The sequence below is a fragment of the Nyctibius grandis genome, chromosome 8 (genome assembly GCF_013368605.1).
Source record: "Nyctibius grandis isolate bNycGra1 chromosome 8, bNycGra1.pri, whole genome shotgun sequence".
Lineage (NCBI taxonomy): Eukaryota > Metazoa > Chordata > Aves > Nyctibiiformes > Nyctibiidae > Nyctibius > Nyctibius grandis.
The window spans coordinates 9362628-9500106 of NC_090665.1; the positions used below are offsets into that span (position 1 = coordinate 9362628).

At 38.1% G+C, this 137479-nt stretch overlaps 3 protein-coding genes across 10 annotated transcripts in view; 1 reads left to right on the forward strand and 2 right to left on the reverse strand.

Annotated features, from left to right (window-relative positions):
- Positions 1-25854: 25854 nt before the first annotated feature.
- On the forward strand, positions 25855-94122 carry ATP11B (ATPase phospholipid transporting 11B (putative)). Of its 4 annotated transcripts, XM_068405692.1 has the most exons (31): positions 25855-26058; positions 42424-42540; positions 43353-43442; positions 46733-46813; positions 50991-51098; positions 51269-51397; positions 51521-51624; positions 52933-52980; positions 55433-55497; positions 56066-56147; positions 57357-57507; positions 60175-60372; positions 60636-60794; positions 61079-61251; positions 61651-61719; positions 62673-62746; positions 62833-62936; positions 63078-63259; positions 63993-64196; positions 64471-64624; positions 66545-66647; positions 68322-68467; positions 69666-69725; positions 70024-70151; positions 71008-71146; positions 74548-74613; positions 74912-75015; positions 75675-75840; positions 79759-79844; positions 87423-87556; positions 91302-91390. In XM_068405692.1, exons 1-30 carry the CDS (start codon positions 26032-26034, stop codon positions 87523-87525), a joined length of 3420 nt encoding a protein of 1139 aa, XP_068261793.1. In that variant the 5' UTR covers positions 25855-26031; the 3' UTR covers positions 87526-87556; positions 91302-91390. The 4 variants fall into 4 exon arrangements, with proteins under 4 accessions (XP_068261793.1, XP_068261792.1, XP_068261791.1 ...); XM_068405691.1 differs by lacking the exon at positions 79759-79844 and having other exon boundaries at positions 91302-94122; XM_068405690.1 differs by lacking the exons at positions 79759-79844; positions 91302-91390 and having other exon boundaries at positions 87423-91290.
- Positions 94123-98234: 4112 nt separating this feature from the next.
- Positions 98235-119031, reverse strand: DCUN1D1 (defective in cullin neddylation 1 domain containing 1). 2 transcript variants are annotated; one of them, XM_068406128.1, is made up of 7 exons: positions 118926-119031; positions 110100-110316; positions 108664-108832; positions 107929-108059; positions 102940-103022; positions 102600-102696; positions 98235-101085 (listed from the first exon to the last, which is right to left on the reverse strand). In XM_068406128.1, the coding sequence occupies exons 1-7, from the start codon at positions 118926-118928 to the stop codon at positions 101006-101008; spliced, it is 780 nt and encodes a 259-aa protein (XP_068262229.1). In that variant the 5' UTR covers positions 118929-119031; the 3' UTR covers positions 98235-101005. The 2 variants fall into 2 exon arrangements, with proteins under 2 accessions (XP_068262229.1, XP_068262230.1); XM_068406129.1 differs by having other exon boundaries at positions 110100-110355.
- Positions 119032-125412: 6381 nt separating this feature from the next.
- Positions 125413-137479, reverse strand: part of MCCC1 (methylcrotonyl-CoA carboxylase subunit 1) — a 22372-nt gene continuing 10305 nt past the window's right edge. For all 4 annotated transcript variants that reach the window (XM_068406802.1, XM_068406805.1, XM_068406804.1 and 1 more), the window contains exons 12-19: positions 136970-137079; positions 135442-135658; positions 134261-134347; positions 133636-133685; positions 131213-131350; positions 129732-129839; positions 128624-128695; positions 125413-127043 (exon numbers count right to left, since the gene is read on the reverse strand). In XM_068406802.1, the coding sequence (XP_068262903.1) occupies positions 126924-127043; positions 128624-128695; positions 129732-129839; positions 131213-131350; positions 133636-133685; positions 134261-134347; positions 135442-135658; positions 136970-137079 (902 nt within the window). In that variant the 3' untranslated portion in view covers positions 125413-126923. The remainder of the gene's footprint in view (positions 127044-128623; positions 128696-129731; positions 129840-131212; positions 131351-133635; positions 133686-134260; positions 134348-135441; positions 135659-136969; positions 137080-137479) is intronic.

Below are 137479 nucleotides of genomic sequence, written 5' to 3' on the forward strand. Positions count from 1 at the left end.
CATTTGATGGCAGATTGAATCCACAGACCTCTAGTGATAATAGCACTGGGAGAAGGAGCAACACGTGTCAGGCCGTGGTGCATGTTAGCTCTGAAACTCAGTTACAGTATGGTTCATGTCAGTACTAAAATTCATTGCAAATGGTTCTAGACAGATATGAAAACTGCTCTGTGAGAGGCTCTGTGAAGACCAAACTGGTCGTCACTGATATTTTGCTGGAGCCTGATGGGAATGAGAAGTTTAATTGCGTTTCCTGAAAAAAAAAATCTGGTTTTACTGTCCACAAAGAAAAGAAAAAAAACATCCCTTTCCTTGTATCTTCTGAAAATCAGCAATAAGCCTACTGAGTATTTTTCTGAGTTTTGAAAACTGTGTCTGTGCCCTTCTCAACCTTAGCATATGCTAATTTCAACTGTTTTTATACAGTATATTTGTACTTCTATGAGTGGAATTGTAAAGCTCTCTGAAAGGGAAAGGAGTTTCTGTTAGCGAGGGAGGAGGGAATTACCAGCTGCAGAAGGAATTCAGTGCTCAGGGAAATAAAGCTTAAAGTGAAGCTGCTGATTTTCCCAGACCTGGGCCTCTCTACATCCCTGAGGGAATAATAAATCAACCTTTTTAAAGAAGCTTACATGAGTGAAAAAATGTGACTGTTTCCTTCCTATATACGTTAAAGCTGAGAACTTGTTTATTTAACTGAAATGGTCCTCTCCCAATAATTGTTTCCCCTATACAGTTAGGGGAAACTGTGTTGATTAATCTTTATTAATCTGTGTCTATATTAAATCTGTGATATAACACTATGGGAAAGCGATGCTTCTATAATTTTCAACAATTCTGACTATAGGATTGAACACCCTCAGGACTGAGCCCACCTGGCTGGTTCCTGCAAGTCTGTACAGCATCTAGCTCAGCCTGAATAGACTGAAATGTCTTGTAAATCACAGTAGTATCCATGTGAAGCGTGCATAACTGGAGGGTGCACTGAGCAAGCACGATTCCTTAGGGAAACATCAGATAGTAAATATTATTTCCAGGCTATTTTGTTCTAAATCAAAGCTTTAGTTGCTAGGCAATTTATCAGCCTTAAAATTCAAGATGCTCCTCAAGCTCAATTTTACTGATCATCATTAAACTCTGTAGAAGAGGTGTTTTCCCTTCTGAACAGGAGATTTGGAAACTTGCTCTTGACATAGCAGTCATTCAACTGCAAGTGAAGATTACTGCCAAAACTGCATCAGACATCCTTGAAAGCCCAGGCATGTCTGCGAGCTTGACAAGCTGCTCACCCCTGAGCCTCCTCTCGGCACCGGCGTAGCTCGATGTGGGTATTAGTTTTCTGACTCCACTTGAAAAGTGCTTAATTGTGATTGAGCCCCAAATGATCAGTCTATTGTGCACTGTCCTCCCCAGTGAAGGGTGTCCTCCAGCATGGCTCCCCCAATGTACTGATTGTGGGTATAAATAATGTATGCTGGGAACTACCCAAAGTGATGGGTGAGCTTTTTAGAGCCTGCCTCTGTCGCAGGCTTCAGTCACAAAAGGCGTTGCCTTTTTTCCTCCTCTTGTTCTCTGGTTATTTTGAAAGTGCGTTTGGTTTCCAAAGCTGATGGCAACATTGTTTGCTTGCCAGTCAGCTGATTAGCCATTGTTCTTCTAATCGGAGGGATTTAAACTAATGCTCTTTAACTGTTCTGGAAAAAAATATAACTTTGCAACTGGACTCAAACAGATAATGGCAGTGAGAAATGCCACTCAGTGTTTCAGGAGGGCTGCTTTTAAAATGGTCTGTGGTTGTAGTGGGGAAAAAAAGGCTGACTGGCAACCGGTAACGTAATGATCCACCTGATGTATTGATTGTGCTGTTATAGCTGGTTTGTCAAGGGCACCCGAAGAGTCAGCTACTGCACCGGAAAAGGGAGAGAAAATTTATCCTGTGAATGCTCAGAAACAAACATATCACCATTTCAGGGTCATCGCCCCCAGTGCTGCTTTGCATTTCCAAGACTCATGTCTGAAGGGAAAAGTACTTGGATGATATAGCTCAGCTTTGGTGCTTTCAAAGGCATCTCCATGGGTTAGATGCCAGACCAATAAGACTGAGGTTGGCCGTATGAGTTGAGTGTCTGGAAGTCAGGGAGGCAAGTGTGTTTAGGGCTGAAGTCAGAAAAAGTCCAAGATTTGTTCAAAGGGAGGTAAGAAGTCTATCCCATACCCAGAACACATCTTCCCCATGGAGCACTGGGGCTGTCAGACAGATACCTCTGATCTACTATTTAAAGCATTCTCACACTCCTGTTTTTTTCCTATTTATATGCAAGGAGGGGGGAGAGAAGGGTGTTTGGTTTCAAATGAGGCTGGAAGAAGAGAGTACAAGAGAGTGCCTAGTGCTCCCAAACCCTTCTTATCTTCCATCTTTCCATCTGACTGCCTGCAGTAATGATAATACCCACAGGGATTTGCATCTCTCAGCTGGAGCAGGGGAAGTCCTCCAAGCACGGCAGGGAGAGGCACACAGTTTCAAAGCATACCATAAATACAACTGCCAGGCTCAGAGGAGCACAGATCAGAGATGCTGATTTGAAGAGTTAGAAGGTGGAGAGCAATTCACCCTTGGGGCTAAGGATCCAGCTACAGGGCAACAGCAGTGTTATGGATGAATGTGGAAGTCAGAGTCAGTGCAAAACTCGTAGTCAAAGCCATGCAGCAGGTTCTTGGGCGCTGGTCTGTGTTTTTTCATGCCATCTCCTCCGGAGGGGAGCACTTCATCTCGCAATCGGTGCGTTAGTTTGTCAGCCACCTTCACACCCTGCCCTCCCATGCTCAGCAGTGACTTTCTGATCCCTCTAATGCTCCTGTTTTCAAATGTATTTCCTTATTATTTTGCCCAGAGATTAATCTCTTTTGTCACTTCACTTCAGGCTATGCTGTAAGTTGTTTTTTCGTTCTGTTATTCTCTGTAAGTGCTGGCATGTAACTGAGCTGTCACAAGAACAAATCGGCAAAATAATTGTCTCTGACGGGATATTCACATCATGTAACTTCCAGTATCTGGCACAGATATTTAAACTAGGCAGAAAAACAGCTCTGAATCACAGAAAGGCTTTGATTTTTGAATGTAGGTCTGAGTGTTACCTCCCTGCTTTGTGTCACCCTCAAGGTCCCACTCCTATTCCCCCTCCCCCTCCCCCCCCCCCCGCTCCAGTTTGGAGGCAGCCTTTGCATTACCACCATGTGCAAACTGGAATATTAACTGAATCTGTGAAAGATGAAGAAATCATGACAACTGTCTGAAAACAAGCCTCTCCCTGCCCACTACCCGTAGCCCTGCTTAGTGGCTCCAATTCACACCCAGGGATGGGGCTAAGGATCTGATTTAGAGGTAGGGCTGGCTTAGTCCAGGCTGGCTGGTGGGGTTACTGCTGCTGGCTGTCTGCCTGCCTGTGCTGCTTGGATGCTGGGATGGGTTGTGGGTTAGCTGGTCCAGCCCAGCTGCAGCCTCCAGCTCAGCACTGCAAAGCTAGGCAGAACTGGTAACACTGGGGAAGATGTGAGAAATTGCACTTCTCACATGGGCATCTTATTTAGGCACACAAAATTAGGCTGTCTGGTTCCATGCTGGCTTGTAATTTGTCCTGTTCTCCCCTCGCTTTGATCTTGGAAGGAATAAAGACTAAATTTTATGAAGTGTGTGCAAGTATTTAACTATGCAATTAGGAAATGCAATTTGAAAGTCCCACTAATTGCCTGTCTGCACCATTAGCCATTTAAACAGTTTAAAAATCTATCCCCTCAGTACTTGACCCTGTTTCATAGAGCAACTTCCTTCTATGTGGGCACCCAGCCAGTACTCTGGGTGCGAAGGCAAGTGAGTGACATGATGCAGGGGATTCTGCCTTTAAAAAAAACAGCAGCCATGGGGTTTCTTTCTCCTTCCGTTTCATCTGCAGCCACTGTGTCCTCACTCTTCCCACTGCAGATAGACTGACTTCAGCCGTGAGCAAGGGAAATATGTGGCAGTAAAACAGGGAGTATATTTACTAGAAGGGTTGGTTAAGAAATACAAACAAAGTCTTAAGGTTCCTTTTCCCCCCACCCAGCAATTTCAAAACTACCACCCTGCAGAATATCCAAGGTTGACAACTACAATGTCCAAATATCCTGCCTAAACCCGCCATCAGATTAGAAGGAGGGCTCCCTCATTGTGTCCCTTGTTCTTAGTCTCCTTCCCTAATCTGCTGCTGACTATTTTGAAATACTGATTCAGGCCAGCTGTTCATGTATATGTGTTTATACACAGATCTGTTTTCATATGTGATCGCTTTATGGCTATCTTCGACAGATTCAAGAAAGCCATCAATGTCAGACAAGATTTATTAAAGGGTTTAAATTAGCAATTTTGTTTAGATAATGTAATTGTTATGTTAATAGTACATATTGATGAGGAGAGAATTGTACCTAAGATTCATGTATGAAGATATGTAATTTCAGAGTAGCTCAAAATTTGTAGTTAATATCGTGTATAGAGAGAAATAAAGATTTGTGATGTTCTTAGGTAGACTTTATTACTAGAAACTGCAAGCTACTAGCTAATTATCACTCTTATTAAATGTCTGTCTTACTGCAGAATGCAGCTTATGAGCTTTAAAGCTTACACTAATCAAGAAGCAAGATCAACCACTGATGTAGGTCACTTACAGCTCAGCTGATACGTAGCTGCTCCTCATTGATGTTACCACTTAATCATTTATATTGATGAACTAAAAAGTTACAATTCTACAAGCTGAAGTAGCGGAATAATTACATTTTGATTATTAGAAAGTCAGTCACCAGTCCCATCTGCACGAACACTCAAGCAGATGAAAGGACAGAAAACTAAATGGATTCAATGATACATCATCTGAATTGTATCACTCGTAAAAAGTATTGCAGCTTCTATGTAAAAGTCTTAGTTGCTGTAATATTGATATTTTATCCACAATTATTTATTTCTATTTCAGAAGCACTTAGAGGCATGTAGTCACTGGGCTGTGGGCTATTGAGAGGGAATCTTTCTAAATCTCTCTGTTGATGCAATGGGAGAGATGGTCTGATCCTTTTATAGAACAAGGACCTGGACACACATCTCAAGTGAGTGTCCTAACCACCATATGATGTAAACCAGCCTCTCTTTCTGTCCTAGTGGTTATTTTTTTCATTCACTGAAAAACCGTTTCAGCAGGCAGGCTGCATCCCACAGGACACTGTTGCCTGATAGTCAGACATTTCTCCGAGAAGTGATGCAGATTCAGGTCTGCATTTCACTCCTGGCTCAAGCTTCTCTCTTCACTTGGTTTCTAAGGATATCTCCTGTTAAGTGCTTAACATGCTTAGAAGAGAGACCTTGGATTGAGGCACAGAAATGAGTAAGAGGGAAATTAGAGTATACCAAGCAATTCTAGAGTAACTCTGCATCCTTATGTGAGCTGCCAAGCTGCTAGTTCCTACCTAGATTGGTTCCTAGGGAATGCAACTGCATTATTTTTATGGATTCTTCATATTATGAAAACTGTTGCCTTAGAAGTTTACAAACTTTTGTGTATGTTAATCATCATTAGTAGTTGATATTTATATCCTGGTTGTCCTTTCACTTGTGCTGGTGTAACTGGGGAGTAGTTTGGTGAGAGCAGACCCAGAGCAGATCTAGATCAGCATAGCACTACTGATTTTTAACAGTACAGAGCTCATAGTAACTGTGGCTTTGCCCCAGTACAGTTATACCAAAGTAAAGCATTACAATTCAGTTCTTGAACTGAATACCATAATTGACATCTAATAGCTTAAAAATTGAGACAAGTACTGCATAGCTGTGAGGTCTAGGGCTACTAGGCACAAGTATAGAAGGAGAATATTGCAGGAAGAACATAAAAGGATTGAGACTTTATTAAAGCTTAGAAAGTAATTCACACTCTCTCCTTGGATTACTTGGACATGTATTTTAATACTCTCTCCTTTCTAGTTTAAGTAACATTGAGGTCGTGAACCAAAGTAGCAAAAGCAAGAAAGTTTACAGTTAATGGTGGCATTGTCCTTAACTTGCCATGAGCTGGAAAGGCGCCTTCATGACACAGAAGAGTACTGTAAGGACACAGCAGCAAACTTAACTGATGTTTTGCCTCTGGCAGTGTATAGCACAAGTGTAAGATAACTTAAATAACTTGGGCTTGGTTCAGAAGCAGGACTAGTGAACAAATGTCTGAAATGGGCTGCTAGAGATAGAGCGAGTTTCTGCTCCTCAGTTCTTTACTTACTGGTGCTATCCTGGATTTGCATTTATGTAACAATTTGGCCAGGGTTAAAGCAGCATGAAAAGGCTTGGTCCGCCATTCCTTGCGCTTACTAGTGATGGTTTTCCGTGGAGTACTGGGTTAGACCCAAAACTAATTAATTTTGCAATAGCTTGTTCTAGAAGTTATTTTTAGTTTATCCTGACTTAGCTGCATTATCATTTCGTTAAGAGCACTTTGATAAAGTAATTCAATCGGCTGTAGTGCTAGACAGCAGAATCCATAAAGCAACATCTTGTGTATCTCAACAACAAGAGAGATGTAACAAGAGTTATCAGGTAGGAGCTATCATTTCCATCTGTGGTATTCAGCTCATTGTACGAGATTCTGGGTAACATTAAATGATCATGTTTCACGAGTTCTAACTAAACACTTGCCAAGGATGATAAACCTTAATTATTGCTTTTAGCTGTCTCTGGTGTAAGGGCATATCTCTGTCTTGCAGAAGCCCATTCCAATTTCCAAGCCCCTGCACCAGGAGGTTTGCCAAGCAGTGGCTGCCTGAAGATTTTACCATGTGGCAAACAGCCTTTTCTTTCTCCCAGCTCCATTCCTGGAACTGGCTGCAGTTGTTCAGAGAGAGCTTTCTGTTTTCCGCAGAACTTGGCCTGTTGCTGATCCCAATATGGAAAGTCACAGTGCAAGTTTTAAGGTGGAAAATTTGGCCTTACTCCTTTTAACAATTTGTTGAGGCCACAATTTTTCAAATCAGACTGCCTAGACATAGCTCTCTAGCATACGTCCTTTGAATCCATCTGCAAGGATTCAAGAAGCAATTGCCCACATGTTGATGTGGCCTTTCTGACAGGAGATACCACATATGTCAAGGAGGGCACAACCACCTAATTCAGGTGCTCCAGTTCATGCTGTGCTGCCAACGTAGGCAATCTAAATTGATGATTTCTGTTGGATCAGCAGTGGGAATAACAGAGCCGGAAGTTAAGCATCTGCTTGAAGTTATGCATGATACCAAATTGGAACCTTAAATCTTCACTGAGGCCTCTTAGCATAAAGCTGAGTGCCTTGGCAAGCTTATGGCCACATGAATAATAAATCCTGGTGACACAACCCCTTTAAGAAGAGCAGTGAGAGCTGAAGCCTCCTTAGTGTAAGCAATCTGCTTCGTTTTGTTCCAGTGCAGCCAGAATACTTGGAAAAATCTTTCTATTTTATTCTGTGCTCTCGCTCATCATCAGAATTTCTAAAAACAGTAAGGTTCAGTCAATATTCTTTTAACTAGCTTGTTACTTTATCTGGTTAGTCTTTTCAGGAGCTATCCACTTGCCTAGGGAAGTCTGTGTGTTTTGATTTTATTTTTATTCTGAATGACTGCAGTCATCTGGCTGTTTATGTGAATTATTAAAGTCTTCAAAAGCCCTGATGGATCCCCTCGCTCCTATTACGTTCCAGATTTCTGCAAATGCAGACAAACGTATGTCACTTTGTTAAAACACAGGCAATTATTAAACAGTAAATAAACTAAACTCAATTGGACTTCTATTATAATGACAGACTAATGAGCCAAGTAATTTGAGTGGTATAAATAAGGAATGGCCAGAAAGTGAGGGAGGCTGTAAGAGAGTCCATTGTAATAAGAGGCTGAGTTTACCGAAGTCTTTCAGCAGAATGTTTATTTTATACAGAGCCTTGTAAGCAAAGGTCCTAGACTTGAGCCTGCATCTACCTCTGTATTGCTCACAACAGGAGAACCCTGTATGTGTTAGTGGGATCTGGTTCTCTTGAGTCCCAGTAGAACTGGAGGGGAATCTGGTCACATGGCTGCTGTCGCCCATTGGTGCAGCCTTTTGACCTCGAGTGCCAAACTGGCCTGCATTTCACCGGAAAGAACCATTTACATGTTACGTGGCTCAGACATGGCCCTGGCAGGGGAGGTGGCACGGGAAAAGGCTCCCCAGCTTGAGGCTGCACAGTGTGACAAAGCACCACTTGCATGGGAGTGGGTAATGCGGGAATCGGGGGAGTGGCAAGATGTGACTTGAAGCGGGAGGATTGTTGGAAAGGAGCATATTAAACTGCCTTGCCTCTGAGATGAGCCAATATGATGCATTTATGATATGTGTATATATATCAGTTTAACATAGCTTGTTAATAGATTCTGGAGCATCAGAGTACAGGAAATAAATGGGCATAGGTGCTGGAAATGACACTGAGGGTGTAGCAACAGGTGAGCAGGACACTTTAGGAATTATCATCTATTGTTTGAAGAATAGAGTGGATCTCGTCCCACAGCGCCAAGCCCTTTATAAATATATTCCAGGACACATAAAGGTTTCTATTACATCTGCTTTTGTAACAAACAGCTAGCATTGGTTTAAGGATATTTTTAAGACAGTGTCTTCCTTGCAGAATAGTGTGACATGGTGTGAGACAAAGGACCAGACCAGGAAAAGGAAATCCTGACAAGGTGTGGATATACCCAGGATTTCTATTCGTACAGGCTGAGTAGAAGATGTGCTGATAAAGAGCAGTCCCTGCTATCCCCACATGAGCTCTTCCTTAGTCAATGTTAAACATTTTTCCTAGTGTATTGGCTGCCAACAAGTGGCACAGGATACTGTAACTACTTTTCACTCCTGTCTCTTGCTTTCCTGACCATTATTTTTGACTCTGCTTACTTGTGTCTGTGTTGAAAGAAGATGGTGCAAATCAGAGAGTTTTAGCTGTCCTGTTGTTCAGTTCTGTATTCAGGTTTTAAATGACTATAAGCTCATGCTATAAAAGTGTCCTTGTTTCCGTCACCTGTGTTTGGCTTCTAAGCTACATACCATCAATGAAATTTATAGGTATTGTGCAGCTTACTGATGTTTTGTGGAGATTTTTGAGGAACTGTGTTCTCCATAGACTTTAAAACTGAGACCGTATTTGAGTAGAAATGGTGTTCAGGGCCCAGCAACAAACAGGCAGAGTAAAAGTAGTTTCTTGTGAGCATCACAGCTGGAAGTTTAAAGCCATTTAAAAATGGCTGGAAGAGTCTCCTGAATTATTTCAGGCATTGCAAAGTAAACAATCATGCCCCATTTGTACAGTCTATGAATAAGAACAGAAATTCCTCACCTCAGTCCTGAGGTGTCCTTCAGCAGGTTGATGACATTAAGATTCATATTAGCTTTTCTGTGTGCCCCTGAGCACTGTGAACCAAAGACATGCAGTGCTGGTGAGAACAGTACACAGAGAAGGACCAGTGAATGTCAAACTTAGAGCCAATGTCTCTTTGGGTTTTGCTTTCCCCCAGAGCTGAATATTGTGTCATCCTCTTCTGTTCAGATGCTGAACGCCACCAAGCAACGGTCCCCGCTGCACGCAGGAAGTGGTCTGTCCTCCCATGACGTTTCTGAGTTCTCAGAAATGACCGGAGAGCTCTTCGCACCTTGCTGGGACAAACAAATGGACATCAATGCTTTTACAAAAATACATATGACTGGCAGGTGGTTTTTTTGCCTGATTCTTCACTGTGCTTTAAACTGAAAAAAAAAAGATCGCCTTTGTGTAATATCTTTCAGATATTTCTAGTAAGTATCTGCAAATGTAGCTTGAGAAATGCTGATAATGCTGATTAGTCCAGCTTATTGTACAGGAATATTTCTGCTTTACAAATACTGACCACTCTTCTCGAATGGTTCAGCTTGCTTTTGATTATATTTTCCAGTCACATTGAATTTTTCCCTGTAACAGGTGCAGACAAGTATGAGAACTGAAACAGAGAGCAGCAATGTGCTGCTCGGGGAAATGGCAAGTGACTATATAATTTACACAGTAGTGTATTTCTACTTATAATTATTGCTAATTCAAAAAAAATCAGCACAAATTGCATGATAGCACTGTGTAAGATATGTGTAGAGATAAAACATGAATACAACCCATATCTTGTAGGGTGACAAATGAAGTGTAAAATGCTATTGTTTGTGTACTGACTGCCTAAGCATGTGATGAACGATTATCTCTGCCTCAAGAGGTAGCCCAAGGTTTCCCGTGGTATAAGTCTTCCTGTTTGTGATTCATTTGTGCAAACAGTGGAAAGCTGAGCATGTAACCGTGAAGGCAATTACCCAGTTACTTCTCTGACCCTTAAAAATTGTGTTGTTTCTCCATCCCCTTTCAAAACTCAGGGCTGCACTAGAGCAAACCCAGGAGGGTGAGCCCCCCTCCAGCCTGAACACGACGGGGCAGGTCCAGAGCCGCAGTTGTGCTTGTAAACTTCTCCACTGCAAATTGCTGCTTCCTGGCAGCAATATTTTTCTAACGAGCTCCTGAGAAGTGGGAGGAGAAGTCAGATTTACTGTGGCGCATCCAGGGCTGCCGAGGGGCGGGAGCAACCTGTCGTCCTCCCAGGCCGAGGTTGCATTTATGTCCGTGTCAGGAGACTGTTGGATGGGGTTTTCTTAGGGTGCAACATCCTTTTTCTGCTTCCTGCGGGGAGGTGTGAGGAAGCCGCAGGGGGTGAGGCTTGGCCCCAGCTCACACAGCAGCTGCAATGGCGGGCTGCACCTCTGAAACAAGTGAGGTCCCGGGCCTGCTCTAGGCTCTCCTTACTGGCCCTGCTAATAGCAAACTCAACGGGGAAGCTGGTCTGGGCAGGAAAAAACAGAAAGTCAGATGTGAGCCTGATGGGTTCGTCAGTCCTCTCCCCTCCGGTGCAAGGTGACAGTGAAGCAGCAGCGGGTCGGGGAGGACCAAGTGCCTGGGGCAGCTCCTGCCATCTTAACCTGGCTGTGACACTGCCATGTTGTGCTCACAGCACCTCGACCGGGCACTCTGGGAAGAGCCTCTCTCTCTCTCCCTATACCATGCAGCACCCTAGAGAGTATTTCACCTCTGAAGTGCCACGGTGCGAGATCTCTGCAAAACTCCCTCGGCAGCGTGTGCCACACGGGAGCTGGGTCTTGGTGCCATAAAATCTCTGGTTTTGCCAGCATGTGCCACGTAGCATTACCATTTTCCCACACCAAGCAATTACTCTCAAGCATCGTTTTGCCTTTGCAGGTGCTTCTTTCTTTCTGATTTTGATCTGTAACATTTTATTAATTTGGCTTCTGCCCATCTGATTCCTCACAAAGCACTGCCTGTCTGCAAACCAAGCTGGAAGAGTAAACTGAGCTCTGGAAAATAAACAAAGCTCCCAATGAAAACCGCAGAAAGCTTAATCCGTTTAGTGGATTAACATGAAGGTGAAGTGGTGACTAGACAGTATTTTGTAAATATTTACATAAATAAGATATCTGATAGTATTGGACTCTCTAGACTTTAAAGTACAGGGACTCCTAAATCCCGCAGGTACCTTAAATCAGATTCAGGTTAAAGTCTTGCCTCCATTTTTAACAAAGAAGTGATTGGACACTGCAATACCTTCATAAGGGAGGGCTGGGCTCCTCCTCATTTGCAGTCATTAAGTAAAGAACTGGTTCTTTTTTTTCTATTAAGGAATAAAACTATCTAGTTTCACCAAGAAGTAGGGTCTGCATATGGGAGGTACTGAGTGAAACTGCCTGGCCGGTGGCAGGAAGAAGGTTAGACTACACGGTCTGACTGGCCTGTGAATCTACAGTATCATTAACTACTAAAATACATGCTTTAAAATTATCTTAGCAATTACCCAGCAGCTCTTGAAGAGACAGTTAAACAGTGAACTGTGGAAATGTAATGAAAACAAGATTATGACAAGACACAAAGCCCTAATATACCAACCCACCAGGCCATTGAGGACCCCAATGAGAAGACTGGAATGGATCATTGTCCTACAATCCGCAAAATGGATTGTCACATCTTGGTGTGTGAGAAGTACCCCAGAAGAGCACCTCTGTGTGGCAGATCTGCCCACTGGGGCAAATAAAACACCAATGATTTAAAATTTTATTCTATATGGTCTATGTCAAATGTTGTTAATTTTTGTCAGAACCAGAGAAGTTCAATTTCACCTGCCATTTGAACAAAATGGAAAGCTGTAAGCAAACAGGTGACCATAAAATAATAGAATATTTTGAAACCAGGTTGTGACATTTATAGGAACTTTAAGAGAGCCTTTCTTTTAATCACAGCATTGGAAGGATGGGCACTAGTTGTCCTTCAGGAAACACACCGTTGGTGCAGCCAGCTCACAGCCCTGTGGACTAAATATGAACAAAAAATGCAAACAAATACAAATAATTAGTTGACCATACTAGCTTTCTTCTGGAACTTGGTTTGGGTGCTAAAATAATGTGCACCTTATTAACTTTGGTCCTGAATGCTCCTGGTTTGCCCAGTCCTTGCTTGTGTAGCTGAGTGCCTGCAGGAGCATCACTGGAGCCCGAGGATGATGGAAAGAGACTCATTTGATGGAAAGAGACACAGACCTGTTGGAACTGATCTCCCAGGAGACTGACTCTCCCTATCCACACATAATTTCTTTCCTTTTTTCTCTCTCCCATTCAAACACTGATGTTCAGCCTCTGTTAAAACTGAAAAAATGAATAATTATTCTCCAGGAAATAGGGGTCTCTTGTGGGACTTTTTTTTTTAATATATTATTCTTAACCTATCAGCATCATTACATTGCTACCAGAGTGGAAATGTATACAGTACAGGCTGCAGCCTCAGCTATCTGACCTTATATAGTAGAGTCTATCCGTGTACCAATTTGTAACATGTCCAAAGCCTTGTGAAAGCATCCCCACGTGTAGAATTACATTTGTGTCATATTTATTTAATGATAGATTTGCTAATACAGCACCTGCTAAACAGAATTGCAGACTACATTGAAATCAATCACCGTATGCAACTTGCTTCTAGTAAATGGGATAGGATACCTGCCCAGCTTATTTCTAGTCAGACAGTTGAGTATAGTTTTAACTATGCATATCTGTGTGTGTTTAGTCATCTTTTTTAACATAGCTAATAACCTTAACTGTAAGACTTTTTGGACACATATTAAAAGTTTTTCTGTTTCTACTGTGTTTAACTAAATGAAAACTCGTGCCCTCTCTAGCCTTGGAACCAAACTGCTGGGAAGTCAGTACATGTCAGGAATCAGGGCCTCTATGTAATTAGGAAGAAAATCCAGTTTCCAGCTAGAGCTCTAGCTAAAGCTAGAGTTTCTTCTACGTCTTTGTGTGCATGTCCTTGGTGATGGACTTAGAGAGGTTTTGAGCTTGAAAAGGGGTTGGGGTTACCACTTTCTGGCAATGCCTTTCTGGGATGCTTGTGGCTGTAATGAAGTATTGTGTGCTATCAGACTGGGGTGCATTCTGCTCACCCTCTGCATCAGATATGCCTTTGGACACATGCCTAAGAGATGGAAAATCCCTTTCCTCAGTGGTATGCTAAAGCAGCCCCTGGGGAGGGAAGCATGTCTGGGAACCCAAAGGCCTCATTCTCATCCCTTTTACATCCCTGCTTTAACTCCACTGGCTTAACTAGACTTCTTCCTGGATGATTACCACTCCTAAATACCTCCAAAATACATAGATAAACATTTGTCTCTACAAACTTCAACAGAGTTTCCTTGCTTTGGAAAACTCCTTTATTTAATTTGTGTTTTTAATACTCACTTGGAAGCTGGAAGTACTTGAGCTATAAAAGGAGCTTTGTGCAATTGATGCAGCTGACTTGATTTCCATCATGAAAAATATATTAATCATCAGTTGCAGAAGTATGTCTTGAATGTTTCCAATTAAAGTGTCCCCCAGAAAGACATTCTAAAAGTTGAGGTTACCAAAAGAAATCTGGTATTTTTTAAGGCACTGGCATGAATTAAAACATAAATAATATGTTATAGTAAATAAATATAACATTAATGATAATTAATGATTAATTATTGATTTGGTAAATAAATTAATGATTCTGTATATTATCAAAGACTGACATGGGGTTAATTCTGGCCATCACTGGAGGGAGAGCTAGAATCCTTTTATGATTAATATTAGGGTCTTATTTTCATGGTTCTGGATGAAAAATAAAGTGGGTATAAAAAATGACAGTGTTTCTTTAGCTTTAGAGGTAACTTTCATATTGGCGTTACAGGCTCCTGCTGTCATAAATCAAACAAGATGTTCCTTTCTGTACACACTTCTTGCTTTTTGGCTAAAAGACTATTTTTCAGAACTGCCAAGACAGAAAGCTTTAGCTACTCAAATATTGGAGAGCTTTTCTGTAATGGGAGATACCAGCAGAAAACCTGCTGCTCAGCTGTATGCCATCATTGTCACTGTAAAGGGCACAGGCAACTGAAAAAATCTGACAAATTGACAACTTGACAGGGACGCGAGATGGTGAATTAATCTACCTTGGCAGAAGGCTGTTGGTGAATATTTAAATAGGTTAATAGTCAACATTAGAACCCTGAAATCAAATACAGGCTGGCAGCAGAACAGGTAAATCTGATATCTAAATTATACTGTTAATCGTGTGCTTCAATCTCAGAATGAAAATTAGATTCTCAAATCTGAAATAAAAAAGTTAATAATCTTTCCTTATAGATTCTTTGCTGAGCAACAGCCTTTTCTATCAAACGAAGGATTTTTTTTCCTTTAATTTACGTGTGCCTTTACACAGGCAAATCCCCAGTTCCTTATCCAGCTCAGATACGTGTGTTCAAATAGAAAGATAGGTAAGTTCAAGAAAGAAAAATCTATTAAGAATAAATAAACCCTATATGAACTGGTTTTGATAATTTTTTAACATGTCCACGAGTCCCTCAATTTCTCCCAAAACATCATGAGAAATGCCTGCTGGTCTGACCACATATGACAGACAGACAAGAAGTCTCTCTGGGGTGGCTTTCATGGTGGTTTTACAGACAAGTTCTGTATTCCTGAAGGTAGCATCAATCCAACACCAGAGCTGGAAATGCAATGAAATGATAAGCGAAAAAGAAATATAAGGAAGCTTAGCAATTGTGAGATGATCCAAACTCAGCTGTTAACTGCTGTACTCTCTGGGTCACCTGGAGTATCTTTTTGGCAGTATGCAGAAGGCCTAACTCAGCTGCACCACCTATATTTACTTTGCAGAATATCATTAAAAATGTACAAGTTGGACAATGCACTTTGTCTGTATCATTTTCAGGTACTTTCAGGTGGCATTTCTCCAGAGGGCTAACACAGTTCAATAACAATTGTTTTAGCCATCTTTGTGCTCTGTAATGAATTCTTTGACTAACCCAGAATCCTGTTTATCTCAAGAAAGGCTCCAGGGTAGCCGTGCAAGTTGGGTGCACCAAAAACTATCTAAGGATAACTCAAATCCAAATAAGAGCTAGTGCTGGTCAAATCCATTTTCTTTGTGAAAATGGATGGATGGTTCTTCTGGGAATCTGTTCTGGGTCCAATATTAATCAGTATCTTCATTCAGCATTCAGATTAGGGAATACTGTGTTGTTATATTTGCAGATGATACCAAGCTAGGAGGCACCTTGGAGGCACCTTGAAGGAGGAGAGTGGAATTCAAAATAATCTTGGTAAACTAGACAAATAGTCTGGGTGGTGCTAAAAAATGATCAGTGAAAAAAATAGGAATTACTTAAGAATAATAAGTTGCATTAATATTAGATATAAAGTGACTGATTTGGCCTGCAGGAAAAAAGAGTAAAAAAAGTCATAGTAGGGCATACGTTGACCAGTAGTTAACAGTGTCATAGCTATGGAGGAAAACACCACTGTATCTTGTTATGGGTTATACAAACATATGCAAGATAAGTGAAATGATTTTTCCACTCTGTGCAGCACAGATAAGGCCTTAGTTAAAGTGCCGGCCCTGTTTGCTACTTGTCAATTTGGAAAGTCAACTGGTAAAAATTCAGATGAGAGCAACAGAAATAATCACAGTTTTTAGGATCAAAACTTGAGTAAACTGGGGGTTCTTCAGGCTAAGAAAGAAGGACTGTTTTCAGATAATACAAAGCTATTGGTCAGTATTGTTCCTCGTATTTGGGCCAGGATAAAAGCAAAAAATTTAACTCTGGTGAAGATGATCTAGGTTAGAGGTTCAGAAAAACTTAATACTTTGGGGGATGTTGAGCCTTTGTAATTGATTTTTAGGAGCAGCTGGATGACCAGGATTGGCTGGTGCAGCAGGTCCTGCCTTGCGCAGGACTGTGGGGCTGGAAGACCTGTGGCCATTTTATTTGCTAGAAACAGTGGCTTAACTCACAACTGATGCCAGTGATACTGAAGTATTTGAATATATTTTTGTGGAATGATCACAAAATGAACAGAATAAGCAAAACAAAAGAAAATACAGTCACTTAAAAAACATGAAACGCTATTGTTTTGCTTGCTATTGCTTGTCATCTAATAACATATGCTTGAGTACTATATGCTGAGCTGCTGCCTTACATTTTAGCACGGGATTGTAGTACCTGGCATGAAATCTGTAAAGTATCAAGTGGTTAGTAAATTCATTATTCAAAAAGCTTTACTGTTAACTATAATCTCATATTAGATTTGAAGTCTTCGTATCATTAATACAAGTAATCATGTCACCTGATCCATCATTATCATTGTGATGCTGTGAGTCCTAGTTGTGAAATAAGTGTGATTTGTGTGGCAGTGCAATAGCAGTAATTAAACCAATCGATAGAACTGGAAAAGACGACAGACACCTGAGCTCTTATTTCCTTTGCCAGGCACTAAGTTTTTGACTGCAGGTGTTCTTTTAGCCTCTGATCAGATAATATATATCACATCACCAAGTCTTAGTTATGCAAGGCAAAAGTGTACTTAGTTAATCTGTGTGGATTCCACAGAAAGAATTACTACAAATAATACATGTTTCAATTTGTAAATACATTTTCAGTGGTTGTGTTGGGTTTCTGCCACATGTATTTTAGCAAACAGATTCATGGGCAGGTATGATAGCAAAAAAAAAAAATTGGAGAATATTTGCAGGACTCACTCACCGATTTATAAATGTGTATATTCTCTGCTTTAGAATTATTTCTCTTTTAGCAAGCAAGAAATAGAAGGAATAATATGTCAAATGTGAAACAGCTCATTCTTTCAGTACTTCCAAAGAACAACTTCAGCAACATTTACAGAGTAGGGATAAGCCTCCAGTGGCCTAGCACTGCTCCCACTCAAGTCAATGAAAAGCCTGCTATTTATTTCAGCTGGATGATCTCACATCTATTTTAGCAATTAAGTTCACGTAATGAATTAATTACATAAAATTATAAGCAATTTGTAGACAAATACAAAGAAATTAAATTAACTGGATAAATTATATGCTGTGAACCACTCAGCTGTAATACTTATCTTTTGCTATTGTGCACCCTTAGAAACATTCCAGATAAAATACACAGTTTAATAAAAGGGACTTTTTCATAAAAATTAAGAATAATAATTTTCATAAGATGATTTAATTGATATGTGGATTATTTTATAAAGTTTTTGGTGAATTTTATGATGCCAGTAAATTCCAAAACATCTCCTGGAAATATATCACAAAACACAATCACTAGTGCTCCCTCCCTTGTTTTTCTGAGTCCAGCATTTAAATCTGTACAGGATCCTGTCTCTCCTGGCCATTTTTCACTGAGCCAGTGAAATAATTTCTTATTATATCAGTGGCACAAATCCTAGGGTAAAAGCAGAAATAGAATCATGTTGCCCATGGAGAAATTAGTGCTCCAAAGAGAGAACTGATTTTTTACCCACTAGTTTGTTTATAGCTATCTGGGATATCTTCTGGCTACTTTGAATTATGCATTGTTGACATACCCTAGGCCAACCCCTACTGATATTAATAATAATTGAAAACAATAGGTATTCAACTAAGGACAGAGTAAAAATGTTTAAAGACCTCTAGATTTGTTTCAATAGGTGCTTCAACAGAGTGAAGCTTAACATCTTATAGGATTGGGCACCAGTATAGCAACAGCATCAGTAAAGTACCTTTGCTGTGATCAAACGTCCAGTACCATAAGGAAACTGGCAGAAGGCTAAAAAACAGACCTCTCATTCCAGTAGAGCCATTATCAACTAAAAATCTATGCTTTCAGAAAAAGTCAGGAGATGATTGGGGAACAAGAATAAAAATATCCGGGGAAATCACAAAATACCGGAGATTTATAGATTTACAGCTGCAGCAGGCCTAGATGGAGAAAGTGAGACAGCAGAAAAGGGATTAGGATTAGGATTGCTTACGCACTTATATAACGTTTGTTCTAAATTTGATTACAGTACTCAGTAAAATGAGAACTCGGTATTCATCATGCACAGCAAAAAACTTCACATGCCAGCATCATCATTTACATTTGCAAAAATAATTAGGAATCATTTGTAAAATGCTTCAGTTATGTTAATCAGCCAATGTTTTGCTGCACTTTGAAGACATAAAGCATTGTAGGAACTTCAGACAGAGCAGCCATATGTTTCTTTGTCTCACATGGCTGCAGGAACATCATCTGTCATGTTCACAGCTACTTTTTTTGTCTGCAGAGACTGCAAACATCCCTGCATGGTAGACAGATCATTGCACCCTACTTCTAGAATAGTATGCCACAAATGGATTTTAAAAAATAAATAAATATACTCAGATTTTAAATATCCAGTTTCAGATTTATAAAGCTTGAATTTAAGAAGGGCTAAACTCTTCCTGTGATTTTATTCATTACTGTAGTTAGTTGTGAAGTTTGACTCTGAAATTATAGACATTGAAACTCTTGAGTCTACGTGACTTTTCTTGAAGCTTAACCAGAAGTGAAATGTGGAGGTGTTCTGATATCAGTAGTACCACGATCTGTCATTAGACTACACATATACTCTTGTATATACATATACTCTTGTTATATGAAATACAACTTGAGCTGAAAATCATCTTTTAATTATGGTACTCCATCCCAAAGGCCAGTGAAGTCTCATTCCCCAAGAGTAGTACATATAACCCCACTTTACTCTGTTTACCCCAAAATAAAGAGGGGAAAAGAAACCTAACCAAAACCCTTTTTGTGATTGCTATTCAAAACCATACACATACATCAGTGCTAGCCTAAACTAAAATAAAATGTGCTGGAGGTGAGGAAAGCATGACTGAGATGCACAAACCAGCACAGGGCACAGCACGGGCCAGGGGCTCCCAGGGGGCCAGGGAGCAGTGGGGGATCCCCAGACTGACAGGCCAGGATCTATCCAACCACCATAGCAAGGCAGCAGGGCCAGCCTGGAGATGGTGGCCGGATTCAATCAGGAGACCGGATCATCAGTTTATGGTGATGGAGCTGGGATGACGTCAGGGTCTGGATCAACAGGTCCATGGCTGGGCAGGGCTAGAGATTGGCATTCCATGATGTCGTTGGGGCAGGATGGGCAGGGCCAGACTGCTGAAGTGGAGTCCCCAGGCCCATGGACAGGATGGGAGGGAGGCCCTGGAGGAGCTGCTGAGTTCCACAAAGATCCATTAGCACCCTCAGGGCCCTGATGGGGTGAGGTACATGAGCAGCTGTTTGGAGACTGCATGGCATTGCAGATGGACACACCTGCGCTTCTCTGGAGATCTGCCTGGAGATTTGGGGTGTGTTATTAGCACATGTTAGCACTTGGTTTAGGTAGGAAGGATGCTGGTGCTTAAGACTGAAGATACTCATTCTGAGATAGGTCCCACAGCAAATATCAGCTGGAGGTGTGATTAATTTACAATTTCTGAAGTGCCAAAAACTTTACTGTAAACATTGTACTGGAAGGAAGAAGTATTTTTGCCAGCTTAATCTGTTTGGCAAATGCTTTTGCTAAACCCTTTTGCTGTATAAAATGCATCTCTCTCAGAAAAATTTGACTTTACAGCTGTTCTAATGAACACCCTCAACAGTGTTAAGTGCAAGCTAGTGATTTTGCCTTGATCTGTGAGACCTTCTCATATCCACTGATATATCTGAAACCTGTGTTCATGGCCAACATTGGCAAAGCTCTTTTATTTTGTCCTTTACAGCCCAAGGTGGCTGTATCAGTTTTAGATGAGGCACTGAAATTTTCTTTACCTCTCCAAGGTGTCTGTCTTGCCCCTCCAAGCTGTCTTTGCCTTTCTTGCTGAGACATTTGCATAACCCAGACACACTGGAGCTTTGTCATGGACATGCCTGAGCGAGGGAATAACCATTACTCTTTAAGACACCTGTACAAAGCAGGTACAGAGTTAGAGTCACTGTCCACCAGTTTAATCTGTCATACTCTTGAGAAAGGAATGAACTCACCTATATTGCATCACATCTTCTCACCATTGATGCACATGCTGAAATGATGGGGAGATGATGGAGAATGCTGAATTAAGGCACTCCTAAATTGTTTTGCCTTTATCCTTGGATGAGTTGAGAGAAGGGAAGAGCCTTGAAGAGGAGCCTGTGTAATCACGGCTCACTGCTGCTGGAAGTGGTAAGATCCACAGGCATCCAAGGCAGGTTTTCAGCATTCAAGCTGTCTACAGTCCAGCCAACAGCACACCAAGGAACATCTTGAGGAGTATCTGTTTTATAATTTGAGCGTAGTATAGGGACACCTAAAATAGCTTTATATGAGCTAGCTCAAATACTAGAAAAGCTGAGCCCTGGAAACTTAAAAAATATAGCATAGATATACCCTTAGTTAAGACAAGCATATTCGTATCTAAATTACACTGAGATTTAGTGACAAAGTTTTTTCCTGCTTACATGACTTGTAAGGTCTCAGCCAGAAGGTGCTCTCAGAAAACCTCTGTCAAATTCAGGAGTTTGAACAGTCCTCCAGGACATGGGAAGCAGAGGTTCAACCTCTACATGAGAGTTTTTGTAATCCCACCTCCCACTATCTGGAGAAGGCCCTTTATAGTAGATGCTACAGTATTTCAAAATAAACTGTCAAGCCAAGAGAGTGTGTACAGCCATGAACAGAATTTCTCTGTTCCTTTCCCACAAAGATCTCAAACTGCTTTCCAAAGTAACTTACCTAGGTGTGTGTTTGTATTACAGTCGTCACGGTAGTGTCCTAGGAGCCTTGTGTCAAGAGACCTAGATACCAGTCCCTGTGTGTATGCATTTTTATTCTACAGAATTCAATCTTTCATTAACCACTCAGTGGTCTTAACTGAGATGCTACAAAGTAGAAAAAAACTTCTCTGTAGAATATATTATGAGATGTGTGTTCATTAACAAATCCCAACACTGAATTCTATCCTTTTCTGCCCTGCGATTTTTACAAGGGCTAACCATGAGGTGATGTATGAATGTGTCCAATAATCTTGGAGCATATAAATTACAAAAGTAAATTGTTGTAACAGGGTGAGTATAAGAATTAAATAGTTGGAAAAGTATATTTTTATAAATCATTCAGTAATGAATCTGGAGAAAAAATCATCTTTTATAAGGATATCCATGTTTATAATACAGAATAGCAAAAAGATGTCGCTGTCCAGGACATAATAGCAATTAACTGACTAATCATAGCACATTTCCTCACAAACCCCTGTTTTGCAAGATTATGAGTCCTCCAGTTTCCATCAAGACAGGACCGTTGGATATGTTCCAAACCTTATGAGCCTTGGGTTCAAAATTTAGCTCTTCCTTAAAAAAAAAAAAAAAAAGCATGAGCAACCAGAGTTTTACTCTTCATCCTGGTCATACTCAGCTTCATGAAGATAAGGGATGGCTTTCAAACATTTCTTACTTCCTCTAATCTTGGACTGCTTCCCTAGGAAAAAAAAAGCAGCTCTAGGGAAAGCCACGAGCCAAACATTAGGGCTTATAGGCAACACATAGTTAAAAAGTTAACAGTGAGGCTGAAAGGGAGGATAAAGTGTAACATTTTTCACAGGTTGCTGTTACCCTGGTGCCTTGCAAACCAGGTAGCGCTGACCCTAAACTCTCTGACTTGCATGTAGCAGGCCAGGCTATTCCACAAGGCCAGGAGATCATGTAAGTGCAGGATATCTTTTTGTGGAGTGTGGTGCAATGCAAAGTCCTCTGTGTGTGTGCAGAGGACCTGACAGGTTTGACCTTCTACATGCTGCATGGAGCCCCTAACCTGGCGCTCTGGGATCTGGCTCTGTTGAGCTTAATGTGTTGGGTAGAAGTTGAAGCTCTACACTGTAAACAAAGCTTTCAAGTGAAAAAAAACAAAACAATAATAGAAAGGTGAGGTTTTACGTCAGGATCTAGGTTTTAACAATTGAGAGAATGGGTAAGAAGAAATAACAAAATAATGTACTATTGTGTAGATCTAGTAAGTGTCTTGCAAATGTCACCTTGTGCATCCTGTAATTTAATCTGATCTTATTTCTTGCAGAGCACAAAAAACTACACACAAGGTTTTACTTTAAAAAGCTCAGTTCATTTTCTAACTCTCTGACTTTTTCCCTGAACACTGGTAGCTCTAGGCAAGAATCCACTGTGTTTAGAAGAAGTGCCTTGTGACTGAAAATCAGCCACTGATTACCTAGATATAATTGGTGCTGCAGCCAGTAACTGAATGCCTGTGGAATAGAAATGCCTTGAAGAAACCCTGTGTCTCTCAGGCAGCTCTTTCTCTCTATGGATTAGAAACAAAACAGGCATTTTTATAGTTAGTGTACATTTTTAATTAGCACTATCGTTACCTAAGTAAATAATGCATAGATTAAAATACTCATTTAAAGAAATGACAAAATACTTAATTAAAAATAAAATCATGAGTGAGAGGAATTCTCCACCAGGAAAATGGTGTACCTTAAGGAGCTATTACTAGTCCTTAGCTACATCCCTGCTCCACTCCTCTTAGGCTTTGCTGTTTTTCTGTTTGGTCCCAAAGGACACTGGTGCTCACTAGCAGCAACACAAGACCTGGCCTCCCTTCCACGCAGCTGCGTGCTCCAGGGTGCACCAGCCCCTTTGCTATCGCGTGCCTCAGTTTGCACTGCAGCAGCAACTTGTGATGCGGCTGGTGTGCCCAGAGATGTGGCAGAGGAAAGGGTTCAGCTACCAAGCGTTTCAAAGGCAGGAATGCTGGAGGCAGCTCACCCTCTGGCATCAGTGCTACACTTCCATCTCATCTCAACATATACTAGACATGGCCATACAGCCATACAGCATGCCAACACTTCACCAGTTCCCGCTGAAGAATGGCCCCAAAACGCCATTCAAGAATAATGGAAATGTCTTGCACAACAACAAGCTCAGGGAGTAACAAGAGCAGCCCCAGTGTCAAATCGATGGTTGCATGTTCAGGCAATGATTCTGTGGTTACCAATGTTTAATTTTACAAACCTAAAAGTAGTACCATTGATTACATAAGAATTACTCATGCACATATAATAAAAAGCTTGCTGGACCTAACATTTACATCTGTGTTTTTATGTTTCTGTACACATTTTTGTGTTAGACAACATTTGTGTCCTCATCTTGCTAAACAGTCATCTGAAATCATTGCTTTTACTGGAAAGCTTGGAGTCCCATCAAGAAAGCCTAGACGATGGGTTAGTCTTCATATCAGAAGGTGACTTTTTTCTTCAGCAGTTGCTTTTTTCCTGTATAAGCCAGCTGTGTGAATTCAGGAGAGGTTTCAGGGCAATATTTTAAAGTGGGATCTCTGATATAGGAATCTTCATTCTTAATACAGTTGACCTTTGATTTCAGAAGTGCTGGAGTGTTATTGGCTAATCAATATCTGGCTTGGCTGCTCTGCTTCAGTTTTTCTCTTCTGAAAACTATTTACCTCTCAAGGGTGAGATCAAACTTCATAAATGTCTAGTGTGGGCTTTTGAACAATTTTAAACGTGCAAAGTTTTACTAGCCAAGATGCTAGGCAAGGATGTTATTCTGGCAGAATTTTGCTGTATATTGGAAAAGGAATGTGGTCAGAGCCTTCTGCTGCAGACAGCAAAATAGTTTCATCCTGCCAATATACTTTCATCCACTAAAATATATACTTTTAAAAGTGAAAAATATAAACTACAGGGTTCAAATCACTTGTAAATTGCTTCCAAGTTTTGTCTGGTGAAATAGTATCATTACAGCAATGTGAAACAGGAAGCGCAAAGTCGCTTTATGTAACATAACTGCAAGCCATGGAAACAGAGGCTTGCAGAAAGTGCAACTCATACTTGAATTTGGCAGGGACACAGCGACAAATACACTTGCACTTCAGAGAAATGGCATATGATTTTTAGTGTGTAGTGGTCAGGACCCTGTTCTACATCTGATGATAAAGGAGGAGCAAAAGAATATTGAGCTTATCAGTTAAGCTTCTGGCTTAAGGCCACTCTCCAGGCAACGTGCCATAGCTATGAAATCACTCTCTTATTTTAGACTTCATATTAGACGAATAGGGTAGTGCAAGCTGTTTGGAACTCAGCTTTGATGTATTAAAACGTTTTGAAATAATGCCTAGCATTTAATACAGAGTTTTGCTAACATTAGCTTTCCTAAGTGCCTGACAAAAATAGTCTTATTCCCCACTGCTTTCTAATTAAATGCAGATGCTTAAACCATCAACATTCACCACAAGATTCAGTTCTTCAGACATTATATCATCTATCTTAAATGCTGAATTATGTCCTAGATTTCTAATTGAACACTAAAAACTACATTAGCTCCATGGCAGATACGATTATGATTCCTTGCTATACATCATCATTACCTGGAAACAAATGGGAAGAGCAGGAATAGTACTCTGATCTTCACATCCAAAAAGATGTCTCTTTAATAAAGTCAGTGTCAAAGTTGTCATTGACTTCACTGACAACAGTATTTGGTCACAAATACCCAGGTATTTACTGCTTAAAATAATCTCCTTTAGTTCTTAGCCACACAGGCCCAGAAGCTGCAGACTTGTGCACTCAAGTGTTTGAAGCTGAACACCGTTTTGTTTTCCTAAGTAGCAGCTGTTTTCAGAGCAAAATGGAAGATTTCAAAGAGATCACCACCTAACATCAACACATTTCAATGTTCAATTTTAACCAAACCGCAGTTCAGCAACATACTGCCAGTAGCAGAAGAGCAAGGTGCCAGGTCCTCCCAGCACACGTGCCTTGCTTTGGGATACCTACACAGTGTGCAGTTCCTTTTTAAGTTTAAATCAGTGCTTATCAGGCCTCTTTTCAAAGTCTTTATTCCAACATGTGCATGCTTTGCATTTTTTTACAAGAAAACAAAGATAAAAACAATGAAGTTATGAAGTAGTTTCCCTTCACTAGAAGAGGGGCGTCACGGAGACGCCGAGGCCCTGGCTGACGGCCCCGAGCCCTGACAGGCGGCGGCTGGAGCTCCGCTATGGGGAGGGTGGGATTTCTTCCCGGCCACCCCGCCCAAGTCCCTCAGGAAGCTGCTTGGGCTCAGGTCACTCGGGCCCACGCGTGGCCCTTGTGATCCAGAAGCGGCACCTCGGGGCAGTGAAGAAACCGGGACCAGCGATCCACCCCTCGCAGCCGAGGCCGTGACGGGCTCGCCGCCTTGCCCCCTCCGCCCTCCTCTCAGCCCCTTCCGCCACACCCCACCCCTCTTCGCGCCTCGCCCCGCCCTCACGCGTCACTTCCCGGGGGCAGGCCGCAGCGCCGCGAGGCGTCAGTGGCGGCGCTGTGATGGCGGCGGTGGGGCGCCGGCAGCCGCGGCGGCTGGAGGCGCCGGGGGGGCTGTGCCGCTCCTAACTCGGCGTCGGGCCCCTGCGCCATGGGGAGGAGCCGCGGCGGGCGGCTGGCCTGAGGCGGCGGCGACAGCGGAGGGCGCGGCACTGCCGAGGGGGCCTCGCCGCGGGGGCCGCGACCCGCGCCGCCGGGGATGTTGCGGTGGGTCCGGCAGCAGCTGGTAAGTGCCTCCCGCCTCCGCGGGGCGGGGAGAACGCGGCGTCGGGCCGCGGTCCGGGGTCTTCCCCTGCATCTCACGCACCCCCGGGCCGGGCGGCCCCTCGCCTCGGCCCAGCCCGCCAGGGCGGCCCCGGCCCGCTGCCTCTGCCCGGACCGCTGCCGCCGCGGGGTCCCCGGAGGGAGCGGGGTGCGGGCGGCCGGGCTGAGCGGGAGCAGGGCCGGAGTGTGAGGGAGGGGAGTCGTGTGTCGTCGTCCCCCGCCGAGAGCGGGGAGGTGGAGGGGCTGGGGAGACCTGCAGGCTCCACTTGGATCATCATTGACATTTCTTTAACTATTATTGCGAACACGTATCGGAGGGTTTGGGGTGTGTCGGTTTTCGGGTTTGTTTTTTTTTTTTTTTCCTTAAAACCACGTTGACCCAGAGGGAAGCACGTTCCCTCACCTGTGAACCACCCCCTTGGGAAGTGCTCCCCAAACTTCTTTTCACGGAGGAATGACAGTGCCTTTTCTGTGGCCCGACGCTTCAGGGTTTTGCTGGCCTCTCTTCCTCCTTCACGTTGCGAAATCTTTCGAGGCTCTTTCACCTGATGTGCGTCTGTCCCATTCATGGCCCTGTACCCGAGAGCTTTGCAGCCTTTGCCGCTGCGTGTGGGTTAAGGCTTTGAAAGCGACGAGAAAGGGAAGGAAAACATCCGTGAAATACTTTTTGCGGGGTAAACCAACCACTTGAAAAAGGCTGGAGATGGAGCGTGTCTGCCTTTGAGTAGGTGCTACTTGCTGTGCTTGTGTTAGAGCGTGCAGAGGAAATAAGGTGGCCGTGACTGTGGTGCTGTAGCAGGGAAATATGTTGAGTTTGGCTGTTCTGATTCAAGTGTTGGCCAGCTTCCTGCCTGCTCCAGCATTATTTCTCTTGCATTTTCTCAGGGGAAAAATTACTTTTAAATGCTATATTTACAAACTTATTGTTTCCATTCATTGGAATTCATCACAGATGTTGCCCAGGTTAGTACAAGAATGTACATTAGTTAGGTTTTTATATTTTAATGGTTCAACCTTTTGTCTCATTAATGATTTGTTTAATTTGTTACATCACTTTTTACCAAAAAAAAGGTAATTTTTTTTTTTTTTTATTTTCTTCCCCTACTTCGTTTCCCACGGCCCATAGATTTTCCCAGATCGGTGTCTGAAGCACAGAGCTTGTGGTGATGGTCTCAGTGTTAGCTTGACAGTGCTCACTAGTTTGTTGTGACACCAACAGTTATTGACCTGGAAATTAATTGCTGTCTCTGAGCTCTGACTTCACTCTTCTGTTCTGTTACAGTCATACACATGTTTTTTAGAATAAAGCCTGTTTGGTGTAGTATAGCGTTAATTTTTTCCACTTGAGGGTGGCTTGAGGTTTGTGTGTGGTTTTTAGAACAGCATTATGTTATCTTCTGTAGAGTTTAGATTAGGACTGCATCAGTGCTAGGAATTCATGTATCAAACATGATTGCTTTTCTCTCTGTGAGTACACTGACCAGATTTCCAGAAATATGTTTGCCCTTAACAGAAGGTAAAAACTTGGTGTAACAAGATGAGCAATAAGCCTAGCACTAAGAGGTTTTTGTTCTAAAGGAAACTCTTTGATAGGAAAATAACTGCTTAAAACTTGCCCTAGCTTTGACAGGTAAGGATTAGTGTAATAGAAGAATGGGATAATAAAAAGTCAAGATGCTTGAACAGATGTTTAAATACTAAGGAAAAAAAAATATTGCAACAATACGTGTTTTGTGTTTTATTTGCTGTAAACCTCACTGTTTGACGTTAATGGCTTGGTTATTTCACAGCTCATGAAGATGAAAAATGGCCTAAGATGGGTATTGCGCTGCATGTGCCTTCTGAGGGACACTCAGACAACTCATCCCTGTGTATAATCATTGGTTTAACATATATCCGACCCTATGTTTGCTTCTTCATATGTCCATGATGTTTAGTTTCTGAAAGAATGTCAAAGGGCTGAGAACCTGGGGAAAGATGCTGAGAAAATAATCAGAGAGAGTGGGAAGAGTGGGGTGACAGAAATAGGGTTGCTTACACTGTGGATGGCTGTGGAGTTTAAGGAATACTCAGGCTCTTTGAATCAAAGGGTGGCAAAATCTGTGTCTGTTTTTTTTTCCTGATAGGAGAAGAGAAGAACTGTGTGGGTTTGGATGCCTTTAGAGCATGTATTTGTACCTGTGCTTGATGTGGCAACAGGTTTCGAAAAAAGTGTTCTCTTCCATATAGGAGGAGAATATTGGAACCAGGCAAATACGTGGGAGTGATTTAAGTGGGATGTTGTATTAGTACAAAGGAAAAACGCTGATGTGCAGAAATGTTGGAAAGTAGTAAGGGAAAGGAGGGGGACTGGTACTTTGCTAAAGGTGCGTTTAGGTAGTTATAAGTACTCTCTGTACAGAACCAATGAATGTTTTGCAACTTCTTGTTTGTTTAAGAGGACAGTATTTCATACGCTAATTAATGAGATAGTCCTGAGTGTATATGGTCTTGAACGTGTGTTCTTGAGAGTTGTAAAAGGGGCAGGGAAAATGAACCAGGTGGTCTTAGAAGTAAGTAATGAAAGGACCTGGTATGGAATTCAAATTATTTCAGCTAAGGTCTTTAAGTGGTGACTTTGCTGTGCTTTAGTCTTTGAAAATCTATGTGTGCCTGTATAGCTGCATAGAGGGATGACTAGTCCTCTCAGAACAGGAGACTTGCTGAGAATTAAGAAAGTCTTAAGTCTTTATTATGATCTTTCAAGTCCAAAACAATTTTCTATCTGAGGTGTTACTTGTCTTTTCAGTGTTTTGTTGTATAACAGAAATTGGTGACAGTAATACTGTTGCTCAGTCTTCAGTGCCTGTGTGGGAGTCTCTTATAAATTGTCGGTTTGTTTTGGTATCTTGACCTTCAGTCTGCTTTGTTTGCTGAGAAACAATTAACACCACCCTACACAGACAGTTTATCAGGTTTTGTTCATCTAATGCTGTCCCCTACTAAACAGACTGTGTAGTAAGTCATTAACAGTGTGCAACTTTCTAGTTAATATTATTATATTATAGTATCATTATCTAGTTAATGGTTGGAAGTACTTAAGTTTTAGTAATAAGTGTAGAGACAAATGGAGTACAATTCATTGCTTTGAGTAAAATGCCATGATGTATTTTAAAGGCAAGCTTTGCATGGGAAAGATGTCCAAGTTCCAGCTCTGTTACCTTGAGATCTCAGAAAGACAGTGGGACTGTGGATTTGCTGAGGGTTGTGTAACGCCACACGCACAGCCAACTCTGCTTGAAAAAAGCAACCAGGTAAACAACAGTTGATAGGAAGCATCATTAATATTCAGGAATAGTACAGCACATTTTATTTGTGTCCTGGTTTGGCCTAAACCAGGCCGATTTTCCTTTCAGTGATTTTTACTTTCAGCTAAGTCTCCTCTAAGTAACTGCACTTTCTGAAACTAACTGCATGTTTTGCAGACAGTGTCTGCTTCCAGGACTGATAACGCTCGAAGTTTGTAGTTATCGCTGAGGCACCGGTAGGGATGTTGTGCATTAAGGCTCTTGCTGTACTTAGTCTTAGAGAAACCAAGGTCACTGCTGAATTCCTCACTGCTTATGAGTGAAGAGCCGAAGGGGGGTCGCAGCTGCAGGGGGGAGCAGACAGGGCAGGTGACCCAAAATTGACCAACGAGGGTATTCCATCCCATACACGTCATTCTCAGTATAAAGCGGGGGGATCACGAGGGTCTCGCTTTTTCTGCTATGGCCGGTGTCCAAGGAGGACTCAGTCTGTTTTCCTGCTGCCCCCGATCCCGATCCGTGCATCCCTGAATCCAGCTCTCGACCGTCGCTAGGCCCAGGCTGGGCCTTCCCGGAGCCTGCCCTGCAGTGCCGGTGGTGACGTTGCCGACATCGGGGGAGCTCGATCTTGGTTTTGTATATATATTTGTATATATTTGATTATTCCAATATTATTATTATACTCTTTTTCATTATTATAGGTTTATTAAAACTGTTTTAACTTTCCAATCCGTAAGTCTCTCTCCCTTTTCCCTTTCCCTTCGGGTGGGGGGGGAGGGTTAACAGAGAGCGTCTGCCGCAGGTTTAATAGCCGGCCCAGCTTTAAACCGTGACAATTTGCATTTCCAAATATGATGGGTTAGACTACATAGCTGATCTGCGTGCGACAGAGCACTATTGTGGCTCTCCTGGTCAAGTTGTGCAGTAGCAATACTGTACAAGAGTACAAGGTGGCATTTGTAATGCTCAGTGACTTTCCGTACCACTTGTAGTTTGATAGATTTATAACAGTGTTTGGATTGTGCTAATGTCCTGATGGTGTACATGGAGTGTAGCAGCTTTGCAGTGGTATTACAGAAAGTAATGACAACTTTAGTTGTCTGGCAAAAAGGTCTCCAAAAATTATGGTAGAATACCCTTCTATGTATGATTTTAGCTGCGTAATTTTGAACTATTAGCCCTTTCAAGTGAAGAAAGATCTCTGGATTTCACTTCTAGTTGCTGTTATGTGGAGTTTGAGCCTTTTGATCTGTTATCTAACAGTTCAGTGATGTACAAAAGATGCTGCATGGAGAAAAGCTACCTGCCTTGTCCCTCTTTTATACATGACAGTTCAAGAGAAGCAGAATTATGCTGTATTTAGCAGAGTATCTTCTTCCTATAACTTCAGAACCTGAATGTTGTTGTGCACTGACAACAACTTTTACACTGTGCAAAGCAAGGTATTCAGGTGAATGTAGCTTTGATATTTAACTGGAAGTCAAAGACAAAATGTTTAGATTAGTTTCTTTGGATCAGTGTCTTTTAACTGGAAAACCTAGTTACCAGCTGTTTTTATTTTGTGGTTATAGGAAGGTTCAGACTGGGAGGGACATCAGGAGTTTATCTAGTTCAAAAGTTCTACGTAGCCTGCATTGAGCGGGGATCACAGGGAATGTTTTTGACTGTTTTGTATTGGTTATCCTTGTCACAGCCCATGCACCCTCCCCAGGACAATATATGTAGGAGTGTTCTTGTTCATCTTTTGGATGCGTCCTAATGAAAAGTTTCTTCTACTAATAAGGGAGATGTCCTAGAGGACTCTATGTTTGGGATGTTTTTCCCTTTCCTTCCAGGTGTTGGTATCTGTTAAGATGTTCTGAGAGGGGCAGATGGTATTCTGTGATAACCTGTGGTTATTGGCATTCTGAACAAGGTGGACAGCATTTGATCTCGTTGTTTGCACTGACGTGTGTATTACTTAGACATTTTATATAAGTGAACCAATGCAGTTACTTCTTATCTCCACCCACCCTCCCTCTCCCCAGAATTCCCTATATTTTTTGAATACTGAAAGTACTTTGAACTAATACAATGATTGAGAATCCTAGCTTCTGAAATCATGTTGCTTTTCTGGAGTACAGTTTCCCCCTCTCTTTTCTTACTTGTCGTTGAAGCCTGTTCCCCTTTTTCACTAAAATTACGTGGATGTTTGTTACTGTATACTAGAAACACAGACGCATATTTGCTCAGGAGAGTTCCTCTGGTTCAGACTGCCCAGCTAATACCTTCTGTATTGTCACTGAAGGGTCAGTGAGGTGTGTGTTAGAACAGCCCAAAGGGTGCACTGCTTTGGTTAGAGTAGTTTGAGAACTGCGGGTTAATGACCCCCCCCCCATGTAACTTCACACAGAAGAAAATGTGGCCCTCTTTTTTGGCTAGAGATATTCTGTGATCTGCTGGACTGGTCCTCCCATTGTGTTTGGGTCTTTTAACCTTATTTTCTTTTTATATTCTGTGACTGCTGAAGGCTAATACATTTGCAGCACAGTGTGTTCCAGAGCGTGCAGAACCTGGCCCGCTCTTCAGCCAGCTGTCCATTCCAAACGGAGACATCCGTTGTGTCCTGTGTGTAATGTTTAAATCTTATCTCATAAAAATTAAACTCTAAATTTAGAAATTGCCTACCAAAGCCTAATCAAACCAGTCTTGACACCGTTTCTTTCAAAGACCATTTTAAAAATGGGAAGATCAGAGTTGTCGGATGTGCTGCCTTTCTGTGAGACTTGGATGTTTGACCTGTATCTTATCCCATCTTTTTTTTTTTCCAGACATGAGTCTTTTAAGCAGCAAATTTTTATTGTGCAAAACTACCAGTTGTCACACCATAATATGACCATTTCATTGACTGTATGATAGTCCTGCGCTAACAGGGTCCTGCTCCCTTAATAGCTACTGTCTGTTTATGTTTTATGTGACTGAGGGAGAAAAGTATTATTTTGTTGACAAAGAGCAAAAGCTTATTGTGTTCTGGTCAGTAGGTGGTATCTGGTGGGATGGAGGGAGGGTCAGGGTGGATGCATCTCTGTTTGTTGAGAGATTGCCTCTGAACTCTCATCAGAAGGTAAAATTCATAATCTAAGGCAAGTAAATGTGTACTGAATTTAATAACATTCAACATGTGTTTTGGATGTCATTGGTATTTGTTTTTCTGTTTTGGATGGGTTGGCTGAATTCTTCAAAACATTTGCTTGCTTTCTTCTGGGGTGGAGAGAGAGGGGTTATAAGGGAAAACATAATAATGTGTTTAAATTTCATTAAAAGCATCATGATTTGTGCCTTTCACTAGTGATCTGCCATCTGTTTTTCTTTATTGTGTTGTGGTGTCCTCAGTAGTTATGACTGGTTTTGTGTCTCTTTCACTGGGAAAAATGTATCTACAGTATACATCTAAAAAAAAATCCTTTAATTTCTAGCACAAAATCTGTTTGTAAGCCAGCAGATAAGAACTGCAGCAAAATACATCTGACAAAGTGCCTCTCTAAATGCAAGGTCGTATCTTCCAGCAAAACACAGGTGACATATTTGCAGCTAGACTTTTTTTTTTACACAAACATCTTTTCAACTGCTGTTGAAAAAAAACACTTAGCAATAGCACAGACTATGGTAGAAAAGACAGAAAGTAGGACCAACAGCTACACCATGATTTAAAAAACAAACCCGTGCAATTCCTTGGCTTCCCACATGCTGTGACTTAAGAGGATTTTTTACTTGTTTACTTTGAGTAAAAATAAACATGGGAAAGGAGAACTTCCCTGTAAATGGAAGGAGAGATAATGATGTAGACAAAAGGCAAGCTGTTTGTTTTCATCCGGAGATATTTTACCAGGGAAAGAAGTTTTATATGATTTATACCAAAAAGTATATTTTGTTATATGTTGTTACATTTTGTTACTCTTTTACTAACCCCTTTACACATTTTTGTGCTAGTTTTATGGATGGCTGTGCTACCCTTTGCAGATACTTACATGTCTGTTTGGAAAAAGAATTGCAACAAAATAGAAAGCAAGCTTAAGATTTAGCAAGCTTTAAGGATAAACTATTTTGTAGACATGTATGAAAGCAGGACATGAAACTGATACTTAGATCGTAAATAATTTTTGAAATGGAATTAAAACTTAAAGTCATATTCAATGAATGGAGTAGACTCAAAACTGTATTAAGTTTTGCAGAGCAGGCTTTATCAACGCACGTTAAAGGAAGAGCTAGGCAGTTCTCACTATGAACTACATTCTCCTCCTTTTAAATTTGATGAGCAACAACTGTCAGAGCAATTGTCAGTATAATTTTGGCACACATTTTGAAAAAGCCTTAAGATTTATTATCTACGGATGGTTTTGGGGGAAGAATTTTTTGAAAAGTTTATTTTTCATACTGAAGGAATGTGTGAACTAGACTTGCAGTGCAGGAGCTGATCAACCTAAGCAGCTATTGCCTACTAGAACCAATCTAAATGTTGAAAATGGTGGTTTTCAATATCCATATCAGATAATGGTCATATGTATGAGTAGCCCAGAACAGGAGCCCTTCATGCTTATGTAAAATAGTTTTATAAATAACTTTGCAGAGCAGTGGGTAAACAGCATTGTTTTTTAAGATAATAGTGCACATAGGAATGTATGATTCTTCCGTGTTTGTCCTGTTATGGGCTTGACAAATTTAGTTTTTGTGTATGGTGGAATTGCTAGCTACAAAATTGGAACTGCTTTCTACTTTTAAGTGAAAACAAAGTTCATAACCTGTCACAGATTTGAATGCCTTATTTAATATTGAAAAATCAAAGAAAGATATTTCCGCTATAAAACGACTTAAACGAATCCAGGGACTGTGCAGAAAGGATACAGTTAGATTTTTTTTAATTTTTTTTTTTTTTTTAGGTACTATGGTTATTCAAGGTATATGAAGGATTTGTGTGTTGAATGTGTCATTTACTGTACTGGTTCTGAATGTCTTACTGTGACTTGGGTAACTGCTATTTCTATGTGACTAATTATTGTAGAATTGTAGCACTTTCCGTTTTCAAAGTACTTTATATATTTTAAGCAGCATTCTTAAAAGTGGCTATTGATTTTTGAGATCTCAATTCTTCTTTTATAAAGTACGATCCCCTACAGTTGCCTCCTGATGGGCATCTAAAGTCACCCTTCAGCTTTGAAAATCTTGCCTACTCTCTGTTTGTACGTGTCTGAGAGGGAGATGGTACTGCAGATAAGGATACCTATTGCTGGGGCCCACAGAAGAAAACTGTTAGTTCTGAAATTAAAACTGTGTAGTTGGAACTTGAAAGGCATCTTCATTCCCACTTCTTTAGAGCAACGGGTTGCTTTGGGAATCATGGCAAAAGACCAAACATTTTGGACCACAGCTACTGTTAAGCCTCAACTTCTCTTAGACCTCTTGGACCTTTAACATAATGCATTTTTTTAAGGAAAAAGTTTAGAGAGCACTGAATGACCTTGCAAAGTAGTTTGGGAGGCACTAGCCATGTCTTTGAGATTGAGGCTTGCTTCTTAGGATCGGAATATTAACTAAATTGCTTTCTTTGTTAGAGTTGAAGACACAGTTGTTGTAAAGTCTCTGTTTTCTGTCATCTCTGCTGCAGATCGCTTTGCCATGTGTATGTTTGATTCTTGCCAGAAGACTCTGCGGTCATTTTCCTCTCCTTCAGTGATTTCCTAATTCATTGCTTATTCTATCACATTTTCCCCTTTGCAACAATGTAGGCAGCCATGTTTTTTAAACTTGCCATTGTATCCAAGTAGTGCAGAATGTGCGGTTAGAGGACATTAATAAAGTTGGATGTGTCTTCACATCTCACAAATAAACAGTTTTTTGGTGAGCTGTTACTGACAGATAAAACTCATTAAGTTAATTTTGCTTGAACTGGTATTACTAGTCCTATAATTTTTTCTTGGTCTAGAGTTTGACAAAATCACATGGATGTGTACATATTTTTCTTACTCTTAACAAAACCACTGCTAAAGAAATAGAGCAAAACTATCACTGGATCTGTTCATTATTGATAATTTTCATAATCTGTCAGTGTGAAAGGGAGCATCCTAAAATAAAGTTACGAATCAGGAATGTATTATAGGCATTTGAATAAGAATTCTAATAATCCTGTAGAAAAAATGCGAAGCTTGGAATTCTGTTGAAGACAATCACAAAAAAGTAGCTGTTGTAAAGCATTAGGTTTGTTTTATCATATGATGTCCAGAGTGGATTATGCTTTGTAAATACTGTGGTTTGGATTGTAGGGGAGGATAAGAAAGCCAGTTCCTTAATTTATGCAAAGTTGGAGTATTTTAAAATCAAGCAGCATACCTAAATCTCTGTTAAAATTCTTCACTACTAATGGAAACCGGACATGTCATAACAGTCTTTGAGAGCACTATGTTAGACAGCCTAACTTGCCTGCTCAGCTCGCTTTTCCTTTCCGATTTTATTGATGATACAAGACAAATATGTTTGGCGTCAGGCACCTGAACAGAGAACCTGGCACAGGGAAGTGTGTTACCAGCTAATGAGGCCAGTTTAGCATGATTGTTATTTTTGCAGATAAATAAGAAGTAGATAGATGGCTTTTAAATTTTAAGTAGAGGTTTTTCTGAGTTATTTTTACGGGCGTTTTGACAAAATAAGGTAAAATAAGAACAGCTTGAACTGTATGTAACCAGGACTTTGTTCTGAGCACCAGTATGACTTTTCTAAATACAGTACTATGATTTTTTTTAACTTTGTGAAAGGAAGGATTATTGCTTCATTTCTCAGGCCTTGTTTCATAGAGTGTTTGTTTTCACAAAATAATGTAGTCTGGTTATAGGTCTTTTAGGAGGTTACAACATGATTTGTTATCAAACGCTTTAAACAACTGTAGATATAGTAAGTGGGAAGAGGAAGTTGCATGAATCGTGCGTGACTTTTACTACTGTTTTATTTCTTTACTGCAGTGATATTTAAAAGAGGAGGAACAAATTGCATGGCACTATGTCAACCTCAGGGTGCTTCAGCTGATTCACTACTTTAGTAGTTAGAGCACTGTTTAAAATTGCTGTGAGAGGCTGTTTCTTCCTTCACGCTAACCTTTGATATGACAAATGCAGTTTGACTGCTGCCCAGTTATATGACTGAATGAATTATTGGCTAACTGTTTTGAGTACTAATTTACATGGACTTCTGAAAATGTGCACGGAGTGTGAATCGATCATCTTATCTGACAAAGGGAAATGTATTCCATGTATATTCAGAAATAAATCCAAAGCAAGAAAATACATTTCCTCAAAACACCTTTAATCAAAATATATCTTGGCAGCAGCGCAATAGCAGGCTTTGGGGCTATCTGCCAGGAAATGTGGTGTTCTGTTTCAGCAGCCACAGTCAGTCAGTCACCTCCCTAGGAAAAAGGCTTCCTGAGACTGAGTTTTTTCTGTTTATTAGTTTTATTAATTAGTACATGGTGTCCAAAGGGCTTTGGGGAGAATTATTACTTTCCTTAGCAGTGTTCAGTGTGGTTTTTGAAAGGAGGAAGAGGCTTTAAATGAGACTTCCTTCTTTCAAACCCCTTTCACTGAAAACTGGTCACATAGCAGAAGTTCTTTTAGCAGACATAATTTTGCCTTTTTTTTCCTGTAAAAACTGTAAATGCTGAATAAGAAACACTGGGAGATCAGGTTAAATTATACTAGCTTTATGCAAACCATAAGCAAAAATTGCTTGTCAGATGATTTGTAATTACCAGTTAATGTATTGCAGAGCTTGAAACAGCAATTGATTTGTTGTGTGCTGGTCTCATGTCACTAATCCTAGCTGAAAGATCTGTGGATTTCTGCTGTCTCAGTGCTGTAGTGTGTGGGGAAGGCATATGTGCATGCTGCCATAAGTTATAACCATAACTTTTTCATGGTGGTATTTAAGAAATAAAAGTCTACAGTAGATAGTGTATATTGTATCAACAAGTTGACTGAGAAAGCTGTCTTTTTTCTTATTTGTTCATGGTTGCAGGTGTTGAGAGGGCAGGCTCTTCCTTTGCGCAGTTCTTTTTCGTCGTGCTGCTTCTCCTTTGCTTACTCTGCCTGTTTCTCCAGTTGCCTAATTCGTTGTTCATGCTAATAATGCTTCCTCAGCAGCAATATAAAACTCTTCTTCTACACTGTACCCTTCAGTTATGCCACCAGGCTATTGGCGTGCCCATGCAATTGTCTTAGGGAACTGATACATTAAAAAAAAAAACAAAAAAAAAACAAAACAAAACAAAAAAAACAAACCAACTGGGAAAATGGTAGGGTTTCGGTTGGGTCAGTCTTCCAGTCCACTTTACTGTATGGCTGCATGGGCAGTTTTCCTAGCACAACAGTGGAGATGGAGACAAAATGTAGGAAGGGGTTATTTGGAGGAGGTGGCTGTTGAATCCTGTTCTTTCACAAAAGAAATAGCATAAAGTCACAGTCAAAAAGTTCTTAGTTCCCCAGGATATGTTTTCTATGCCTTTTTAAATGAGCCTAATTATTACACAGAGGATGTCTTTGTCTTAACTTTCAGAACACTGACGAAATCACTGCTGAAGAGGCTTAGTAAAAATGACTTTGACTTTGATTAGAGTCACTACAAATTTATAAAAAAGGAAAACTATGAATCGCTTTTTTTTTTTCCCCCCAATAAGTTATTTTAGTTTGTGCTTTATAAATCAGCTTGACTCAAAGATCTGTGTGTTGTAGGTAAATTACATTCGTTTAGACTGTTTTCAAAAACAAACGTGTCAAGTTTATCTGGGTGCAGAATTTCTGTTGGGGAGGTGTGTATCAAACATTAAATATGAGAGCTGTATTCCGGGGGTAGATAATGCCTGCTTTACATTGATAAATCAGCTGAATGGCTGAACTTAGGCCAATAAATCTAGATTTAATTTGCAGCATGAAGGGGAAAAAAAACCAACTTTTTTTTTTAGTCTCTTAATCTTATGGTTAAATTTTATTTTATTTACAGTTGATTCATGTAATATACCTGATTAAGAAACGTTAAATATCAGGTTCTGTTAATAAACTCAGCTTTATTTGTTAAGTCAATGATCTATGCACTTAGGTAGAAATCACTTCACTAGATAACATCAGGAAAAATAACTTTTGTTGAAAGATATTGATGACAACTGAATCTTTTTGCGAGACTCAAAATTTAATTTAGGGATTTTATGCTTATGCTATTTAGATGCAGAAATCCTTTGACAAGGGCATGTTACCCTAGTTTTACAGCTGAGTTTGATGATATTAGAAAGAGAAAAAAACTGTCTAATAAGTAAAACTAGGAAACAGTGTGCTTTCTGCACCTCTTTGCTGGCTTGCATATGGGTACTATGTAAAATCCCTTTACTGGGCAGAAATTTGAACTACAAATCAGTTTTGTTTCAGGAGCAGGATCTGTGACCAGCCTCATAGTAACAGAAAAGTTAAAAGCTTGGAGAATTATTAAGTTCAGTGTCTGTGCAGAATTTTCCTTGAAGAGATGTGTAACTAAAATTTTACTGGAAGATCTGCTTAGTTGCAGTTTCACCAGCTAATTATATGATGACAGGTTTGTTGGGTAATTTCAAATGATCTTTCGTAGTTACAGAAATGAAACTTGAGAAACCTGAGTTCTTTTCCCAGCTCTGACACTTATTTCCTCCTGTGACTACAGTCAAGTCACTAAGGTTGTCCAGGACGTGTCCTTTTCCAACTCTGACAACTGAAGAGGTTCTTGTTCCCAGCCTGCTGTGCTTGGGCATTGCCATCTCCATAGATGTGATGGTTGTGCAGCTTTTGCTCTTTCTCTGTGATAAATTTCAACAAAACAATTACATGTGTACAGACTGCTATTTTAACCTATTTTAGCTGCACAACTGCAGCTGTAAACTCATATGGCCTGAGATTCTGATTTGGAAAATAGATTCCTTGCTTTTAATCAGTTGAGTCTGCTTCAGCAGAGGTATTCTCCTCTGATAGAAGTGCTCATGCAGTTAGGCTTGAGTTGTATGGAGGTCTTTTCTCTTCAATAATAAAAATGTCATTAAATTCATCAACTTCCAGGTGCTCAGATAGTGGCCTAAAAGGAACATATAAATGGAAAAAATTCAGTGAAACCATAGTCACTCTGAAATTTTTCATTTATCTTTTAATAACTTTCAGCAAGTGGCATGGAGATTGGCATTTATCACCATGAGAAGACTGCCAGTCGCTTTCTTTGCTTTTTCTGTTTTCCCCCCCGCTTTAAATCTGTTTGGTTTAGAGCGGAATTTTTTCAGGCTGTAGAATATGACTTTCCAAAGTGAGGATGTCTGACATTTCATGAGTGCCAGACATTTTCTGAGATAGAAAAGAGCTGTGTACCTTGTCTTACTAATTAAGCACATTTTTTCTTGCTTGCAAAACGCTTTTATTGTGCCATCTTCTAGATTGATTTAGAAATAATGTGTCACTAATGTCAGATATCCAAAATGCTTCTGTTACAAACATTGTTCTCTTTTTAAATTTTTCGTCAGCATTTAACAGGTACATTTTTTTTCATCTTGCTTTCATGTTTGTATTTCTTCTCTTAAAGTTATTAATGGTTCCTTTCTTTTTGCTTTTGGCAACTTACGTGTTTCTTCAAGTCCTTTCCCCTATCTACTTTTTGTCTCCCTGCTCCACTATTATCTTTAAACAAGCTTTCATACCGGAGCATGTGAGTAGAGCAGCCTTCCACTGCTTGTCATCTAAAGTTTATTCTCCTTCAAATCTCTTTGAAAAATCTACCTTCCTTTTTTTCTCACTTCTTTCTTCTGGACCTCTTTCTTTCTGAAGCAGAGTGTTTCTCTAGTAATGATGCCAAATACAAAAATTTGTATGTTTGAGAGGATTTTTAAATTATTCCTTTACTTTAAAATGACACTGACCTGAATGTGAACATACCTAATGTCCTGTGTTAGAGAACTTTGTCAATTAAAGAAAAGTCTTGGTTGGTTTTATCAGCCATTTAGCTCATTGTGCTCGCTGTTCATTACCTTCTGTCGTTAACTAGTATGAAAATATCTTCTGTTGGAGTTCTATGAAGTGTCAGTTTTTATTTGGCACGAATCAAGGTCTGAGCCTAGTTTCACAAGTGGAATGGTACAACTGCAGAGGTAGTTTCTTCACCTCCAGGAGTGGAATTTGTAATGCCCTTTCTACCTGTTTCATCGGTTGTCCTTTCACTTGGCATCAAAGAACAAGGAGACTGTGTGTACAGCACTACGTCTGTTCTAAGATTAGGAATGTGTGACACTCATGCTGAAATTCACCACTTCGCAGATCATCATTGGTTCCCTATCGAACAACTTAACAGTTCCAAATTTAATTTCACTAGTATGTTTCATGTCTTAAAGCTTTTTGGTTTTTATTTTAGTAATTTTCTTGGCCTGTTGCCTGAATTATTACTGTGTGGCTGTCTTGCTTGTTGTCTTTTGCCATCACCTGTTCTCCAGGTCAGAACGTTAGAGCTAGGAAGGGTTCTGGTGAGTCATGTAGCCCCAGGAAAGGCTCAATTAAATATAGACTGGAATGACCTAGATATAAGCCCTTGTGTTAGAGACATTACAACCTTCCCAGGTGACTTGTTTTGGTTTTTAATTATTCCTTTCCATAAGAAAGGAATTTTTGTTTGTTTTTCCAATATCCAAACTAAGTTTTCCTAGCTGCAACTGATGCCTACTTCTGTTCTTCTTTGTCCTTCAGATTACCCCTTTTCTCGGTGGAACAGTCTTTTCTGTATCAAAGATGTGCGAGCATATCTCAAGTTTCCCTTCCTCTAGGCTAAATGACCCTAATTTGTTTGCTCTTTGCTTTTTAGATTGTTCAGCCTTGCGTTATACGTCATGCTTTCAGGATCTCTTGTGGCTCATGTTCCACTCTTCTCGATGCTGTCCAGTTGGTTCACAGTGCTTCAGCTGTGGCTCCCACTCCTCCTCCAGCCTCCTTAGCACTGAAGGCCTTTTTCTCAATGGGATGACATTACTGACTCCCATTCAGCCTGTGATCAGCTATAGCTTTTTGATATTTTCCTACAGAATTCCTGTGTGGGCTTTTATTCTCTTTTTGTAGATGCAGTTAGTTGTGTGTGTCTGCTGTATCTTTCAGTCTTCCTTGCATCTGGTTGGTCAAGATGATTTTGAATTTTTTCTTGTTATTTGGTGTTCTTGCAGTGCTGAGGTGGTGTCATCTGCAAATTTAACACCGGTATTCCCCTTCCCCTTGCAGAGGCAGCTGATGAAAATACTGACCATTAGACCTGAAACAGGGCTTTGGTTCCAAGGGACCTCACTCACATCTTCTGTTTTGACAGGAAACTATTGATAAGTATTTCTGAGTGTCTTTTCTTTTTATGAGTTTGCTTTCAGTGCTGCTACCACTCATGTATGAATTGGTGGTAATGGCAGGAAATTGTTTTTGAGGTTAGACAAACTGGTTAGTTCTTGGAGATAGAACTTGTTTGGAAAAATACTATTGTCTAGTCAGATGTGTATGCTTTTGTTTTTAAGCTGGTGAGAATCCTTTCAAAATACGGTTATCGCAGCATACTACTATGACTTGTTTGTTTTGACCTTTTACTTTTCTCAAAATTTGTTTTATTAGGGTTATCATGAGCGTGGCTGTGAGGTTTTGTAATTTATATATATTTTTATCTCCCTTTCTGTTTCTTTTAAGTTTCACAGGGCTTCAATTTGCATGACAGCAAGTATTCTCTATCCTTTTTGAGGCTTACGATTTTTTCTTTCATTTTCCAAAATGAGTACACAACCTCAAAATTGAGAAATTTCCCCCCCCTCCCCCCCCAATTTTTGAAAATTCACTGGACTTTAATTTACATATTAATTTTGTTTCCCATTTGAAACCCGCTATTCTAAAAGTGCTGCTTCATATCTGGATATAATTTTTCAGCACAAAGATAACAATTTTACAAAACTTAGAGTAATAAAATAGTCTTTCTTGATTATCTTGTTTTATTTTGTGTTTTAGGGTTTTGACCCACCGCATCAAAGCGATACAAGAACTATTTATATAGCAAATCGTTTTCCCCAGCATGGCCATTATGTTCCTCAGAAGTTTGCAGACAACAGAATCATATCATCCAAGGTAAGGAATCAGTTTGTCCTGGGGAGAACCACCTGATCTGTTAGTTAAGAAGTTGTGTCACAGATGTGCATGTATGTATTGTGTCTAATGGTGTATATACAATATCCAAAATGAAGCAAGCTCTAAACATTTTTGAGGAAAAAGCTAGGTTGCTTCCTGTGTAATTTTTCTCTTGCTCTCGTCCCTCTTTCCTCAGAACCTGACTAAGTACAGAACAACTAAGCATGTTGTTCAGAATTTCTGAAGAAAAGTAGATTTTAAACTAGTGTTGCCAGTGTCTGGATGTGATGCACAGAATCACGTAAAAAGGAGGATGAATCTGGTTGTAAGGATTTATAAAATAGCCAAATTGTAAGCTAGTACTCTGCATAAAATAAATCAGCAATTGCGGATTCCCTCCTAGTGTGACCTTGGATTGGAATCAGTAGAACTGATGGTGAGGATGTGTCTTGTTGCTGTAGTGTAGGAGAGAAAGTTACAGCTGCAAGAATTAATTTCTCTGCTACCCAGGGTGCAAGCAGCCAAATGACTCCAGCTGCTCCTATCCTAGTTGGTAGGAGGACATTTGAAACTTTGACTGTAAAGGCAACACAGTTGCTACCCCTGCTTCCCTGCTAGCTGTACTTAAAAAAAATTGGATACAGGACTTCTGTGTGGGAGTAGGGCAAGACCAGAAGAAGGTTTGAGGGAGGGGAGATGGAAAACAAAAAGGTTTAGGTTAAGAAAGTTTAATGGGAGTGGAACTGAATTTCACTGAAAAATTATTCAGTATATCATAACTGTTCTTCTCTCTCTCCCTTTTTTCCCTTCAGTATACAGTGTGGAATTTTGTTCCAAAAAACTTATTTGAGCAGTTCAGAAGAGTAGCCAACTTTTATTTTCTGATTATATTTTTGGTTCAGGTAAGTTGAATAATACTGAGGAAATTGCAATTTATGTTGTAAAGTCTGCCACTAATTTTTGTTCCATGACTTTAACTTCTCTATTATGTATTCTGTCTATAAAACCAACACATTCCCAGTTTATCTGGGAAAATAACAACTTTAAAAAGAATTATGTCCAAATTTAAGTACTGTCCTTAGATTTTATCTTCATGAATGCTAATATATTTAAGTGTGCAGCTTCAAAGTCCATTGCACTTCCAGCACTGGGACTTGGTTGTCTGCCTCAAAATACAATCTCACATCTGTTAAGTTAGTAATAAAATTCCAGATCTGCTTTTTGATTTTTGTGGACATTGGTGGTGTTTGAATAAACCAGGAGTTTTACTCTGTGCTTCTTGGACATTAGTGTGTGGAAATGCAGACATTTAAGTTCACTTGCATCAAATTGGGCAGTACGCTTGCTTTTGAGCTGAGCGTAGGTTAGTGTATATTCTCCTTGTAGGTGGAATCTTGCTTTGGTAAATCAACACACTATTATCAAAGAGTTCTAAGATCCTAAAATTCATTTGTTCAGATAAAAAGAACACATACAAGTTTACAGCTAGGATGGTCAGCTTGTCAGTTTTTAAAACATCAGTTAGTGCTGTTGTTGATACAGTATAGGTCAGAAATATTACTGTGGCTTTTGTAGGAGAGTATATTTCTTCTCATTAAGAACATAGAATCATAGAATCGTTTTGGTTGGAAAGGACCTTTAAGATCATCAAGTCCAGCCATTAACCCAGCACTACCAAGTCCACCACTAAACAATATCCCTAAGCACCACATCTACTCATCTTTTGAATACCTCCAGGGATGGTGACTCCACCACTTCCCTGGGCAGCCTGTTCCACTGCTTGATAACATCCACAAGTATATTATGACAGTCTAAATTTTCTGTAATCTTTGCACCTCCAGCTCTGTAATTGTACTTGAATTCTGTTGAGCTACTGCAGACTTACTAACTGAAGGATAAGTGAGAAAAAGGTTGTAAGGAGAGATAATAACTTTTGAAAGACCAATTAATATCTGAGACAGAGTCAAGATTTTGGGGTACACAAACTTTTCTTTCATTATAATATAGAATACTTTGAACAAGTACAGCTCTCCGCAGTGATTAACCTACGTTTATAGTACACATCTGAAAAAGATGGTGCCTCATTTGACAAAAAAACAGGAATAGTGAAGAGTTCATAAGATGTGTCTGTGATTGTGCAAGATGTCAGTAACAGGGCCAGTTCTGCAATTTTTAATCCATTGCCTCCTGTGTCCCTTGCTCTTGTTCTTTCACATTTAGAAAGAATGAACTTTCTAATAGGCTGAAAATTCCGGTGCTGAGTTACTAAAGTCATATAGTTGTAACGTAGTCTAACAGAATGCGTTGCCTGTCCCATCCTCCTAGTTAAGAATACTGACTTTGTCCTTCCTGTTATGATGTTTTATCCTGTTTAACATACTGTAGCACGAGGAAGATGGGGGGCATACTGGAGATGGAACGTAAATGTTACTTGAAGTAACCACAGGCAGTGTTGCATTTTTAAAGCTTTTATTTCTTTTTACCTCTTTAGTTCAATTTTGAGTCACATTCCTTTCAAATTGTTAGGCATCAGTAGTGTCTAAATGTGGTTTTCATGAACAAATACCGATCTAAAGGCAGAGCTTCTGTTCAGAGTGTAATCCTATTCTTGGTTCGTGGCTGAAGTGGATGCCCTAATTTGTATGGGAAATGCCTTGTCTATATGTTATGTCTATATTCTTGGAAACCAAACAGGAGAAAAGCTGCAGTCATTTATTGTTGTTCATTTGTTAGAATGGAATTCTATTTTTATTCAAATCCCATTTGGAAGTTCATTAATATCTAATATTTTTCTTTTTATAAGGCAAAGGTGCCTTTAAAAGTTGATCACCATGGTATCTTCTCTGTCATATGAATCTCATGTGACCAAGATGCAGTTTCTGTCATTACCACCTTATTCCACTTGGGATGACAGAGCTGGGGCAAGTTCTCATTGTGTGGTTTAAACACGCAGCACAATCCAGTCCACGTTGTTCACCTCACATATGCATGCCAGAAACATGGTGACTGACTGCATTTTGGTCGTGTGAGGCTCTGCACCAGCTGTGTGATGATGCATGTCCAGCTGTGTAGCAGGCAAAGGGCCATGGTATTCTGGTGAGAGAGACAAAAGGAGCAAGCTACCATGACAATTCCACCAGCACAAAACTTGCTTCATTTTCACATATGAGCCTCTCTTGAGGAAGAAGGAGAGAGTGTAGATGGCAGAAATGTCATGGTTAACCCTATCCAGACAAAAATCAGGTGCTTTTGGCATAGCTTTTCTTAGGCAACGTGCTTCCAAGCTGAAATTGCAATGCTACAGTTGAAGAACAGACAATATTGCAGGCTAGGTCTGATTTTTGTAGTGTTCTATAAACTGTGTTTCAGTGGAAAAAAAAAAAAATAGCTCATGAATGTGTTGCAAGGTGGCATAATCTGTTTTCTCTGAGGTTCTTGGCTCTTAACAGAGTAAACTTCATGTATGATATTTTTTTTTTCTTCTTTAATGGTTCCCAAAGCAATGCCATAAGTCTCAGGTAAAGTGGATCAAATCAGTGTCTGTGGTTTTGAATAGTTCCTGTGTATATTTTCTTTACAGCACTTGACGATGTTGGTTTTTCCCTGTAGCAGAGGAGAACCACTAACATCTCCCCCACATACAGAATTTTAGTGTGTACACTGCACTTTTGGCATGCCAGCAATAATAGCACAAATTGTAAAAACTGCATGTTACCTTGGCGGAACCAGAAAGGAGCAGTCTAAGAAAGAGTGTTCTCTAATATCTAAACTGTTGGAAAGTACTACTATTTAACTTCATTTTCTCTTGTGAAGTGGATGATGTTATGCTCTACATTGCTGTTAGGCAGTAGATTGTATAGGGTTTTTGTAATATACTTTTGAATTCATCTTTGTAGGATGAAAACATACCGTCCTTTTACTAAGGACTCTTAAAATTGGCACGTGCATTACAAATGTGATTAAGTCTTTTCTATGCCCTAGAACCTTTGTTTGCATCATTATTGACATGTATTATTTCGGAGTCACGAACTGAGTTTTGCTCCAGAAATACTGCAGAAAGTGCAGTAAAAATCCTCACAGGTTATAATGAGGAGTTTGGAAAATAGTTGTCATCTTGCTGCTTGTACTTTTCTTTTGGAAAGTACAATTGTAAAAATAAAATTTGGGCTAATTTTCATATTTTCTTTTTTAGCTCATGATAGATACCCCTACCAGTCCTATTACCAGTGGATTGCCATTATTCTTTGTCATAACTGTGACAGCCATAAAACAGGTAAGGGGGAAAAATCTTGTAGCGTGAAGTCTTTCTAAGGTAAAGTTACTTAAAGTCTGACCAAGATAATGTTTAGATACTAAAAAATAAATAAGAAAGGTGTCATTTTTAAAAAGGATTTTGTATTTAATGTTTCGTGTTAGATGCTTGAACTTGAGCATTTTTGTTAGTCGTTAAGCTCTCCATGACTCACTGCGGTACCTGTAAATGGACAGTGAATGACTGTCAGACAGCATTTTTGTCTAAACATTACATGTCACTTGTTATAAGACCTCTTCTGAAAGCTCCTTGCTTATTCCTTTGGCACACCATGCTGCATATTAAAACCAATCCTCCCACATGACACACTGAGAAAGGAGCTCAGGTAGATGAAGCAATGGTGCAGTCCGTGTTTGTTGGTAGTTAAAAGGCAAATTTTGCCCAAGGAGTATGTTTCGTTGCGTAAAATATATATTAACTGTAATCCTATACCAGGTAAAATGCCCAGTTTATAAAGCTTCAGGTTTTTTTTCTTTCTCTTTGGTTGCATAAAATGTTTTGGAGTGCTTTGTAACACTTGAACTAAGAAAAATCTTCTAAGTATGAGTTTAATAGAAATCTTGTTCAAGCACCGTATTACATCCTACTAAGACCTAGAGCCCCTGGAAGGAGAAAAGAAAAAGAAAGGAAAAAAAATCTTCTGTATACTTTAAACCCTTAATGCAAGAGGCGAAAGAAACACCATAATGCAAGAGGTGATGTGGACAGAAACTGTAATCTCTTCTGCAGGGAGGTAGTTTTCAGGAACTATCCCCTGCAAAGGGTTTGACAGTGCTGTCTGGGGAAGAGCTACAGTCATAGCAACTGAAAAGTAAGCAGGAGACTTCTGGAGCTACAATTGGAATTTCAATTTGCGTTCTGTGCCAGTAAGACCCAAAGCCACCCTGAAATAGGGCAAAAGTTAAAAATAGCTCTAGCTTTCAAGCAGATAGAATGGTGTTTGGGGCAGAGCGGATCTTAATATTTGAACTAACATTTCATCTTGTTGCTGTACGATTTGTGTATGTAGAATACCCTAATCCTATTCGATTTAAGTTGTTGTCATCAACCCTAAAAAAAAATCACATGTTCAAGAGCATAGTCATAAGTAGGCAACGGAAGATATCCCTGTGCAAACTGAAAGAGATTGTGCATCTTAGTTATAAATATTAAATTAGTTTTTTTCCAGAAAGAAGTTGGACTTCTGTAAGTCTAAAATGGTCCAAAATAATCCATTACCCCCTTGTTTCCAGATGTCCAATCTTATATTGGGAAATTTAAGTATCTTGCCATCAATTGCAAAGAATAGAGATTCTTGCATTCCTTCTAGAAGTTTCAAATCATTCATGACTTGCCAAGCATTAAGAGTTTTTCTGATTGTCTCAATAACTCTGCAAGGACTATTGGAACCACCTAAACTGATCTAACGGACTCTAATTTTTATCCTACCTGCTGCAAAGTAGGAAAACAGTATTCACAAGCTGTTATCTTGTGCTATTTCCAACAGACTGCCCTTGGACAAGGAAGAAAGATAAATCTTCTGTTGGAATGCAGAGGGGAAAATACCCAGCATGATCTCAAAACCAGCTCACATTTTCTCTGAAACCAGAAGTGGAATAGGAAGCAGATTTTAGGGGAAGAAACCCCTTTGGAAAGCTGCGGGGGCAATGGTTCTATACAAAGTTACATCAGGATAAATGTAAACTATAACTTAGTAGTCTCTCAAAAGATGAAGGGGAAAAATGGAAGCATTAACCGTATGCATGTTTTAGAAGCTTAGCAGTGGGTGGAAAAACTCTCCACTGCTTCCAGAAGGCCAGTTGGCATGGCACCTCTAGCAAACCTCAAAACTCAGCCTTATTTTAATCTCAGCCAAGGAGATAGGACTTTTTCTTCTTAGAAGTGTAATTGCACCTAGGTCAGAAGAAGGACATACAAGACTGCAAAGTGATGCAACTCATGCTGTGTCATTTTATCTATTTTGTTAGCCAGAGCGCTTTCCTCCTTGTGCCTGTGAAGATGTGTATGCTGTCTTCAGAGGAGTCTGAAACTAGAAAATAAAATAAATAAAAATTAAAGTTAAACCTCAAAACAAAATACAACAAAATAATGGTATTTCCTAAGGAACTTTAGGGAACTTAGTCCATTTCAATAAGTTCATAGGTATTTAGCAAACAAGCTGATTGGACACATGTTTACACGACTGTCAGGTAGATGAGAAACAACTACTTTGCAGGTTTTGATTAAATAGAGACCTAAACTGAGAATGAAAAACCTGGTAACATAATGTGCAGGCCTGTTTTAATTTTGTCATTTTCTCAAGTACATTGATGGAGTTATTTAAGCAGGAGTTAAGAATATAATTTAATTGAGAGATTTTAATCTTTAGTTTCTGTTCATGCAATTAAGCAACATTCTCTCTCTTCCTATTGCATCTTTCTTTTTAACAATATTTTTGCAATATTTGCAAGTGCGGATAAGGAACTCTCTCAAAAATGCCGCAGTCGGTAAATTTTGGGGGAATTTAAACTGACCACAGTAAGCTGGCTCTTAAGAATTCCCTGTTGTGAGGTGTCACCCTTGTATTGTAGGCAATAGGTGTCAGATGGAGAAAGTGCTGAAATCTGTACTTTCTAAAGAAGGTAAATTTCAGTTCTTTGCCAAATGCCCATATTGCTCAGCTGTTCGGGTTTATGAGACAAATGCCCCAAGGTTACTGGATGTTAGTTACGTTCTTGTTTTCTTCTGTCAGTCACCTTTAACAAGGAGCTGTAGGTACTCTTGCTTTTTCAGCTGATTAGGAAGGACTCTTAAAGAGTCTTACTTAACGGTTTTAAGATTCTGATTTCCCAGTATCTCTCTATGTGGCTCCTATTACTACATGCTTCTTAATTATTTATTTTTAAGCAGTTGGCATATAAAGCTTTCCTTTTTTTCTTTTTTTTTTTTTTTTAAAACCTAAGTAGTGCAGTTGTACTGTCCTTACTCATTTGTGCTAGTAACAGTGGAGGTGCATGAAGGTAGAACTGCAAAACTATACTTTTAACATGCTAAATTAATCATATAACTTTCCTCCAAACTCCAGCCAACTGCAGCATTCTTCAAACTGCATCTGCATTAGTACTCTTTGTAATATGACAGTCATATATAATGTTTGTAGTGTTGTAGGATGAGTTGGGATTGTGCCTGCTGTTTCAGAGGACCCCCTTCTTCTCTCTACAGACTTCCAAGGAAGTGGTTTTAACTCTTTCACATTTTTTATACCTACAGAAAAGCATTTTAGGAAATGTCTCTGTTATTGTAAATCAATTGTAGGAGTCTTGCCAGGGTGTAAGAGGCAGTTGAACTTCCTGCATAGACTTGGGGATCAGAGATGATGCTATTGACAATCATGCTGTTAGATTAAATATGCAATGTATTAATAGTTTAGGAAAACAGGAGGGGAGTAATATACCTGGATTTATTTTCATGAATGTTTGCACATGTGTGTGCATGGGATAAAGGATGCTTAAAGAGGTGCCAAATATGGGGTAAAGGAAAACTGCTGAATTTATTAATTTAAAAACTCAGTTGCTGTGAACTGTTGCTTTAGGACTCACAAAAACGAAAACCTTCTCAGTCATCTTCTCTTGTGATACAGATCTGATGTGTGAACAGCATGTCATACAAAATTAAGAAATCTTAAGATTTCATGCGTAGGCCGTGGCAGTAACTATAAGAAGTGCTACATGGTATGACATGAGGAAGTAATCTCAGTCTGTTACTTCTCTTAAAAAAAAAAAAAAAAAAAAAAAATCCATAAGAGACTGTGAGTGACTGTTCCCAGTTTTGTTGTATATTAATCCATATAGATAAAAGATTCAATGAGTGCTTGTTCATCTCGTCTGCAGAAAGTGTCACTGCCTGTTTAACAGAACGTGTTTAAGTTTCTTCACTGTTTCTGCTACTTTATATACCTTTACTTCTCTGTGTAAAGTGAGGAAAAATTAAGAGAATTCCCAGGTTCTAGTGAGTAACAGCTGTAGTAGAAACTCAAAAGAAGTTAGTAACTGTATTCAGGCTATGCAGCAAGTAGTTTGAAGCACATTTGCTTAGAAGATGTTTGTTATGCTTTATAGGTTTCTTGCTTAAAAAGTAAATTTGTATGTGTTTTCCACAGGGTTATGAAGACTGGCTACGACATAAAGCAGACAATGAAGTAAACGGTGCTCCGGTTTATGTTGTTCGAAGTGGTGGCCTTGTAAAAACTAGGTCTAAAAACATTCGGGTATGTGCCTAAGGACAAATTGAAATTGTGTTTCTGTTGTATAGCTAAAGCTCTTGTTTCATTACTAATCATTGTGGCCTGTTTCGTCATGATTTGGTAACAATACTGAAATGAGTTATTCTCTTTTAAAACTCTATGTGTAGACTTCTCATTTGTGTTCACGTCATTAGGTGGGGGACATTGTCAGAGTAGCCAAAGATGAGACTTTTCCTGTTGATCTGGTGCTTCTGTCATCTGATCGAGTCGACGGTTCATGCCATGTTACTACTGCAAGCTTGGATGGAGAGACCAATCTTAAGGTCTGCATTACTGCTATGAAATAGAATGTAGTTAATTTGTGATGCCATTTTTATTTCAGCCCATTGAAATACCCCCCTGCCTGGTAGTCCTGTATCATTAACTTAATGGACACTGTTTTACAGACACATGTTGCAGTCCCAGAAACAGCAGTGTTACAGTCTGTTGCCAACCTGGACAAACTTGTAGCTGTTATAGAATGTCAGCAGCCAGAAGCAGATCTATACAGGTATCACCTTTTTAGTAAATATTTTGAAATTAAATAAAAATGAAGTGTTTAATATTGGGAATGTTATGAGTCTTGCTGTGATTAAAATAGCTTCAGACATCTGCTTAAATTTTAGGTTTTAATAAATAGTATAAGTGTTTATACATATGTATGTACTGAAAAGTTGCAAGTGATAAATTTTAATATTTCACTAGTAAATTACAAATTATAGGATAATATTTACCTTTTGTATTTTAATCATGATGCTTATGTACATTTCTCTTCTAACCAGTAAACTTGTTTCCAAATTTTAAAAAATTAAATAGCCTATGAGTCTGAGCAGGTTACAGAAGGTGTTGTATAAGGGTCTGCCAGGAGATTTCAGTACTACATAATATATTTTTTTTAATGGAATTAACTCAAACCATAGAAAATTGGTATAAGCTTATATTAATTCTGAGGGTATGTGTTGGTCGTATTTATTTTGCTTATGCTTAAGAGAATATTTGAACTCCATTCTTCAGGAGCAAAAATTTAGATTAAAAACAGTTGTGTCTGAGTGTGCTTCATTTCAGCTTTTAACATCAGCAAGCAATGCCCTAGTCTCTTAAAACAGCATCATAGGTAACTAAAGTTATATTCCCATCCAAGTTTCTCCTGAATCGTATAATGGAAGACGGTAGCTATCTAATGGAAAATGGTAGCTGTCAAGTAGTTTTTAAAATCCAAGTATATCACAGCAGCTGTTCCTAAGTAAGGTTTGGGATCTTTGAGAACTATTAAATTTTTAAAAACTAAGATACTTAGTTTGAACAGCTGTTCAAATATTTGATCTTTGCTTCAGTTTGTAGAGAACATCAAGTTAAGGTACAATTACTATCGAAGTTTATGTCCCTGTTTGTAGCTGGGGTCATGCTAAATATGCAAGTGTCAGATTTTAAAAGCAGAGTAGATTGGCTTTATTAAATGAAAAATTACTATTTCTGATGGATGATATGCTAACATATTTGTTGAGGAATTATTTCTTACTGAAACATCAAGAAGTCACAATCTGTTTTAGCTCAGTGAGAAATAAAATCTTTTATAGTTTTATTAATGGAAACTAATTGGCTTTCTTAAATGACTTCTTTTGAAGGATAAATGTTTCTGTTGTTAAATATCTCTTGTAAAATTATTGCCAGTGTTGCCATATTTTTTTAGTTTGACTGTTAATAAAGGTTGATTATTTTGTGTTTGTGAACGATTAATGACTTTTTTGTAAATGTAGAGGAGTTTTTTTACATTTTTGAGTCTTTGTAGATATTTCTAACGCATTGGCATCTTTCATAGATTTGTTGGAAGAATAACTGTAAGTCAACAAACTGAAGAAATTGTACAGTAAGTAAGATTTTATAAGATTAATGTTTAGAACTGATGGAGGTGGTTAAAATCATCACCATCACAAAAAAGTTACTGTTGAATATACAAAAGGGAGATGTATTTTTACTGAAAATATCAATTGTAGCTTCATACTTCAGATGGAGGTGAGAAAAAATCAGTGAAAGTAAGAGCATTACTAGCCAGTTTTTCAGATTTAATAGGACAGTTCTGGAAAGCTTGGCTGTTCTGAAGGGGGTAATTTTTAGGCACTGGTAATCAGCTGGTAACTTTGTTGCTGTTTGTTACTTAAAACATTTATTGATCTTAAACATTTTCCAGTGGCATATTATGTAGACTACAACAGATCCCCGTCATCTCTTTATCGGAGGCACTGAGCAGGTGTTTTTGCGGTTGAAATGCCTAGAAATGATTGATCTGTTTTAACAAAGCCTCTGCTACAGATCTGTAGCTTTTAGTATATATTTCAAACTACTGTACTACCTGGGACTGTAAAGATCAGTGCTTACATCTGTAATAGTTACCACATAATTGTTGCACATAAAGCTATGTGCATATAATCATGTGCTCACAACCTTTTCTTGTGCGGTCATAGGAAGTAGCATACACCTAAACACATGTGAAAATATAAAAATAAAGATGTGAAGCTACTTACAGACCTACGTGTGGACTTCCTCAAAAGATTACTAGTTGTGGTTGGTTGGCCCCAGCTAGCAGCCAAGCATCCACACAGCTGCTCATTCACCTCCCCCCATGACAACAGGACAGGAGAGAAAACAGGAAGAACAGGAGTGAGAAAGGTCATGGTTTGAAATAAAGACAGGGAAATCACTCACAAGAAATAGCCAGATTTTCAGCAATATTTATCATGCAAGTTATTTAATTGTTTTCTCTTGACAGAAGATAGATACCCCTCCAAAAACCCACTCAGCTGTTTTCTAAGGTCACTTTATGTGCTGCTTCACTTACAGCTTTCCAGAATTGGTTACTGCTTTGATATGATCTTATCAAAATAAGTTAGTTGACAACATGTAACAGTGCCAGTTTAAAGGGAGTGTGAAAAATAGTTGCAAGTTCTGACTATTGGTGGAGCTGTGTCTTCGACTGTCAAAGATAAACTTGTCCAGTCTGTGTTGCACTGATTCAGGTTTTGTATTTTGGGTTTGTCAGACTGGTTTTACAAACTATAAAAACCACTTGAATCCAGAAATATACATTAGGTTTCTTAAAAGAAAAGGTTAAATGCTTGAGCATTTAGTCCCTTTTAGTTCAATTTTTCAGTTAAAGTCTAGCCTAAAATATTAACATATGTAGGTGTAACTTAAAGAACCTGTCATAAACCATGTGTAGAATTGGTGCACATGGTATTTGTGATGGTAACTGTCACATTTGCAGTAACGTTTAAGTTAAATGTTTAACTGTTGGAGGTGGGGTGTGGGTTTGGAGGGGGTTTTTTGACTAACTCCAGGTTACGCTTTCAAAGGAGCTTCAAGTATAAGAGCTTTGTTTATATAATAGTGATCGTGGACTGCTTGTGCTACAGCTAATGGAAAAGTAAGACAAACCCAAGGGCTTGCATGCCATAGCACTTAGTATATGATCTTTAATTGTTTTCCTTATACCCAGTTTTTCAGCCTGGCCACTACAGTTGTTCAATTTCTACTTTCATTTGAAACACTGGCAAAAATAGTGAATGCACCTTTTTTTTTTTTTTTTATTTTTATTTCAAACTGACTGTGCTGGCAGTTACTAATGATGATACAGCCACTGGAGTAGAACATATGGATCTGACCTTATATGAACCTTGATTCTAACGGGACCTTTATTTTCACAACACTGTTTACAGTTAACTTAGCTAATGAAATGAATGTGTTCTTGTGGTGTGATAGATGTGAGGAAAAACATTTATGAAATTTTACTCTTGTGTTAGGAAGCAGAACTTGCATTGTTGTGGTGGTGGTGTGTCCATCTAATTGTTTGTTTCTCTGCTATGAATAGCTTTTGAACTTACTAGATCATTTCAGTTTGACAGAGGGGTAGAAGTAAGGTAGGTAAAATAGCCAAACATAAAATAACACTCCTATTGCACTGTGAGCTCGACAGGTTTTTTGCCTGCTGTCTTCTCAAGTAACTTGCAGGTCTCTCTGAACCAACCATTTGGTATATTTAGCTCAATCACTAATTATGGGATATTGAACAGTGGTGGGAGAGTATGGCAGTGACCAAAGGAGATGTGAAAGGAAAGTGAGAGCTCTGTGGAAACGTGTGGGGGAGGTGTGGTAAAAGGGGTAAGAAGATTGAAGGTAGACCTAAATGAGGGTAGGGTTGGAGTTGTTGCAGTGGTAATTCATAGGGGATATAGGACAACTTTGCATAGGAAAGTAGATTTCATTAGTCCTACAGAATACAGAACAACTAATTTTTAAATGCCAATATGTCTATTCCTTTTTAGACCTCTTGGGCCTGAAAGTCTCCTACTTCGTGGAGCAAGATTAAAAAACACTAAAGAAATATTTGGTTTGTAGACACCTAAATATTTAAAGAGTATTCTCTTCTTAAAACATGTTAATGAACTGTGCTTTAATTCTGCTTGCACTGAAGAAATTGTAATAATCTTGCTGACTGTTACCTGAGGGGATATGACTATAGATGAAAGTAATGATATTATGCTGAAGAATCCCTAAGGATATAAAGTTCCAGCTTCCATCTATTAAAGTATTTGAAGTGGTTTGATAAAGGAGTAACTTAACTTCCATGGATAAATGACTGTTGTTACTGCTACCCATTGTTCAAGACCTTCTCCTGAGATTTACCATTTTGATTTCCATAAAATACATATTGAAGAGCAGTACAGTTATAATAATGAACAACATTTTAGTAGGTGTTAAAATTACTTCAGTAGTACTTTTACTATAGCAGAATATTGCAAATACTTATGAAATGTTGTCTCACCTTTGTACTGAAGTAAACACAAAAGTAATATCACATCTTGATTTTATCCTATGTCTCTTAAAACAAAAAATTCTGCAAGTTGTATATATGCAGAAAATAAAGCATAACTCTTTCCCCTCCCCTTCCTTCCCAGGTGTTGCAGTGTATACAGGTATGGAGACAAAGATGGCATTAAATTACAAGAGTAAATCTCAGAAACGGTCAGCAGTAGAAAAGTATGTTTATTTTCTAATGTCTTTCTTATTTGTAGAGTTTTTAACTTAGTTTTTCCTTGGTAACTTTAAAACCTTGATGATCTCGTCATTGGGTTGTAGGCAAGGGAATCCTTTATTGATTCTTTCAGTAGTGTACAAAGTTGAAACACGCAACCATAAAAAGGACTAAAGCAGAAAATGTTAGTTCAGGAGGTTTGTTTCTCTGAGATATGGAGGTAATTTAATAATAGGTGAAATGCTGCATGAACCAGATGCTTGGAGATAGTTTTCAGAACAGTCCCAGCCTCTGCTGTTTTGTGCATCCTTTACTGTAAAACTTCATCATGCCTTTAAAGAGGATGGATTGAAATGAAGTCTTAATTGCTTACAAATCTTTGTCCTGAATCCTAGTGTTTGATATAATGGAAAACGGCTTGCTTTCATGTAGTCTAAAGGATATAGCCTATCCAGATATGTTTTGCAATGAATCTTGTGTCTAGCACAGATTGCAGGCTCAGTTTTAAAAATATTTGCTTGTAGTTAGGGAATAGGTGTTACTATAATATTTATGTGTTGAACCTCGTGAATTATTTTAAAAGGAAAAGGAGTTCTGGTATATTGCCTTTATTCCAATTACTAAAAATCTGAGAAAGCCTCCCAGCATTCTTTTGCAAACATGAGATTGATTATTCTTCTATAGCCAGATACAAATAGAACTGTAGAGTGCACAAGAAAATTTCAGTCATCAAAGCAAGGGGTGGAAAGATGGTCTGGCTAGCGTTACAGAGTACAGAGGCAAGTTTGACTGTATCCTGGTATAGCATGGCCTGGGTTAAATAATCTGATGCACATGGTAGTGCTCTTCTAACTGAAGAAAAAGGCGCAAACTTGGATTTACACAGTGGTTGGTTGTACTGCCTTCACAGCCTTGCTAGATACTCAGGGAAGCAGGGAAGTCAGCCCCCAAAACCTTGCATAACAGGTGTGACACAAGTCAGCTGTTGGGGTGTTCTTGCACCTTAATCTAGTCTTCATATTGCTATATGTAGAGTATATCTTAGATGTAGTATTTCTTTTCACTGCTGTTGCTTGTTTGTCACATAGAAACTTTATATCGAAACATTAAAAAAGAATTGTCCAATAAGTTTTTGATCAATTCATGTAACCATGGTCCGTCGACAGATTAAGTAAAATAAACTGAAGTTGCTTTTTTTTTTTGCCTCTTTGTAGGTCCATGAATTCCTTTTTGATTATTTATCTAATAATCCTTCTCTTTGAAGCCATTCTGAGTACTATTTTAAAGTATGCGTGGCAAGCTGAAGAAAAATGGGATGAGCCTTGGTATAATGAAAAAACGGAGCATGAAAGAAACAGCAGTAAGGTAATGTAGTTCTACCTGTTTGCATATCTGTGGAACCCTCAACCACTATATACTGAATGGAATATTTATTATGTCCCTAGTCCTGGATTTAGGTGTAGCTACCACGTGATCTACTTGCAAGTCTGTATGCTATTGTCTCAGTATTTTTTAAGACAGTTAGTCCTATGTAGCCTTACCCTTGTGTAGAAATATCTTAACTTCTGTAACTTTATGAAAAGACCAAACTTTTTGAAAATTTTGGGCGTTGTTAGGGCATATTTATGATGTTCTGTGTTCTTCTTATTGTTCTTTTGGGTGTCTTTTGTCATCCCTTAAACGAAAAGAGAAGGAGGGCAGCTATTCGTGTGCAGGTTCTGTTACCGTGATTTCACAGTTCAGGCATTTTGCACATTCTGTATTGTTGAGATTGTTCAGACAATTTTGTAAGGCCGTAATTTTCTCAAGCTCCTGCTTGCCTTCCCAATTTTCTGTAGAGATTGGAGGGATACTTTGAAGTGTTCCTTAAGTCTGCAGGTCTGAGTTAATCATTCTGTATTTTTCTGTGTTCTGTTTAATTTTTGATTTCTCTGAGTCTGCCTTCTTCCAAAGCAGTTCAGGAGCTGGTTGGAGCTGATTCTAAGAAGTAGAGGGGATTTTCAAAGCACAGAAGAATTGGAAATCCAGTTTCCACATGTGATGTGGTGTCAGATGTTTAACACCCACCCCCCCCCATACCCTCCCCATCTCCCAGAGAGTTGAGAATTGAATGTGCTCAGTAGGTGCCACGTGTACAAAAAGGTCCAAATCCCAAGTCAGGAGAGTTCTGTTTTGCTTCATAAGTAGAGTGAAACTTACAGTTAGTACATAGTAGTTGAGGAAGGAAAGAAAAGTAATTTGAGAATTTCTATGATTCAAGGAGAGTTAAGAGTTTACTGGCATTTCAATAGAACATGCAGGTTATTTAGAAGTTTGTCATGTGAAGGGTTTTTGTGGTTTAACTGGAAAAAAAAATCATTGTCTCAATGCTGTGTTTTAGTTAAAATTTAATTCAGATTATCACCACAGTTATCAAACTTTTTAATGTATTCTAAAATAATCTTATCTAAACATGTCACTGTTGAAAAGTACTAAATTAATTTAGAAGTTTTCACATGGTTTAGTGACTTTTATTTTTAGTACCTGCACCCACTTAACACACTTTCAACTGTTTGAAGTAGTCAGTCAAGTAAATTCTTGGCTCCTCTTAATTTGAAGTAGTTGCTATGTAAGTTAAACTAACCTGTGGAGCCTTTTCAGTTCTGAATAGAATTAGGGATAAGTATTTACTCAATCTTTCCATCTCCTTACGTTTGCCTTCAGGAGCATACAGAGCCATCAGTGTTCCTGCAGTGTCAGTCTCCTTCTAGTATGTCTTTGTTTTTCTCTCTCCCTTCTTTACTTCCACAATCTGCTTTGCATTTCTCAGTATGCTGACTCCCTTACTTGGAGTGCTGTCTCTGTTCATCTGTCCTGTATTGTGCAGATTCTTATTTAATAGACAGTGCTTGATGAAACTTGCTAACCTTAGTAATTGTCACTTCTTCTCAGTATATCTTCTCTTACATGAATTACTACTCTCAGTCTTTATCTGTCTTTTCTGGTTTAGTTTGGAAGACCTCTTAAGGTACAGAACTTCCTGAGTTTTTGTAAGACACCTTAATCATTGGTACTGACTTTTATTAAGTAATTATAGTAACACTCCCTAATTAGGAAGAACAGGAATTATTTAGATTTGCAAACTGTTGACTAGTTTTGTATTGCCTTTCTTCAAAATGTTTTCCTGCACCAATATCTGGTAGAGTTGAAATAAATGTCCCGGTTTTTCTCATCTCTAATCTCCCTTGCTCAATATTCAAGTGTTGGCAAGAGTCTTACAAAATTACAATTTAGATACTGAGTTTGTTGTGCAAATGAAAAAGAGACTTCAAAGAGGCTGTAATGTTGCATTTCAGAGTTTGTTAAAATTGTCATACCTAATAAAGAGAAATTTCTATCCTATTACATAACTGTTTACCTGAAATGCATGTGTCGAACACAAGGATCGGAAAAGGCATAAAAGAAATCTGTGCCATTGAAATCCACACGGTCTCTTTCTTGTCATGTAGTCTGGATCACCCACATCACTGGGGAATGCCAGTAGACAGGAACCTTCTTGTCACTCTGCTGTTCTAAACCAATACAGAATATTTGCAAATTGCTCTGATAACATGGAATATCAGTTGTTTGCCTTCACATTTATGGCTCCTTAGAAAAGCCTATGAATGGTGCTGTTTGCAATGGGAAACACGTTAGTTTTTTCAGACCCAGCTCTTTCAAGAGTCCTGTTTGAAAACAGAATCACCATGACAGTTAATATTAATTGGCAGACCTCCTGACAGATTCAGTAGAAAGGACAAAAATTAATGAACTTGAGAATTGAAACATCCAGTCATAGCTTTAGGCAGTCTTTCTGCATCAGCATGAAGGCGCATTACTGGGGCAACCTGGAGACACCTGTGTTGTCACTGTGTGTGTTATCTCTCTCATGTGTACATGGGTCTTGGTCCTCTGTCAATTTTTCATTTTTCAGACATGTTGAAACATAACTAACTAACCATGTTTCACCTGATCACTGCAGTAATCTTTACATTTTCTCTTTTTCTCTTGTAGATTCTGAGATTTATTTCAGATTTTCTTGCTTTTCTGGTACTTTACAATTTTATCATACCTATTTCACTTTATGTGACTGTTGAGATGCAGAAATTTCTTGGATCTTTTTTTATTGGCTGGGATCTTGATCTCTATCATGAAGAAACAAACCAGAGAGCACAAGTAAATACTTCAGACCTCAATGAGGAATTGGGACAGGTAGAGTTTTTTTACCTTCTATTTTCTGCTTCCTTTTTTAATATTAAAATTCATTACTGCAGACTTTTTTATTGGTTGCGCTTTGATTTCTGATCAGTTTGAAAATAAGGTATAAATATCTGATGGCAAAATTACAATTTTTTCATGATCCAAAAAAGGTGTGTAGTGGAGAGTGTGAGTTGAGATATATTTTTTTTTTTTCTCTATGTACTCTAACAAGTATATACAACTCCAAGTCTGTTCTTTGTTTTATTTTACAAAAGGTAGAGTACGTGTTTACAGACAAAACCGGTACATTGACTGAAAATGAGATGCAGTTTCGGGAGTGCTCCATTAATGGCATAAAGTACCAAGAGGTCAATGGTAAACTAACTCCAGAGGGGTTTTCTGAAGATTCTCCAGATGGAAATAGGCATAGTTTGGTAAGACTTTTTTTTTTTCACCCGTTAAGCATCCTAGGTAGAAAGTGTTTCATTTCAGAGAAATATTCTTCTAGCATTAGCATTTTTTTTAAAAATCAGAATTTCTGAATAGTTTGAGGCTATTAAATGTTACTGAACAAATAATATTTATTAAGCATGTTGAGATGTGATTACTTAACATGGAATACTTGGCAGATTTTTAAGTGAAAACATGATTTTTTATGAAGTATGTTCAAAACTGTTGCTATCTAAATGTTACAAATAAAGTTTTTTCTTTCTTATAGATGAAAGAGGAAGAACTCTTCTTGAAAGCAGTTTGTCTTTGTCATACAGTGCAGATCAATACAGATCAAACAGATAGTGCTGATGGTCCCTGGCATGCCAATGGAACAGCATCCCTGTTGGAGTACTATGCTTCTTCACCAGATGAGAAAGCTTTGGTTGAAGCTGCAAGCCGGTGAGTTGTACTGCCAAAACTATCTAATGTAGAAATTGCCTACTAGGGCAGGCAATTCATGGTAAAAGCAACCTTAAAAATTACTGAGATTGTAAAGCTCAGGGCCTGGCTCTGTCAGTTTACTATGAAAAGATACAAAAATAAAATACACAAAAACCTAGGCATATTATTAAGTGATGATTTAAAATATTTATGTAAATCCTTGAGAAATTATGGGGGATAGAGTATGTTACTATTAAAATATTGTAGAAAGTGGGCATTCTTAATTTTCTCTAGAAATAGAGAACAATAATGGGGTATAAAAGTCTCTTTTATTTTCTTTTCTTCCCCCCACCCCCAACAATCAATAGGCATTATGTCTAAATTGATGACTAAATGTATATTTTCTTTTTATTTTAGGGTTGGAGTAGTATTTGCTGGAACTAGTGGGGACAGTATGGAAGTAAAAAGTCTCGGAAAACCAGAAAGGTATTCATTTTTATTCCTTGTTTCTTTCGAAGGACAGAAAAGTAGTGAAGATTAATATAATTTTCTTCTCTTTATCCTCTCTGTTCATAAGAAAACCTTGCCTTTCCACAGCGTGCTCTTTTTAATGCTTTTTCCTTGATGTCTTCAAGACAGCTTGCATCTTATTCCTTACCAATTGAAATTGAGATGCAAGAATTTTGTCTGAGTTACTCTGTATAGGTGTGTATTATGACATTTTGTATCTTTGCCCATTCCTCAAAGGGTGAGTCTGTAGTAGAGTTGGAAAACTGGATTGCTTACAGTTTGTGCTTTAAGCTCTAGAAGTTCTCAGAATCACTCTCATGTATGCATAATCTAATTACATATTTTAAACTTTCTCAAAATGAGTAGAAATATACCGCAGATATACAATTATCAATAATGTCGTAACACCTTTTATCCATGTGATCTGTGTCAGTTAGCTGTCAGTACTTTAAACTTCAATGTCTAAAATTAATTTTCTGAACTAGTAGTAAGATAAAAAATAGTGAGTTCTCAGAGAACATACACTCTTTTTTTGACTGTGTAGATTCTTTACAAGCGTTAGAAATAAAATGTAGTTTTCAAAGTTACACCTGAAGGAATGATAGAAGGGTAAAGGAATACATAGGAGCTGATTGTAGTCTCCAGATGTAAAGCTAGTGTTCAAGAAACTATTCGTACTGGCAGAAGACCCTTTTATAGAATGGAATGAAACATATATAAAGCGATGAAAAGCAATCAACTGCACAAACACTGATAACAGTGATTGTTGCTCAACCGTGGTAGCATTACTTTTAGAGTTTCTATATAAAAATGACACTTTGGGGAAAGCGCTGTGGGGTAAGTGTATATTTATAAGTAATTGTCTTCGGAAATTTGTTTCTAAAAATGTTTTCTTCCCCTTCCCTCTTCTATTAAAACACAAAATGCAGGTATAAATTGCTTCATGTTTTGGAGTTTGATCCAAATCGCAGACGAATGAGTGTCATTGTAGAGAGTCCCTCGGGTAAGTCATCAGAAGTTTCACGAGCTGCAGCTGAGAACTTCTTAAATAGTATGTATTCTTAATTTCTGTTCTGTTTTACTTTTTAGGGGAAAAGCTTTTATTTACAAAGGGAGCAGAATCTTCCATTCTTCCTCGTAGTAAAAGTGGAGAAATAGACAAAACAAGGATACACGTGGATGAATTTGCTTTGGTAAGTGTATATTTTTGCCCAGCTGATGGGAAGAAAGTTCTCGGGTACAAACTCTGTGATGTGAAGTGAACAAATTGCAGGTGACACCTTGTTAGATCAGAATCTCGTCTGCTCTGAATGTTGTCTTTTATTTTCTCACAGAAAGGACTAAGAACTTTGTGCGTAGCCTACAGAAGATTCACACCTGAAGAGTATCAAGAAATTGGCAAACGCCTTCATGAGGCCAGGACTGCCTTACAACAACGAGAAGAAAGATTAGCAGATGTATTCAACTTCATAGAAAGGGATCTGGAATTACTTGGGGCTACAGGAGTAGAAGACAAGTATGCAGTGGAGTTTCTGCTAACTACACTCAAAAACATAGCGAGTTTAGAATTTATAACTGAAATATGACATGTGCCATGAAAAACTCTCCCGTCACCACCAAAAGTTCTGTGCTATTCTTGTTTAGTATGTTTACCACTCTTTGGACTGAGGAGCATTCAAAATATGTGTTGTACCAACTGATTTTGGCTTAATAACGATGACATACAGTGTGCTTCATCAGGAGAGATTTAATGTATGTGAAATGGAATAATTGCAGTAAATATTTAGTGTAACAGCTAATTTCTTGGGAAAACTTCTATACATAGCTACTTTACAAGGCATTCTGCTTGTGTAGTGTGTGTTCTGTAAGTCAGAGGGTGTACTGTACACGGGGGTGTACAGATGGAGCACTTAAAAGCTTTTCATTTACCACAGTATATAGTAATTGTTGCAGACTTTTAAAGCTTCTCAAATTCAGCAATGGTGCCTAATTTAAATTAAGAGGTGCTTCTTACAAAGTTTTGATCACTTAGCAGGATTGAAGTTCTGATTTTGTTTCATCAAGGCTTTCATTGCTGGTAACAGAATGTCATTTGCCAGACTATGATTCTCTGAAGATATACGTAACATTGGAAAGGCAGTCTTAAATCATCATGAAGGTGGGGTTACAGGAGTAACATGGAGTTATGGTTGTGTGCTCTTTTTTTGTAAAGTGTTGGATTGGTTATTTAAGATTTTTCTTGTTTCTAGACTTCAGGAGAAAGTCCAAGAGACTATAGAAGCACTCAGGTTGGCTGGTATCAAAGTGTGGGTACTCACTGGAGACAAGCACGAAACGGCTGTTAGTGTCAGTTTATCATGTGGACACTTTCATAGAACCATGAACATCCTTGAGCTTGTGCAGCACAAGTCAGACAGCACATGTGCAGAGCAGCTGAGGCAGCTAGCCAAGAGGTAAGATAACTGAGGTGTCATTATCTCAGTGACGATCTTAGCTTGGTTTTCTTTTATTTTCAAATTTTATGACAATCTCTTTGATGTATGTGCCGAACACATGAAGTTGCCCTTTTAGAAATCTATTTATTAATATAATAACAGATTTTAAGAAGCAGCCTGTCTCAAACAGGCTAACTTCTTTGTTTATTGTATGGGCAACTGCATAGTTCATAACAAAATTTAAATTTTTCCATCACACCAATACAAAGCCAACGCTTTTGTCCATGAATAGAATAAAGGAAGACCATGTTATCCAGCATGGACTGGTTGTGGATGGGACCAGCCTCTCTCTTGCACTCAGGGAACATGAAAAACTGTTCATGGAAGTTTGCAAAAACTGTTCTGCAGTGTTGTGCTGTCGCATGGCACCCCTTCAGAAAGCAAAGGTAAGTGAGGATATAATCAGGATTGTCTGGTAGGTATTTATTTTTATCATGCTTTGAGGAGGCAAGGATTTCTAGAACTGCTTTGTTTGTTTGTCTGACCTTTTGTGTGACTTTTGAATCCTTGTTAAATTGATCTGGAGTAGTTTGCTCAGAAGTCTCTGTGCGTTTGTGAAAATTTGCAAGTGGATGGAGAAGAGAGTCAAAATACTGCCACTGTGCAAGAAAAAGGCTAATCTTTAATCAGCCTCTTAAGTGTTCTGTAAGGCATTAGCTATCCTGATCACCTGCATGCTTTTGTGTTGCCTCGTCCATCACTTCTCCAAACCAAAAAAGCTAAACTGAAAATTCCTGAAGCTATAGGGAAAAAATGTGCTTCTTTAAAGATTTTTAAAAATACCCAAGTTTGAGGAGGAAGTAGAAGGGAAGGGATGTGGAGGCCTAGTCTCCAGGGGAGGTTTGCCTTAACGCTCTTTAAGACCATTTTTCCTTCATGCGTACTTAATTTTACTCAAATACAGATCAGATAAAAGTTGAATTCAGATTTTGTGGTGTGTGGTTTTTTTTTACACTCTAGAAAGCCAAGCTCTGAAGAGCTATATTATTTATTCTTTCCTTTTGAAATTTTCTGTCTTCATTTTATGCTTCTCTTCCTTTTTTTTTTGACTGATATTAATTGTATACCTCTACTGGAGTATTTTTTAATTTAGTATACTTTTAGCTTATCTGTATGCTTTAAGGGCATTCTGCATGTATTTCCAGTAATATTAAACCTGTGAAAGGGCTCTGCCCACTCTGTTTTTACACCTTGTCAAAAAGAAAAGGAGAAAAGACATCTTTTTACCTTAAAGCACTAAGAAACCCTTATGTGAGGTACTAGATGTGCAAAAGAGAGCAGGCTGGTTTACTATAGCATGAGTCACCTGTTTTAAGGTCACTTTTCCTGCTTCCAACATTTAGCCAGACTTTTAATGCAGTCTTTAGAATCACTTCATTATGAAACTGTTCAGCTGTATATAAAACTTAGTATAATATTAGTTTCAATATAATGCTATTAAGTTGTTTGTGACTATGAGAAAAGCAATTTGTTGGATGTGTCCACTTTATGTATGCTCTTTTAGCTGAAATTTTTGTGTTTTGTACTGCCAAATTTGGGAGATAGCAGCCAATAATGTTTTCCTTAATTCTTGTCCTGTCCAGCAGATAATCTCCATTATTTCCTGTGTTTTGTCATGAAGTACAGTAAAACCTAGTTTTCATGGCACTGACTTCTTAATTTTAAACATTGAAGTCTATAAATCACTGAGACAAATGCCATACAACATGGTAGGGAAGGGTGGGGAAGGAAGTGTATTGCAGTTTATTCTAGCCTTGCATTTGGTTTTCTGCTGTAGGCATACTTTTTGTGAGGTTTATTCCAAGGTTAAGCTGGAACTCAGCTTAATATTTCCCTTAGTTTCGTTTAATTCTAATGCATGTTAATATATGGCTAGTGCTCTCACTACTTCTTTTTGTGTATTTTATGGCTGAGAAGCCTTTTTAAACATCTTCATGTCAGTCATTCAGAGCTGCTGGTGATTGCTGTTGGTAGAATTTGCCAGAGAATTTGTCTTGACCTTTTGGTGTAGATGCTTGTCTGTCTAAATTACCACAGTTGTCGGTATCTCATGAGAACCGATCTGGGTGACATACTGCAGCCTTGCTAACTCTTTAAGGCTGCTTACTAAGATCTAATGCTAAATACACTTGAAATAATTATCCCTGAGGAATGGGGAGCCTTTAAACTTGAATATTAATACCTGCAGTTAGGGAATGTATTCCCACAATTGGGAAGGTAACTAAGATGCTTGGGAATTAGTGGCATAGTTTGTAGATAGGCTATCTGTCTAAACTGAAAAATTTCTGCCTTTTTTTTTTTTCCAGGTAGTGCGACTGTTAAAAACGTCTCCAGAGAAACCTATAACATTAGCGGTCGGTGATGGTGCTAATGATGTGAGCATGATACAAGAAGCACATGTTGGCATAGGTAACTTTCTTTTGCCAGAAGAGATAAGGGCAAATAAGATGCAAATTTTAGTAGAGGATTAGATCATGAATAATGTTTATAAACAGATAAACTTCTAATGTTTTTGCACCTGTGAATGACAGGATGTTAATCTGAGTCATCTGTTGTAGAAGAATTTTAGTGAAACTTAAAATTTAAGGCTGTTTGCTTTCACAAGTCCTAGGTTTATTGTGTACTTTGCCAATAGTCAGAGGTCCTGCTTAATGCTGCCTTAAGAACAGCAAATATTCTCTGTAACTACATTTTTGGAGGTACTCTGCTTCAGATACTGGAAGTGAGTATCTCTACCTTCAGTCATTGGCAGGTTCTAAGTTCCTGTGTAAACTTGACCTTCAAACCTTTCTTTGCACTAAACTGCTACTGTTTGCGTCATGTCTGTATCACTGTAGAAATGCCATTTGTGTCTAGTTTATCTTTGAGGAGAAAGCTTTAATTATATCTCTTGACAGACTGTTATTGATTCTCAGCTAAGCTCGGCAGTTTTCTCTTTTATATTGTTTTCTGTTATCTGGCCAGGACCGTCTTTAAACTTTTGTTTCTTCTGTGTTCTATAACGGAGTACAAAACAACCCATACGTAGAACTGAATTGGTACCCATCACATAGTGTTTTGGTGTTTCCTTTACTGACTTTGTTGGATACTGTTTGTTACAATAGTAAATGCTTGAAGGTTCTTGCATAAGGTATTGGTACATCAGGATATTCAGTCTGTCACCCTTTGTGATTAAAAAGGTGTATGTAATGTTTATCATATAAGTTATGTGGCCATGATTTTTACGACCATGGGTATAGCCTGCTTGAGAAGGTTACAGGCCAATAGCAAATGAAGCTTTATTCCACAACTAGTTTGTCAGTTAACTGAAGCTTATTAAAAATAAAATTATCCAAGTTTTTATTGTAATTTGTAGCATATTAGACATTACATGTGTGTTGGTCAGAACTAGCAAGTCTTTGCAATGGAGGATGATGGGACCTTTAGGCTATTTTTTTTCAAAAGCAGCTAGCACTTTTAAGTGTCTGGTTTTCAGGAATCCTGGGCCACTTTTCTTCTGTAAAAGAGCATTTTGTGTTCTCTGTGTATGCTTATCCTAATCTTGATAATGGTTTTTAGAAATGAATTTGTGGTCAGCTGTGACAAGTGACAAGCATTGTCAGCCCATCAGATTAAGTAAACTGCTATTGTAAGAACATAATTTCTTTTATTCTGCTGTTCAATATATGTCATGTATTATTCCCAGAAAGTACTGTAAGAAAAACCTCTCTGAAGGAAAACATACTAAGTCAATTGATAATTGATAAGGGATTGATAATGGTTTGCTTGATTTGGGAATTTCGGTTGTGTATGAGTGTTTTATTTCTGTCTTCCCATAAATCTTAAGCATAGCTTACGGAAATAGTCTTGGGTTTTTTTTGGTGTTTTTTTTTTTTAATTGAATCAGCATCAAATGAGCAGTTTCCCTTTATTGTAAGTGTCAGGGATAATGCCTTCTTTTGGAACCGAAAGTTGCTGAAGTCATTATAATGTTGAAGTGTGGGAAAACAGAACTGTAGCTTCAGATGTATGTTGTTGGGTTTTATAAGCTTTAATTTTTATAATGTTTAACTTGTTTTCTGTTTTGTTTCCCAAATATTACAGGAATCATGGGCAAGGAAGGAAGACAAGCTGTAAGAAACAGTGACTATGCAATAGCACGATTTAAATTCCTCTCCAAGTTGCTTTTTGTTCATGGGCACTTTTACTATATTAGAATAGCAACCCTTGTACAGTACTTTTTTTATAAGGTAAGTAGTGCCAGTGAAGTTCACGGAAAAATGTGTAACTTTTTCCCAGAAAGAAATTTATTTCAGATCTAAGATTTTTTTTGTTGGGAATAGGTTAAATATCTCTTTTCAAAGATGTTTTCTGGGCTTTTTTTATATTTTACAACCAAATGCAGTAGTTTTACTGTGAAATTGTTCAGTACTTCCACCTAGAAATGGGTTTTAAATACCGCAATGAGTTTGCCTAGGCTGAGAGGCAAACGTTTTCTTTCTGAAAGCAGTATTGCTAGCTTGATATTAAATGCATTCTTTAGCAAGATAAAAGTATAACCTCTTTTGTTTACTGATTTAATATGAAACAAATTCATTCATTTTTCTTAAAAGGAAAAAGGAGCACAGGAAGTAGCTGAGGGAGGGAAGGGCCTGCAGAAAGTGTGCAAGGAGAGAGCATGCTCTTTTCCAGCAGGGTAACCATAAGAAAACAGTTCGAGCCTTGACTTAAGAAATCCTGGAGTGAAACACTGCAAGGGAAGTAAGCTATGGGCATGGAGCAGCAGGGTGAGCTTGTTGGAGCATAAGCAAAATGCTAGAGCCAAGTGTGGGGAGACTGGCCTGGGATCTCAGTCCAGGCCTGGGGTGTTTGAAACTCAAGGCTAATAATGTCTTTTTTTTTTTTTTTTTTTTTTTTTTTTCCCTTGATCATCAGTTTTGATAAGAAGTCAAAATTCCCTATCTGACTTGAAATTTATCTGAGACTGTAGCACTGGCCACCAAGCTACTTTTTATCTTCTATTGTTTGCTTTCATTTCAATATAACAGCATGGTTTTAGGTTTTGGTTTCTGTTTTGTCTACTCCCATGCAAAAAGCTCCCATGAGCAGGGCACAGGCTTTCTTGAATGAACTGTGGAAACTATTTTGCAAAGAAACTCTTAAAAAGAAACCGAGGGGAAAATGGATTTATTTCTCCTCCTTTAATACTACTTGCACTCCTACAATGAGATGTGTTCATCAAGCACATATGATTAAGTTTCTATTTTTCAGGTTCTTTGTCCCAAAGAACAAACAAAATATGCTCTTGAGCAAAGCATATTGCTTCACTTTGCCAAGTAAAATGCTGAAATGCTTATTTTTACCAGTTTGTAAGAGTTAGCAATTTCTTTTAGGGTTGTGAGGCACAAACTGAGGATTAACCATTTCCTTTACTTTTTCTTTTTTCAGAATGTGTGCTTTATTACACCACAATTTTTATATCAGTTCTTCTGTTTATTTTCACAACAAGTAAGTATTGGATGCCTTACATCTTGGTAAATGTGTATGAAACACTCAGTAAATAACTAGAAAAATGGGGAACAACTACACAGGAGCAGCACAGATTTTACACTTAACAAATATTCAGCTTCATTTTCTATATTTGATAGCTTGGTGTTACTAGATGGTCATGCGAGCATAGCTTTTTTCCTAACTAGTAAATTCACTTAATGGTTTGTTGCTGCTATTAGTGTGCTAATAAATTTTAATAAATGTAAACAACTTTTTTCTTTACAAGACTCAAAATAATTTTTCTTTCCATTTTCAGACACTCTATGACAGTGTATACCTGACTTTGTACAATATTTGTTTCACTTCCTTGCCTGTCCTCATATACAGTCTTTTTGAACAGCATGTGCATCCGCATGTATTGCAGAGTAAACCTGTGCTCTATCGGTATGTATATCTTTCATATATTGTCACAGTAGCACATCATTTAGAACAGTGGCATCTGCAGAAGTCTGAACTTGCTATTATGCATTCCTACAGTATTTTTATGTGTAATTTATGCAATTTTTAGTAACTGTCTTGAGGGAGGAAGAACTGCAGCTCCATAGTTTTCATCCTAAAGTTAATTAACATGAGTATTTTAGGAGAAGCATCTTTTTATATCAGTCATGCTAAGACTGGAAGAGAATTGAGCACTTGGTCAGCTTACATGATTGGCAGCCCTTCTCCTTCATTACATGTAGGAGGTGAAAAATCACTCAGACATGCACATGAAAAACTAGGACACTGGTTAGGGGAATCACCACAAAAATGCTTTACTAAGAGGGGAAGTGATTTCCTATAGAATTAGATGTCCTCCCAGTGGTTGCATGTTGCACTGCATACTGCTTTTTGAAGAAAAAAGTATATATCATTGTGAAAAAGAGACGTCTCTTAGATATTTCTCTTTTCCTAGAGGTTTTAAAAGCAGAACAAGGGGTAAGTATCAGGAGATCTGACTTTTTCTTCCTCTTGCCAATCCACCTCCAGGGAGAAGAATTCTAGTTTGTGCTATTCTGAATTCGACCCATTAGAGACCCTTGCCATTGGTGATCCCTGTATAAAGCAGAGGCAAATCATGAGAGCTCAGAGTTCTTTTTATGCCCATGACTTATGTATTTTTTTCATATGTCACCATTCATTAAATGTATCTTGGTGCAGCTGAAAGTTACATTTATTCAAAGCAGTAGCAGTCATGCAATGTGAATAGCTGATGGGTTATACAAAGACAATCTAAAATCCAAAATCTGTTTTATTTCTGCAGAGACATCAGTAAAAATGCCCATCTGGGGTTTAAACCATTTCTTTACTGGACCATCTTGGGCTTCTTTCATGCATTTGTTTTCTTTTATGGCTCGTATCTTCTAATGGGAGAAGACACTTCTCTGCTGGGAAATGGCCAGGTACAATATCATAAGAAATATTCTACCACTGTATTTTTGGTGATATTTCTTTTTTTTTTTAAAAAAAAAAATCCGGTTGTGTCAGAAAAATCTAGATGTTTTTGGTTTTATGAACTACATAGTTACCAAAGATGCTTTGCCAATATTCGTGTGTGCTCTCAAGAGTAACATTTCTTAGTGTGGAAACTGTAAGACATGTTGTCAGAAAGCTTATGTCTATGAAGAAAATATTTTTCAAGATAATAAATGTATTGTAGTGGCCTTAATTGCAGTGTCAAACAGTGGCTTCTCTTTAGCATCTGTTATAAAATCAGGCTTAAATCTGAAAGATGCCGAAGGTCTTAAAGCTTCTTCTGAAGATGTATTATTTTAATTACTCAGAATTTTTTACAATTAAGTGGTGCAATCTGCTTTTAAATTATACTTTTTATTTAATAAATATTTTTAAGACAATAACTTAATGAAATCATCAAATACTAATTTGACCCTTTCTGTTTTAAAGATGTTAAGTTTAACAGGAAAAATCACATACAAAAAACTCTTATAAAGCTTGGATGAAACCATTACAAGTCTGCTTCCTTATTTTCCCCAGTTCTGAGTTAGCTAAACCCATTTAGAACAATTAGATTCTGATTTTTCTCTCATAAAACTGTTACAAGTAGTGATGCAAAAATACATTTGCTTCTCATTATGCCATTCTTACTACTGACACGAAGCACTTGTTGATTCACGTGTAGTGCTTGGTAGAGTTGCAAGTTATGGAACAAAGTAGAAAAACAGTGTCATGCTGTATTCATAGTGGTCACCTGGTGATAGGGAGTGGGCATGAGCTCAGGAAGTTTAGCCAAAAATAGAGTTTACATATAATGATGTACAGACAATGGCCAGAATTGTCTTGAATGACTAAAATCAGAGCACATGTGAACAAGTGGTTACCATCCCTGCAGAGAAAGGAGCAATAAAGGGGGGATGGTGCAGCTGGCTGGAGTACCTATTTCATCGGGAGATGTTTCATAAGAACATTAAAACAGTTGTGATTTAGACTAAAATGTCTCTTACAACTGAAGTATGCGTGTGTCCTCTGTCATTTGTTACAAGCTGTGACTTTGAAGTTCTTACAAATTGGTAAAGGACCTTCAGTACTCTTCTAGTGAAGTAATTTTCTGCTATGAATCATTGTGTTTCTGTGCATCTGTCTTAGTTGTTAAAGCACCTCACTTCAAAGCTGCTTAATAAACGTCCAGAAGGCAGGAACAGACTTTTTTCATTGTATTTAGTAACAAATCTTCAGTTCAGGGAACAGATAATGTTCTATAAATCTACACCAGTGTGTTAATGTAGACTTTATGGAGACGGTTCTTTTAATGGTTTAAAAGAAAAAATGGTCTCATATAAATTAACCTCAGGATTTTTAAAATATACTTAGTGAATGTGTATACTGGAAATAACACTTTCAGATGCCCTTTGGCTTCTCATGTTTTCTGTAATGTGACTTAAAAAAAGTCTCAGGATTTATTTGGAGTTACTCTCTGCCTTCTGTGTGTTTGCTGAAAGATGGTTCTTAGAACTGGTAGAACTGTGTGTGGCAGTAAAATATCTGCAGTGTGTAAAGTATGTTGCAAACTTAATGTGTACCAAAAAAAAAAGCCAAAGTTAAGGGCAACAGAAACTGGTGTACTGCTGAAGTGCTTTCTTGTAACAGTCCTCAAAAAGTGGTCACTTTGTGCCAATGTGCAACACAGGGTAGTGTCAGTGCAAGGCCTCATTTTTTCATTGCCAGTTCTCAGTTTGGAGCAAAGCAGAATAGAGGAGATTGTAAATAATGTGTCAATGCTGGTGGTTTGTTAGGCTTACCTCAAGACATTGTACAACGACTTGCTGTTTTAGTTCTTTTTTTCTCCCCCCCTTTTTCATGCTGTGCATGTCGACAGATATTGAAACCTAACAGGCAAATGGTAAGAGTTTAGAAGACAAGGAGATACAAAATATTGTATCTCTTACTTCACAGGATTAAGGGATGCAGCATCCCCAGTGTAAATGTGTTCAAAAATAAAATGGTGGCAAGAACCTGTTCACGTTTTGCATTCTAACCCTGGGGCCATTGAGAGCAGTGTTAGCAAAGACACTTTCTTTCACAGGTCACACAAGAGCAGTAGTCTAATTTTACTTCAGGATTATTATTGTGGCAGTTAACAGCGAGCATGTTGCTTGTTAAACATTACTATTGGTGTGAAAAGTAAATAGAAGGCTTCAGAAGACGTGTTATAACAAAGATCTTTAAAATTATCAGTAAATCCAGACTCATGGCTGCCTCAGTTTTGTACCTTGTGTAAATGTGAGAAAAGCAGTTGTGAGATCTGTCATCAGGCTGTTGGGATTTTTTTTTTTTTTTCCAGAGCTCTGTAACAAGGACTACAATGGTGCGAATCCCAGTTTCGTGCCTCTGTTGTACTAACAAATCATCTCTAGGATGACTTTTGGTTGCCTGTCTGCATGTGGTACCTTTCTCCTTGCTTGCTTAGGTGGCTACCAGTAGATACCGAGTTGAGGGTTTGGTCATTGTTCAGTATGTCAGTAGCAAAAATAGCTGTGAAACAGCAACGTCTTCAGTTTCAGCACCAAGACCGCTTAGGAGAGCAGAGCACTTGGACCCCTTGTAGAATGGCAGTGTGTGTCTGAGTAGCATGTGTGTAGCTAGATTACAAACTCAGCATCCCTGCTTGGTTGTCAGAGCTGAGATTTTATTGTTGTAGAACTTGTTCAGAGTTTTGATAGTTTAATTTACTTGAGCAAGAGAATACGAAAGTGACAGAGCGTTTTAGAATTGAAGCTTAATTTTGTGTTAATTAACCTTGAAACAAAGTGTCTTTTCCTTAGAATTTTCTTTGAAAAATACAATGGCACCATTATTTTTGAATTGTAAAATTGTGCTTGGGGTAAAAAGTGAACTTTCAGGTGATGCTGCATGTTGAAAATGATCTGTAAATGTTTAAACTCAGTGTTTTGCACTTATGTTAAGGTGAATACCTTCCACCCAATATTTGCTTTCTATTGGATGCTTATTACTTAATTGATCAAATTGATATCTTCATTTTCCTATCGTTTCATGTTACTGTTTTGGACTTTCTTCATATTTCATGTAGCCTTTGTGGTGATTTGTTTTGAACCAAGAAGAAAGATTACTTGTGGGTTATTAATTTTGCTCTTATCATAAGCTGTATTTTTTTCTAGTAGTTTGTATTGTATCCTTCTTGCTTTTTCACGATGATTAGTTGTCACAAGCTTAGGTCCACAAGCTTGTTTCATTAGTGTAGCTGACTTAAGAAGAATCTAACTTACCGTGGTTGCTCTTAACTGATTTTTTTTTTTCTTCCATGATTTTTGCCTTGCTGTTTTCTTAGATGTTTGGAAACTGGACATTTGGTACTTTGGTCTTCACCGTTATGGTTATAACTGTTACAATGAAGGTATGATATTATACTAATTACTTTCCGTGTTTGGGTGTATAGGCAAATATGTAATAGAGCAATAATTTTAAATGGATTCAAAAATTATACAGTAGTAGTTGATTCTTGAGGATTCCAGATAAGTGATTTTTTTGTTTGGTTTCAATTGTGGTTAAATTTTTTCTTTGTAGTTTTTGTGTGTTACAGCAATATTTAGTCTTTGAACTGGAAGTTCATAAGTACATTCAGACCAGTATTTATCATTTTCTGTGAAGTGGGGGGAAAAAAAGGAAGTTCATTGAAGTTATCTTTGTTTTAGATGGCACTAGAAACTCACTTCTGGACATGGATAAACCATTTTGTTACTTGGGGATCCATTGTATTTTATTTCATATTCTCCTTGTTTTATGGGGGAATTATCTGGTGAGTGATTTTTTTTTTTTTTTTTTTCCTCTCCCTTCTATAACACATATGATAGGTGAAGATATGAAAAAACACTGAAGTATTGTGTTTTACCATGTTGCTCTGAATTTTATGACAGGTCTTGGAAAACAAATTTTTAAGCCTAGAGCAACCACTCACTTTTGGTGATTCTTTAAGAAATTTGAGCAATGCTGCTAAGCTCCCCTGTGCTCAAGGACAGGAATTACTTGTCTCTGACAGCCTGTGACTATAAAGGCATTTTTGTTTTTAAAAAGTAGATAGGTTCCCAAAGGTAGTTGTAATAGGTAAATGTTTGCAACAGAAATGAAGGCGCTGGAGTTTGAATCAGTAAAGTGAGGTATTTTTGCTTGTATTTTGGGGTCTTGGAGCGATAGGATGGTGATTCATTTCCTGCAACACAGTTTAAAACTAAACCAGAACGTTTCCCACTAACGTTCAGTACCACCCTTCGCCAGAGTTTCATCACAGGTCAGGTCCAACAGATTGCTAGACTTCTTCATGGACTCCATGCAGTTGTAACTCCGCATCCTGAGACGCTTGCTGCCTGATGTAAAATAAGACATACTTGAGCCTGCCTGTGCTGTACTTTTGTTTCTAGAAGTTCCTTTTAGTAATTGCCACTTCTTTTAACTTTTCAGGCCATTTTTACATACCCAGGACATGTACTTTGTATTTGTTCAGCTGTTGTCAAGTGGTTCTGCTTGGTTTGCCATAATCCTCATAGTAGTTGCTTGTTTGTTTCTTGATGTTGTGAAGAAAGTGCTGTACAGACATCTACAACCAACAAGTACTGAAAAAGCTCAGGTAATGTTATGCTTTTGTATCCAACTTGATCAATAGTTAAAAGAACACTTTTGTTAAAATCTGTCTTGTAAACTAATTACTTTCCTCTGATATTTAATTATCCTCTTACATTGCTGTCATGTTTAATGCATAAGTATTCTCATTTCAAAAGATAAATGTTAATTCAGAATTACAAAAATGAGGACACCATTTCACAAGGAAATAACATATTTAATTGATATTAACAATAGTACAATTATTTATAAAGGGGTCACTCAATCTTTTGCATCTCAGCATGCAACTGTGTGAGAGGATCATATTATGCATTTTTGTACTGCTTTGAAGATGGTAACTCATTCTCATTTTTGTCTAGGTATTAGAAGCTCTCTCCAACTGTAATTGGCACTGAATAATTCTTAAAATGTAATGAAAACAATGCTTTTAAAAATTAATATAATAGGACTTGTTTTAATTAGTATTTCTTAAATCTTGATCATGTCATATGCCGTGTATTTGATTGTTGATTATGTAATTAAAGACAATTACCCTGGTGGCATTTTCATAAATTCATAGAAGAGGTCTAAAGGTATGCTGTGATAATGGAATCTCCCTTTTGCCAGACACAGGCTACAAAAACTCCTTGAAATCATTCTGTTGAAATTAGGATGTTGTTTAGGTAAATATCTCATCTGCATTTGAGTGTTCTTTTTAGTGACAGTTACAGAGAACTCATCCTGACCCATTGTTCTAATAGTTACTGTCTCTGGTTTGTTTAGAGCATTTTATCTTTTTATACTTTTTCTGCTAAACTGAAAGCTTTCTATTAATTTTTTGTTTTATTCATGGTTAGGTTAGTGATCGAGTTGATTTTTCTCACTGATAAGTTGATTGGACTTGCATCTCTTGTCGAAAAGGTTATTTTCCAGTCTTTAAGTCATTCTTGTGTTTCTACTGTAATCTTCACCATTCCTCAACCTCATCTTGAATTTTGGCTTTCACCAGCGGACACAATATTCCAGCACAGCATACATCAGTGCCAAGTACGGAAATAATGAATCCCCCAGATGTATTCAGTTTACATACAAAATAATATATATCAGTAACCTGTTATCTTCTGCATCTTTTTCTCATCTCGAAGTGATTATGTTGGTTTCTTCCAGGTCATTGATGAGAGGTCAAATAGCATAGGGCCCAAAAAAAGTGAAAGTGAGTGAAGAATCCACTTGACAGAGATATCCCATATACAGTTATGTTCTGAAACTCGTTAGCAATTTTTAGTCCATTTGTGCCATATTGATTTTGTGGTCTCCTAAGTGCTTAATCCAAATTACACTGAGCTATGTGCCATGCAGAACGCTTAACTGCGTTACATCAATACTGTTACCTTTAGCAGCTAACCTTGTAATTACTTTGATGTAAGTGCATGTTGATTTACTTAAATTATATTATCCTTCTAATTTGTGTTTAAAAAAAAAAAAAAAAACAAAAAAAAAAAACTATGTGAGACATTCTCTTAATTTGCCTAGGATCAACATCATGCTGACAAACCTATTGCTAGCCAAAACATCCTGTTAGTCCCTTTTCAAAACTGGAATATTAGATGCTTTTTCCAGTCTTGGTATTTAGTAGCTAAAAGCCAAGATAAATAACCACTAGCTTTTGGAAAACTGTTCAACTAGACCTGATAAGGCTCTTTATGTTATTGCACTTTCTGGATTAGAGAGTCTTGATTTAGGAGAATTTCTATAGGTAATGATAGTTACTTACCTTCATTTTTTTTCCTTCAAAAAGGGCAATATTTATCAAACACTTCCCTTTCCTTCTATTTGGTAGTGTATCGAAATGATTGTTGAGGTTTCTTGTGTTCCTGAAATGCTTGAATTGAAAACCAAAAAGCCCGCATCTTTTTTTCTCTAGCCTTACCTGTATACTACTTGTTGCATTCTCTTGCTTTCTGAATCAATTCTAAAGAGTTTCTGGGTTCAGTTTGCTTCCATTGCAGTTGTGTCACCAAGGACACAGTCGGATGACTTCTTTTTAAGAAAGAATCTTGATGAATGTCTTCACACCTTTCCTGTGGCTATAGCTTGATTCATAGCCATGGCGACTTTGCTTTGTGCATCTCTATTAGTCATCTTTTTTTCCTTCTTTCCATTCTACTTTGCCACTTGACAGTGTCAGCATTAGAGTCTATGTTTACTAAAATACTGTCTTTTTCTGAGAACACTTACCTCAACTTTGCAATATCAGGAATTATCTAAATTCTGATTTGACCAGAAATGCTTCAGCAGCCGTTCAGTGGTTTCTATATATGTATTTGATAGTGAAATCATAGTTAAAAAGGTATTTGCAAAAAGAAGGCACCTGTTGCTTTCTTGAGGTTTAATCTGTTGAGATTTTCCCACTCTTACTTTTAATGGGACAACCAGCCCCACTGAATTTCATCGGCTTTTCTTGTAGTGAGGAAGTAGACATAAGTGAAGATGAACAGATGACCAACTCAGCACATTTGTTGTCAAGAAGTGACAGAATGCTTCTTTTGTCATTAGATCTGTTTAAAATTTCTAGTAAATACTTTTCTTCCAGGTTCAAAACAGAGGAAAGGACTCTGACTCTCAGGTAGAATGAGTTTGGAGAATGTCTTTGTCCTAAAAGCGAAGGAATTTTCTATAGAAGTCATTCAAAGAGTGAATATGGAACTTTGTACATTGCCCTTTGAAATGCATTTTTGGTAGTGTAGGTGCATCCTCTGTATAACTGAATATTTTTAATTACGCATTTTTCATTGCAGGACTTTGCATATTGGGGGAAAGAAAAAGTTTAGTTTACAGTTACTAAGTTTTTATCAGGGCAAGATAAATTGTTATATGAACTAGTCACTAATTTTTTTAATCACAGCTATTTAAGTTATTTGTTTCTGTCCCCCATCATTTAAATTCTAAAATGTTCCCAGGAGCAGTGAGCAAAACACAGGTTTCTTGACTGAAAATACTTGCCCCTATTGTTTTAATCTTTCAGAAACTAAGAGCACACTAGTGCAAGTTACTGAACTTAGTGCTCTGAATTCACTGTATCTGTAGGCATCTGCCTTACTCTAAGTGTATAAGGAATTTGATTTTATGTCTTTTATTTAGTATAAGGTCATAGCATCTACAATCTATTTGCCTCTCATCAGTTAGATGTTACATGTAGCTAATTTATTCATAAGAGTGCAAAGAAATTTGACCGGTATGAGAGAGAAACACTTGAGAAATTCTGCTGAAGATGAACTTTTATGTGTAAATATTGTTCTGTGTCACAATAACTTAAAAAAAATAAATCCCCATTTTGGGAAGTCTGTTGGAAATTTGACAGGCAAGCATGAGTTGACTTTTATAGAGGGCTGAGTTTCCTTAACTCTACCTTCCATAATGCACTTAGGGTGCATGTGTGTAAGTTTTGTTTTTTTTTTCCTGTGTTCTAAGTGGGTTTTTTTGCTGGCCTTAGAGAAAATCCATCTTATTATGTTTGACTTTGGTCTGTTGCCCTGAAGTAGCTTCTGGGTAATTTCTGACTATAGGTCTGTTACAGAATCATATAGGAGGAAGTGGACAGTAAGGTAAATCTGAATCAGAATATAAATCTTCGAGTAAATATAAATGACAGCACTATTGAGGGCAGAAGGTAATACTGAATAAAGATGTCTGGTAAAATATAGATGTAAAAGTGTATAGGCCTTTTTTCTCAGTGTGAAAGCTAAGGTACACTTAAGAATGGTCCTACCAAACAATAACTGGCTGTGATGATCCCAGGAGCTGTCCTGAAGGTACCAGGCTTGTGTTCTGTATATGATGTGTATTCCACTTAAATAACAATGTCTTGTCCTGTGTCTTTCTCTTAGAAAATTACTGATGCTACTTACTGACATGTATGTTCCATCCCTTCTCTGTCCAATTGTAGATGTACTCCAACAGAGTTGCTTTAAGTGACGAGTTCATCGCACTGCAGCCATTGTCCAGGGCAAGGAATCAGCTGAGCAAAATTAGGTAGAGTAGGAGGGACAGTTCCTCATCAACTCTTATGCATGCTGAACTAACCAGTGCTGAGAGAGATGGGAAGAGGCATGAATATTAGTGGGTTGAGAGGGCAATACGTGTAGTGCAGATACATTCAGTTTGGTTATTTCTTGGCTTTGCTCTGTGTTTTTGAGCCAAATGCTTCTCCTAAGTAGCATGTGTTGGATGTGCTTTTTTTAGGAAAAAACATCCCTAGCATGATGCTCAACTTTCAGAATAAAGATCTAGCTCTTCTTGCATCCATTTTTAAATAATCAGTTTCTAGCATGGTTATAATGCTTTTAATTTCTTTATGATCAAAATTAACAGTGCTTTTTGCATGTTGGATAATTTCGGCTTCATAAGGCCATGACAGGAAGGTCCATATATTTCTGGCAGCAATTTCTTGCAAGTTGTTTGCCTATTTTAATTTGCTTTCACTTGTGTTGAAAGGGCAGAAAATGTTTTAAGTTTGGGTGTATATGTACATTTGTGCGGCTAAGGCTTTTTGTGTTTGTTTTGTGCATCTGTGAAGTGAGTGTTGTTTGGTTTCAGTGTGTATGGATGCATATTCCTAAAGGCATTTGGCTACAAAGTCCTAGAAAATTATTCAAAAAAAAAAAAATCAAAACGTATATGTGTCTGTGTGGGTGAACCGTTACGATTCTGAAACTCTTCAAATGCACTGAGTTCAGTACATGAGAATCAGCATTTGACAGCATTTCATTTCTGAGACTAAAACATTCATACGCATCAATAACATCTCAACCTGTTTGATGTTTTATCCCACCCTTATCTACTTCTATATTCTATAGCAAGAAGGAATGCAAAGAATTGATTCCTTTTAAATATTTTAAGGTGACCAAGTTGTTTTAAAAACGTGCAAATAGGTGCTAGGAGAACCAACCAACCTACATTTTTGGGACTTAACTGCCATTTGTTTAACTGAGGGAAAGTAGGAGACAGGAAACTGACACTGTAAACAATGAGCAGAGAATTTTTAGTGGTTAATTGAAACAGATACAAGTCCTTTTAAAGAGGGGAAAAAAGTAGAGAAAAGCTTTGTATTTTCTCTGAGAGTGCGCTAGGCCTTTGCAAGGCAGAACTTGAAATGGCTGTTGTGTTTAGCTGTTAGTTGTCCCACTGTGAAACACATCAGCTTAGATTTCTAAACACCCCAGGGTGCTAGCGGTGGGGTGGTTTTGTTTTGTTTTAAATTCAGCACTTACTAGCTTTAAAACAGGCAAACTGCAGTATACCTCTTCAATTTTAGTAAACTTAGCAACATATTGGGGAGATTCCTCTGCAAAAGCTGTTACAAGGTAGCTTTTAAAATTCCTGGTTTATCAGTGTTGTGTAAATAAGTTACCTTTTTAAAACTTTGGATAAATATATTTCCAGTAAACTTCTGTTTTCTCACTGAGTTATTAAAGTGAGTTCTGTGGTGCATTGTATCTACACCAAAGTTTTTAGAACAAAAGATTCTGTTAAAACTTTCCAAAACTAAACACGTTTTAAGGGTTATGCAACTGGATGGTGAAAGAAAAATAAAGCTGTCTAGGAATGCAGCACCGTAGTTACCAAAATAGTAAAAATAGGAGAATGCTTGCTAAGTAGAGGGGATTTTCTTCATATTACACTAAGGGAAGGGGTTGAAAAAAATGGGAAATTTGCTTTGTCCATGAGTAACAAATGATTATGCAAATCCAATTCTCTTGTATGTCAGAATTTTTACACTTGAGTATCTAATATAAGGTACCTGAAATACAAGCACTGAGTGCTTTACACTTTTCAGTTGAGGTTGTAAAGTGCAACAAGAAAGAAACAAGGATTTGAGTTTCTTTAGTTCTTTTTTCATAGTCTTCAGGCAAAGTTTGGAAGCTGTCTTGTGGATCCTTACCTAAAACAGTAAAAAGGAAAATCATTTAATAGATGGAAACTACTTATTTCGCTATACTAAATAAAAAGTAATTTGGAGTGAAGACCATGGGTTAGTTTCTGTGGTGTCCAGCTGGGGCAGCTGTTTTCCAAAAGCAGCAGAGCAGAGAAACCAAGGAAAACTGTAGGAACATGAAACAAACCTGCTGCTTGGTGAATGTAGCTGTAAGCAGCTAATTCTGTCACACCTCGTTTGTACATGCTCACACAGCAGTTGCGTCCCTTGTGACTGCTGAATGCACGTATATTGATGCACAGACTGTCAGTCTCTTTTCTTTGTTAAATAATGTATTAAAAACCTCAAAAGGAGTATAGCAGCAGGTTAAACTGAGTTATGCCTTGTTCTGCAAATGTGCTTACTGCTGTGTTGATATACAGGAGGAGAATACCTTTAGGAATGCAAATTAGAAGACAACTATGATGTTACGGTGAATTTTTATGTCTATAGGCTTCACAGTGTACAAAAAATGTTCACGTTTATATTAAGTACATTCGTGATGTACAGTTAAGTGCTTTGAGGGGGACCTTTTAAGAGTCCATGTGATTGCTATAAGTCAGAAATGCAGTCTTGTGTGTACCTGTTAAACTCTTGCCTCTGAACTTTACTGTCCCTTTTGTAACTTGGGATGAAGAGGAAATCAAGCAGCACAGGTCAGGTGCAGGCTCTGTGCTTGACTGGAGACTGAGTAGTACTTCTCTCCTCTGTAGCTGTGTCTCCTGTTCTTGGAACATTGAATTATGTATTTTAGGGTATTAACTGGGCCCCATTGTGTCTCATTTCAGTTTTTTCTTTGTAAACAAAGTTTGTGTGTGTATGTATGTATACATGTCTGTGTGCTTTGTAAGAACTGTCAGAATTCTTAAGCCACATGTGAGAAGTGTTGCTCGACAGATATTTTAATTCTACTTACTGATGGGAATAACTATGTTTATAGAGTTTTTACCTTTGAACAGTGTTACAACTGTACACAATACTGGGGAAATGTAAAACACAGAAAAGGTTTTTATTTACAGGGAAGGCTTGTCAGTGCATAACATTATATCCGGGACTCTCAAACTGTAGCATTTGCCGTAGCACAGTCAAGACCCTGTTCTTTCCCCATCTCCAGGCCCATGAGTCTGTTGTTGCCTTGTTTTCCCTTCATCTTGTACAGATCTGCTTTCTTTAGCTGTCTCCAGAACTCCAGACCCCTGGCCCTGACTTTACAGCCTTCATTGCTTGTCTGTATTTTTTCCTCCAGTTACTGTGTTGTAGGAGTCCCCTCCTACTAGCTTTCATATCTGATCCAGCCCAGCTGTGTACAAGTTGAGAACAGGCAGGTTTCTGTTCCTTTTACAGCATATGTTTTCTGTAAGGAACATATAATTTCTAAGAAGACTATTCAAGTGCAAACATGCATTCACACTAGTGAAGTATACCAGAACACCTTAATATGCTAAACTTTGAACAAGGGTAATCTCTTCCTTTACAGGTGTGTTAGTGTAGTGTGGTGCTGATCTGTTGGCTAATCCACAGAATCTATCGCAGGAAGAGGGAATAAATGAGAGAAGAATAGACTATTTCATATTTATCTTCAGTCACAAAAATGCACATATGTACTTACCTGAAGATACTTCTGTTTAATGACTTTGAAATAATGAAATAATTTGGTATTTGTGGGTTTACTTGATTCAAAGAGATGAAGAGTAGAAAAATTAGAAAAAATGTTGAAAACATAAGTGCCAGTGAAGTTGTTAGATGTCAATGTTCTTATATTTTCATCTAAAATTTTAAATCTAATTATTTGGGATTTTGGTGTACAGTATATTAAGGGTTAAAGAAAGTGAGCTTTACAGTAGGGAGAAAGTTTTAGCTTAATTGTGGAATAGTGATAACCAGCTCATATATGTTTCCTGAAACATCTGTGTGGCATCAGACATGTTGGCAGCTAGGACCTGGGCTCAGGAAAATAAGCTGTAGTGCTCTTAACTTGAGGTACAGGATTAAATACTTTTCCTGTTCAGCAAATTCCCAACTGTACATTTCAGTGTGATTAAATGTTTAGTTGGAATGTCTGTCTTGTGGCATATAGAATACCCCGTAATAAGACAAACAATCTGAAATGGTCCTTTCTATTAGAAGGAGGAAAACAAATACAACTCTAAAATCTGAAAATTTGAAAGAGATTTCAAATTTGTTGGGTTTTCCCCTTTTGTAGTCTATGGTGCACAAAAGGACCAAACACTTCTGATACTTGTGCACTGATAAACCATGTTTGATTCATGAATTAACTTGAAAAAATTGCCTCTTTTCCTTGTAAATAATGCCTTGTTCTCTCAAGAACAGATCTGTAAAATGAAAGTTCATATAAAAATGGTGACTGTTTTAAAGCAATGCAAGCGTGGTGCTTTATAAGATTTGTTGCTTTTCTGTCCTTCTAGATGGAAGAAGATAAGGGTTCAGTCAGCTCAGCATGTGACTTTGCTGAAAGCAGGCACAGAGGGGAGGACAATAGGCAACTGCTAATTCCGTCTAGCCTACCCGACAGTTCTTACGTTCACTAGGTAGTACCCCCCCTCTACCCTAATGTGTGTGTATATATCTATCATATAGACAGTCATGGAGCCATCTCCAAAAACCCATTATTTTTGGTACCTACAAGAAAATTTGCATCGTAGTATGTGGGTTTGATTTTTCCTTATCAAGCTGACTCATTCTTTAATTCTGCACTTCAGTTGCTTTTTGATTTATTACATTAAATGGGCCATTATCATATAAAGTATTATGTTTGTTGTGATCTAAGATCTTACCTTATGAAAATACTTTATTTGCAGCCCTAATAGGAATCATATCAGATGTTTCTCTATACTTGCTAATTTTTTTTAAGCATTGTCTTTCCTGCCTTTTGTTTCCTGAGGATTTGTTTCAGGTCTTCAGAGACCATTATGCTCTACTGCTTTACCATGCCAGGTTTTACTTTGATATAAAACTGTGATCATAATTGTCTGCCACAGAGAGAAAAGTGAGAAAAGGGACTCTTTAGCATAATATAAGTATCTTTCTTCCAGATAGTGGATATAAATATAAAAATCCATGTTCACCAGGCAGTGATATACAATATATCTACACATAAAATTGAATTTATTTTTATGTTGTCCTTAATGCTCACCCAATATTACTTTACACTTAACTCTGAGTTTGATAAAAAAATAAGTGTTGTTTCCAGGCTTATGTAAGGTCACTTGTGCTTTTTTTTTAAAAAAAAAAAGGATAATATTAACTTTTCCATAAATCGTGGTTCAAGCACGATCCTAGCTTTTTGTGAGTATCTAACTTGAGCAGACCAAAGGAGATTGTAGTGAACAGCCCTCCAAAATCCAGAGCTGAGGGTTCACTCTGTGGAAGCTAGTTTGGGTTACTCTTGGTTTCTCTTTCTGCCAGTCTTTGAATAATATCTAGGGCTGCTGGCTCTCAGGTCAGCAGATCCTACGGGGAATCTGATCCTATGGACAACCACTGTAATATGGCCTTTTGCAGTAACTTTAAAGGTTTTACTTGGTCTGCTTCAAGATAAGGGGTGTACTAGATATTCTTTTTGAAATCCTAAGTGTAGGAGTGTGAGAGTTTGTTTTGTATTGCTACGAACACAGCCGTGAAGGTCACTGCATGTGCAGCAGGGAGCTTGCTTTCTGACCTCCTAATAGGAATTCCTTCTGCTCTGTGTAATTTCTTGTCTGATACACTGCGAGTACAGCGTGAAGTTGCTGTGAAGGTCGTATCTGCTAGTACTGAAATGCTGCAAATTGTGCTGTTCCTAATTACAGTACTTTCTGTGGCAGTATGATTGTGACCAGATGTGATGGTCGTCAAATAAGGGCATTCAGGGACTCAAGCTCTGAGGTGTGTTTTGTTTTGGTTTAACCAAAACCGCTTTTAGACTTGTCAGTTGCCGTGCTTCTGCTCCTGTGTCTCAGGTATTTACAGAAGTTCATTGTCACAGCAAATGTTCATTTTGTGTCCAGAAGACCTGCCAAATGAGTGCGAGTTAGTCAGAAGTGTGTCTCCTGCCTGCACTCATTCACGGCCTCCGAGGTGCAGCAACTGAATCAAGGGTTTCCCTTTGTAATGCTTTTTTAATGTGTGACGGGAAGATGTGGAGGGACCATGGGGAATGCGGAATAGAGCTGAGGAGGGGGCAGGCATAGGAAAACATGCACAGAAACACCAGTTCTGCCTGTGTGCTCCCCCCTTGTCCTGCCAGTTGGGATTTTTCTCTTGGATTTCCAAATGCCTCTTGTTTCTGTTAGCTGCCTCTTCTTTGTAGCATAGGAATTGTTCTGTTATGAAGCTGTAATCTGTCCAGTTGCCTGTTTTGGGGGATTTGGAAGGAATGTGTCCACTCATAGTAAAACATTCCCATAGGAAACTCTGAGGTTCTTTTCTTTCCTTTCAGTGTTGGGCAAGTGTGGGTGGCATGAAAGAAATGGGAGTTGGAAACCCAAGTCGTTAGGCAGCAGTCAGCAACCTTTGGTCACGTGGTGAAAAGTTGGGGGAAGCTCTTGAGAGCTGTGTCCTATCATAGACTAAGAAGCCTTCTCCCAGATTTCCTCATTCACTGGTGTCTGAGTGTGAGGTGAGGATAATGGATGCTTAAATTTAGCCTGTGTTCAGCATTTGTGTGACAGGATGCTCTCATGGAAAGTTTCAAATTAAGTTAAAAAGCATCCCCACACTCTGTGTTTTTATTGCCTTTTGGAAAGGATACTGAAGTCAGTTTTGGATACTCTCTTTCCAGCAGTACTAGATTTCAGTTAGATTTTAGTTATGCTGTGGCTGGCTAGTGTGCAAAAATAATATAGAGGAGCACACTGATAGGTGACACTTAACTTCAACCCATACATCTCTGTATTACATCTTTCATTTTGTTTGGGTCTTTTTCTCACCTATTAAGAATGAACAGTAGAGGGTTTATTATGCTAATGTTGAATTATTCTTCATGCTGGCATGAACATGACTGAACCTTTCTAACATCAGCCTTGTTTGCATTTAGATAAAAGATATTAATAAAAATCAGGAGTGTGCTTTTGTTCCTTACCAAGCCAAGGTTATCTATGGCAGAGATATAACATAAAATATTATAGGAAGTTGCATTCTGCACTTGTTGAGGAAAAAATATTGCTTACGATCAGGCTGCTGCATTGTATTCTGCAGCCCTGGTCTGAAGCTTTCTCTTTATAAATTTCCCTTAAAATAGGGCAGACCTGCAGCTTGTATAAACTGTTGTACCTCTGCTGAGGTTAATCACAGCATCACAGCTTAAACTGCACGATGCTCTGCTCCAGAGAGTAATTTTAGCTGTAGAGCAGAGAATTATTCACCAGTTTATTTCCAACATTAAGCAGAGATGGTGCTAAATGATTTCCATGTGCTCACCAAGGCTGCGTGCAAACCTTGGGAAGATCAAATTTTAGTGTATGTAGACCTTAGGAAGGGAAATGGTAATGTTATTAATCATTGTAGTTCTCCTATAAAACTGAAAAATATTCAGCAATCTAAGGAAACATGCTTTTCCTAAGTGTTTTCTGATAGCATCTTCATTGCTATAATCTGTGAGTACTGATTATTTGTATTTTTTTATTTCCTCCTTCCAGCTTACTGAGGCAGGTGCAGGTATCAACTGCTTGGACTCCATGTGCTGCTTCTCAGATGGGGAAACAGCATGCACATCTGTTAGAAGAATGCTGGAACGACTAATGGGAAGATGTAGTTCGACCCAGGTCAACAGGTGTGGCATTTCTCTCAATAGCCTTTGCTGCAGACGATTCTCCTATAAACTGGAACCTGATGAGCCTGCAGCAATAGATGTCTAGCAAACCAGCTGCAGGTTTTGCTTATTTAAGTAGGAAATGCAACTCTTTATTGTACTTTTTTCACCCTAAAAAATCATTTTCTTGTTTCTTTTTGAGTGCTTTCTTTTGGGATGAGGAGAGGCAAAAACAGTTTTCAAAAGATTTCTGTTAAAACATTTAGTTTGGCTTACTACAAGTTCTTGTGTTATATCTATCGGAATTTCTCTTGATTTGTACATTCTTTAGAAAATCAGGCCTTGCTGCTGTTTTTGTTCTCCTTTTTATGATTTTTTTTTTTCCTTCATGAATCAGGAGTTGTTTGTAAAGTCGAAAGACTTTTCCCTTTGGTTCTTGATGTACAACCTCCAAATATTTACCTTGGAGCTTGCATTACTCCTGAAGATATACAAAAGGCTCACACTCCCCCCCTTCAATACAACTTCATTGTTAAAAGGAGAGTCTTTAAATCTTTCAGCCATTGATTGATATGAAGATGAAATATTTTTGTAGTATAACTTTTATAATCTCTTTCTAAAATCAGAGTAATTGACACAACAGAGCCTTCAGGTTCTAAGAATTTTAAACGTTTTTTTTTTCAGTTCTAGAAGGTATATTGTCAAACTCATGTGTGCCATTCCAAAGTATGTGCTAAATAAATCTTTTTCCTTTACAAACCACATGTGAAACAAACCTCAATGGGATAAAAGCAGGTTAGAGCAATGGAATATGTCTAAGGAGCACTACTGCTCTTGCAGTCAGCATAACTGTGTGAAAAGCTCTTACTAAATCTGCTAATGTGCCATCTCCCCATTTCCAATTACAGAGGGATAGCTAACAAACGTGGAAATATTTGGGGGGTAGAAATAAAAATAGTCTTTTGTACATCGTAATCTTTCAGTCCCTGAATGATATCATGGTCCTTCATTGGTCAAAAGGCAAACCTGAAACAGTTGCACATCGCACATTTCCAAGGAAACTCATTTTGTGTTTGAACAACTTTGTCTCTTTTGGTTAAAGGTTGTGATAAAGGTTGTGATATCATTCGCTCAGTATAAAATCCTGTGTGGGTAATTCTCGCTGACAAGCTTTGTCAGTTCTGATTCTGCCTTTAGGTATTGACTTGGTGTGTAGTACATCTCTGTTTTGAACTCTTGTGTCGAACACAGTGTCTGCGGTTTCAGGCAGTTTCTCTCTCCTGGCTTGCTTATGAAATTTATTCAACGTTTCTACAAATCTAGGGTATGATTGTGCAAAATGTTTCATTCCATATGAAAAATGAACTGTTAAGATTAAGTACATTTTTAATTCAAACTCTTGCTGTATAGAAAGCGGGCATGATGTATAAAATAAACAATTTAATAGAATTTTTAATCTACAAGGTGAGCATTTAATTGGACTAAAAATCAACATTTTGGTAGCAGTTGCTCTAAGATTTTTGGGGTTTTTTTCAACTTCTCTGTAAAACTGTTCTTTCCAAATGAGGAATTTCTCATGCTACTTTTTTTTCATTTATTATTATCTAATTAGGGCAGATTTTTAGTTAACATTTGCCTTAGTAATGTGTAGTCTTATAAGGTAGGTATTCTGTGTTTTATTTTCTGCAATGCATTTACATTTTTACAATCTCCTCTTTTTTTCCCCACTCACTTTTTCTTTCTTTAAGAACTTACAAATATTTATTGAAGATAACTCATATTTGACAGAATATTAAACATTTTTGAAGACTGCTTTTCCTCAGGTTTCTTGTCTGCTTACCTCATGTAATTTTCAGATGAATTTCCATCTAGCTGAATAATTTTAGAGCGGTTAGAACACAGAAGTTAGTATTATGTTTAATGAATATGCAAAACTATCTTGGTGCTACACTAAGGGCTTGAAGTTCTGTAGTTTTTGCTTCTGCCTCTGGTTGAAATTACTCTCAATCACCACCTAGTTTCACTTAAATTTATGTACAGTACAACTAGAAAAGACATTTTTTTCATTTCAGTCTTATTTGGTTTCTTCAGTGACTTCAGTTCCTTCTGCTCAGCATTGACACTTAAAACCTAGTCTTAAAAGTCAAGGATTATTTTTTCCCCCTACACTTTCCTGGTAATATGTGAAAGTCTCTGTTTATTTTTTAATGTACTAATTGTTTAAATCACATGAGCCAGTTATAAGTTGTGAAATGCTGAAGGTACAGTTAAGAAATCTATTTGGTGATTTAAAAATGCTTATAAAATTGTTTAGCCTTTGTTCACAAGCTTGAGCTGCTTTGATTTTTACCTAAAGCTTGTATCTTCAGAACATTGCGCGGTCCCAAACAGTATCGTCTTTTGAGTACTTTTTTCTTTATAAAACAGCTTCGTATTCAACCAGGAGGCAGCTGCAAATTATTTTTGTTGAATGAAGTGATGCAAATAAATACGTTGTCTGTGAGTGCTGTAGAATGAAGAGCGCTATCTTAAATAATGTTGCTGCAGCTAGCTTGTGTTGTATTCTATGCTCCTGATATTCTGTCAAATATGATATTCTGTGAAATATGAGAACATGAAATCAAACGGTATCAAATTTTGATAGAAACTTTGAATCAAAGTTGTACAAATGCTTGGAGTAGTGGGCCACAGGAATAGAGTCTCTTGTACGTAATTTACTGCTTGTAAAACGTATTCAAAAAGTATTTTCTATAGCTTCGTTCACCAGTTGGAATATAAAATGTGTGTTGTGGTAAGATAAAATGCATTTTTGTCTGTCTGTTCCATTAAATTGTCTGTCAACTTGCCAGTTACTAAAATATTAAGAATACTGGATCACATACATTCTTGTACAGTAGGTTTCATTACTGAATTGTTCAAATTTCCCATTCGTGGTATTTGTGTCAAGACACCTCATGTAAAAATTCTAAAGAAACAGCAGATTTCTGAGAGAGGCAAATTTGGAGGATAAGTTCGTTATATTTTGATTTCCTGCCTTCCAACCTTCTATTTTGCAGCTTTTCACATACAGTCCTGTAATATGGTTCAACCAAGAATGGTATTTCTTCCTGAGTAGTAATCGGTCCTTAAGAGAAAGACATTGTGAGGTCCCATCTGAATCAAAAGCTGTGACATGTTTAGGTAGTTTTCCTGATGCCTTAAAGTTTAACTTAAATTTAACAGTAAGGGATGAAGTAGATTCATGACTGTAGATAAGTTTTGCCTACACACAACTTTGGACAGCATTGGAAGTGTAACATTACAACACCAGTAGTGTACTGGGTTACCACGGTCAGCTGTGCGTACCACGAGGCTTTGCTGGAATGACCTTGGGCTAAACCAAATCGTAGCATTCACAGTGCCTCGACTTATACCTGCAACGTTCAGATTTTCCTTGAGGCACCAAATTAAAACTTTAGCAGTAGAACGGGGATATAAACCTCTGGTCATTTTAGTTCATAGTGATGAGAATATCTGTAGCTGTGAGTAAACACAGAAAGGTAAACATAGAATTGTTAATTACATAGCTGGCATGGTTAATTGCAGTGTATTTTCAAAGGTTTCAATGAATTGCAGGTGCCTACATGAAATTAATAGATTAGTCTTTTAAAGAGTTACATTTGCCTAATCTCATAACACTTTTATTTCTTGCTTTCATAGACTTTTCTCCTCACCTCTAGCATATAAGTTCCCAGTCAGCCAAACTTTTCTTTTATTGTTACTTTAGATCATGGAGTTCATCGGATCCCTTCTATGCCAACGACAGAAGCATCTTGACTCTCTCCACAATGGACTCATCCACTTGTTAACAGGGACATTTGTAAATGCCTTGTGGAAGCCATGTGGTGCTCACACACCTCTAGTAGGTTCTGAAGTGAGTTCAGTGCTACATCCCTGCCCTAGAAAAGCCTAGCATGACTTCTAAATACAAACCGTGGTGTGTCTTGTGGCCTAGCATAAGTCACCTGGACAGTAATCGCTTCTGGTATTCTTTTCTAATTATATCCACAAAAGGCTAAATTTTTTTTTTTTAAGGAACACTTTTACCTCTGACCATTTAATCTTTTGTGTTACCATATGAGCAGGTTGGAATCCTGCATTTGATACCCAAGACGTCACTGTAGCACAGTGACAAAATCTTTCTCCTCCCAAATTCGAGTGATCCAATAGAGCTCAATTTGCACAATGAAACTTTAACAAGTTGCATTTTTCGTGATGACCCTTCACTTTAATCACACACATTAATTTTGAGCTGTCCCTTACAGATGCTGTCTTAGCAGTTTGCAAATCGATTTTTATTTCCATGGATGGTTACTATATTCTGTAAGCAATCAGTTTAGTAATTTTTGAGAGTTAAATACAATTCAAATATTTATGCTGGTGTATGAATACCAATATGTTAGTCATTGTTTTGAAAAAAACTAAACTTTTACAAATCAATAATTTGCAATAATAAGGTATATAACAGTTCACTGTCTTCTTAAAGTATCAGAAGCCAGTCATCTTATCTTATGCCCTGTGTGTTTTGATAACAGTTCTTATCTTGATATGGAAAAATGCGTAAGAATTGGTGGATTGTGCAGAAGTCTCACTAGCATAAATTTTTTGAATTATTAATCCTTTTAAAGTTGGGGAATTTTTGCATGTTTTATTCTTTTTCATGTATTTATATTTGGTCATGTTGTACTTTGAAGATACAGGTAACGCTTAATTATCTTCATATAGCTGAAGGATCTGAGACATTGATGGCAATGTTTTGATACCTAAGTATGTCAATAAAAACAAATTGCACAGATGGAGCTTTGAATGGTACATCTTCCAGGTACATCTGTCGTCCCAGTATAAACTTGTCTGCATGTTTGGGGCTGGGTGGCACCATTTGCCTGTCCATTCAGCTCAGATGACTAAACCTCTTGGTTGTCTTTAGATGTGGGAGATAAAATGGAGGTGCTGCCACCAGGGACAGCCGTAGAGCGTTGCCTTAGGTATGGCAATTTTTAGGGCTAGAGGCTGGTAAAAATGCTGCTGCTTCTGGACCCTTGTTTGGATATCCAATTTTAAGTCAGTCTCTGATGCTGAAGTCCCATCAATAACTGGAATAATCTTCCTGTCACAGTAAAAGATGTAAAGCAGCATATTAAAATTACCTCGGGGTGGAATAAACTGTACGTTGGACACAGACTCTAAATAACATCTATAAGAACTTCTTTAATAAAGATGCGGTTAAGCGTAGGATTCGGACACAACCAGCAGTAGCTGCTTTCACCCTGCCTGCGCAAGTTTCCACTGTTGGCTTAAGTGCTGTCTCTCAAGCAAATGACATGGCAAATACTTTTTCTTTCATAATTCAGACAGACACATCTTACCCTCCTGGTATGACATCGCAGTGGGGCCGGGGCTGCTGCCAGAGGGGTGTATCCCTCTTGTTATGGTCATCCCAAATCCTCCTGCGTGCAAAGAGCTGCAGGAGAGGAAGTGTTCAAGAGGTCTGACTTTCCTTGTGTCAAAGGCTTAGGCTGTTCCTCACCTATGAACAGCTCTGCTGTTCACTATTCTTATTCCTCACTTTAGCCAGTATTATTTCAGTTCTCCTCTTGGAACTTTATTTTTGCATTAATGACTAGAAGCTTCACTCTAAATGGAAGGCTGCAGGTACTGCAGATCTCAGTGTTCAAGGCAACGTTTGTGTGGTAAAGAAATTGTCACTGCAACCTTGTTTTGAAACTCAGAGTGACCTGAACATATGCAGCGCATGAGGTTTTTATCCCACTGATATAGATTAAAACTAGTTCACAAATTGATTAAGAAGCCCTAAAAATGAATTATGAAACAGAAGAAACAACATCAAAATACAGCAAATTTTCCTTTTAAGTGTTCATAGTTCCTATCTGTATCATGCCTCCAAATGCATAAGTGCAGTGAAGCTTCAGCTTGAAAATTTCAGTTGCACACTAGATCTCACATCAAGTGTCCAGATGATTAAGAATCATTGAAAACTTGAGTCTTGCATACTCCATGTAATAGGTATTCACGTGGGACTTGTCTGACTGCATATGGTTTGAAACCTTGTTCCTAGGCAGAGATGTAATAAACCGATTGTCATCTCTCCAGTCCCCAAGACAACTTTATGCAGATATGCAATAGTAACAAAATACACTTGGATTTTACTTACTCCTGTAACTTTCTTTATATATCATATATATAATATTAAATCCATTCCAAGAAGAAAATCATTATTTTTAAGTGTTTCTCATTCTAAGAGTCTTAGTACTGCCGTGGATACCTAGGAAATAAAGAATTTTTTAAAATAACTCTAATCAGATATCTGCTGTTCAGCTCTATCTTTTATGTCTAAATCACAGTGTTCACTTTTCAGCAGTACTTGTTTGTCCGTGTCAGCCATAGCATTAATCATCCAGCCACTGTGTGTGACCATGTAACCTCCGTAGTCTGTGTGGTTAGTGTGTCATGTACTGAAATACAAACTGCAGTTAATTTTGTAGAGTAGAAGGCAGAGGCTTTGAATACAACCCCGCTCCAAGCATTTAGATTGGCTCGGCTCTGTACATACATGTATTTTGGCTTTTACCACACAAATATGTTAATTATATTTACACAAAAGAAGCACAGTCCTATATTTGAAGAATAATTTACATTCATTATGTGTTTCTTTAAAACCTTCCATCTCCTCTTCTCCCTTTCCCCCTACTTTCCCTTTTCCCAGTGTTTGTAAGGTTACCGAAGAAACATGCATTTAAACAATTCAGGAAGAACTTAAGAATCCATCTGTCTGCCAAGGTATATTTTTCTATTTGCAGTAAATCTAAATCAGTAATTTCTCAGTAAGAGCTTAGAATTGGTTTGCATAAGACCAGATTTTTTTTGGTCTGACAAATATTTTGGATGGAAGAAGTGACTGTGTTTTTGTACTGATGTCACAAATCTTTTAAAATTGCTTCTATTCAAGGAAGAAAGATCCTGGGTATTTGACAACTGAAGTGTATGAAATATTGACTGGGCATTGGGTACAGAGTAGAATTAGTCATGAAGAAGCCTGAACAAAACACAGCTAATGCAGTGTGACACTAGTATTTGGAGTGAATGGGTGAGAGGGAATTTGCCCTGGAGAGGAAGTGTTTTAGAATTACTTCTTAGCCTTGAAACCCATAACGTATGGCAGAATAGCCTATAGGACCTGTTCTGAGTTAAAAGCAAGAGTGTTGTATAGTCACATCACTATGCAGTGTCTCCTGCATAGAAGCACCTTCTCCATCACCACTTTCAGAACAGGATTGAGTTCTCAGCAGATTTTAGTTCTTGTTCTGTGAAAAATAGGGTTTGGTTTTGTTACTTGGAAAAACGTAGTTGCCAAACTTAAAGCTTTTTAAAGGGTGCAGTGGAAAAGACTGTGGGAAGATACTCTGAATTGTTTCACAAACTAAAATGTAAATATTCTGCTTAAAATATTCTGTATATTTTTTAAGGTTGGGGGGGACAAATAAATGCAAAGGAAGGAACACTGAAAACTTTGGCTTTACATTTTTAGAATGAATTCTTGTTTTCTAGTGCAAAAGATAAGTTGAGAAAAGATTATGCAATGTAGAATGCATATTAGGCAACTATAATTTCTTACTGGAAACCTTTGGTAATACTTTCAAACATGTTTTTTAAGACAGTATAACTTCTATATTGGAAAAAAATCTCAGTTTTTATTGTGAGAAATGTCTCAAAGCTGTAGTTGCGTTATTTTTAATAGTTTTATCTGACACTTCTAAATATTAGTGATTTTGGTGAAAATCAGTGTTCAAAAGTGCTCAATCATAATGTGCTTCTGAATCATTTATTTTGAGGTTCTCGTTTTCTGGGTGTAGAATACCTAGTGACTCTCACACCATCGCCACTGCATTGGGCACTGCGTTACACAGACACCGTTGTTTGAAAGGAGTTATTCCTAGAGCTGAGCGAACCATGGACTAATTTTAGCCTTTCTTCTGTTCCTAAATTATTTCCCAGTTAAGACTTTCTTCTTTGCAGACCTGTGGGTTGTTTTTTTTCTGTGAGTGTTTTTATTGTTGGTAGTTTTGTATGTTCTTTGCTTCTGTTGTTTGCTTCCAGTGGCATGATTTGTCTGGTTTCTGCTCTCTATCGGAGTGACTCAGTTTATAAAAGGAGGAGGAAAGACTGGATGCTCCTGGCTGTATCAGCTCTCGCCGTCAGTCATCTTAGAAGCATGTTCGCATCGGTATTTGCAAGGCTTCTGCTTTCCATAGATCTTTTCCTTCAGCTAAATACTGCTTGTAGAGGCATCAGAAGTAACTCAACAGAGCGCCCTTGTGTGCTGCCCAAGCTTCTGCAGCTTTTGGTGAAAGGAATGTTCTCATCCCTTTGAGGTATTCACCTTGCTCTAGCTGTTGCCATGCTACGATGTTGTATTACAATAAGTACATACAATTGTCATCACTGTAGATATGACTTCTTTGTTGTTTCCAGTTTGTATAAATGCATAGACATGAACAAAACCGGAGGGGCCAAGGGCTAAAGACCTCTATAAGTAAAGTAAAGGGGAAAGAAAGGAAATACACTGTTGTTTGTGTCTGAAAGAAAGCCTGAAGTGCACCTAAATGGCCCGTGTTGTATATTAATTTTTCCTCAGTTTTAAAGGAAATTACTTCATACGTCAGTAGGTTTTCAACCTCTTTACATTTTAATGTAAATAATCCATGGAGCACATAGTTTAGAAAGGGGAAAATGGTTAAAAGTGAGACTCACTTTCAGGTATAAATAAGATATCCTTATTGCAGCAAAGAATATATTTTTACAATTCCCAGTTAGGGTCCCATGAGAGATTTCAGGTCTGAGGCATACAAAAATAACAAATCATCTAGACTCCTGTTGTTTCACTGAAGTGTGATCAAGTTCTGTTTCTTTTTTTGAAGCAAAAAACTTGAATGGTATCATCTCTGCAAGAAGTACCTTTGTTAAGATGTTGATCCTTAATTTTAGGCAAGTAAGGGGCATTGACAACTGGAAACTGTAGCAATAATTAGTACAAAGAATTTTGGACCTCTGACACTGTGGCTGCCTCATGTTATTTTTGATTCTCTGACAGCGAGTCGGTGTGCTTGCTTATTGTACAGCTTGGTCAGTAGAAGTTTTAAAAATGGTTTATGAAAATTATATTTATTAAATAAAACTTTCACTTCTAGCTGAGTCATTCTTTTATTTATGTAAATGTTAGAGGAAAATATGCCAGAGAAAAAGTGAGGCTTGCCCTTCTATCTGCCCAGGATCATTCAGTAGCAGGTGCACATATGTGCTTGGTTACCTACGCGTATCACAGCCACTGAAGAGCACTGACAGCAAGGGGAGTACATACGGCCACAGCTCACTGCCTTCTCAGGCTGGAGAGATGTCCACCACTAAGGAAAAAGGAAAAACAAACACAAAAAACCACAGCAGCAGAGCTCAGTCAGTTGCCCCAGTAGCTCCAGCTCATGCTGGAGCCTTCCCAGAGGTGTGCATAGTGATGAATTCCAGCATGGGCTTTGTTCCTGTTTCTTCACCAGAAAATGTAACCGAGCATTCGCTTGGCTGCCCAGCCACAGCCTTGTCCTCTCCCTATACAATGTTCACAGCTCCATCCCCTTGCAGGCTTCCCAGGTGGCTTCCTGTTCCCAATTTGAGTTACAGGTTTATCATTCTGACTCCTGCTGGTTGTCCTTTAAAGTCTTCAAGGGAGGAGGGCTTGAAATGTTGTTATCCTCTGAAGACATAGACAGGAAACAGTTGTACTGTCATGTAAAACATTCAAATTACAGTTAGGCAGCTTTTGTTAAACTGAGAACTTGAAGACAAGTTAGTGGAAGAACTTCCAGAAGCAGGGAGTTGAGTTTTGCACCGGTTTAAATGTCCAGACTTGGGTTTGAGTTACAGGTGTCTGAACTGTCAGGAGCAAAACTCGTGAGTGTTTACTCATGCAGATCCTTCTACATCTTTGTACTGAAATAGTCAGCTAGGTATTACAAAGCTAAGGCTTATTTCTGATAGATCAGATGATTGTAAGTTCATCAAGTATTTAATGGTGTGTTCTACTCTGAGCACTCAGAGGACTGAATGGCATCACGGGTTTAAAAACCAAACACAGTCAGTGTACCATACTCAAATAAAATCTACAGAGACTTTTGGCAACATTATTTAAATAAAGTGTGAATGACAAAAGTTTATTAAATGCATTCTTAAAAAATTATATCTTTCTTAAATAAGGATTTCTCATTATGGATTTCATTGTAAAACAGTTTTGAAGCAAGTCATAAGCTACTTATTAACAGGTTGATCAATAAAAAAAGTCGCTTTTTATGTACGGTGCCTTCAACCATATTTAACCAACTGCCCTGTGCGTGTGTTGTCCTCCTTCACACGCCAGGTCATGGCAGTGCCGTGTGGCTGGAAAATATCAGCTCCGTTTTGTACTTCTGAACATTGAGAATAAGCAGTAGGCAAGGTTTTGCAGCAGTTCTTAGATTCCCCCCCCCCCCCAAAAAAAAGACTTACCAATAGTGTATGCAGCAGAGAAGTATTCCCTACTTCCCCCCACCCCCAGCTTAAAAGCACATTCTAGAAATACAAATAATACACTGAAACAATGCATGAGAAGACTTAGTTATGGCAATTTCACTGGAGCTTTATTGCCTCTGTTGGTAATGAGAGGGATTGTAAGAAGTTACATTTGAACTTACAGAGATATGTAAATGATTTTTTATTTTTTTTTTTACTAAATATAATCTCAAGATTAAGTGTTTTATATCAGGGCACTTCTAATTTTGTACATATTTAATGTATAAAAACAGGTTACAAACTTGATGTTCGCCGCCTTTTTTTTCTTGACATTTGGCAAAATTAAATTGATCCATTTAAGGGGAGATCATCAAATTGAAGACATAAGCACTTAGAATTAAAGCAATCCAAGTAAGCAACTGTCTGCATTCTTAAAAAAAAAAAAAAAAAAAAAAGAAAAACCACACAAATATATAAAGGAAAAAACACATGGCCACATCTGAGCACATTTCAATACAAAATATTCCCTGTAACCAGGCGTTTTCTCCTTAGAACAACACCCTGTTAAATCAATGTTTCTCTCAACTTCAGTCACTCATTTTGAAAAACTTTTAAGATGCCATCATAGCACAAATAACCCTTTTCTGCAACATAATTAGTCAAAAGTTTTATGTATTTCTTTATAATTACACAGTAATTATAAGCGTGTAGTACCAAACTGATGACAACGCTATTTTGTTGAAAAGAGCTTGTGTTCAAAAGGAATAGTCTTTAAAACACCACGCCATTGCGCCACTACCCAATCCCAGACTTTTTTTTGAGGGACAAGTCTGTGTTGGGATAAAAAGCAAGTCAGTTCTCCTCTCCAAACACAGCATACTTGAACTAATCAATCTGAAACTGTACCAAAACCCTCAAGACAGAAAAACAGCACGCAGAGATACCTTGTAGAGCTTTTTTTCCACCCCCACCTTGTAAGTTCAAGTCCCCATTTATATTTACACAAAACTGAGAAAGGAAATACTGAAAGCAGCAAAACACACATTGTTTGGCATAGCCAATTCCAGTAGCTGGAGAAAGTCTGCAATGTTTTTGTGGAACTGTAGTCTTGAAATAAATGCACAATTGGATTTTCTTAAGAGCGCTGCTGTAAGGGGAGCTGGCCTCGTGGTCAACTTTGGAGAATACCAATGAAAGTTTTTTAGCAGTTTAATAGTCATTTTTTTTCCCTAAAATACTTTTAGCATCTACATAAAAGTGTTCTGCTGTTTAGTGCAATTACCAATTACTCATTTCAAAAAATAATTCTGGTGTTATCATGGGACTATCTGAGCATGGCCTTAAACCTCTATCCATACTTGTAACTATAGTCTTTTTTTTTCCTAGAGCTTGGTATTTTCCAGCTTGTTTTACCGAGCAGTATTTATCAAATCTCTTCCCAAGTAACTAAGTGAGGAGTAAAAGACCATGTTTAGCACAATAGCAGCTCAAGAGCTCTTATAATAAAAATAAAGAACTGCATCTGATAAAACTTGTTTTGAACAAAACAAACCATTAAGTTAAATGCAGTAAGACAATAAGAAGTAGTGATGGATCAACAAAATAATTTAAGCAATCAAAGCCAGTGTAGTATTTTATATCCGATCTGTGCTTGTTTGGGAAAGCTTTACTCTTAATTTCTGTATTTGGCAACCACAGTGATATGTCAATCTAAGGAAAGCTCAACAAAATAATTAAAAAAATGGGTGTCATCCATAATGGCAGTACCTATATGTTACAAAGATTTAACTTACTTCTCAGGATTATGGTTGCAAAACCTAGATTCAGATCAAACTCACCAGCTTCTTGTACAACAGGGCCATTTGTTTCATCATACCTCAACCATAAAAATTCCGTGTCTCAATTTAAAATACTGTTTTGTGTAGCAAACATTTAAGACACAAATGCAGTATATTCAAGTTTTAGATTTCCACAGAAATGAAAAACCTTTCTTTGACAGACAGATAAGCATTTCAGAAGTGTAATGAAATCTGATTTCTTAGATAATAACCTAGAGAATATTAGATTCTATCATGACGCACACAGCTTATCTCAACGAGGCTCACTGGAGGCTGACTATAACATTAAACACGGGTGCTTTAAGTGCACAGTAGTTGTGTCGTACTTCAACTGTTCTCACAGTCAGCTGATGTACAATCAAACCATTCAGATAGGCACCTAGATACCCCAGTATCAACCACCTTCGGTCTTCTCGGTTATTTCTGCAATTGTTTTTACCAGATACTCAAACTCACTTAGACGATACCTGTACTCTTCCAGAAAAAAAAAAAAAAAAGAAAAGAAAAAAATCGGACCCAGTACACTTAAATATATCACTCTTCCAGGAAGTGCTATCAGTACAGTCTTTGCAACTAGCCCCAAGTGTATATTTAAGGATTCTTTTAAAAATTGTTTTCATGTTGATCTGTATAATTCAGATGCCATACAACAGTTGTCTGATGATGACCAGCATTGTGCTTTATGTGAAACCAGAAACCTCAAAATAATTATAGAGCTTCTAGAACTTACAGGAGATGAAACTAGGGTGGTCCACCAAAAAAAAAAAAAAAAATAAAAAAATTAAAAATCCATGATGAAATCCACAATGTTGGAATTTTAATGGGCAAGAGTGGTCCAGACTAGAAGAAAAGCCCAAACCACCAGTAGAAGAATGAAATACGATATGGTCCAAGATGTATCCTTAAAGGTTTATCTCAACCCTCAGCCATACTGTGAGGATTGATCTTCAGTTCAGTCCAGCCAGCAGAAATTGACTGTGCAATTTTCCATTTCAGGTATTTGTACAGACTATGTACACTCTAGAAGTGTCTTTTAGTGCTACACTGTCGTACTTTTTGTCCCAGCAATTTGAGGGCGTGCAAATTCCACAAAGTCATCAATAAGAACTGGCCATGCCCCTAAAAGAAAAAAAAAAAAGACCAGAACATAAGAACTCAGTTCAACATGACATTCTTTTTAAAGCTTCACATCTAAACAAGTCATTTACTTTCCAGTCTTAACTAGGCATAGTTTCAAGCAAAACATTGTAATTTGATTTTCTTCCTTGAAATTTAAGAGCTGGTTACAGATTTCTACTTCCTTTAAACCCAGTTAATACACATCCCTTTCAAGGGTCATACTTCCTTCATCTTCCTGACCAAATAAAGAAGGGGGAAAAAAAAAAAAGCTGACAAAAATTCTAGCTTAAAACTGTCCTGGTTTTGGCACCAGAACTTGGTCTCCAGTATGGCAATAGCTGCTCAAAAAATGTTGAACATTGGATGAAGCAGTCTATGCTGTAAGCAGCAGCATATCTTAACATACTACAGCATTTACTGCTCACAATCTGGTTCTGCATGAATGCAATGCTCCTCTGTTAGAATCAGCATACTCAGCCATAACTGAAAACAGCAAAATGCACTCCAATAGCCAGTGGTACAGTATAATGCCCTAAAAGGTTGGTACTACACTATCTATACTCTTCCATATTCCTTATCAAGAGGTAGTTAAGACGCATATCAATATTTCACATATTATGGGCAGCCAGATCCAAAGAGGTCCCCAATCATGTGCATGGTGGTCATGTGAAGGTTAAAAACAATTGTGGGCTGGTTATTCCCCCCGCCCTATTAAAATATTTTTATTCCAAATCATTAAAACATGTTTTCTGCCTTTAATCTTTCTAAACTACATTGATTTATTGTGGGCAGCAGCCCATTTGCTCAATGATAAGGGAATGAGAACTGTCCATAATTATTAAATAAAGTTGTAGAAGTTTGCTCCCCTCTGCTCTGGAAGTATCGGAAGTTTACAGTTTCCTCCACTCACTGAACTGATCTGCTGCCAACGATTGAAGGTAATTAGCTGTTCTTGACTACAGATGGACTGGAAGAGGAAAGATCAATACAAAAGTTTACAAGAAACACATTTGGTAGGAAATAACTTATGTTTAGCAATCCCTGTATGCTGCCAGCTTCACTTTAATATTACTACAGGTCCCATCTTCATATAAACTGAAGGAACCAAACTTAAAAAATATTCTCAGCTAAGAAATTCAATAACCAGAGGACCCTACGAAGGAACGCACAGGCCATGAATCAGTTACTTAGCTGAAGACACCAAGAAGTGCGCTGACAGAGAACCTGTGTTTTTTAAATGGACAAATGTCAGGATTTGTCTCAATAAGAATTAGCATTTGAGCTCAGACAGAAGAGAAAAAGAAAACGGATTTAAGAAAGTTTCAGCATTTCTTTTTTAAACCCGCAGTAATAAACAGATGATAACAACATGCATTAAAGTAGCTCTAACTGAACTTTAGATCACCAGTGATACTCTAATTACGCTGTTATTATACAGCTGTGCCAAAGCAGATACACAGTAATAAATGTAGCATGAAACACAGAAGTTAATGAAAGATAATGAAAATGTTTACCTTCCTCATCATAGTTAGACATATCATCTGCTATCATTGTACTAAAGTCTAGAAGAAGGTTCCAGGTATCCTTAGGAATTGATCTTTTATGATGTTCCTGTTTGGAGGGGTGGAAAATTTATGTTTAAAAAAAAAATTTAAAAACTGTTACACACGTTCATTTTTACTGTCTTGGACGCATCCATAGCCCCAGAACATATTTCTCTTATACACACTATGAAGTACAGTATCTGGGATCTGGGTCAAAATAGTCTATTTCATCTACTCAATAATTTAAACATATTTATCTTCCAAGATTTGAAAATTCTGCAGTCCAGTTTATGTAAAGATTTAAACTTACCAACAAAAATTTGTTCCACAAGTCTAGAAATTTAAATCTTCCATTAAGTACTAAATTCCAGTAGGCAATGGCCATTTCTAAATCTGTAATATTAAAATATAGTACTTTTAGAGATAGACATTTCAAATATATCATCTCCACAGGTATCTAACACTAAGATGAACCATATATTCATAAAGGTGAAAAAATTAATCTAATGCAAATATAGTTGTGGATCCTTTACAAAAAGGCAACCATAAAGTATTACACAAATATTTTACAGATTTCGATACTATCACTTGAATATAGAAGAACTGAAAATTGCCCATATTAATATCTAAAATACCCAAAACACACAAGGATATTTCATATGCCGTTTGCTACCTAACAATACTTTAGTTAAAATTCGGTGAAATATTTTTGTCTTAGAAATGCTATTGACTTGAAAAGAAAATTTGTAGTATTTTGTAGTAAGACCTGCTTTAATTTTTTTTTAATATCTAAAATACAATTTACATACAACTAGCTTTTTATGATTTCATTTTTAGAGCAACCTTGTTACAAGTGCTGGCTTTGTAACATGGCTTTTGTCAAGTGTTCATTTCTGCAATCAGGTTTCCTTTTGGAAAAAATCTTTAACCATGTACAAGTAGATGGTTGATGGCTTGTTAGTTGTTGATCTTTTTTTGGTTAGGTTGGATTTTGGGGGCGTTTTTTGTTGGTTTTGTTTTTTCCCCCAAAGACTCCAGTTCCTGCTTGTTTTGAATCTGTTTCTCAGGTTGCCTGAGAAACCTGAACTGACACAATTCAGGAACAACAACCTACTGTCTGTCAGGCAACTGCGTGCTGCTGTCAGCGGTGGGTGCTGTTAATAGTGTAGCCTTTAGAAGAAGAGACTGGTTAGTCTAGTACGTAAGGGGAAAAAAAACCAATCCTCACCTCCCTGGTATTTGCCAAAGGCTAAACTGACATGCAGTTACGGTTTATTAGTGGCATACAGGAACGTGTTAGCTGATAAAAGAAAGTTACGTATCTGAGCTCTAAATCTCTACCTCGCGTGACCTCCATCACCAGGAATTAACAAGGACCTCTGTACCACATAACAAAATGCTACTAACTGTGATCTTACTGAATTCAGCATCCATCACCAAGTACATACAGTAACCCCAAAAGGCTACCTAGTTAAGTGACCTCTTTTTTAACAAAAGCTCTTATATATTTTGCAGTCTAGCAAATCTCTTCTTCCACAAACAATCCTCTTGTGAGAGCAGAGAGAAGAGGCATGTGATCAACTGCACCTCAGGAAAAAAAAAAAAAAAAAAAAGAAAAAACCTGACATAACCCCAAGAAAACCACTCCCTTCCCCCAGGCGCCCAAACTGTTTAAAAAAACCCAGGGAGGTGGATCTTAGAGGTGAAATCAATAGCAAACAAAACAAAGCATGAACGCTGCATTGCTGGAGGGAAAATAGATGGTGATGGGGGGGAGCTTATTAATTGTTTAGTAACTTTGATATTAAAAGTTCTTCTCAAACAGCATATTCACATTATAACGCTTCCTGACCAAAGTAAAGAATAAGATTTGTGGAGGATTTTCCAGCAGCTGCAAAGGGGTGTGATTTCAGACAAAAGTGTAAGTCTGAGTTTTGAGAAGCAGAGACGAATTAAACAGAAGTCACTACTCCTCAGTTAATAAGCTGCATGTGAAAATGACAACTTATTAAAGAGTGTAAAGGCTATTTATCTCTCTTTAACAGAAAATTCAGATACAAAAATATGCACTTCAGCTTTCACCTATAACTACTTTCTAAAACTGAATAGATACAAACTTCAGATTAAGCTGATCAGTTCCTCGAGGAAACAGATCAGAAAAATAAGTTTTATTTACTTGTGATGCATTAATAGCAGGCATACCAAAAAATGCAAGGTCATCAAATCACTGCATATTTATAGTGGTTTATAAACAAACACTGTAAACAAACTGTGCATTTCAACATGTTTATACAATTTTGAGATTATTCTTGTGGGTAAGCCAAGCCGAGGCCTTTAAAAAACAGATCTCGGGATGCTGCAACCTCAAACTCGTTATGTGAGTCCAAACATGTAAAGCACAAAGACATAATGCCTTAGGACAAATGACATGTTTTAAAAGAAATTTTATGAAATCACAAAATTTAAGAGTAAAGATACAGTTTTAGGGTTTCATAAGAAAGTGAAAGAATGCTCTGGAAAGTCCTCATGGATCAAATAAGAAACTCTCAAAATATAAGCTCCATTTTGAGTTTTATCCAGAGAGATGCAAGAGAAGCAAACAATGTTTGAGATGAACATCAGCTAAAAGGTATTCTCAAATGATATGCAACTATCACAAGAACTTTTAAGACATCCACAGTACTTACACGGTAGTAAGGCATTATGCAGAGGAAATGCGTTTCCAGAACTCTGCCTGAACTACTACACAATCTTTGGAAGATTAGAGACCAATATACATTAAAGTCAATTTGTAAGTTCCTACAAGCAGTTATTTAGACACTCCAAAATTAATTGCCTAACTAGGAGCACTTACTTTGCAGCACTGTACTTCTCCAAATATTCCTTTGCTTCAGGGTTTCCAGAATTATTCTGCCCTATCGTAAATTCAGGCCTAGAACTGTGTATTTATTGGCACCAAAAGGGTTGGTAAGCATCCAGATTTTAAGCTTAGTTCTACAAGACTTCCAGACCCAGACTTAAAAAAAAACACAACCCACCCTACACTATATATATGCTATATGAATCTGAGAAAATTATACTTGTCTTCATCACTGTTAGAGCTTTATCTGCATAAAGAAGCTTTAAGATGAATGAGAAATAAAGCAAGGGACTTAATTTTCCTGGTAAATAATTTTTACTGAAGTCTGTTCCACCTGGGATACTCAGAAGATTAATTTCCATACAGGACTAGAGGGGGGAAAAAAATTTCAGAAAAAGAATGCAAGTCTTCCTTATACCTTAGAAATATGGAGAAGAAAACAAGAGGCAAGTACTACATCAAACAATTCTGTTATTCTGAAGCTTTGAGAAAATACAATAAAAAATGATCATGTAATTATGATATCATTGTGATTTGTCATTTCACTTTTACCACCTTACAAGGATTCTGCAAAATACTCCTTCTTGTGTAAAGCTGTTTAAAGATTAAAAACAACATACAAATGTTACAACGGTAACCGTAAAAAAAAAAAAAACAAAATCCTGCAACTGTTCACATTGCAGAACTGATTCCACACTGACGCTCCCCATAACTTAACTTCTATCCTCTCACTATTCAATTACTGTCCACATTTTCCTTGTTGTAGCAGCCTAAAAAAAAAAATATTACTTTCTACAAGAAATAAGAATCAGCCCATTCATTTATTTGCAGGACTCACATCTGACTACATGCATGCACAAGTAATTTTTAAGCAGTTTAGCAGTGCTCTTTTAGCTTCTTCAAAGGCAACGAAAGTCACAATCCAATTGAAAACAAAAAACAGGATACAGAAAAATGGTGAAGAATGACACAGAGTTGAAACTAAGACATGGAGCTTTTGCTTATTTACTTATTTTTCAATATTCTTTTTAAGCTAGAAGTTGGTCCACATATAAAAGACAATAAAACCAAAGCAGAATGCTCATCTTTTCACAGTGCATGAATGCAAAGCTGGTCAGAGGCAGGCAGTTTAAAGCATTTTCATTACTGAGAAAAATAAATTCACAAGCTGCCAAGAAAGACCTACTGGCCTTTCAGTATTTTATTTCTTCTCAAAGTAGAAGAGTTAACTCAAGAAGTTAACAGTCATGAAATACTAGTTACAGTTAATATCTCAACTACACGGTATGTAAAAGAATATGCATTCTGATTGGTTAACATTACTGCTTGAAACAAATTTTTGTTCCCTCGTTTTTGCTGTTTTGAATAGACAGATCTACAGTTTGTTCATTTAGTTCCATCCTAACTGTGTTTTGTCATGTTTTTGGGTTTTATTTAAAAAAAAAATATATTTTTTATAAGTGATTCTTCCACTTCACCTGTGTCCTGGTTTCATGGGGATAAAATTTATAGAATCAAGTTTCTGTTAGATTTTGCTTCAGTTTGTGGCCAGCCATGGTGATCAAGGCCTTTAGCAGTTAAATCCAGGGCAGCTGCCCCAGGCTGGCCCACAGGTGTGTTCTATAGCATTAACATCAAGTTCACTATAAAAGGGAGGGCTTGGTAAGGAGCTCTTTTTGCTCTCTTCCCTCTTTCTCAAGGATTGCTATCCCTGGAGCAACTTGCTGCAACTCTGTGGGGTAAGTATAATTTCATGTGTTTGTATTACTATTGATATTGGTTTCTTTGTTTTATTAAATCTGTTTAAATTTAACCCGTGAGTCTCCCTCCTTTTCCCAATTCCCTTCCTTGGTCTGGGAAGGGACATTGGGTGAGAGAACAACTGCTTATTGTTTAGCCCTGGGTGCAGGCTAACTGAAGACTACCTGTTATACTAACCAAAAGCACAAAGAGCAGAAGAGCTCTGAAATAATGAAAAAAAAACATTCAGTGAGCTAAGGGGGGAAAAAAAAAGTCTGTAGGTAGGCACCTGTTAACAACAACACAACGAGGCATCAAGCCCAGGATATAGAAATCTATCTGTAATTTATCCTAAAAGTGAAAATTAAATTAATCTGTTCAGTGCTGCAAATTCTAAATGGTCTAAATATGCCTTTAATGTAAGATCATAATCCATTGTGTTTACTGAGAATTGCACGCACTCATAGCGAAAGAATAAACCCTCTCTCATAAAATTTTGTAGTCTATACTAATGATGCAGATATTTCTATCAATTTGAACACCATAAATTGATATCTGTCTTTCACAACAGAGAAATGTACTTTATCCCAATAGTGGCTATCTTTCAGACTCACTGGATGACAACAGTAATTTCACTTACTGCTTTAATCAGTCATTTCCCATATTTGCAAACAAATGTTTGTGATTAAGAATACATACCTAAACCTTTCTGTCCTGGATTCTTTGCAAAGTTGAAAGTAAACTGATAAAAATCCTTAAATCTTCCTGGCTCTTTTAATTCTTGTTCCATTTTAGGAATCTGGGCCTTCAGTTTTTCTATGCTGTCACACCTGCATTTTAAAAAGCATGTTTATTTGTGTATTATTGATTTTGCCATAAAATACAAGTGAAAACTTAAACAAAAATTTATAAAATTTTTGTGGAATATAATATGATTATCAAAACAAAATTCAGGAAGCCTTTAATTAGTCTGCACCTGTAACAACAAAGAAATGAAATAATTGTATTTCTTCACATTGCCATTTGCACATATTAGCTGGTACATCAGATTCTCTAATCCACAAGATTCTCAGAAAAATGTAAGAGACTACTACATTCTTACAAGGCAGAGAAAACCCAGGTATGGTAGACAGCAGACCAACATCCTGGCTTTACCTACTTGAGTAGCTCTATGGCAACTTACTGAAATACTCACACAACCAAGGCAATTAGCACTCAAAGCTGCCTCCCTGTTTGTGGTCACTAAGCATCTAGCACACAGACAGCAGATGCATTTTTACAGAGGCGGACAAGTGATGCTAGACTCCGAAAAGTGTCTGAAGTCTGAAAGGACAATGTGGTTCTGAATTCCCCAAAATAGGGCTGTTTCACCATACCTTCCAGTTTCTGACACTGGATTACACGGTCAGTGTCTAATACTTACTGCACACTTACCCTAGCTCAGTCATTCCATCCATGAATTCTGGCTTTGAAAATTCACACTGTGTTGCAGCTCGGAATTTCCATGCAATGATGAGTACAGTAATGCTGGCTGGGTCGAGAGCTAGATCATCACAAAACTGCTGTATACCATCTATACCAATTTTATTTTCATCTTGAGGATCTTTGGGATATAAAAGTAAGTATCAAGAAAACCACATTTTTGAAAAAGCTAATTTATTCAACATGAGTATTTAAGATAAGCAAACATTTTCAAGAAGCCATTTTTGTGATCAGCTCTTACAAGTGAATATTTTAAAAACAAAATTAAGTTAGTATTTTCAATGGTTATGCTTTAACAATTGAGGAAGTTACTACAGTAAAGCCTCCCATACAATGAAGCTTATGGTGTTTTCATTGAGAGACAAAAGCACCACAAACATTTGTGTTCTGCCTAATAATATGCATGATATTCTGACTCATGCCACACAGAGAACAGTGGCCCTTTCCCACCAGCACACTTAATTATTGGCATCTTTGGTAAGACTGCCAATCTGTGAACCATTCTAAACAATTCTGCAGTGTCCATTTGCAAGCTGTACTGATACAGCTATCAAATCTGCCCATAAACTACTAAGTCGACATTAGTTTTATGCATTTTCTGGCATCACCAGCATGCATGTGATTGCACATGGTAACCTCCAAGAGGAAAGTTACATTGCCCCATTACTGATTCCAAGTCAGCCAGGCACGCTCCTCTTTCCATGAAGGAATGAATCAACATCTGGTCTGGAAGTGAGATGCTCACATTTCAAGTGCACTAACAAAGATCTACTAACGTAAGCCAACAAAGACTTCAGGAAAATGGTATTTGGATTATGCACGCATATGAAAACTGACAGAAAATGTAGCACTCATTTTTTGATTTTTTTAAAGTGCTAAAACACAGAATTTCTTCTATTGTACTCAATCCCCTTTACTACTTGTGGTAGTTGAACACTAGCTATATAACAGATAAAGAGATTTCCTTTTCTGCTGTGTTTGTAACTATCTGATAATAAGCACAAGGTGAACAAAAATTTAGGTAGAATCCATCCTTGGTATGCAACCTTTCACTCCATCAGGAGCAAGTCCTGAGTGATGTGCTTTCCCCAGAAGAATCACCTAACATCCACGTTAACCATTACAGCTACTCACTGTACACACAATTGCAGTTCCAGACCCTAATCTGGTATAAATGTATGTATATTTAGAGCACATAAAGCAAACACTTGTAATCCTTGTGAAGAAGTCTACATAGATTCCCCTTCTAACTTTTATTATTAGTAATAGAAAAAGCTGAAAGAGCGGGTTAAGATTTCCAAGCACAAGACCACAGCTGCAATGATACATTGTAGTTAAGAATACATACATACAACTAGGAAATAAGCCTTAAAACTCAGGGTACTCACCTTTGTATCTGTTATATAGTTGTTCTAACTTCTTTCTGTCCAATGATCCTTTAACACTCTCTCGTATATAAAGTTCAGGATTTTGGAAAAAGTTGTCTGTTGCAACATCTAACTTCCAGTCATTTTGAGACAGACAACTCACTGCTGTCTTTTCACTAGATTGTGTGAAGACCATAAACTGACGCACTTTATCCTTCTGTGATGATTTCAACTTGTTCTAGTAAAAACAGACAATACTGTAACTAGAAATGTTTCACTGCACAAAAAAAGAAAAGAAAATCATTAGTACTGTTAATATTTTTAAATCAGTACCTTTTATAATTTTTCCAATTCTCTAACTGCTGGGGCAGTTAGACACTCAAACCAACATGTATTTTCTCTTTTTTTTTTTTAATTTAAACTTACCTTCATTCTAGGTACTTAACATTGTAACAAAACAGTTAAATCATCACAAAACTCATGCTGGCAAAGCAATCACAGAAATAAAAGATTAGTATTCTTATTGCATATTTGAGGAGAGAGCTGAAGGACACAGCAAATTCAAATACAGCCTTTCTATTTAAATGAGTTTTTGTTTTTTAAAAAGAAAAAAAAACACTCTCCTCGTAATAGAAGAATACTAAAAGGACAATTGAGAGGCCTGAATGAAGCCCATGGCTATAAAAATATTTGATAGATTAATTGTCTCAACAGCTGTGGCAGAACAGGCTGTTTCACAGCTTCCCATCTCTGAACAAGAGGCTGGCATTCATTTAGTCCCAGGTGACTGAACTAACAGAAATGCCAGCTAGTGCAGGACCAGGCACAAGACCACACTGTCAGGAACAGGATCTCTTGATGTGCCTCTTGATGGCAGCAAGGAACTAGGCTGGGTCATCCATTTCAGGGAGCTACACACTGAAATATCTGAAAAGACTTTTTTTTTTTTTAAGAGATTTTTCACTTTGAAGGTGCTCAACTCCACCTACATAATTTGCAAAACATTCCTGTGAGGAGGTATTGTCTCCATTTCACAGGTGCAGCAACTGAAGCTAAAAAAAAAAAAAAACACCAACAGGGTAAGTAATTTTGCTGGAGGCAGGTGGGGGAGCGAGTAGCCTAGCTGAGAGCTCTGGAATTTCAGGCCTCCTGCCCAGACCAAGAAACACCCCTCTCTGCTCTAGCACAAAATTGAATGGAGAACTTGCTGCCAGTAGTTTATCAACCAGCATAGAGTGACTCCCAAGGATATTTCTGATGAGGAGAAGCACACTCAGTGTTTCAAGGGTATTAGTTACAAAAAACTAAATGCTGATCCAGAGAAAGCAATCACACAGCCCCTGCACGAAATCCAAATTCAGTTCTAAAGGTCAAAGCAAAAAGACTCCTAATGTTACAACTTGGTACAGAAAAGTTCTGACTTTTACGTCAGGATTGGATTTCTTACATGGCACAAATATTTCATTTGTAGTTTATCTTGCATTCTAAGCAAAACTTGTACATTCTGTTCATTATTGTAACTTCCAAGTGCATGGCTCCTTCTCAGGGATTATGGGGGAAAAAAGGCCAAAAAAATCTCTAGACATGATAAACTATCCTCAGCCAAATAACGAATGGTTTAAGAGCAGTATGAGCTCAAGCTCTTCATTCCAAAGGATAATTAGTGTCCAATCACATTATCATTAGAAAAAAGAACAAATGCTTCAGAACACAAATTCATCTGCCCTAAAAGTCAAAATCAGTTTTCTGATGCTTGATGACAGTGAATGTGAACACTATTATTCATACACATAGTTAACAGCTACAGAGTTATTTGGCTTAAACTGAGACCCACATAATATAGTAAACAGACCAAGACCCTTTAATTTAAGGTCCCTTTTGAAAAGAAAATAATTCCCCCAAACGAAAGCAACTGTTATCTACAACACTTAGCTGAAGCTAAAATTTTAGCACATACTGCAGGCTTAAACACAGTGATATTAGTTAGGCTATACTACTTTTAAAGTTACAGTGTGTTGCTGCTTTATTTTAGCCTCTTGAATAAATTTCTCACATTGGACCTTTTACTACAAACATGTTTCTGAACATTTTCAGTGGTTCCAGGTAAAGGTCAACCCATCAGAGCAGGTCCTGCGAAGACTCGCTGCTGACAACTTGTGCACGCTTCGAGTTTCACAGCAGACAATCAGCACCTTACAATACTGAGCTCCAACTTTCACAAAAATCACTTACACTGACAAAGCCACGTGGAATGAATTCCAGAAATTACTAAAGCATTTTTAGTTCCAGTTTTTAAAAATACAGTGTAAACTCAGATATATTAAAACAAACCATTGAATGAAATCCCAAATGAAGATGAAACAATCCCAAGTCTAATTTTCTGTATCAATTACCAGCTTGCTCAAATCAGTTCCACACAGCAACACTGCTGCATCACCACAGACTCAGCTGCACTACAGGACAGTCACACCTACAACCTTAGCTCTTCTTTTCTTTTTTTTTGACACAGGAGGTGCCTTTAACCACTAGGTTTGTGGTTGGTTGGTCGGTTGGTTTTTTAGCATGTACAGATAAGTATGCATAGCCCTTGTAATAGTGAGTATTCTGTAAAAGCTCAAGAGGCTTTGTTCTGCCCTACTCTTGCAAGGGTAAACTCTAAAAGCAATGGCATATGACAAAAAGTCAAGGAACAGGTTTACAAGAGCTGCACCATGGATGCCCGAGACCACAAAAGGTAGTAGATTTTGCGTGTTGTCACATAAAAGGAGAATGCAATTTATTAGATCAAAAAAATTGCACCTTAAATCACTTTTATGATAAAATTTAAATCCTATATATGCACGTGAGATCTTCCTGCGCTTGGGGCTCCCTAAGTGATAGTAACAAAATAAAACCTTTTTAAAAAGAACATTGAATTTGCCAAAGTCAAGCAGCTAATGACACTAATCAGTACAGCATTCCCTAATATATTAAGATGCAATAAATCACACTGTTCAGCCATAATCTTCTTCTGGAATACCTATATTTTCACTGGTCATATACGGGTTTATTTTTAGTGAAGGAGTGCCAAAGCCCTTTCTTTATATTTGCTTAAAGTTTCTGCAGAAGCTTGCCAATGTGGACGAGACACTCCACATCCTAAGTGACTGGACAACTCTTTGAAGGCCTACTACAGGACAGCAAGAGATGAAATTACTGCTGAGTTTTTATTATCCTATTATAGCTCTTCTTTCATCACATTAAAAACCCACACTTCAAGCAGGAACAGGTTCCAAGCCTTCTGCACTTTTAAGGTCTATTTCTAGAAGCTGAGCTCTAACAGTCTATTATTGTTTTAAGTGTGCAATACAGAAGCCAGAGCACCCTCTGACCTTTAATCCTGTAGTCATCAGGCAACAAATACCTTACACTGCAATTGTATGGGCTGTAATGCAATGCAACACATTTAAAATATCACAACTTAAACACTAGTTAAAAGGGAAGATAGAATTTTATTTATCTTTCTTGCTAAAACATACAAGTGAAAACCAATGGTAAACAAATGCAACAAACTTTCTAGTAAGTCTTACCCCTTGGGGTAAGGGGAAAAGGAAAAATTCAGATCTGCAAGCCTTTGATCAAGTTTGTGTGGTATCCAAGCTACCTTTTATAATGAGGATATCATAATAGACAGGAGGTGAACTTACTTTTAAAACACAGAATAACTTCTCTAAGCAAAAAGATACGTTGTGTAGATTCTTAAAACTATAATAATTAAATCTTTCCAATGAACATCTGGTGATATAATATTAATGCTAAAATGAAAATCGCTTCTCCCCATCAAGTACCAAATTTGATAATTCTAATTCAATAACCCATCCTTGGCAGTGACTAGTATCAGATAGTTTGGTGAAAGATTAAAAATAAAAATTAAAAAAATACTTTTTTCCCCCAAGTATTGTTTCTTCTGGCCTCAGACTGAAACTCCCCCCCGTCTAGGGGAGTAAACTTTCTCAGTGTAGGGGAAAAAAAAAAAAGAACGCTAGAACTGATCTGCCAACTCACTCTGACTATATGGTTGTTTTTCCTGATCTTCTACACTCAATTTTTAGTCACCTCAGATTCAAAGATCAGCTCTGCACACTGGTCATCACCGTTTTCTGGATAGCTAATAGCTGTATGAGGGCTCCACTCTCCTGGATAATGTCCATGGGAAACAATAACAACCTTCATCCCATGCTGCCTGGACTAGAGAGCTGAGGATTCCTACCAAAACCCTGTTCTTGGACTTTGCTCAAAGGTTCTGTGTGGCTGTCAGCTAGACAAGCAGTGCACGATCAGTTTGAAGTATCCCTGCCGGAAATTCCTTCTGGCCCCCAAAGAAGGCATTCACAGACTTACTCCTTAATGAATAACTGCTTTTCACCTTTCCCTTCTCAGCCACTGCTTACAGATGATCTGATCCCTGCTAGTTTCACTGCTAACTAAAGGAATTTGAACGATGTGACATCTGCGCTTTTGTTTCAGTCGGGACTCAAAGAAAAGCCTGTTAAGTTCTCATGCATGTGACAGGTAAAAGCCTTTTCTAAAATAGAATCAACCTCACAAAGTCTAGGCTTTTATACTCTAGCAAGAGATCTGGCTGTGGGAAGCATCCTTGCACTTTCAAAGGACCCCAGTGATGTCAGTTCAAACACAGAATAACTTCAGCCCGCACACAGAACAGGCTTGTGCATATAACCACCTTACAGATTATGACTGCCAGTTTTGTCACGTCTTTATGCAACACTAATGGTCAAGAGAATGTTGCTCCTGTACCCATTAAAGGAATGTACAAGACACCTGCAAATAATCTGGTTTACTGGCTGTAGTCAACAAATACATGGCTAAAGCTTAAAAGGCAAAATCATGAGTGTTTTTCTTTGTTTGATAAGAAAACAAAAGTTAATCACAACAACAGAAGTCTCTGAATACACTGAACTACATTTTAATCCACCAACTGTGATAGCATACATGTATACCACCAAAAAAAACATCAAATCTAAGTTAAAGACAAAAACAATTAAATGGCCATAGTTTCTGTATAATGTAAACAAACAGGCCCTTCAACTACATTATTTTCTACAGCAGTTTCTCTAAAAGAGGGCACACAAAGTAAGATCGTCAGGACATTTTTAAGCTTCTGTTTCAAACTGATGTGAAATCCATTTGTCTGCAGTGGAACAGAACAAAGCTTAAAAATTTACAGGGTCTATTGAAGAGCAGAAAACAACCAGGAACAGGAAAAAATCAAAAGCAATATAAAATCAAAGTTGCTTTTTACACCCTCTAATGTTCTTTTAGTGGATAAAATAATTTTAGTACTTGCATATGGGCAGGAAGTCTTTCGTAGATCAATATATAGCTACCCAGAAGAATGCAGTAGTTGTAATCATGTTTTAAGGTAATTCATGTTAACCTGAGAGGAGAAGGAAACACCAAAAATCAAGGCTTTTCCAGTTAATAAAGGACAAAACAAAGCTGTCAGTTGTTTAGCATTCTTAACTCTGGTCCAGGGCAGAAGCTCTATTCAGCCATTAGAAGATGCATTCATACCTTATATTTGCATTGGCAACATAAAACATGAGTAAAATATCAAGAGCTACATTAATAAATTTCACACCTTGTTCTCAGAGTAGTTCATATTCCTGAATAATTTTTTCATGGCTCTAGTTAAAAGTGACTTTACAGTGTAAGTTCAAAGGCTTCTCTGGTAAGCTGGGAGAGGAAACAAGATCATGCACCATCTTGTCTAGCACTCAGACTACTCCGTCCTACGTGTAATGCCAAGAATCTGCAAGTTTTACTATGGGAGAACCAAAACCAAAAACACTTAATATCAACAAACTACTACAGACATGAATATGCACCACTCAAAATAGCATTGCAGAATAGCTTGTTGAGTTAAACACTACATAACAATGTCATGAAGTACAGTAACATTACAGGAGACAGCGTCAGACATGAAATTCTTGTAATAGTAAATTTTTTACAACTTCCTGTCACCTGAGGTTTGCAGTAAGAAATTACATATTTATCAGCATAGAAATATTCTTTGGAGAACACAAATTAGACAATATAATAGATAATATAAATAGAGCTAAGGTCAGCATTTGGCTCTGGATAAAGATATGGCTACTCACACACTTGCCTTGACAATCACACATAGTCCTAAATTCATTAAATCATTCGGAATAGTACAGGTAGTAGCTCTTCTCCTCAGAGAAGATGGCTTAAGAGTTTAATGTACCAGCTTGCTGCTCTGTCTTGATTCACAGGCACACTACTTGTCCTCATGATGAGATGAAGCAGTCACATACCAACAGATAAGGTGAAGGAGACCACTTCTACAGATGCTGCTCAGCTCAGATGAAAACGTGGGTAAGGGAAGCAGATTGCTATCAGCAATCCAAGGAACATCACCAGGGTGGTGTACCTGAGCACCGGACAGAAAACACTTTTCCAGTTACCTAAACAGCCAGAGCGAGCCTAACAGGCTGCTGTAATGGTCTCCCTTCCAGATACTGGACAAAGACAGCTCAAAGCCAGGAACCTTTGTCCTGAAAGCACTGGCCGTATGACCACTGGTGAGACTAAGTCAGAGCCAGAAGCGCTCTAACTGGCGGTACTGCACAGGTGAGTAGGAGCCAGGCCCTAGCTGCAGGAGCCTGTACCGCAGCATTTGCTGTGCTGGACAAGCAGCCTGGCCCCAGGAACCTGCCATAGCCACTGGAAGGACTAGCCAGAGCAGTAGTGCATATGGGCAGAAAAATGGGACACTGAATCTAATGTTTCTGGATGGACATCTTCAGATCTCCGTGAAGAAGTCTCCCTACTCTTTCCCCTAACTAAATAGAGGATTTTGACATACCACAAGTATAGGTACAGAATCCTATACCTGGGCACTAGAAACAATTCACACCTGTATTTACTACTTATAAAAGCTGCAGCCTGTCATTTAGTCCCACTTCAGTGTCTATGTCATCCTTTCACCTGGGTGTTGGAGTCAACAAGCACAACCTGGAAAATAGTTTGCATAATGCCTAACAACTATGCTTGGGGCCATGACTAGCGTATTCCAATACTCCCTCCAATCTGATAAATATCAATCTATCAGTATAGTATTGTTCCATAGAATATAACACCTCGTTCTTCAGTTAAGTATTTCCAAGAAGACTAAGCAGATAGGATTCTGCTGTTGCTCACAAAAAGCTATTATTGGAATAACGTACCTCACTATTTCTGTTATATTGCCACTTACTACAGTATTGTTCAATTTACATTTCTAACCACATAGCCAGCCAATAATATATGTGTGTACATCCACTGTGTATTTTGCACACCTACACTGGATATACTGTGAGTCAGCTCTAGGTGATTTTTATGGAAAAAAGCCTTCATAAAGAGCTGTGTAGCATTACTGCGTAAGTGCTATTTGAGACAGTCCCAGAACTGCAGAATGACTGTGACACCTCTACCGTCTGAACTTTACCCAGACTTCAGTTTTAAGCTCCCACGGAAAACTCAAGTGAAGATCTACATCAAACTATTTAATCAAAAATTATACTAGTGATAAGTTTATTAGAGGTCTACATGCTGTACCACTATTTAAATCCTATTGACCAAATTTTTCTGCCTACATAACTCCATCAGTTAAAGGTGACGACACATTTTTTTAATATGCCTTCAACATTGCTTGCCAGAATAATATTAACTGCAGGTATAAGATATTTTTATACCAATAAGTGTACACCCGTAGATCTTAGACTCCCTCCTACACCCTTCCCAAGACAATACAGCTGCTATAGAAAAAAGTACTACTTTAAACTGTACAGGTGTAGTTAAAGCTGTACAACTTTTGTATACAGAGAAGGCCTAGAAGTATGACTGGGAACATGTTCCCTCGGGTACCATGCAAGAGACCAAGAGGGACCCCCCTTATTTAAAGCTAAGGAATGTCTTTTTTTCTTTTAAGTGAACAAAAATAGCAAATTTTGTTCCAACCACTGTGGTTTCCCTCTAGAAGAGGGAAGGGAGAAAGACACTTGATGTAAGAGTCCACAGCAAATCCTTAGCTATAAGGAAAGAAATATTATGGAGAAAATGCAAGACAGATAGGTTCTCCTTTACAACACATATTCATAGGAGCCTTACCAAAACCATAAAAATTATCTAAAAATTCTACAACATAATCCCAGTTCAAGAAGGATCAACATATCCACGTTTCCCAGTGAACTGACAGCGCTTAATGGGCCCTGAGCTGCCTGAAATCCTGAGAAAAACTCCAAGTAGCTCCCGGTTTCTGGCAGTCCCCTGCACTCTCTCCAGTCACTGCTGCTCACCACCCCACACAGGGCACAGACCCAGCTGCCCACAAAACGCCTCTATTGCCCCTGTCCCGTACAAAGGTGCCTGAACCTTCATACAAAGTGCAAGCGAGCACCTCCTCGCCGTGACGAGGCCTGACAGAGCCCCGCGGGCCGAAGGCCTCCGCGGGATCCCCGCGCCCCCCACCTAGGCCCCGGCGCTCGCCCCTGCCCAGGAGCAGCCTCCTGCCCGCCCGCCCGCCCCGCGGCCCCGGCCCACCGCGCCGCCCTTCCCGGACCCCACACGCCCTCTGCACCCTGCTTAGTGGGAGGACCGAGGAGCCCACGGCCCCAGCACATCATGCCCCGGCTGCGGGGTCCCCAGGACCGGCCCCTTCGCCGCTCCCGGACACCCCAGCCCGCCACGACTAGGCCCCAGCTGCCCCTGCGACGTCGCTACGGCTAGCCGGCCCCGAGGCGCCGGGCCGGGCCGGGCTGAGAGGCGACCCCGGAGGACGCTCACCATGTTGAGGGCTGTGCAGGCCTCTTCCCTCCCGGCTCAGGCGGAGACTGAGGGCGGCGGCGGCAACGGCTTCCTCCAGCGGCGGCGGCAGCTCCCGGCTCCTCACGGGCCCTTCCGCCGCCTCCCGCTCATGCGCAGTGCGGCGCATCCCCCGCGCCGGGAACCGGCGCTGCGCGGCGGCGGCGCAGCAGGCGGGAGCCTTCACCGGGGGCCGGCCCGGCAGCCTCCCCTGCCCGCGGCCCCGTCCCGCTCCCGGCCCCATCCAGGTTTCCCCGGCAGAGACGGGGAGCGGCCGGCGGTTGGGGCTGCGGCGCGAATGGCAGTTGATCGTCGCAGCGGGGGGGCGCCTCGGCTCGAGGAAGGGAAGGGAGGGAGGGGAAAGCCCCCGTCCCCGCTCTCCCCGGTGTTATTGCGGGGTCGGGAGCGCGGGTGGGCTCCCGTCCCGCGGCGGGGTTGGGGCGAGGAGTGGCCCTGGGACGGGGGCTGCTGTGGTGGCGGCCGGGTGCGCTGGGGTCCCGCCCGGCTCCTTCACCACCCCCCGGCTCCTTACCCCGGACCCGCGGCCCCCCCGGGTCCGCTTTTCTGTCGGGAAAACTCCTTATGTACTTTTCTTCTTAAATACACAAAATTAAATCATCTTGCGAGGGCTCGGTGTGAAGGCGTGTGCTGTGACAGCCTGTTCTGCCGCGCCGTGCTCGCAGAGGCGTTCGCGGAGTTTGTCGAGGGCAGGGAGGCGCACAGACCCGAAGCAGTTCTCGCTTTAAACACATGAACTTCAGAAGAGGTGAGAGAGAAGAAGCCCGCGGGCTTTTCAGGATGGATTCGCAAAGGAGGCAGATGACATTTGCTGAGCAGCCACGGAGAGCTGGGGAAGGAGAAGTCTGAGGGCAGCGGGTTTACAGGCATTTTCTTACAGGACCACCTTACCCTTGAAAGATTGTCCTGCTTGCGGCTGTGATCCCCTTTGGGGAGCTGTTGCTTCCAAGCGGCCGTCGACAGATGAAGCCTTTTCTACAGTAGCATAGATGTACTAGCAAAAGAGGTTGTAAGGGTTAAATCACAGTTTGTACCAGTATCCCAGACAGTCTTTTTTCCCAGGAAAGCTTACTCTTATCTACTGCAGACTTTTGGCAGGGAGAAGGTTGGGGGAGGCAGAATATTTCTTGATAAAACTCACAGTGGTAGCAAACTGCTAGTTGTGAAGGGCAAAGGTTTGAGATCTGATTCTTGTTCTCTCATCTCCTGCTGAGCTGGGAGCTATTAAAGTAAGGTTCTGTATTTATGTTGCGTGACTGGTATGACTGCACACACCACAAAGAAATTAAGACTTCAGAAAGCCAGTCTTCATGATGGATGTACAGGGGTTACATATGTTTCTATAGAAAAGTGTCTGAATCACTTCTCACTTATTTCACTGAAAAGCAGAGCTAAGCTTAGATGGAGTGTAAGGAGTTAAACCCAGAGCTCTTGGCTACCACGGCCAGGCTATCTGGTGCTTCAGCCTGAGCCAGTTTGATTAGACTGACTGAGTTATCTTCCCCTTCGATGGCACACGGCCAGAAGCATATCCTGCACAGCACACACTTCAGGCCACAGTCAGATTGCCCCAATTCCACTCAGGTCCTTATGTTTACTGGCTGGCTGTGCATCTGCAGATGTAGATCTGCACTTCAGTGATGTGGGTGCTGCCTGAATCTCACCCTTAACATTTCTGAGCAAAACCAGATGTTTTGTAAAGCAAGAGGCACCCTGAGGCTGCCAAAAAGCCTATTTGTATGTACATATTCAGAACAGGTTGCCTAAAGTGGGCTTGTTGCCTGTCACCTTTTGTACAACTCCATCCAGGATGGCACACAAGTCAGACCAGTGATAAACGGCTCTGCTATTTGTAAACATGACCCACGCATTCAGTGATACAGACTAGGAGGAAATATTATTCATTATGCAATCTGCATGCAGCATAATCGCTGCGACCACAGTAGCATGATGACTTCATTTATGGTAAGGCTGACACGCTTGCCTTGTTTTGTTGTGTGATCCAATGATGTTCTATCCTCTCACGTGAACTCTAGGAGAACCAGTAAGTGATTTTTTTTAAATCCAAGTGTGTCAAATGCATAGTTCTGAATAGAAAATTGATCTGTTTTATCCTGATCTTTTCTTGAGCAGATAGAGAAGCAAGTCTCACATCAAGTCAATGCAGAATCCATTTAGTGTAATCTCCTTGCTGAGAACTTCGAGCACTTTCTGAGGAAGAGGCCCAAAGCTTTATGAAGGATAACAATAACCTGGAACAGCTTAGCCTAGAAATGTCTTTCTAACCCTCACATCGGTTTGTCCGCTACTTTGTACTCTAGAAAGTGAAACCACCAATTCATCTTACCCTGATGGGATAGCCATAAAGTGGTTACAACGAATGGCCCCTTACTTGCAACACTGACCACACGTTTAAGAGAACAAAGTCCTACAAAGCATCCTGTACAAGGAGATGTAATGCCACTCTAAAGGTATGAACTTCTTCACATCCACAGGTACAGACCCAACGGTCTGCTCCTATCCTGCTCTTCAACTGATACGGTTGGAATGTCCATATCAGCCTATATAATTTTTTCTATCTTGAAAGAAGAACAGAGGAAGTAAACAGTCTGAGTCCTTCTGTAGGTGTCTGAGCAATTTAACCTGCAAACTGGCACATCACCAATATCTGAAGATTGTTGTTAATAGGTTACAAGGGTGTTCACCTTCTATTAAGTTTTTCATCCTTCCTGCATTACATAAAGGTTAACAAGTTACTACACCCAGTCGAAGCCACTGTTGGGAGCTGGGTTCCACATGACAGTACCTCTGGGAGGGGGCAGGACAGGTTTATGTGACGAAGGAAGAGAAGTCAGGTCAGTGAGCCTAGGAAAGTCTGAAAAGTTCTCATGTAACTAACTATACCCTGGCAGGCCTGAATAAACTGAGACTTTCCAGGACACCTAATGGGCAACAGTCTGCAAGACTTCTGTATGTTTTTGGAACTCATTAGTACTAAGATACATATACTAAAATCAAGGCATTTTAAGTAATACGAATTAAGAAATGAGAGGGCATTAAGAATTGAGATAGCTAGTTGATTTTTATGAGATATGGACATTTCCTTAGTTCAGAACTTCTGTAAACAAGGTATCATCTTTGTCAACAGAATGATTTGAAATTTCCGAAGCTATTAACCAGACATCATAGCTATGATTTCATGATCAAAGCCTACACCTCTGAACTGTAAACAGCTTTCCATTCTCACTACAAAAAATTATGGGTAAGATGACTCTTACCTCCCACCATATGTGTCGCACACGGTTAGCCTTTTCCACTCCTCACACTGTCGTAACAGTTTTGGGGAACATGTCTACAGAACCCAGACAATATTAATTTTCTGATACCTAAGCAGCAAATCGTAACCTCCATGCCCGTGACTAGCTGTCAACATCAATACAGTGGGGCAAACTTCAAGGAAAACATGCATTAACCACATCTGTATAACAGTTCTGGTTTTAAATTGGTTTCTTCTAGTTCATATTTTTGGCATCTTACATATCTGTAGAGCAGGAGCTATGTCTTATGTTTCTCGGATTCTTAGCACAGGACACTGAACATGCGTGGGTCTTTTGTTGCAGTTATCATACCAGGATTTATCACTGAGCGCTTCTGCGTGTGCCAGGGCACAGGGATGAGTGAGCAAAACACTAGAGCCCAGAATAACATCTCTTTCATTTTCGAAGAGACAAAAGAGGGATGGAGTTCTCAGCAGCAGGCTTTTTCACCTGACACTACTTGGAGCTTTGCTGGCTCTAGTACATTAACATCTCCTGCCTTCCCTACTTTAAGTGAGTAGATTGGCCGCCATTCACAGAGACCAATTATCATTTCAAGAACAACTTTTTGGCACCAGAACTGTTTATAAGGAAAACAGATTAAAGCTAAAATCCAGCTACTGTTATAATTTCAAAACCCAGTAGGACTCGGGATGTGTTTTACTTATTACTGCTATAATAAAAAAATATGGAGTATTCAACCAGAACATCCATGTTCATTTTAACATGGATTCATTGTATAATCAACAGGTTTTAAGCTAACATCAAATGTCTCAAAATACATTGCATTGCTTTTAGAAGCCAGGCTCTTTTCTTTCAAGAAATACAATCAGTCCACATAGAAATAAATGCCAAGGTTTCAATTATGAATTTCTGCAATATTGATTTTTTAATATGACGCTCAGTAGTGTCTATTACTTCCCAAGTGGAATTCTTATGCAGGTGGCTATGTCCCAGTATCATAAAGATACTAAGTGATATTTACCTGTGAAACATTAATGTGTAAAAATCTATCATTTTGAATGTAACTGTACAAGCAGTTAAAGTATCTGTTGAGAACATACCTTGTGTAAAAGCTGTAAGTTCAGACCTTAATCCATTGCCGTTGACTGTTCAGTTCTGCACAGCATTGTTGAGCTTTTTACAAACAGAACAGATAGAACACAGTGAAGTAATTCCTGATCTGACTGAACAGAACAATAATCAACAGAAATGAATACACCTGTGTTAAGTGCACTGGTTGATATGCCCTTTAAAATAGGTACAAGTTGCTTTAATAAGAGAGTAGTGTGCTCAGATCAATTTCATTTTTTTCCCCTACCATTGACTAAGTTTTAAAGGTCCTGCCAAAACACTTGAGTATTCATTTTTTAATCATCACGAAGACAGAAGCTATTTTGTAGACAGAAGGATTTTCTGGTAACCATTACAACAAAGGATTCAATACACATTGGAAACTTTTTTTACCTTTTATATAGTAAATATCTATACCAGTGAATTGTAAAAATAAATAACCTTACAAGTATAAATAAAGTCTACATCTGAAATTACAATTTTACCAGCAAGCATGGAAAATAATTATTATAAATCACCAAGTCCACAAATTTTGCAGTGTTTTGATTACCATCAACTTCATTAAATAGGAGGAAACACAGGCAAATATCTACTAAGTGACTGCCTGAAGTCACAGTGAGTCAGTGGCTGAAATGAGAACACAGTCCTGCTCTCCTGCTTTACACTCCCTGTGTCCTAATCACTGATTCAGCATGAATTCAGGCTCCACGCCACAGATCTTCACTGGGTGTAAGCTATTGCACTCTTCAGCTTCTGTCAGTTACAAGAGAGACGAGATCCCCACAGGTGGATAACTGAAGTTTATGAAGAGCTGTCATTTTGGTATGGTAAAGTTTATGAAGAGCTGTCATTTTGGTATGGTAACATTCACACTGCCAAGCAGGATGTTAGATACCCAATATAACAAGCTGACCAGTAAGCTCACCTAGAGTGTTACTCTCTGACCCTCTCTCACAGAAGCCAGTCTGCAACACTAATGCCCTCCTCCTTTCCTGCAGACTATCAACTGTGGCTGAACTACATATCCTGTGACCCAGTCCCTTCCTCTAGCAGCAGAGTGGATGGTTACAATTAGAATCACTTCAGATTCATTGTTTCTATATCTATGACACTTGTACCAGAACAACAGCACTATTTGAAAAGGTATATTGATAATGAATAACTGGCAGGGATTATCCTTTTAGCTCAAATACTAAAATATTGCATTTTACACAATTACCAATTTTTTTCTTATCCTACCACTAAATGCTCTACAGCCAACAGCTTAGTTACAGCTATGTTACTATCATATAGCTCTTATCAATTCACATTTATAACCTAACAATTTATTGTAATAAACAGAAAATTTCTGAATATTTTATAAATTAAAATTCTGGTTACAGGAACAACCTACCTTTAATAATTCTTTGCGCATCTCTGAGTTCAATTATATCACATTGCAGCAAAATATTTCAAGTGTGGAAATTCTGACAGTGACTTCTGCAAGAGATTTTATTCTGAAATAAACAAAGCCATCACTATTTGAAAAATCAATCTCAGTAGAAACCTATAGAGAAAAAAACCTAACAGCTAATTTTCAGAAGTAAGAGAAAATTAAAACTGGTAAAATTATTTGTCTCCCTTCATTCCTAAGGGAGACGTTTTGTCAGCTTCCAAGGAACATGTTCTTGTTTCACTGGCTGGATGAAGCAAGCAGTGGAGACTTAGGGAACAGAGAACCTCATGCTGTGAGTTTTAATGTTTTGCTACAGATTCAGTGTAGGTCTAGAAACACAGCAATGTCACATAGAAAGAAAAAAAATAAACGCCAAGCTTCAGTGTCTCTTCAGGACTGAGTTCATGTTTCTATATGTAGATTCAATTTTTAGACAACACAAGTCATTAAACTTACCTGCAGTGAAACCCATTACAACTGTTGGATTCCTGCCTCCTAAAGGTGACCTGCAGATTGTGGTCTGTCAGGTATCAGATGATGATACATAAACAGCTTAGAACCCTCTAATCCATAAACGTAAGCAACCAAGGAAACAACAAAACATAGAAAAAAATTAAAACAAACATTTAAATTTAAGCTTGATTTTTATTTGGCAGTACATAAAAATCACTGTGGCAATATTGTACAAAATGATCACTGGAGTGTAATTTTTTTTGTTAGGTGGCCATTGGATTACAAGAAAATTGAAAAGTATTACTGTATGCTTTTAATATACAGACCATCCAGAGCCATTCATTTTTTACACTTTTTGTCTGCATTGCAGGCAAGGCTGCACAGTTATAGAATCAGATCAGATCAGAAAATTCCCTGTGACACTGTATATTGATTCAGAAATGAGAGTTCAGGTAAGTACAAGGATCCATTTTCAGAGATGTAACTACAAGTTTGGGATCACTGCAGCCTCTGTGTTTGTTCCTTTCTGCAGTATAAACCATGCTATCATCTTAAATCAGTGTATCAAAAGTTCATATGACAAGCAGAACTTCACCTTAACTAAAAGGTGAAAAAGATTTTGCAAGTTTGCAACAATTAAAATGTATTTTTTCTTTCCCTTTTCCTGTTTCTGAGGTGCTTTTTAAACAAGTTAAAATACTTCTATGGCAAATGATCAATATGCTGCATCTGAGAAACATTTTCTTTGCATATCAAAAAAAATACCAATTTTCCCTTCTGTAACACTGCAGATGCAAAAAAATCTGACTGTTCTTAGTCATATTTCGTGTTGCTATAAAGACTTTGGTATACGTCATTCCGGCCAATAAGTAACATATTAGAACGTGAACAGTATGGGAAAAGTAATGAGGATTTTGAAGGATTTTATTTTGGCAACTTTCTAAGTATTAAATAAGCTTATCATCTTTCCATGCTACGACTTCATGTTTAAAGATCAAATGATATTTTTGGAAAGCAGTTACCCTCCAGCTTTGATTAGTGTAGCAAATGCTAATATGCATTTTAAAAATGCTTTGTATCAGATATTTCAAAGTATATTAAAATAATTTTTGACATGCAAATTTTCACTACTCATTGAGGTAAATGGGAAAAAAGATGCACCAAAAATGACTGAGAGGGATCCTGGGCTGAGGAACAATCCTGAACTCCCTATTCAGGCAAAAGGATAAGCCACAAACAGGAATTTTGCCAGAGAAATGAATTCACAAAACAATTACCACCTTTCAGATTTCCTTCAAATCAATGCTCTCACATCTCAGGGAAAAAAGGCAGCTGTGAATGAAAAAGTAGGCAGAAGAACCCTAGCTGTCTGTAACTCACAGTCCTTACTAACCTCTCCCATTCTTTGACAGTTCCACATCTTTTTCCAGTCTAATGCCTTTTCACAGGCAAACATAACCACTGAACAACAATCACATAGGTCCACAAGTTATGTATGAGGTTACAGTATAGTGATATCCAAGTTTCAGTGAAGTCAGCATAATTTACAGTCAAACTATGCAGGAAGTGCAGAGGAAACCAATTCCCCACTTCAGTATACAAAACAGTTTGCTGAAAATATGAAGAAATCTTCTCCTGAGAGAAAATCAAAGTAGAAAAAATAAAATGCACCTTCCTTGAACTTTATTTTGACTCAGCCTCTTCATCCACAAATTCAACTAGCGAAGCATGTCTGTTGGCCTGGGCACCTTCTTGGAAATTAACCTTTTTTATCACTCCTGCCTTTGGAGCCCTTATGGTATGCTGCATAGAAACAGACCAATAGTGAATCAGTAAGATTTCAAACCAAATCAACCAAAAAAGAGTACTTTTTTTCCTCCTCTCTCTCTCCAGCAAATGCTAATATTACTATTTTGGTGCAATTAGAACAGAACACACTTAATTACTTCCTCTGACACATGTATATTATTTTAAACCTTCTTTTAAAAATGCTATCCTAGTCCTTTTCAGGTTTTATTTTCTCATCAATATTTATTTTGATAAGTATACTGGGGACAAAAATGCTATATAATATTATATTTTGAAGTATGAACAGCTGAATGTTATTTTACTTCACTAATACTTTTTGTTATTATAAGAAATTCCAGGCAGAAATAATACAGTTTTAGTCCAAAATGTTAATCACATAGCAGATGTGTTCCCTTAAGAGGAATCTGCAGATTTACTAGAGATATTTTTGTTTGCTGGCCAGGAAGGGGTCTTTATTGAACAGATATTTGGCAAAATCCAGATGAAGTACAAATACAGCTACTAGTGACAGTAAAGGAATAGCATGTTTACATACCAGTCCCCAAAACTGGTCTACTTGTTGTTGTATCAGGTTAGTTTTCCATTGAAGTTTTGTTTCTTGGTAATTGTCTACATAGGGTTAGTCTAATATCAAAACATTTAGTATCAGATATTAAATCCTCACATCTAAGGAAGGATTCATTTAAATAATAATTTGCTTTTTAAATTTTACATTTTATATTTCAGTAGCACTGAAACAAAAAAAAGAGAACTCAGATAATGTCAGTCTGAGATATCAGCTGGAGAGGCACAAACATTTAGCATCCAATTGCAAATAATTGAGTATAATTTATTTTAGTGCACAGATGTTGTATTTCATGTAATTTTAGGGTAATTTATAAAATGGCATGATAAGGGAAAGGCAAATTTTCTCAATAATGTTAATTCTGCTATCACAAACTGGTTTAAAATAAACTAATAGCCAAACCAAAACAGTTCAGGCTACAGAAGCTATAGTTTAAGTAATTTGAGCCATGGTCAAGCAATGTGACAAGATATAATGGCCAAAATATGAGTCCACTGAATGTCATGTGGACAATTACAAAGAATCTTTAGTGTACTCTTGGTAAAACTTCATGTAAATAATAATAAAGATATTATAAACAACAACAAAAAAAAATCCTGGGCATATTGACAAAGTCACCATTAGCTACATTTCTGCATGAAGTAACTACAGACATTATGTATCTTATATCCCAGTCAGCAAGAGAGATACCTAGACAGTTTTCTGCTAGAAAAAGGAAAGAATTATTGGCTTCTTGGGAGGGGAGAGAAGGTTTGCAAAGCTAACCAAATGAATGTTAAAACGTCTGCAGCATACCATGGATTATATAATCATCATTTGTTAATAAAATAACAGCAGATATAATCCTCTAAAATCTAGTCAGACGCAACACTTGTTTCACAGCATATAAAGTGATACTGACATCTGCAAGCTATAATCTGCACCACACTTCAATAATGCGACCAAAATGATTAAATTATGAACAGATTTTTATTTTCTCAGTAATTAAAACCTTTTAGATGTCACTCACCTCCATTTTCATAGCTATCATAACCATTAGAGGGTCTCCAATCTGAACCTTATCCCCTGCTTTAACGAACACCTACAGTTCAAGAGAAAATTGGGAAAAAATCATGTATGTCTGTACCATTAAAAATCATCAGCTGGATCTTGGCTAGCTCAATCCACTGAGTGAGCGTGGTTTTGCAAAAAGAGCCTCATAGGATCTTTATTATGTTGAACTGGGTATCAGACTTCTCTAGATAACATACAAGGGGAGTCAGAGGCTCTAGAAAGAGGTTCAGTAACAGCTAACAGGATAACCAGGAAGCCATTTATTTATGAAAGAAGAAACACTACAAGAGACAATGTATATTCTATGCTTTCTGTGCCTAAAACCGTCTATTTTGAGAAAGTCCAGAACCTCTTCCTGGAGCCAGGAACTCCTGGAGCCAGCAAAAACACTAAAGTTGTTTTTAAAACAAAATCCAGAAAGACGATTGCAGGGGCCACCTAGTTTTTCTGCAATAACTCTGATTTAGAGTGTTCACTCAGTACATAAGAGATCCATGTTCAATGTACTCCACCCTGTGAAAGGGTTCATGCCTTTTTTATTGCTAGCAGAATCCTTTAGCTACTAAACTCTCCTGGAAATCTCTTTTCTGTTGAAACTTTTCCACTGTACAGGAAAACACACAAGACTTGCTGAGCTAAAGAAAAAGAAACAAAAACAGACACAGCAAAACACACAGCTTAACAAAAAAGGCATTTCAGAATATTTCTTCTTTTGCACGTGCATCTAGCATCTCATTCTTTTGGTTAGATGAAGCAGATCAAACAGCCTTTAACACTTCATGGAACTTTAACTTAGAAAGTAATTAAGATGAAGAAAAAAATTATTTAAGCAGTAGGATTAGTTAAATATTCCAATCTTCCAGAGCTCTAGAAGCCTGAAAAACTTGGGGGGCTGCTAAAAAGTCAGAGTAAACAGGGCTTTTTCCACCTGGGAGAAGCCACACAGCACTGACATTTCTGGCTCTGGTTCTTTCCTGGCAGTACAGAAGCAAGCACCATTTCTGGAAGAGTGAACTTGGATATATATTGGAGAAATCAATTCCTCCCCATATTATTATAATTACCTTTTCAACCGTGCCTGTCATGGGCGCTACGGCACCACTTTGCATTCCCGCTGAACTCACTGCAGATAAGTACTTGGGTACAGGAATGCCAATCTGAGCGCTACCTTCCTACAGAAATAAAATCAATGACATATGAGTTAACAACATAAAATAATACCACTAGTAGACATGCTGACATACAGGGAAAGAACAGATACAGCTTTATCAAATCAGTCAACTGTTTAGGGTGGCAGACTACTGGGGTCACAGCAACAAAAGCACTGTGGGCATGCTTACTACTTTGCCAATGTTTAATTCCTTAAAAGCCACGCTGCTGCTGCTAAGGATCAGCAAGGAAGGAGCTATCCCTGTGAAAAACAGGCTCCACATGGACCTTTGTCCTATTCTATAGACCTGTCCTATATCTATGGGACCTTCCCTATTCACACAGCAACAGCAGAGAAGGTTTTAGAAAATGCATAAAGGCTCTTTGGACAAGGTGTAGGAAGGTTGCTGCAACAAGAAAGAAAGGCATTGGCATCTTCATTGCCAAGCATTGTCAATATGAGTGTTTCACAATTTACAATAAAATGGATTCAGTGCTAAGTTTAGTGAGAAATTCTCACCGTTATTCAAAATCCCCTAATTTCTCTCAGACTTGCTACCCAGAGTTTCCCAAAGACTTGTTCTCCCCCACATCCTACCCATATCCTAAAACTCCTGTGATTTCCTCTAGATCTTCCACCCCAGACTCTACTCTGATACCACAGGAAAACTGAGCTTTGCCATTCCAGCATGAGTTATTTCATCCTCATCATTGGAGCAGCAAAGTTTTCACTTCATTGTGCTCAAAGTCTTAAGGGGCTCAGATCTAGAGGTTAATTATGCAAACTAATACATAATCATTTACTTATTTAGATTACATTTTTGCATTACTTTAAAGCCCTGTAATCTTTTTAACTGCGAATAAAAGATCACCAGCCTAATCATGCAAACTAGGGTAACTCCTCTTTCAAATGCATTATTCATACAATGCAGATAATACCATGGTTTACTCATAATTTCAATCTTATAATATTAGCTGAAGTTACTCTCAGACCAGTATCAATTTCTCTATTATAATTTAATTTTAAAAATGAAACACATCAAAATAAGTTAAAAGCACTCTCAAATAATTGTCAGTTTGAAGTAATTGCTACTGCTCTATGACAAACTCAGATACTTGACCATTTTAATATCCCAAACCATCATCATTTGTAGCTCCTTTGATTCACCTAATTGCATTTTATCTTTCCAAAAGTAATTTATTTTCTCACTCACTGACCATAAGCAACTAACTTCTAATTATAGCTATAAATCCAACAAGCATCAAAACATTATGGGCCAATGGAAGAACTTCAAATTATGACTCTCTTTCACATTCTCTTGCAATTTCTATTGTTCATTTACATAGATAAAACTCTGAAATTTTATACTTGTGATAATAAAGAAAGGAACTTTACCGGAAAGAAGAGGTAAATGGTGTTGTCCAAAATGACCAATTTGGACTTACACACCACTCCATTTACTGAAGACCTCAAGTAAACAGAATCACCTTCATTGAAGATCTCTCCAGAAATCAGGAACGTTTTATCTTGAATCTGAAAGTTAAATGCTTTTATAAGGACAAAGCCTAACCCTTCATGAACATTAAACCAAAAGTTAGTATTTGTAGTATACACTCATAACCTGTGGTTCTTCATAGATAATTCTGAAATTAAAAAAAAAAGGCTTTTTAAATCTTATATATCCTTTATTTTTCACTTAACAGACTGTATTCTGTATCCAGGGCAATCAACTCAGAAGACTAGCTAATATGCTCTCCCAGGACAATTTTTATCATGAACTATGCAATAGCACTCAGCAAAACACAAAGGTATATTATTTCTCAGGAAAAACAAAAAAATCAGAATATTCAGTTTAGTGATGCTACTAGAATCCAGTATTTTTAATTTGTCCTAGCATCTTGACTTTCTTCAAACTGAAAAATCCATACTATTTAGCTGACATCAAAAGATTCCACAACACTTTCCAAAAGACAGATAACTTCCTCACTGTTAGAAGCTTATAATACAAAAACTACAATATATTCAGCAAACCTACAAAGAAGCAGAGGAGAGCAGTAATGGAGACAGTGTCAATTAGACACCAAAACTGCAAAAGAAAGACCAAATGGAAAGGTCATTTATTTGTAAGTAACCCTTTCATCTACATCAATGGAAACTGCACCTCTGCCACTACTTCAGAGTACAAAGACAGAAAGAATATGAACATAAGTGCATTACATTTAACTTATATTTTTAGTTCTAAGTCTAACACCACTGAGAAGAGAATCAGAGACTTGCTGGTCTTTCAGGATGTTGCAAGTAGAGATAAAATTCAGTCTTCATTTATATAATTGCATACTAATTTTCCACTGAATGAAGACCTTGTAACATGCATTGAAAGGACACTGTTGATCTCATACCGATGCCTGAGAAAAAAATCATTTGCTTGATCAGTATCCTGAGCAGGGGTGCAAATTAGGGCAACACCGTGGGCAGCACTGTGAATACTTGCCAGTTCAATGGCCCAGCAACCTGCTCTAGTTGATTGGCCTCAGGACAGGTTTTGTAGCACTCCAGAGGCACTGTCTTCCTCATGATCATCTCCCAGTTCTGTTTCTCATTCCCTGATCTCCAGGTTCTCTCCATTTCCATCTCAAACCCCATTGCTCCTTCTTCCCTGGGAGTCCACTTTCTCCCTAGTTGCACTTCCCCTCCCCAAAAGGCCGCACTCTACATTCCTTCCAGCCTATTTTTTGCTGACATTATTTACATGAGATAAGCCTAAAGTGTAAAAGCTCTCCTGTGTTACATATGTAATCAATACACTCAGAATAACCCGTGTATTACTTGAGGGATGCAGGTTATCTCAATATTTGTATCAACAGAAATAAGGGTATAAGGGTTTGAGTTACCCAACATGTGGTTATACAGATGAAAGCACAATAATTTCTCTCACTATTTTTCTAGCACACTCATCTCTATACAGTCTAAGCAGTTCATAAATACTGACTTATTCTCCTAATTCTCCTTTTCTGAAAATTGGAAACAAGAAGCCGAACTACAGACAGACTGCATTCTTGAGCATGCAATCAATCTGGGTGCCAAATCTGAGAGAAAACCCATTCAGCTCCAGATGATGAAAGAAAAATATTCAATACTCAGCAAAACACAACCCCCATAAGCCACACAATAAAAGACTACCACACATGCAGACACAAAAATATCTGTGTTAAAAGCATCTTGAGTTGTATCCTATAGGATGCCTATAGTATAGACCGAGAAAGAAGCCAGTTTTATAGGGCATCATTCAATTATTTAACCAGAAAATATACTACTCTCATCATTCCTCATCTCACTTGGTGATCGCTTTCCAATTTCCATCTTCAAAATAAAAAAAGTGTTATCTTACAGAAAATGCTCTAGAAAGCTTTTATTTATCCCACAGGAGATCCATCTCATGCACAGAATAAAGCAGGAGTCCTGTGGAAAAGAAGTCTTTTTAAATGCAGATTTAAATCTAACTTCCACTGTTTTAGAAAGACAAATTTAAGGATGAGAAAAATAAAGAGTAAGATTTTTAAATTCTGGAAAAATAAATGCTTTTCTTAGCCTTGTTTTCAGAAGCATTTTAGTAGCTCTTCCATGCCAATCCAGCATCTAGGAAAGATAATTTTAGGCCAAAATAATAGTCTACAACAATGGCTGCAAGCAAACCAAAAATAGAATCCTGTATCGGTAATTACCAAGCAACTTTAGTAACAGTTAATACCAAGAGAAGTCAACAAGAAACTGATTCTTCTTCTATCTAATGAAATATCAGAAAAAATTGGGACTTGTACCTGCATGTTGTATGACCCTTCTTGATTGTAACTTACAGCTACATCCACAACTGTTCAATAAAACAAAATATGTATACGTGAGTAGATTTAATTACAGGATCTAGAGAACAATGACATATAAACAATATTTAGTCTATCTTCATTAAAAAAAGAGAACTACGAATACCAAGAAAAGAGTAAGTATTTTCAGATTAGCTTGGTACACACTGCAGATTTCATACTGAATTCTAGAGAATTTGTTTTTCAAAGATAAACACCTGAAGTTATGCTCTGAAATCTGTATTAAGTTATATAGACTGAAAACAGATTTTTGACGGGAAAAAGTGCTGAGCACTTTCACACCAAAGTGAAGTAAGAAAAGATTCGACGGCACTCAGCTCTCTTAATCTCAACCTTGTTCATTTAACTGATGAACATGAATAGTGTCATTTGATTTTGGTTTGTATGTCCTCAGGATCTAACAGTGTGGATTAATCATGCAATTCTGTGAATTCCCAGCTTAAATTGCATAAAACTCATACTGCTTCTATTTGCTATTGCTTAGCCTGAATTTTAAAGCACCAGTTGAAATAATGTCATCCATTAAGTATCTCCCCTCCCTCCACACACTTTTTCATTAACTTACTGTTTTCCCCATCCAGCAGAGACAGTTTTCTAGTATAACATATATTTATTCTTCTACCAGTGCTGGATGCAAATGGTGAGAATTTATCTAAAACACAAAATATACAGATACATTACTTTCATTCTACTTTGGCAAAACACAATACTTAGAACTTACACCATAAAATCACTGTCCTACTATTACTACCATCATATATATATTTATATTGTACATAAAAGATTGGGGAACCACTGTAATAGTGACAATCCCTCACTCAAGCTTCAACACTGAGTAAACTGAGGCTGTGTAAAACCTAGAGAAAACATGACACTAACAACAGCACTTACTATGAAGGATATGACTGTTCTCCACGAACACATCCTTGAATAGGATAAGAAAACATGGGAATTCAACTTCAACATAGCAGATTCAGATTAACCTTTAGGTGAAGGTTCCAACTGTAAGAGTAGTTAACATGGCAGCAAATTGCCTGGGAAGATTGAGGGGTTTCCTATTTCTTGGTGTTTGAGAATGTATCCGATAAACAGCTATCACATATTGCCTGATTAGTTCATTGTCTCCTGAAGCAAGGGAATAGTGTATGAGAATCTTTCCAGTGCCACTTTCCCATGTTTCCAGGATAGCGGAGGAAAAAAGAAAATTAACAAGGTTGTTGGCAGCATATATTAGATTTATACGAAGTTTTTGTTAACAGCAATCACACTGCCCACTGGTACAGCCGCTTGAGTTCTCACTCAAGAATTTTCAGATCCTGGAGTCCTGTTCATTCCATTAAACCCCACTGCCTCTCCCAATCCTAGCAGAGTCAATTTTATCTCTGAAGACCTTGGGCCAACTGTAGGAATAATAATGACAGATACTCACTGTTTATGCTTGTAAAGAGCAAAGAGTACATAATGACACTGATTATGAATCCCAAGGTCTTTCAGATAGTGCCTGTCTGAAGTGCTGTGGGAAGAAGTCTGTACATTACAGTGGTGATATATTCAGTATCTGTCCCTTAACAAAAATTATAGTCTGCTCTGTGTGTAAAAATCTGACAGATGCCAGAATGCAGAACCCTGAGCAGGCACAAAGTAAGGCAAAAAGGGAGCACGCAAATTAAATAATTGCACTTGAGCTCACAGCACCATCTCGTCCAGTCACAAGTAAAATAAAACCAAAAGAAGAATGATCCTTACCATCTGACTGATCTCTAAAAGCATCTGTGACCATCTTCTCTTTCAGAATGAGTCCTAGAGCTGCTTGACACATAACTTCATGTGGGGTTGCCTTTTTGGTTGGAAATAGTTCATCATGGTGTTGAGGGATGAAATTAGTGTGCACATTTCCAGCCTCAAACTGTGGGTGTCCTGACAGGCTCAGTAAGAAATCAATATTAGTGCTTAATCCTACAATCTGTAAAGAAAAAGCAGCATATTGCTAAACTGAAATGAAGTTATGAATGAATATACAGCTTTCTGCTCAACTTATGCATAGATGATGGATGAATCTTTCTTCAGACAGCTCCATCAAAACATAAAGTTAATAAAATGTAATTAATTCAACTGGTCTCTTTTATTACCAATGAAACCATTGCTTTTAAAAAGAAAAAAGAAAGGAAAAAAAAAAGAGTAGCTTTCTCAAAAGTACTGTTTTCAAAATGCTACCTTTGTCCACTGCAAAGTCAAAGAAAGTTTCCAAGCAATAGAAATGGGAGGTAATTTAGGAAATACCCCTATTGTTTCGGAAAATTATGCTCTGAGTATTTAAAAGAACATTCCTAATACGAAAAGTGCCTCTTATTAAAAATGAGTTATAATAGTTTCAGATATTCCATATTTATCTTTTAATAGTAACAAATGGCAACAGTGACTTCTATAAATTTACTAGATACTATGCATTTCCTGTACTGCAAAATACCTAAGCAAACAACATGAAAATAGAAATAATTATTTTAGAGAAATCAGTGAAACTGGTAATTACATTATGCTGTCAAAATTTATTGAGAGAACTACTAAGAAAATTCTGAAAAAAAACAAGGGAATTCTTTTATCTCTTTCACTTCAAGTAATCTTCATTTTTAGCTAAAACAATAGCAGGCTGAACATTTGCAGTACCTCAATCACGTTTATGTTGTTGGTTTAGAAGTGTAAATTAATTCTGCACAAATAATATTTAGTCTCAAGTCAAACCTTCTGAATTTTGCTTCTGAAAATAGATACAATACCTGTAGTTTCTATATAGGCAGAAAAAGGGACCACTTCTTAAAAAGAACTGATAGCACTAAAAATTCTCCATATTTCTTACCACATGTATAATCTAAAAATTTGATCTTCTAATTAGAAGTTACAAGCAAACATCATCTGACACAAATTCCAACTACAAATTCCTCTGAGAAAGCTCACACTACAATTGAAAGTGTTTAGCCGCCTTCTTCTACAAAGTCCCAGCTGCATCATCCAACTGAAGATATCGCAAACTTGAGAAAAATCTGTGTGTAAAACTGGACTTCACACTTAGCTCTACTCATGCCACCAAATAAAACAGTCTGCAAATTAGGAAAAAATATGCAAACAAATAACGAATCTGAAATGGTAGTGGCAATGCAGGCTTCCTCTTAGAAACCACTTTTGTTTTACTGTGGTTATTTTATCCATATTTTGCTAGCTCTAGATGTTCACAAAGTTAGCTCAAGATCTGAAATCATACTGGGTTCCTTCTACTTACATTATATTGATGCAAACTGTATCGCAACTTTCTCAGTGCTGCTCGACGATCCTCAGCCCAAACAACTAGCTTTGCAATCATTGGATCATAATGAACAGAAACCTCATCGCCTAAAATGTATTAAAAAAAAAAATGCTGTTAACACTGAACCAAGTATTTCTGAAAGGTGGTAATGCATAGTACTGCACACCATATGGCATTAAACTCTGACACAACCGATGGCCACATTTCTCTATGTCCTTAAAGAACATTAATCTTTAATGATGTGACCTGGCATTTCAATTCCAAGGACAACTTCAGTACAAACTTTTGTAGAGGTAACATTACTCAAATTCAATTTTCTTTGTTGCAATCAGAATGCATGATTGATAAATTGTGATGAAAATATAATCAGCATGATCCAACAGACAATAATTTGGATACAGGTAAATAAAACACTCAGTGATTGCCCAAAAGTACATGAACAATCACAAGGAAGAATAATTCTGGAGAGATTTGTCTTCATAAATA

Bases quoted from the DNA above. Each gene is read 5' to 3' on its own strand.
- DCUN1D1 (XM_068406128.1), bottom strand. The intron at 108,833-110,099 runs GTGAGTACCCTG...TATATCCCAAAG, and splicing joins ACTATATAACAGATACAAAG to ATCCTCAAGATGAAAATAAA. The intron at 101,086-102,599 runs GTAAACATTTTC...TTTTTCTTTTAG, and splicing joins GTCTAACTATGATGAGGAAG to GGGCATGGCCAGTTCTTATT.
- ATP11B (XM_068405690.1), top strand. From the start codon at position 26,032: ATGTTGCGGTGGGTCCGGCAGCAGCTG. The intron at 62,937-63,077 runs GTAAGTGTATAT...ATTTTCTCACAG, and splicing joins ACGTGGATGAATTTGCTTTG to AAAGGACTAAGAACTTTGTG. The intron at 75,016-75,674 runs GTGAGTGATTTT...TTAACTTTTCAG, and splicing joins TTTTATGGGGGAATTATCTG to GCCATTTTTACATACCCAGG.